Source organism: Chelon labrosus, assembly GCF_963514085.1.
Source record: "Chelon labrosus genome assembly, chromosome: 12".
NCBI lineage: Eukaryota > Metazoa > Chordata > Actinopteri > Mugiliformes > Mugilidae > Chelon > Chelon labrosus.
In genome coordinates this window covers 14,155,309-14,283,533 of record NC_140345.1, presented here as the reverse complement: position 1 = coordinate 14,283,533, position 128,225 = coordinate 14,155,309, and the positions used below count along the sequence as shown (strand labels likewise).

General features: G+C 41.1%; 7 protein-coding genes across 8 annotated transcripts; 5 read left to right on the top strand and 2 right to left on the bottom strand.

Moving 5' to 3' along the window:
- Nucleotides 1–18,763: 18,763 nt before the first annotated feature.
- On the top strand, nucleotides 18,764–24,548 carry LOC311497361 (maternal B9.15 protein). The gene is made up of 5 exons (XM_084557642.1): nucleotides 18,764–18,920; nucleotides 21,621–21,798; nucleotides 21,902–22,039; nucleotides 22,256–22,604; nucleotides 23,134–24,548. The coding sequence occupies exons 2-5, from the start codon at nucleotides 21,626–21,628 to the stop codon at nucleotides 23,344–23,346; spliced, it is 873 nt and encodes a 290-aa protein (XP_084413768.1). The 5' UTR covers nucleotides 18,764–18,920; nucleotides 21,621–21,625; the 3' UTR covers nucleotides 23,347–24,548.
- A 483-nt stretch (nucleotides 24,549–25,031) lies between these two features.
- On the top strand, nucleotides 25,032–44,699 carry kcnn4 (potassium intermediate/small conductance calcium-activated channel, subfamily N, member 4). Of its 2 annotated transcripts, XM_084557632.1 has the most exons (9): nucleotides 25,032–26,467; nucleotides 31,582–31,677; nucleotides 33,059–33,495; nucleotides 36,357–36,492; nucleotides 40,139–40,249; nucleotides 42,341–42,462; nucleotides 43,510–43,579; nucleotides 44,259–44,425; nucleotides 44,562–44,699. In XM_084557632.1, exons 1-9 carry the CDS (start codon nucleotides 26,063–26,065, stop codon nucleotides 44,563–44,565), a joined length of 1,548 nt encoding a protein of 515 aa, XP_084413758.1. In that variant the 5' UTR covers nucleotides 25,032–26,062; the 3' UTR covers nucleotides 44,566–44,699. The 2 variants fall into 2 exon arrangements, with proteins under 2 accessions (XP_084413758.1, XP_084413759.1); XM_084557633.1 differs by lacking the exons at nucleotides 43,510–43,579; nucleotides 44,562–44,699 and having other exon boundaries at nucleotides 44,259–44,377.
- A 1,354-nt stretch (nucleotides 44,700–46,053) lies between these two features.
- LOC311497356 (uncharacterized protein) lies at nucleotides 46,054–47,658 on the bottom strand (the record flags this gene model as incomplete). Its single annotated transcript, XM_084557637.1, has 1 exon — nucleotides 46,054–47,658. Exon 1 carries the CDS (start codon nucleotides 47,521–47,523, stop codon nucleotides 46,054–46,056), a length of 1,470 nt encoding a protein of 489 aa, XP_084413763.1. The 5' UTR covers nucleotides 47,524–47,658.
- Nucleotides 47,659–48,037: 379 nt separating this feature from the next.
- smg9 (SMG9 nonsense mediated mRNA decay factor) lies at nucleotides 48,038–61,314 on the top strand. The gene is made up of 13 exons (XM_084557634.1): nucleotides 48,038–50,257; nucleotides 50,344–50,418; nucleotides 50,525–50,759; nucleotides 51,864–51,961; nucleotides 52,047–52,159; nucleotides 55,404–55,515; nucleotides 55,678–55,773; nucleotides 55,963–56,048; nucleotides 59,467–59,573; nucleotides 59,664–59,771; nucleotides 60,137–60,262; nucleotides 60,345–60,489; nucleotides 60,769–61,314. The coding sequence occupies exons 1-13, from the start codon at nucleotides 50,111–50,113 to the stop codon at nucleotides 60,845–60,847; spliced, it is 1,527 nt and encodes a 508-aa protein (XP_084413760.1). The 5' UTR covers nucleotides 48,038–50,110; the 3' UTR covers nucleotides 60,848–61,314.
- A 2,137-nt stretch (nucleotides 61,315–63,451) lies between these two features.
- On the top strand, nucleotides 63,452–87,197 carry LOC311496522 (uncharacterized protein; the record flags this gene model as incomplete). Its single annotated transcript, XM_084556409.1, has 10 exons — nucleotides 63,452–63,509; nucleotides 63,779–63,898; nucleotides 63,972–64,118; nucleotides 64,404–64,514; nucleotides 64,627–64,767; nucleotides 83,321–83,542; nucleotides 83,611–83,661; nucleotides 84,125–84,235; nucleotides 84,351–84,433; nucleotides 86,838–87,197. Exons 1-10 carry the CDS (start codon nucleotides 63,464–63,466, stop codon nucleotides 87,195–87,197), a joined length of 1,392 nt encoding a protein of 463 aa, XP_084412535.1. The 5' UTR covers nucleotides 63,452–63,463.
- Nucleotides 76,881–80,875, bottom strand: LOC311497350 (uncharacterized protein). Its single transcript, XM_084557630.1, has 4 exons — nucleotides 80,360–80,875; nucleotides 78,732–79,780; nucleotides 78,280–78,596; nucleotides 76,881–77,901 (listed from the first exon to the last, which is right to left on the bottom strand). Exons 1-4 carry the CDS (start codon nucleotides 80,585–80,587, stop codon nucleotides 77,531–77,533), a joined length of 1,965 nt encoding a protein of 654 aa, XP_084413756.1. The 5' UTR covers nucleotides 80,588–80,875; the 3' UTR covers nucleotides 76,881–77,530.
- A 15,178-nt stretch (nucleotides 87,198–102,375) lies between the features above and the next one.
- LOC311496521 (urokinase plasminogen activator surface receptor-like) lies at nucleotides 102,376–111,022 on the top strand (the record flags this gene model as incomplete). Its single annotated transcript, XM_084556408.1, has 5 exons — nucleotides 102,376–102,421; nucleotides 109,925–110,044; nucleotides 110,119–110,265; nucleotides 110,376–110,486; nucleotides 110,601–111,022. 5 exons carry the CDS (start codon nucleotides 102,376–102,378, stop codon nucleotides 110,798–110,800), a joined length of 624 nt encoding a protein of 207 aa, XP_084412534.1. The 3' UTR covers nucleotides 110,801–111,022.
- Nucleotides 111,023–128,225: the final 17,203 nt, after the last annotated feature.

Sequence of the window (128,225 nt, the reverse complement as noted above, 5' to 3'; positions counted from 1 at the left end):
CTGCTGAACCGTGAGTGCGTTTCCTCCCCAGGTGAAAGCTCTTCTCTGTCCTACACTAATCTGCTTTGGTTGACGCCAACCTCGTGTACCAAGATGGCAAAATGAATGTTGCCATGGGAACCTTTTTGCCTGGCAACTCCAACAGCCTGGCAACTAGCCAAACTGTTGCTACGGCACAGCTGTCAAAAATACGTATGCTGGGACTGGTGTGTGACTGGCCTTTTCCTAACACCTCCCTTTTAAAATTTCCAATCAAATCCAAGATTGTAAGGAGAGCGTGCCTGATTTGACTCTAAGTACATTTTCGGAGGTTTTAAAGTGGTGGCAGCGTGGGGGTGGGGGTGTCTAATGAAAATAAAAAAATAAATAAAAAAAGGCTTGGCCCACAGAATTTAGTTTGCTTCTTTGAAGATAATACAATTTCAGAAAATGATTTTAGCGTTTCCACTCCTGGTTTTGCTGCATCACAGTGACTTGATATTACAGTATTGAAGCTGACATGATTTCTGAACAGAAGGACAAATTATATACTTTACATTCAAGGCATAAAGCTCCTCAGAGTTATTACAATCTGCCATGCTTGTGGGCACTTGTGCTTCTGTGTCTATGGAATTGCCAAAATTTGAAACACGTGCACAGTGATTGAATTCTGCAAGGACACAACCAACACGAGCTAAACCATCTTTACTTTCCAGTCAAATCAATGCAAAACAATAAATGAATGTGACGCCCACAGAGCCTTAGTATTTGAGTTCAATTTCAAGTCAAGTTTTTATACACATATAGAGGTCTGAGAAGAGAAAAGGGAAGCCATTCATCTGTGTGGATGTTTGAAATCTCATAGTTTGCAGCGATGTTCTACTCATGAATGAAGCTCCGAGAAGCAGAATCAAAGAATAAATGTGTATACACAGAGTTCTGACCCCTGCACTGCAACTTTTAATAATGAACTTGAATCCCATAGAGTTAAGGTTGTCCTTATGACTGCGAATATGACGGAAAATACAAGACTTTTTTTTATTGCGATATTTAAGTTTAACATGGACACTCCAGCTAAATACAAGGGGCAAAAAAGGAAAAATGCAACGCAGGTAATGTGAAGCAAATTCAGTGCCTGCGTTTGTGCATCCGCACACTGACATATAGTGTGAAACAAATGCTTAAACATCTTTTTCACATTAGTTTAATCCCATTATTTGTCTTAGTAATTTAAGTAAAAATGTGTAGAAATATTACATTGAGATGATACCTTGACATGGACGTCGCCAGGTGTTCCTCAGACGTGAACCGGAGGGCGACTGGAAAACACACAGACACACACAGGAACAGGTTAGAGTGTGTAAAGCTGGCCTTGTGAATAGAAAGACTGTTTAACCAAGAGGTCACGGGTTCAGCCCCGGCAACAGCTGAAGTGTCAATGGAAACGCTACCGTTTTACTAGCGAGGTTCAGAGGAACAGCATGAGCTCCAAACTGTAATGCACGTGATCACTTCTGAAGTAATCGGAAGTTTTAACCTTTATATCTCATTGCTACTGAAGCACCATTTCATCATCAGCAAAATCTAATTACTTAGGCATATTAATGTATGCATATAGATATAGCTGTATAAATATCACATAAGATGGCACAAGGGATAATTCTAAAACAAAGGACAGAAGGATTAATAGTGCAAAAAGCAATTCACACAAGAGAGGAAATTACATTATGATTAGACTCATATTAAAAGCTGCACTTAAACTGTTCAAATGTTTTGCATCGCTTCTCGAGTGCTGCCATTAATAAATGTTTGGATATTTACAAAATGATCCCCACATGCTCGGCGTTTAGTTTACAGTGACTGGTTGCTGTTTGCTCGGAGGAAATTACTGAGGATATATTCTGCTAGAGACTCACCGTGACAGTATGTTTACCATTTGAAGGACGTTGCTGGTGGCGTAAATTATGTGACACAAATGTGGTTTTATGCTTGTTGTCCTAAGATTGCTCAGATAAAACATTTGCAAATCTTGATGTTTGAAAGCCGCCTAAGTGCGCACATGTGTTCCGCAGTGTGGACAAAGCAATCCACCAGCTTGGAGTGCTAAGCCTCCTGCTCTGGTTTGATAAATATAACTTCAAAAGAAGCAGCCAAACAGCTTTAGCTGGCCGACTGCACAATGAGCATAATAACTCCCCACCTCCTGGGAGCTCCAGCCTAGTTCATTTACCCTTGCAGAGCGCTGCCATGTCTGTATGTGCACATGTGTCTTTGTTTCACTGCTCGCCTCTTGGAGGCTCCCCACCTTCTGCTCTGCACAAAGCGGATGTATAGAGGAACCTTTTGGAGCTAATTTTTACAGAGGAAATGCACCCCCTCCCTTCTCCTCCCTTCTATTTGCCCCTCACATGTAATGCCTGATTGACCACAGAACCCCTTAAAGAGGTCAAAGGGCAGACAAAACAGTCTGGTGTCATGGCAACCTGTGTGCCACCAACCAGAATGGCAGGGGGGAAAGCAGGGGGGTCAAATGGGCTGTCAGTTAAACCTTTAAGAACGCTGCTTTGTGCTCGGGCTAATGCCAGTGCAACATGCAAACACAAATACACACGCATTAAGCACCTGCACTATGAAACGGACCCCTCCTTATTTGCACTCAACAGTCCAGAATAATCAAGCCCAATCCCTCTGTGCAATGCAGTTGAGCGTAGCACCTATCAGATGGTGTCAGATGGCGCGCATGCCGCAGTGATGTGTGTTGCTGCACGCGCTCGCCAGTGTGCGCACGGGAGACACTCCTGTGTAAAAGGTTCTTTGTGACCGCTCAATGCAGTGGCAGTGCATACGTGATGGGGGAGGGATGCTAACGGATAAATGGGAAGCAAATGCAGTCAGATCAATACTAAGCTGAGAGAGTGGGGTTGAGAAGAGAGAGTGGAAGGTGGTGAGTTGAGAGGGAGGGGCCATGGAGAGACTGATTAATCATTCCTGTATTGTTATTGACTTTCTGCTAAAGGGAGTGAGTCAGACTCTGAATTATGTGCCCGTGTGTGTGTGCATGTCCGCGTGTGTGTGTGTTTGTACCGTATTCATTGAGAGCCTAAAGTCATCAATTACAGGGCTAGAGTTTCCAAATGTTTGGCACTGCAGCTGGTTTAGTTCTGCCCCGACCAGCTTTTTCATTCCTAGCGTGTAGTTACAACATTTAGGCCGTTAGTTCATATAGTCAGCACCATAACCGTGAAGGATTTAATTATTCATGTTTTGTAAAAAGAGCTAATACGGCGTTCCATTTTGAACAGGAACAGGGAAGTGAAGGAGGCGAGCAGGAAATCCCCTGTGAGGAGTTAATGAGGAGCTGACGACCGAGCAGACACAACAGAGAGGGAGGGAGGGAGGGAGGGAGGGAGGGAGGGAAGCTGCACGGGATGGAGGAGGGGGAAACACTGGACCTGACATCTGACCCTCTGGTTGTGACCTTGTCCATTGTCTGAAAGGACAGAGACTGGGCACACCTGGGCACAGGTCACGTGCGAGCACATGCACGCACATGCCAATACTTCAACTTTACGGCAAATTCTTTGAATACAGCCACTAGCACTTTCTCAAATCCACACCAAATCCTGTAATTTAATAAATAAATCTGACATAATTAGTTTACAATTAGAACAACATGACACCGACGGCAGGCGATGCCACAGGCAGCGTTTTCCACTAATAACGACCCTTTTAAAAGCAGCAACTTGTCGGAGGATGAGGGCTGAGCTAAGTGAATGAAAAACCTATTCAGTGTTACCTTGAACTTGAACAATGAGTCTGGTGTTTGTGCTGGGGCCACTTCCTGACCTTTCCATCCCTCTGTGGAAGCAGCCAACCGCAGCCTCTCCTTTCATCTTACAGATGTGACCCTGGCGACCCACACTGACCAAAGAACAGCCGGCAACGGCAGGTTTTACTTCCACCGCTGACTCAGTCCTGCACTTGTAGAAGTTTGTGTCCTGTGTGACATTTATATTGTGTATACTGTACACTGATCTAAGGCTACGTTGCGGTGACTGTTGGTCCCCTGAAGCACGAGGTTCATTTTTTCAGAGACTCAATAAGCAGCTCACAAATAAGTCCTTGATCTTCCTCCCTTTCTCTAGCATTAAGCCCTCTCTCCCTCCCTCTTTCTGTTTTGCTCTTTCACCCGCTTGTCTCTATCTTTCTATTCCTCCCCTCTTCCTTCACACCTTACCCTCCCCTCCTCCTCCTCCTCCTCCTCTTCCTCCCCCTCCCCGTCTGGCAACAGAGAGCTGGCACACTCGAGGGAGCCGTTGTGTGACGCTGGCACCGCCGACACCTCCGACACCATTGCGGAGCACGTGTGTCGCTGCAAAGTGTAATGGAGACCCTTGTGAATGCCATCAATATGTTGCCAGAGGCGATGTAGTGACACTCAAAACCACTAAATTTCCAGCACATATTTCACTCCACGTGTGACTGATCATCAAAACTGTGGTTGAAAGCTCGAGCAGGCACCTTTAGATCGTCTCTTAAATGCAAACACTTAAATGAGATGATGAATAATTATCTGCATGAAACTGCGGGTGGCAGTCTGTTACACAAGAAACGAGACGCAGCGGTGCACAGCCAAGCTTTCGCAGGTACGTTGGCCTACCAGCACCTCTAATATTCACTAATTAACACATTGCGTATTCTTTAGAAAAATAATGAGGGTTTTTTTTACATTTAAGAGACAGGGAATCCATCTCTCTTAGCTGACTGGCTGCTGGTTGTAGCATTATATATAATGGAGTCAAACCTCTTTCATTTTAAGAGTAGACATGGTTTAATTTCTCTCAACTTTCACGCTGAGAAAACAGAAATCAGTCTCATAACAACCTCTGCAGAGAGGGTTTCCTGCCATTGTGATTTCTGTCCTGATCAATCCTCAGTGAAAATCCTAATTTTGAATTTCCTGGTCTGCAGTTGAAGTCAAGAGAAAATACGAATTGACAATGCCCGATGACATCAACGAAGCCCATTCCTCAGGAACCTACTCCATAAATCATACATGACCCAAGTACCGAAGAGGACACGAGGCCAGAAGGAGAGAGCCCTGCACCAGCAATATCACACTCACACACTGTTTCACTGAGGCTCTTAAGATGTCTGTGAGACATCTAAAGAGTCGGAGAGGAGAAGGGGAAATGGTGAGGATCAAAAACTTGAGAGGGAACGTGGAAGGAAAAGATGTGCATGAAGAATGAGACGGCGGTGGGAACGTGGCAGGAGACGAGACGGTGCGGTGCAGGCAGAGAGGAGAGGCGGTGAAGTGGGGGAGAGAAGGGGGAAAGCGCGGATTGAGATATAGGGAGAGGTAAGAGGCAATGCTGTGACCTACTAATGTAGAACTGAGGAATTCTCACTGCTGACTCCAAACACATTCCTACAGCCTGCAAATATTAACCCCCACCTCACCACCTCTGCGTGCTACACAAGGCAGCCACCTGGCCCCTCCATGAGGAAACTATTCATTGATATCAACTCTGATTGTGACACTGTAGTGGGAGGATGAAAACCATGAGCAATCCATACCCTGCGTCAGTGACTCTGTGCACAACCACATGACAAAGACTAATACTACTACAATACACATGATCATGATCTAACATGTTGCCAAACTTCACCAGAAGGCTTCCAATCAACTGACCACTCTCTCTCTGGTTTTGTTATGTTTTTAGGATACCAGAGGCTAAAAATGGCAAAGACTAAAGCGCTCTCTCATACTCTGTGGTGAGATGGTCATACCCACATGTATGTAAGAGAGAGACCAACAGCACACGAGTATGGTTAATCGCGTGAGAACAATGCAGTTTATGTTGGATGCATCACAGTCACGTTGATACCCTGTTGCTTCCTGTTAAACGCACGAAAGCGACCAAGAGCTGTGACCATGACATGTGCTGACAAAGACGTTCCAATGCAAATGAACTTGTCGATCCTTTCTAGGGGACGAATACAATCCCGTTTGTAAAGTAAATCAAACGTATCTTTGGCATTTCTGTATCGCAGAAGACTAGCAAATCTCAGTTAGGCTAATACGAACCAGTCGTGAATTTCGTGTATTTTTCTTTGACGCTGTACGGATACGGTCATTTTCTGAAAAATAACAGCAAAATAAAGATGGCGCTCGCTTTTTTTTTTTTTTAGATGACTCTTCAGAGACAAACAGCAAAAATAATGCTCATTATAAGTGGCAGAAAAAGTGATGATGCCACCTCAAGAAATACTAAAGTCCGGCATTCCAGATTTTCACTTTTACATGGAAGTAATCCAGAAATTATTAAAAGCTGAAGTAATTCTCACGCACAATGACCCTCTTCTCAGTGTATTATAAAAGTTATACCATTGGATTATTATCATTTATGTGCATATTTATTTAGTGGTCGTAATAGTCCAATGTTAATTAATCAAGGAGGAGTTGATTAGTATTCTACATACCTAAATGCTTCATCAGAGACAAAAGCATTGCCAGTAATAAACCTACAGCTCACACATATGTACAACATTTTAGTATCAAGACATGCATCTCTTGCTGCTGCAGCAAAAATACAGTTTGAACCGGTGCAGATCTTTGCATCCTGCGCAACAGAGAGAAACATTCTCAGCACTGCGCTAATAAAGTAGGAAAGCCCTATGGGTATCCAGATGGAGCTCTCTCAGCTCCAGCCCCATTTCAGCCCCATGTCCTAGAGAAGGCAGACAAACACTGATGCAACTGGAACACTGCGTCCAGGGGGAATAGCTCTCACTCAGACCGTGAGAGAGCGTTAGTACTTCTACAGCAGTCACATGGTGCAGCGCTTTCTCGCCGCGCCGGACCCGGCTGCCTGTTGTGTGTGGCCGTTTTCCCATCTCTTTCACACCCGGGCTGCATAATTGATAGCCCAGGCCGACTTACGTTTTTATAAAGTTAAGCACATGAAAGGCTTCCTCTCCACTCTTAGGTTTAGACATGCTGGGGTCAGTAAGTGGCAACCTCAAGTTGAGGAGGTTTTAAATAACTGATAGATTCTTTGTTAGTACAGTAAGCCATGGCAATCCGTTATTCCTGCCAGATGTTTCAGTATTATATTATAGTTGTAGTCCTATGGAGACTTAATGAATATCCCCACTGCTCAAATGCTGTAAATGTTGTGGTATGACTGAGTGTCTCAATGCCACAGCAGAAACCAAAGCTTTATTCGTGGCAGATGCCTTATTCTCTATTTCGATTAACAATAACAAAACCTGGAAATTTGATTCACCACAAATTTAAACACAGAAGTATTCGCGCCAAAATGACGGCGAATTTCATTTGATGTAAAGGTTAAAGTTTAAGGAATTTAGTAGTAGCATAAAAAGATACGTGGGATGACACTTTAAACACAGAAATTGAACAAACGTGTCAACTGTCAGGTGTTTTGAGGTCACAGGAGACGGACAGCTTGCACGTAAGCAGCTGCAGTGGCTACACTTTGAGTTGTGCAAGCTGAAGAACCAGAATCGACCAAGAACCGAGCGCCCACTGCTGCATAACGTCAAACCTCTCACTAATTCAGGTATTGAGGTCACTGCGCTTATCCAAATGATGTCAGTGGTTTTATTTACATATGTTAGTGTGATAAAGCTGAAATTCTTAGTAGATCTGCAGTAAATTCACAGGCCCAAGCCTCTCAAGGTCTGAAGACAAAAGCCTGTGCTTCATCAAACTGTTACTGCTATTCACCATAATTTGATATTTTAAACAATTAATTAGAAAAATGATTGGCAGACTAATAAACTATAGTCTACAGCATTGGTAAATTGGTAACTGTTCAGTTTGTTTCTTGTTGGAGCTCAATATCAGAATCATTTAAAAATAGGTTACCTGCAATTTACATGTCATCTTATAAAGAGAAATTAACATTTTTTTTTTGTAGCATGTGATAAATTAACCACCACAATGTAGCAATAATATAAAGATTTTGCCTTTCATAAACCACAGACCAATGCCTGAAACATGGTGATATAAATTACCACATTCAAGCAGTCAAATTATTATAATCAAGTATCTAACTCTGAGTTTCCACGCAACCGTGAGCACATTCCCTCTCTTGATTTTCTTGAGGTTATTTAACATGTTTTCTTGTGTACCTACCACTGTATATCTCCCCACTGCCAATGCCGAGGAGTTACCAAAATGAATAAAGGGTTAATGATGTGAACCTTGAATCCTCCGGTCAAGGTCAGTTCACTGCTTAAGAACATCGTTCAGATTCAAAATGATCACACTTGCGGTCGCAAACGAGGCCGATTCAGTTCAACTCATCAGTGTTTGACAAACTGTATTTATTACTAATAGTTCCCTTTAATCGTCTTAAATAATTCAATGAAAGAACGAATATCTGTCTCGGTTTCTCTCCTCTATCCAGTCCAGGCTAAACTCTATAAAAACCTGCTATCAATCGTCAAGGCTGGCCATCTGGGGCTTTGGTTCCAGTACAAAGAAGTTTAACCTGCAGTCATACATAATACTATTAGCACTGCTGACTACCGTCATGCCCACAGTCACCCTTTGATCCACCAGCGATCAGGAAAAACACTAATACCGTTCCCTGTCAAATGGCGATCCCAGACAGAGAAACTACGAGGGTATATTTGTGAGTTTACATGTAGGGGTGTTACAACTGAGATCATGTATCAGGTCTTCTCAGACATGGACATGCTTGTTAAGGAGAATGAGGATATATCACAGATCCTCGACGTGCAGGGGTGCAACTTGTCGATATTAAACAATGGAGGAAAGGCCGGGGCAGTGGCCATGGGTGTGCAAAGGCGAAAAGCATAAAAGGTACTGAGAGGAGTAAGTTTGATGTTAGTGGATGCTGACAGACAGATTGGTCATTAGTAGCATAACAGGGATGCATACTGAGACCACAAACAAACAGTAAGGGGAAGTAGAGGGTGGGACGTGTTGATTCCAAAGTAGGGAGGCCAAATCATTCAAATACTTTGTGTCATCGTTTGAACAGCTTCCTATCAGCTCGATCTGTGCGCCACAACAGCATTCACTCAATAACATAATCCTCAGTAATAACACAGCGCATGTTAAAATTTACAGCGACAGACCCGCTAATCGGACAAAAGTGAGTGCCCCAATTCCGTACTTCCTTCCCCTTCATCCTCCCTGCTGGGCCTCAAAACCAGAGTTTAGCTAAAACTGAGCTTGATTTCATGCAAGAGCTCTTTAAGCAAACATACATAGTCTGTCAAGCAAATACAGGAGATAAAAGGCATGGCTGGATTATGGGAGAAGCGAGGAGACCGGGAAAATGTTCCAGTGGGAGTGGGAGGAAGGAAAATGACTTTAGGTACACAAACCAAACCAGAGACGAGAACAGTAATCTCAGCGAGATAGGCAGCGAAAACAATAAAAAAGGTAGAAATAATCTCCGTACATGCACTTTTCTATTAAAATTACAGTTAAATAGAGGAATAACCAAACATAATACTGACGTGTAGGCCTTTTTTTCACCTTTTCTTCAGTTTCTTTCCTGATTCCAACTTGATTCTTCCTCGCGTTCCCCTCATCCCCACTCTCGAGTTAGTGCTCTCCCTCTTGACTTGCAGCCTTGCATCTCCATGTCACTCCAGCCTGACCACATTTTATCCACGGTCGCCTCTTCTCCTCCTCCTCAGACTTCGTTTCTCTGTTCTTCAGCCCACCACGTTCGCGACTTTGAAGGGAAACATGCCTTGCGGACAAAGGAAATTAACACCGTGAGGAAAAGTGCAGGAGGGGAAGGCAGCCGACAAAGTCACAGGCAGTTAAAGTGAGAGGCAGGCTGATCCGCTGCTGCTGCTGCTGCTGCTGCCTCTGCTGCTTCTGCTGCTCAGTTTGTGGCTGGGACAGCATGTGCTGGAGCCGTGCAGAACCGGTTCCACTGTACGCTATGACCAGAGGACAAACACTCAAAAGTCTCTGTGGTGCAGAGAGAGAGCTGAGAAAACGCAAACGAATGCAAGAGAAGGAGGGAGAAGGCATCAGTCATCGGGTGTGTGTATCTATGTGTGTGTGCATGCAGGATAGGAATGAAGAAGGAGAGCCGAGAGGGAGGGACAGAGATTGAAAGAAAGGAAGGTGGGAGGGAATACGTGGAGGGAGGAGGGAGGAGACACTTTTTCTCAGTTTTCCTGTTCTCATTTTTTTTTTATTTCTCTTTTTTTTGTGTGAGAAGATTCCTATATTGTCCCCGTGTACACAGCCGCCTTGTCGATAGGTTATTATTCCGCCTTTCCTCGACTGTTCTCTTTGTCATGTGTCCCTTTGTTACAGCCAGCTGTGTCTTTAAGCCCGTGCACTTGAACTCAGAGAGTGCATTTCTTTCTCGGTGCACTTCCCCTCTGCTGGCCCCCCAGCACACAGGAAAGAGACACAGCTTGCAGGAGAGAGAGAGAGAGAAAGAGAGAGAGAGAGAGAGAAAAGAGAAAGAGCAGGACAGAGGGGCAAAAAGGGGCAGAAAGAGAAATGGGGGGAGGGGAAAGGTTTGTAAATGGTGCTTCAATACTATATTAGACTTGGAAATCTGCATAAGAGGCAACGTATAGACATCCGAAAAATAATTTATTCAAAGCACAAGCTTTCTTATTATCGCCGGCGGCGTCGTTGATATCAAAAGAATGATAAATAGGCGCGAAGAAGAGGCAAGAGAATGCTTCTGAAATATCGATTTACAGTGTAAAGCACGCCCGTGCATTTGTAACATCAGGAAAGCATACAGTCGAGAAAGTGCCAAGGTTAAGGTCAGACCATTAAGCAGAGCCTCGCATATCTGCACAAAATCTCCATGGCAACTGCTGACACACAGGTGAAATGTTTCATAACCAGACAACTCATTTGTGTTGCGGGTCACAAAGTGGACTATTTAACCACCTTATGCTTTTAGCTGTTTGCCAATTTTCTTTCAAATAAAAGACAGAGAGTGGGCAGTCCACTCACCTTGACTGATTTAATTGTTAAGACAGCCGAGGACGTGGAGCGGGTGGGGTGGGTTGAGGCGACTCAGTCAGGAGCTGTGGCTGGATTCGATTGTAGGCCAGCTGGGGGCACGCGGTAAACCGAGCCACACGACGCGTCTCACTGCACAGACTATGTTTAATTGTTCTGCATTGTACAAGTGGGTCCCTGAGCATTTAATTACACTGTACCAAAGTTTGCGCAGTGGACTAGAGATTGAAAATGCATCTAATACTAAAGTCTTATGCAATTTTATAACTTAAGGAAAAAAGTCAAACTTGGTAGAAGAATCTTCAGCATTAAAAGGAAATGGGTCCATAAGTCCTTCTAATTTTGGCTTTAACTACATCAGCAGTGATCAGGGAGGAAATCTGAGAGATTCAAGGGAGTGAAGTTTTGAAATGTTTCAAAAAGAAAACAGGAAATGCAATTTGCATTTGCTTTCTGAGTAGAAGGCAGAGGTTTGGTGCAACCAGAAAAAAAAAACGCTTGAAGTTTGTTGAACAGTTATTGACTTATTCCCTAAATAAACAGTGCTTTAACCTTTTCTGTATGGCATTGTTTACTCTCAGTGCACTTAAAAGATGTAATGTACGCTGTGTTTAGACTGCAGCCATGTGAACCAAGGAGAGGGACTGAAATATAGGTAATTAAAAAGTCACTAGCAAAATTAAATACGGGTGAGAAATGACTTTCTTGCTGATTTAACCCTATGCAGAGCTTAGATCAACATGATATAAGGGCTGATGTAAGGCTTTGTTATCTACAAAGAAAACATGAGAGGAGGGAAAATGTCAACATGACATGCACAGCACTTGAACCCAATGGTGAAGGCCTGTCAGGAGAACTGAAGGAGACTCCCACACCGCTAATTAATGCAACTATTCTTATTTATGAGAATGGTTAGTTTGCTTTAGGTGAAAATGACATGTACTTGGAAATCACAAATCATTTGACTGTGTCGGTGTGATTTCAGTATAGAATTTGTCCCTTTTACCACCGGTTTTCAACATTTTCCAATAGTCTTCTGAAGATCCCATTATGGTACGTCTGAACTGTGAAAAATTCAACCAAGTGTTGAGGTTTCACTCTCAGACTTAGACTTACATAAACTTTATTGATCCAAACGGGAAATTGCTTGGTCACAGTAGCTTAGTTGAACATTAAAAACACTCTTAAGAACCACAAGTAAAATAAAGATTAAATAAAAGTAAAATCTAGTAAAATAAAATAAAAATAGTGAACAAATGTAAATATAATAGAAACGGAAGAATATATATTAGATACGTAGGAATGACAGTAATGTCCATTAACATGAATAACATGGAGTTATCTGTTACAGTAATGTGAGTTGTTGTACAATTGGATTGAGAATGGCATGAAAGAAGTCCTGTAGCGTTCACTGTGTGAGCGAAGCTGGATCAGTCTGTTGGAGAATGAGCTTCGCTGCCCCTCTATAGTCTGGTGTAGTGGTTAAGATGGACTGTCCATGATGGAGAGCAGTTTGTCCAGTGTCCTCCTGTCGCTCACTGAGACAAACGTCTCCAACTTACATGACCAGCGTTTCAGATCTATTTGTCAATCCTACTTATGTACTTTTTGCTGGTACTGCTCCCCAACAAACCACAGCAAAGTACAGACTGGTAGAACATCTCCAGCAACTTGCTGCATACATTGAAAGACCTGAGCTTCCTCAGGAAGTAGAGTCTACTCAGGCCCTTCTTGTACACAGCATCGCTGTTGTCCCTCCAGTCCAGTAGCTCTGTTTATATTTCCTAAAAGGTAAAAAATAACTTTTGTTTCACTAGAGTATTATCACATGGATTTGCCCAATTGTCACATATCTGCAGGGCTTCAAATGCAAATATTCATATCAATACTAGTATCTAACCTTTTTTTTTGTAATTATTAATGAATCAAATGATTACTTTTTGGGAAAGGTGTCAATTATGACACGGCACTAAGGCTGGTCTGTAGGAAGGATTAGAGTGAATTTCAACTTTCTGTTAACAGTGATTTTTACATCATGACTCTCATCAGCAATGACTGCTCAGTCAGCTCAGTGCCCCACAAGGGCCCTGACTACAAGAAGTCACCAAGCTGCACCATCAAAAAAATGTGGAACAACCAGAAATGTGTGGTAATCCAGCCCATGTTTATGTTGTCCATGGCCTAGCTTTGGCCCTGCTGCAGAAAAGACAGTGAAATCAAGTTTTAACATGTAGCCATTGTCTGTGGCTCTCTCGGTCTTCTGTGTTTATTTTTATTTCTAAGTGCTTCTCGTGGTGAACCACAATCACACAAGAGGGAAATCAGCATTTGACCTACACACGGCGTCACCGCCAAGGTGACAGGCCGTTGACTTGTTGAAGGACCCTTTGCAGCAAACTCTTGGGGCTGAAATATAAATCCAGAAGTGACAAAAATTGCAGTTCCTTGAATGGCCAAATGGCTGCCTCACCGAGTCAGTCCCCCGAGTTTTACAGCAGAAGTAAAGATGTTTAAAGTCAAACTGTTTTGGTTTCCATCTTCATGATAAATGTTTATTTTACTCACCGGTTTATATTTATGCTTAAAGTTATGCATGGTTAAAGGCGTGGCTGCTTTGAGTGACAGGTTGGTGGCGTGACAGGTTGCTAAATCTATAGCATCACCTGCCCACCTCAGCCCCACTCTGTTTTAACACTTTTTGAATTAGTCTGTGGTAAAGCAGAAACAGACAAAGACCAGATGAGATAGATAGCTGGGGCCACGGCACCGAGCTGCTTTAAAACCAACCCTCAGGAAACCCTTGGGTGACGTTAGTGAGGGTTCGTCCGTCTTCATATACAGTCACTTTGCGTAGACAGAGAGCTTTGCTGTATGCGACACCAATGCCACACCATGAGTTGGTCTTAAAGCATCAAATGTTTCCTATATGAAATGCTAGAGACCAAAGAGAGGGCTTAAAGGGAATATGGATAACATGCATCAGTTCATGTCTGTAACCCTTCAATGTCAGGTACAATTTTGGGGAGTAGAATTGCTTTCTCCTTCTTCCTTGTCTTATAAAGAGCCCTCAGATTTTCTGTAGAGTCTTCACTCACACAAAAGGAGAGCCACTGCTACGCCGCATGCAGCAGATTGTTAATGGAGTTCAAAAACAAACATGTACATCATGTAACAAAGACAAGGAGCGGGTTTCTCTCATAATTTCTAAGCTTAGCCTCAAACACTTCAAGGATCATTAGAAAAAAACATTCAGTCTTTTAATACCTAAGCAGAAACCTAATATTAGAAGAAACATATAGAAGGAGTACATTTTTTTAATTAAAAACCTTCTATTTTCTGGCTGTGAATTACCTGCAAGGCGCCAACCTGAGAAAGGCCAACTTTTTTAATCTAAAACGAGGGTACTGATGTGATGCATTGTAAATACAAAGAGGTATCGATCCACTGAGGTGGAGGAGGGAGTGGGGGGGTTGGGGGGTTGATAAAGGTCACGGGAGGTGTGTGCTGCATTCGCCATACTTTTTCTTAAAGAGGCAAATGTACGTTCCAGACTTAACCACATTATTGGGGACCGGAGAGGAGGGGAGAGGGACTGGATGCCAAGAGAAACACTTCTCTCTCTTAATGCAGACAAACTATTCCCCCAGCCCAAGGACAATCATTACCTGAGGAGAAAGAGGCACCATGTGTTAGGGGAAGAGATGCTTATACTGGCGCTGATCTTGAAAGGGCCTGGACAATCGATCGCATTAAGCTCCCTGTGAAAGAGAGAAATCAATATGTTTTTAAAGGCGAAGCAGGCTGCATGTGGTGTATGCGTGTGGGCTTCATTGATACGGCCAGACGCGTTTAGAGAGAAGCTGTTCCTGAAAAAGAACTATCACATTTCGAGGTCAAGTGGTTTCATTTCCAATACTTATCTACAAAATCACGGCACTTGTGACAAATATGTCCGTGGAATGTGTGCATATGAGTGTGTACAGAGTGTCCCAGTTTGGGTTCCCATTATCAGGGCAGAATATTGGCCAGTATTTGAAGAGCACAGATGACACACTGACAGGGAAAATCAATAGCCTTCTTATGGAGAAAGTCAGGCAGAAGCAGATGACGTCTGTGAGGCAACTTCGGTGTTAGGAAAAAAGGAAAAAAAGACAAAGGATAAATGAAAATGCTATGACTGGTCTCTTTGTTTTAGCTTTGTTGTTGGATATACCGCAACTTTTTCTTTAACTCATGGTATAGACATGCCTTAAATTTAAAAAGACAATTTAACACAATCAGTCTCACAGCTAACAAGCGGAATTGCCTACAGAGGTTCCTCTCAGAAAAATGGAGTGGGAAGGAGGTCAACAAGGGCAAAAAGCAAGAGAGAAAGGCAGAAGGGAAAACAAAGACAGAGATGGCAATTTAATTTTCCATCAGTTGTCAAAACAATGCTAATCAATACAAAAGACACCCACTCCTCAACAGTTTCTACCTCTCTCGTCCCTCTCTTTCTCTCTATCTGTAACTATTTCTCTCAGCCAACCTCACAGCAATAATTTACTCTTGACTTGGCATCTGGGGCAGGGAGTGTGATCCAGCAGAGGCAGGGATGAAGAAAAATCCACACAGACCTTATATACCGCCGTTAACCACTGACACAAATATCTAAATAGACAAAGAAAGCAAGTGATCAGTGGGTAAAAAAAAAAAAAAAAAGATTAAAAAAAAGAAAGAGGACAAGCATATGTGCATAGAAGAGAGTGAGAACACGGGTTAAACAGAGCGGTGCGTTCATGCGTGACTATGAAATAACACTTAAGAACCACATTAGCTTGCACCAGTGACGACCAAAAGTCCTAAAATAACAAATTATTTTAAACAAACCTGAAAAGTGCATTTGACTAAAAGAGGGTTAAGTGGTGGGGTTAGCTTAGGTTGGTCTGTTACGGCACAGGCGGCTGATGATGAATGACAAATGCAGGGATGAAGGTGGAAGAGGACATGTGATTAATGATGGTGGAGCATGAAAACGAAAAAAAAAAAAAAACAGTGTCTTAGAAACATTTCAGTGGCTCCATAGCTGGATGTAATCTGAGACAAGAAACCAGCCTGCCCTCCAGTGGTCTCAAAGATAAACAAACCATCTGAAAGGAAACGCAACACACTCGATATAATGTAAAAAGCGGCGAGGGAAAGTAACAGAGTACTTACAGTATTTACAGTTTTAAAGTACTGTATTGTACTGTTTCCTAAAATATTACAATTGTATGACACAACACTTTAATTTCTTCATTTAAGAGGAAAATATATTCTCACTATAAATTACAATTTCATATACAATTGTAGAATTTAATAATAATATCTAATGTGATGGTATACTGTTGTCAAACTATCCAATAATTAATATTATAAAACACTCACCAATCACGGTTTCCCACCATAATTTATCAAGAACCATAATGAATGCAGGATTTTAAATTGTAAAATGTAAAATGTAATTGTAAAAAAATTTAAATTGTAATCCTGTATATAAATTGCAGTTTTGTGAATCGATTTAAGTAAACATTAGTTAATTAAGTACTTACACAACAGCAGGAACTGGACAAGAAACACAGAAGTTTAAGATCCGTATCCATAATGAAGGATTTAAGCTAGCTCTTAAAGAAACGCGCACAGTTTCTGCTGAAATGAATCAATAAAAATATCACAGAAAGGGGAAGTGAGGAGAACAAACACTCCAGCGTAGAGCACTATCTTGTTGATATGATATGAGTCTGTAGTGTGTGATTTAGAGCTGCAGCCTCTCGGCCTGTGTTGCTGTGAACTGCTGGTATTTATGGATGCTTTATTGATCTTACACATACTGACTCACAGCTTGTTATGGCTGGCGCTCTGTGGTCAAAAGAGCACCGGGTTTATGTGACGGAGATACACTTTACAGTTCTTTGAAAATAACCCCAAATCAATCTAAACAGAAAAAAAAAATTGCAGTCGATTCTTTATGACACAAGAGAAGATAGAAAAACACATTTAGGACATTAGGGAGACTCTTAAACCAGCTGTGTAATGCAGCTACAGTGTTTATTTACACGTATTTTAACACAAACTCTAATGCAATAGCCAACCTACAGGACAGAAAAGAAAACCAGTGGCGAGTATAATTACTCATACATTGTGTTTCATTATGGTTTAGAGAAAGATATAACACTTTTAACTCGACTACATTTATCTGACAACTAGTTTATGGCTACTTTTCAGAAAAAGGTTTTATAAACATACGTTGAATCATGGGGGAAATATAGTATAAACAATAATTAACTCCAATTCAACTGGCTACACTGAAACCCATCAATAATTGTAGTTTCATAACATAAAGAACACGTTTTATTTATGGATATAATTCCTGTGATTTTGATTTAAAGTCAGCAATAGATTACTTTTCCAATGTGGTACACTAAAGAAACATCCACATCCATATTTCTCTAAAAGACAAGTACTTTTACTTTGCCTCACATTACAAAAACTGCTCTATAATGTATTGTACATTGCTATCGATTAAAACAGTGCTTTGATATTAATGTCTCATAATACAGATTTTTACATGAAGTCTTTCTATATTTATAATTTTGGGTTCACATTCAGCATAATAATGGTTGGTTGTTTTTATTTATTACCCATTCTACCTCGGCTATAACTTGTAAATATATAATCCCTGTAACTACTGTTCACTGTTTACATTTGCAATTTAGTCACTTTACTTATACAGTCTGTTCACGTTCTCCATGGACATTTTGGATAGTCATAACATTTATGGCATGGTAACTTGTATATACTTTGTATTTTATATCTTGTTCTATTTCTATTTTTATTTATTTTTTTTGCTCTTTAAAATGTCTCTACTTGCACGTTAAGCTGCTCACTTGCGCCTTAAATTGCCCCCCGGGGACAAATAAAGTTTTCTGAATCTGAATCTAAGATCAATAAAAATCGCAAACACAGGACAAGAAACCTTTTCGCCTGTGATAAAATGTAACAAAGTACTGCACTCAAGTACAGTTTTGAGGCATTTGTGCTTGACATACCAAACATTCAGAGAGCCATAGTGTTTTTACTCAAATACATTAGTTTGATACCTGCATACATTTGAAAATTAAGATCATAAATCCTCAGCTGTCACAGATCAAACTACCCAACCTTATACAAAAATAAAAATAAAAATAACTTAACATGTTAATGCATTGGTAGCCAATAATACTTTTGGTACATTTTGCTCACCATACTTGATTTACTCAATAATCTTATGTATACAGAACAATTAATTTGAGTAATTTATGTTGTTATATTGCTGCATTTTTTTTTTCTGAATGTATAGCTACCCATAACAAACACAGGCCATTTTCAGGATCATCATCATTTACAACTTCAAGTACTTTTTGTTGGCGTGTAAATGTTTGTGAAATTCTGGCATATTAGGAAAAAGAAAAATGGTGACAAAAAACAATATGGCCACCAAAATGCCAAAATTATCTAGGACACGTTGTCAGCCCTTCAATGTGAATAACTCATGAGAACGTGATAAGAAGGTAACTCAAGAGTTACTTCAAATGTCATCATAAGAGAGCAGGGCTGTGTTAGGCTGAAATCCCCGCACTCAGCTGTTTACCTTGACTGCCCATATTTGGGCAGGGCGGGGAGTCGCTGCGCTCAGAGAGCCAGTCAGCGCTTGCTCACGAAAGCTCGGTAAAGGAAGTGAGTCACGCTGACGGTAATGTTACGTCTCTCTGTTGCAGCAGAGCCGAAAAGAACTGAGAATAAGGAAGCAACATGTGCCTACCATAATAACTCCAACAAAGCACCAGCACAGGCACGACACGGCAAGAGCAGAGGGTCCGAGGACGCGTACCGACGGCTTTGTTTTCACACACAGGACACTTTTTTTAAAGTGAGTACCACTTTTTAATTACTTTTATTAACTCTCTTGTCTTATTGGTTGTTTTATTGTTGACGCGTTTGTTATATTGTTATATTGTTATAATGTTATTGCCGTTTTAAGTCGCCCACTGTGTTTGACGTCTGGGTTAATGTTTATGTTAAATTGTTGTTTATCACTTCAGTGTTTCACCGACAATAACGTTCAAATCACTTTTACTGTTTCAAATTGTACAGAGTTACGTCCCTTTACCTCGTAAAGCGAAGCCGAAATCCGTGGGCTGGTTTCTGCTAACTTTGTGTATTTCCACTTGGGGGTTTCCGCGCTGTCAGAAAACCCGAATGCGTTATTTCCAGCATGTAGCGAGAGGTTTCCTTCACCTGTCGAGGCAGAAAGAAACCGTGAGGAGGGTCGTGTTGAGTTTTTCGTTTTCAGGCTGTAATGGATAAATCTAACACTCACACACAAGCATGTGCGCACACCCCTGGGATCACGTAGTGCGTGGCCTCGCGGATTCAGCCTTTTGTTTCACGCGCATCCAAAAACAAGTTTGGTCGAGCCCCAGGGTTCATATCGACGAAACCAAACGACAGAAGCAGGGGGGAGGGGGAGCAGAGACCTTCACTTGAAGTTGACTTCCAACCACATTTACAATAACTCAAGCTCAGTTTGATTAAATACAAACGAAATAATCCAGCCTCAGTTCTCCACTAACACACCTACATGTGAACACAGTGTCACAGTTAATAATATGTTGGAGTCGAAATTGAATGTGAAGTATAAGCACTTGGGGAGGTTTGCAAGTAGGTCAAGTTGCTTTGTTCCTATGTAGAATCACAACAGTCAGCCACCAGCAGAGTCAGAGCGATAATGTCAACAGGTCACACTGTAAACATGGTACGCAGGTTGACTGCTGACTGCTCATCGTTGCTAGGGCCTACTACTGAACCTCTGATTAGATCAAAGAAGCGACACTTGCAGGTAAACAATCAGAGAAACTAAGCAGCGGCTGTGATTGGAGTTATCCTTTTGGGTCCTTTAGTATCCTAGATGTAGCTTGGTTGTGTGATACCACCCAGCCGAAAACATGACTCATCTTGTCTGTCTTCAGCAGAGTGCACAATACTGAAACAGCATTTGATACGTGGGATGTTGCATGTTGTTTGTGAACACGTTAACACAAGGACAAAAACTGTGTTTGGGCAGCCAAAATAAATTTTAAATACAAGGCCATACTGTGGGAAGGCTTTTTCGGACAGCTTTTATTGCCAGTGAATAAAAGAAAAATCCAAATTAAAGTAATTTCTTATGAAATTTTTAAGCATAAATTACAAACATTGCTTGTGTCCTTTGGTGTTTTGATTGTTAGAATATAGATAGATAGATAGATAGATAGATAGACAACTTTATTGATCACTTTGGGAGGTTCCTGCAGGGAAGTTGACACTTTATATATTAACTGTTAAGGCGGCTTTTCGCTAATGTCAAACGACTCCTGCTGTGATTCATTCAGCAGTTAATCTCAAAAATAATGTTGACATGAATCAGTCATAAAGATCAGCATTAGTTGCTTCCCATTACAGCTCGTCATATCATTGGTGCTTTAGTCCCAAAAGGCTTCGAGTCCGTCCGAATGCCTCGTCTGTTTTTTTTTGAGTGGTGCTTAGCCTGTCGCCTCTTAAAAAGTACATTCTTCAGAGTCATAGCACAAATATGACAAAATGTACCTGAAAAACCTGTGTTTCTGTGTATGTGTACCTGTCAAGACAGCACACGGGTCGGAGTGTTGCAAGCTCCCCAACAATGTGGTGAAGATGTCTAGGCGATGAGCGGAATGCAAAACAGAGTGAACGGAGGAAGCAACAATAACAGCCTGAAAAATACAAGTGGTCTGATGATGTTTTTACCTCGCAGACCAATTGCTGACTGAACTGTTTGAACATTTAAACACATGGCTGGTAATACATCAGTGCCTCCATAGCCAATGTAATGGCAAAACGATTGTCAAGTATTTAGAAGTCACTGCTACTCTCAGTGGTTGTGTCACAATCTGATTGCTGTTCTTAAGTGAAAGCTGTGGCTGCTTCTGAAAGAGCAAATAATAATTTCCTCTCACAACACATTACACAGACTGCAGTGATAGTGGTGTGCTTTAAGCCACAATAACAAATGACTGTCTGCGCCTCAAAGTTCAAGGCACAAGTGTTCTTGTCAAGAGCAACAGCAGGATGTTGGCGTGCTCAGTTGCAGAGCTTTGAATTGCCTTGGCCTGTTCTGAACACACTCTTCCCTCTGGTCAAGTTGACATTGGCACTCAACCTAAACAGACACGCTATCAGAAGGCAAACAGCACAGTGAGCTCATTGGATTTGCATGTCAGAGAATATTTGCACGTCAACATGGCAGCACTAGTTTGCATCTCGTTTGCCTGCGCATAAACTGTAGCCTTTTGTCAACACGGAGCCGTGTCAACATCTGCAAAATAGCTGGCACTCTTTCACGCACTCCCAACACCGGGCCCTCCTGAAGGTTATAAAAACAGAAGGCTCAGGGGAAACTGCACAGGGAAGAGATTTTATCGCTTTAACTTAAGTTCTCGCTCCCCCTCATCTCTTTGAAGGAAGTCGCAGGTTGTTACCAGAAAAAAAAAAAAACAGACGCACCGAAATTGCTAGTAAAACTCAATGTGTTTTAACTCTTCTTCTTCTACAGACACTATGAAAAGAGAGGTGAAGACCGGAGTCGACTTCCTCAAACGTCTGATGGTGGCACGGGGCAAGCTCAGTGAAGCCAAAGCAGAAGTGTTTGCTGAGAAGCTCCAGAAACTTTTATGTGACAAATATGATGACCACTGGTACCCTGACTGTCCTAGCAAAGGCCAGGCATATAGGTAATCACTTAAGAAGATCTTTCATAGAATGACATCCTTATTACTGACTGAGATCACTGTATTGCAGAATAAGACATTAAAGACATTTAAATCTTCTTCACAGATGCATTCGGATAAATAATGGAGTACTCTGCGATGAGGTGCTCCTCAAGGCATGTGAGGAGAGTGAGCTCACACCCAGCGAGCTGAGTCTTCCGCTTGAAATCACTCTGTGGATCGACCCACTGGAGGTCTGTGCAAGGTGAGTCACTGGCTGGCCTGCTGGGGCAAAGGATGACACATACAGACACGGCTCAACAACAAAGAGGCATTTTCTCAGTCTGCCTAGCATTTATGAGTGAGTCGTCATCATGCTCTGAAGGTGTGAATGAAAATGTCTGGGGAGTCAAAAGTAAGAATGTGGTCAGCTGTTCAATAAAACCTGTGTGGTTTACAAGAATCTGCCCCCTCGTCACAGATCTGGAGAGAACAGCAGGCCCTTCACAATAGCCTGTTTCAGCGCGGAAGAGGAAGAGGAGGAAGAGGGGGAGAGCGTGAAGGGAGACCAGGATGACTCCTTGGGGGACTCATTAAACCTGGACACGTCAGATTACCACTCTGCTACCTCCTCGGATTGCGGTTCAGCTGCGTCGAGCGACACGGAGGAGGAGGCCAAAGATGGCGAGACGGAGGGAGAGCAAGAAAAAGAAGAGGAGGTTGTCAAGAAGGAAGCTGCAGAAGGCGACACCTACACAATAGCGATGGTGCCCAGGATTCGGAAGCGGCACGGAGAAGTACCAAATAAAGTCAAATACGTCAGAAATATGGTAATTACGCATTTCTTTTACTAGGAAGAACATCCGTTGGTGCTTCACTGAAACTGTTTAGATACTCGTCAGAGTCTAAAAACACACAAATAAGTTGTTGCTTACTCTATTACTGTGAACATGGGCGCTGTAGTTTGAGTCAGTGCCACTTTCAGCTGCTCACATACCCACTAGGTAAATAAATGTGTTTTAATCTCCGGCTTAAGAAAAACCCCAAAGATCGGGGACTTTCGAAATGTTACCCTAAACAAGTATTCCTCTCAGAGTAGCTTTTACTGGAACTCCTCGCCTGTTTCAGGGAATTACTGAACCTTTTTTTGAAAAGTTAAATTATTTATAAAACTTTCTGGGAAGTCCTACGTCTGTTTTGTGTTAGACTCATAAGATATTTTTATTAATCAGCTGCAGCTTAGACATTCCCATGTGATAATGTTTCAGCATTGCATGTCCCATATTGACACCCATGTTGTGACGTCTCCAGTATCCCTGCTAATCTCTTGCGTTCCCTCCAATCTTTGTCTCCCTTCAGCTCCCTGCCAGCCTCCAGTACTTCTACCACCCCACACCAGTTTGGCCTCAGTACAAGAAGGCTGCTCCGGTTTTCCTCACGACAGTGTGCGCACCTCCTGCACCGCCACCTCCGCACCAGCAGGTTTTTGGCTACTACATCATGCCGCAGCCATCTCCGCAGTTCATATTGCCCCAGGCCACCCTGCACCCGTGGGGAGCTGTGAAGAGTTAGGCCGTCTGTTAAATGTGTGTTGGGCAGCATTATAACCTCCTTCAACTGAGCCATCTGATGTCAGATCTCCGCTAAACTTGGGCCTAAAAATAACTTCTTTTTTTTTTTAACTGTTAGTTATTCCTTGCACAATCTGTAGAATTTCCCCTTTCTTTGCCGTTTCTGGCGATTTTCCCTTGATGGCTTGTACTCTATACAGACCACCGAACTTCAGAGAGAATCAGCTGTCATGTCTGCACTGTTTATTTTCTTAAGTACTGTAATCATTAAGAATGACTTCAGTCACTGGGTGCTTGGACTAACTCAGGAACTCTCTGCAATATGTCTAATGCCAAATAATTGCCTTTTCTATGTATTTTTTTTCTGTGTGAATCTTTTCCAGTTTCTTTCACCAAATAGGGTTCACTGTGGAAATGTCACAGATAATCATTGTAAAATGTGATTCAGGGTTTTAATCTATTGTAGCTAGTTGACAATATATGTATATTAAGAAGAATATTTTTTACTGAACTTCTTGTAAATATCACAGATACCACAGACTGTTGCACACCTTCTGATCTTACTGTTGTAATTTATTTAGCCACCAGTGGATGGCACCCAAGTCACACATCTATATGAGATTGTACGTTTTTTATCAACTGTGGCTGCTGTCTGTAAACGGAACACAGTTTTGGTTTTTAAAGTCTTCTCTTCTTTTTGCTGGCGATGAAATATATAAGCGGTGTTTCTTTTACAGGGAATTCTGATCGCTTAAAGCTTTTTAAAGTGTTTGCTGAAAATAGCCTTCATTGCTTCGAACAGCCATGTCATTCCACAATACAAACGCATGCTTCACTCAATCTTGTAATTATTCAGATGGATATTTATTTGCTATTGGTGTCACTTTGAAGCTTTTGTGATCGTTGTTTTGCTTTCACCCTTTGCATTAGCCATTTGCCTGCTTATTGCAGTGGATTAAACCAACTCATACCTGAAAAAGCATTTTTTATTATTTTTTTCTGGTTTATCATTGTGTCTGCTCTTTTAAGGGGGAACTACCGTTTTTTACAACCTGGACCTTATTTCTGGCATAAAATACGATCATTTACTCACCCATATAAATTTTATGTGTCATTTGTAGTGGTTCGGGAGATATTTAGATCTGCGTATATCCATATAGTGGGAGTGACTGGGGCACCGAAACGCAGCCTCTAAATAACGCATAATCTGCCGCGAAACTCCTTCATTTCACCATACTGCTATGGTTCGTCCACAACCTCAGAATCGGAAAAATATGTAGCCATGTTGCAAAAAAACTAGCAGTGGCAAATTACAGGTAAACAAGCCGACTGGCGCTCAGAGATGACATCATCCAGGTCAGAAGATCATCCGGGGTCTGGTCAATCTACAGACGATAACGGGTAACTCCGGACTCAACGGGAATAGCACTACCTTCGATAACAAAATATTGACGAAATGAACGAATTTCGCAGCAGATAATGCGCTTTTTAGAGGCTACGTTTTGCTGCCCCGGTCACTCCCACTATATGGATATCTAAACATCTCCCGAACGACCACAAATGACACAAATGTTATGGGTGAGTAAACGATCATGTTTTATGCCAGAAATAAGGTCCAGGTTGTAAAAAACAGTAGTTCCCCTTTAAGTGTTGTCTGTCTTGGAAAATATTTTGACCTGAAACACCTGTCAGGCGGAAGCGCACTTAAACTCATCCTGTCACACAAGTGTGAGGAGGGTCAGCAGGATGCTGCAGCGGAAGCAGCTACTCCTGAGTACTGGGTGCGTCATTTAGTCCAAGGTCTTGACGCTGTTCCTCCTCCAAACATACCAGTAGAAAGGATGAGGGAAGAGTGGTGTGACTCACTTTTTGTTTGTTTTTAAGGACCTACCCTCAGAATTAATTTGCATGGGGTGAAAGTTCGGCAGGGATTGTCATGAACACAGGATAAGATGGCTGTCGCAGATGGGACGTGCACCAATGAGCAGTAAAGTGGCCACGTTACGGGACAGCCATGAGTCATTGGCAATCTTGGCGGACCTTGACGAGTGTTTTGAATGCAGCAACAAGTCAAGAGGGTGAAGGTTTTCATCCACGCGATGTCACTCTGCAGCTGTAGTGGAACCCGTGCGCACCACTGTTACAGTGCGCACAAAAAAAAATAAAGTAAAACCGTCTGGTGCCTAGACAGTTTATTAGGATCTACGTATTTTTGTTCATTAAAAGAAGGCTGGTAATCGCGTGGCTTGTCCCCTGATCAACTAAAACACACCGTTTTTTTCTGATAACACGTGGTCTTCAAAGTTTTTTTCGCCTATAGCACCCAGTGTGATCAGTTGTTATCCAGATGAAAGGAAGACGAACACTAGCTAACATTTGCTTCAGTGAGCCCGCAACCAGCTCCCTCTGCTTTAATGCAAAGAGGCGTTGTAATTCCTTGAGAGCGCATCGCGCACATGACGGCACACGCGCGCGCCCACATGCACTCTGCGTACACAGAATTCATTTGTGGCTGACTGACGCACACTCCTAAAATAATAAGCCATGCAAATAAGCGCGCATAGCCCGATGCAGAGTGCATATGGAGTAAGTGCGCATAACCACGCCGCGCCGGCTCGATGGAGTGTGAGAGTGTAGGCAAACTGTTCTGGTGAATTCGCTACTTCGATGAGCAACAAACGAGAGAAGAGTCCGGCACACAACTCTCCCAGCGGACTATGCCTTCCCCAGCTCGGGAGAAAAGCAAAGGGGAGACCGGACGGGCAAATCACGGACCTTCGGAGAGCGACGACGGGGAGAGAGCGGCAGTCGGACGTCTCATGTGCGCTCTGGAGATGGAGATGACAAACCGCAGCCTGCATGGCAATTCCAAAGCGGATGGTGGAAATTGCGATGGCTTGATCAATCGAAACTGCGCGGATTCGGCAGAAGTGTCCGTTCCACTGTCGCTTCCCGGGAAGCGGACAACTCACATGGAGGGAGACGACCTCTACAGACTGCGAGACAGAAAGTTTTTGTTAGAGGATAAAAAGCGCCTTTGCGCGCTGGCTCTGGGCACTGCTCTGCTGGGGATCCTACTCATGATAATCCACGCTGAAATATGTCCCTATGTTTATAAACCGGTAGGTTTAAAAAAAATTAACCACACTAACGTCTTGACCAGTGATGTTTGCTGCATAATCAAATCAAATAGGATGGAACTTTTTAAACTGTGACACTTAACCCAAAGCTATCCTTGCACGAAGTGCCCCGTTTCTGTTTTCATCATACAGCATTCTGTGTGTGTATGTCAGTCACTCATGTGACTTCATGTGACATATAGCTCTTTTCCGCGTGCTAGTTTAATTATTTCCATCTTCAATGTTAGAACAGTGCAAACAGCAGCACACCTTTAACACTTATTACATTTCCTTTTCTGCTGTCAGCTCTGTCACTCTACCACTCTCTCAGCTCTGTCACTGTCAGCGAGTCAAGACATTTTATTCCTCATTATCCAAACTAAAGCTTGATAACACGTGCTCTGCTGCATCTCATCTCTTCTCTAGCTCATGCTCAAAATAGTTTTTACTTCAATGTTTTTGTATTAACTTGTGGTTTCTTTCTTTTTTTTTTTTTTTAATTGACCATTTCAGTGTTTGGCTGCGATCTGTGTTGAAAAAACCCCCACAGCCACTGGCCATATTTGTTGTCATGACAACTTTCTTGATTAGCAGACAACACAAACCCCACGCTGCAGAATCTGCACCTGGGCTTTGAACCTCCCTGACCTTCTGATTAGTTAGTCCATTTCCAGACACACTATTTGGTAGCACAGCAGCCTCATGACATTAACATGCAGATCTCAGTGGATAACAATGCCAGGCCACACAATCAACAAATTATTAACTCCCCCTGGCTTCCTACAGCACACGCCAGTTCCACATATGGAAAAAAGTTCTCATGCGTGCCGCAAAACATCAGACCACCTCCATGCTGTGAAGCCAGTGATTGATTACAGTGTCAGAGAGCCCCGCATTTCTAACACACATCAGCTACACTCCAAACCGGCGGAAATGTTGCCTACAATATGCGTGATGCATTCGGAGAGATTGAGAAATATCGCAGAGAAATTAACAGTACTGGCGCGAATATGAGTTCTCTATTCCAGTTTACAAATATGAACCAAGAACAGGTGTTGTCAGACCATTCCTAACAACAGGCATCAGCTTTGGTGCCATGGAAATGCTGATGCACTGGAAAAGCGTTCCCCGCTGCAGTAAAAGTATATTATTTTGGAGAGGCTGCACTGCTGATTTAACCGTAGCTTGTATAATTAAGGCCTGTATTCATTCACAGGATCTCCGAGTCATGAGTGTGAGTTGTGACCTGTGGACTCGTATGGCTTTTGGTCACCTAAGGGCTATTTCAACAAAATGCAGCATCTTTGCGGCGTCTGGAGGTGAACTCCAGCATTGCAATTATAATTTTTTAAGGACTTTTTAAGTGCGTTGCAGCATATTTTGGTGCTGCCCTATCAAAACTATCAACAGTCTACACCGGTTATTGCTAAGCATACCTTTTCATGTTTATGCACGAAAACAGGGCTATTTAGGGAACGTTTTTCCACATTTCACTTCTTCCCCTACAGCGAGATTGTTAACAGCACTTCAGGCTATCTTTCCACATCATTTAGTGTATAATTATAGTGTTTGTATGGCCAGTCTGAAAGTCTCTATGTCTTGAATTTAATGTGCTAAGGCCAGGAGTATGCACTTTGACCTGGAAGTGACCTCAGGTCATCTTTTCGGCAACACTTCCGCAACGTTTCTTTACATTTAAAAGCAATATACTATACGGCTGGAAGGCTGAGCACGGTGTCCGCTTTTGATGAGCTCTAAAGACTCAGTCGTGTGTGATTCCAAGACTGCAGGTTTGCAGTCCGAAAAGAAAAGCTGACAAATTCAGCCTTAGCAAATTTTACATTTACTCAGAAATATCTGGCCAATGAGGCAGCTAAAACTACAACAATCCTGTCATATGTTGTATGACATACTGTTTAATCACTTGGTTTTCCAACCAAAGACACAAATGCACAACCTAGGAACAACAAAGTCACAATCTTTCTAATATATTATTCAGACAGTCTCTTTTGCTGGAAAACTGCAGGATGCCTCATCCTGACACATTCATTTCTCTGAGAAATGTCAGGGATTGATTGGTTAGACAGAACACAAGTACGGACATTGTTGTCCCAACAAAGACACATCCTTTGATCAGACAGTCAATATTTTTTTTAACATCCCTCCATAAAATGTACGATACAGCATCTCTCACTAGCCTTTGCTTTGCATAGTCGTAAAAGCAAATTGTGCCCAAATTATTCCGCTGTCTAGGTGGTTTCATCTTCTATTTTAAATAATTTTTAATCATCTTAGAACATCAAGCTCAAATAATGTAGTGGAAATTCTTGGAAACATAGCTTTAACCACATGATCACCCACGTATCCATGCAGCAGTGTAGTCATATTCTAAATAAAAATAACAGTAAAAGTAAAAATAATTATTAAAAATAATTATTACAAACTTCCTCAATTGCTGTTTCCCACATTCTTTTTAAAGTAGGTCATGAGTTGGCTTTCTTTTTTTTCTTTTTTTTTTTTTTTTTTACAAGATGGTGCAATACAGTTGCAGCACACCCACACATTGAAATCTAGCTTACCTATAATACAGTGTGTGACCCACATGCAAATGGGGAAAGATGAGACAATAAGTATGCCATGTTTGCTGTACCTGACCCGTCATTACAAAGGAGCCAGTTAGGTCAAATAAACAAGACAAAACCCACAACTAAAACTGTTGCCTTTGCAGATACTGGGCCTGTGACCACCAAATGTAGAACACACGCATATGTTATCTGGGAGATTTTGCAGAAACACATCTTTAAGAAGAGAGCAGGAAGTGTCAGAGTTAGGTGCTGTGCTGGCTCCTCGTAATGAAAACCAACACAAAGCGATTGCGGGCTGTTTGAGGGTCTCTGTCTCTGTAATATTCAGTACATTCCGCGAAATGTACAGTAGGCGTAACACCCAGCAGTGATTGCATAGTTCCAACACAGATTTATGTGGTCATTTTGAAAAGTTTTGTTTGTTACTTACTAAACTTAAATCTTGTTCCACCATCTGTGACTGCATTGCTACAGTGACCTTATAGGACACTATTTTGTAAGCCTGTTTTTAATATTTTTTTTTTTAACAGAGAATCTACATGACTGGCTAACAAAGCAAATTAGAAAACTTAATATGTCTATATATTATTGCTTTTGAAAAGTGTTTATTTATCACAGAATATACAAATCAGACTGCTTTCTTTTTCACTGAATTTGATATTTTAATTTTTAATTTATTTGCTAAGCCTTGGGCGGCCTGTTCTGGTGACAGTCACTTGCTGTCTGTCCAAGACTATGAGAAACAATCCGCGTTACGGTTAACCCAAATTAGGTTCACTAGGTTTGAAATGACTATTTCCAACAGGAAAATGTTACAAAAACTATTTTAGAAACTCAGCAAGAGACATGTTGTTGAACTCTGTGTTATGGTGTGTGGTGAAATGTTGAGCTTTTGTGGGGTCTTCTAATTAGTCCTGGATGAAACACAGACATGATGTGGATGCTACGGGAGAAACTGTGGAAAACAATGTACCTTGCCAACGGACGTCACACCATACCACCTACACGCTCAAGTTTCCTCGAGTTTGAAAGTTTGTAATTATCTTTTTAACTGTAAACCACATTAAACTGCACTCCCCGTTAAAAACTTCCACTGACGTTGCATCACTTGCACCGAGGTGCATGAATCATGGATAAAGGTGCTCTTTAACCTGTGTATGGCGGAGGCCTGTGATTAGTTCTTGATTCGGTTTATGAAACCATCTCAGCTCCTCTGATGGAGCGAACCATCATGCTGCGTCTCCAGCTGTCCATTTCCTGGAATGGAAAGTATTTAATTACAAGCACACTCAATGTAAGTGAGTGGCTTTTTACGCACTTTTTCTGGAGTTCATTATATAATAGGTAATCCCTCTTTCATTAGGCTGAATTACTGCAAATTTCTAATGAAGCTTCTTTTGGAAAGGCAAGAATTAGTCGCTTACAATTATACTTTTATAATCCATTAAAGCTATTCTAAGTCCTCTCACATGCAAAAGGAACCCCTGACAAACGTTTATCATAAATAAAAGATGGATAATAGACTTTTGGTAAGTCCCGTGGAATGGGTTGATGGGTTATCATTGCAGAAAACACTCTCAAAGACAGAAAGTGGAGAAGCATATTTTCATAGACATTTTGCATAAAATGCATGCATGCATGCATTTTATGAGCCTTAATATATACTGTATGATTGTGATTATTGATTAATCCATCAACTCCTTTTTCAGTTAACCAATGACTGTTGAATCTGGGAAATGTCAGAAAATGAAGGATGAAAATGAAAGTAACCATCAAACTTTGTAGCACTACATCTTCTTTTTACACTAATCAAAATTTGTACCAGTTTAGTCGGAAAAAATGAAGACATATTAATGTTAGTTTCGGGCGCTCGAGTGGGAAGCTAGTGGGGGATCTAGTTCTTGTTGCAGTCCAGCAGGTGGTCTGTCCCCACTTCGTTGGAGAAAACAGTCATTGTAGATGACCAAAAGCCAGCGTTGACCAAACAGTGAAGTCTCTGTTTGTTAAGAACTTTTATTCCCAAAAAAATTATTAAATAACAACACAATAAGCCTGGGTCCTTTCTGTGTGGAGTTTGCATGTTCTCCCTGTGTCTGCGTGGGTTCTCTCCGGGTACTCCGGCTTCCTCCCACCCTCCATAGACATGCTCATTAGGTTAATTGGTGATTCCAAATTGGCCGTAGGTGTGCGTGAGTGTGAATGGTTGTCTGTCTCTCTGTGTTAGCCCTGCGATAGACTGGCGACCTGTCCAGGGTGTACCCCGCCTCTCGCCTGATGACAGTTGGGATAGGCTCCAGCCACCCTGCAACCCTTAACAGGAATAAGCAGTTACAGAAGATGAATGAATGAATGAATGATTTGTGTATGTTGTATCCTCTTTTCAACCTTGTCAGTGACTAAGTAAGAAGCTATTCAGATTAGGAGCAATTTATAAAATCTTGATAACAAAGTACATTAATGGAAAGAAACTTTTTAGCTATAACAGAAAACCTTCGTTTCATGCTTTATCTCGATGTTCGTTTTTCTTCCCAGGGCTCAAAAATCGCCTTAATCATCAACTGTTCCATCAGCCTGTCCACTGGGTGCCTCCTGATCCTCATTATCGCTTTCCATTATAAGGACATCAGGGTGAGTTTACCTTTTCCCCTTTAATTCACAGTCTTACAGAGATGCGGAGAGTGTCCAAATCAGAGCATGTGTATTGGGCATTGTTGAACTTCACGTGCTATTGTGCATCACATTTTCTGCCAATGTAGTATGTTCCAAATTAACTTAGAGTTGTACTTTGTTACAGACACTCGAGGCTGTTTGTTTTAGAAGGAGCTCTCGGTCCACTGATGGTAGCCTCAACACTGATTATGTGTGTTGCATTTGCTGTATGTGTAAAAAAAAAAAAAAAAAAAAACCTGGACCAAAGCCTCAGCCCACAAAGACATGCACGATATTGTAGCTGTGATGTTTTTCCAGCGCGCATGGCCCGCTGCCGTTGTGTGTGAACTGGATATACATGAAGGGATTTGGTTAAAGTTAAACAGTGTGCACAGTTCTCACAGCATGCGTGTTCAGTAACGTGCAGTGCGAACAATAGGTTTAGAAAACACTGGTCAACTGAACAGCTTTTCAGGACTCCCTGTTTCTGTTACTGTGCTGCTCGGGGCACTCGGTTTGTATTCTCACCTAGGGTGGTTTTAGTTTTGTTGTGAGTCATGTGTGTCTGATACAAGAGGCGTTCAGTCCAAGTGTGTTAAGGAGATAAGGAAGGGCAGGTTTAGGGTGGAGACTAAAACTGGGACAGTGTGCTGCGATGCCTGATGTTGATTTAATACTTTAGTGCCAGGGGTGACAAAATGCATTGAAATGTCTCAACCACTAACAAAAAGGTGTCCATAAATGTAGTAAGAAAGAAGAAAAATGTCTCTCAATTGGCTTTCTTCAAACTGAGGATTGATAAGGCCGTATATATCGATGGGTTGAACACATTCTTACTTCCTCGTGTGTCAACATGCACGTTTATCTCTCAGATTTCTGCTCGTCTGCAGAGATTAAAAACGGTTTCCTTTTCTTGGCCCCTTTTCGATATGGTGTACTGCAGAGCGCATATTTCCATTTAAATGGTTTCTGCTTGTTTACCGCACAAAAGCCCGGGTCCCTGCAAATCAGCACACCGCTCTTTTTAAGTATACACGGCTTATACGTGTGGCCCTGTAAAAACACTGGATACAATAGTGAAACGGGTTTTCCAAAACAGAATTAATGGTTATTTCATTTAAAACACACCAACAGGTGTCACAAAGCATTAGCACTTAGCTAATGTTGTTAACCCATAGAGAATGACAAGGGAATTGGAGCCAGTGTAAAAATATAAATTGTTTTATGTGAGGTTAAAGTTTCAGTAAAGAAATTATGGAGGATGGATCCAATCTCTAAACATTAAGATACTGTTTTAGTTACTAACATACTGTTTTTACCATTTTCTCATTTCCTCCTCTTTCACTCCTTCATCTTTTAGCTCTTCATCATTGACCACAACCAGGTGGACTGGCGCATTGCCATGACCAGGCGCAGGGTTCTTGTGATCACCCTGGAGCTCTTGGTCTGTGTCATCCATCCTGTTGGATCCTACTGGGAGGTGGGCCTCCAGGTCAACACCTCTTACTCAGCCCCACTCTGTGTTTCCAACCACCACGGCGAGGACCTGCTGAACATGGAGCTGCTGTTGTCAGTGCTCATGTTCCTCCGCTTGTACTTGGTGCACCGGGCCATCCTGCTGCACAGCAAAGTGCTGCTGAGCGCCTCCTACAGGAGCATAGGCTCACTCAACAATATCAACTTCACCTTTCGCTTTGTTCTCAAGGTACTGATGAACAAACACCCGGCCCGCACGCTGCTAGTCTTCATCCTTTTCTTCTGGCTCACCGCGTCCTGGATGCTTACTCTCTGTGAGAGGTAGGGTGAAAAACTGCATGCGTGTAATCAATACAAATGGAGTGGCCATATAAAGCATGATCTCAGTGAAGAATAAAGATTTTACTTAGTAAAAAAAATATCAAATATGAACAAACAAGTCAACACAAAACCCACATACTTTAGAAATTTGGACTACTGACTATATTATCCATCGATAACCTTCAGTCAAACCAAATTCTATTGCATTTAAGGACAAGTGTTTAGGATTAAGTGGTATTTAAAGATGATGTTGACAGACTGCAACTAAGTGAACACCCCTGCTTCACTTCTCTTGCCAAGTATCTAGGAGAACCTAAGGTGGTTGGCGCCTTAACACAAAAATGCAAAACGCCCTCCTGATAGCCAGTGTTTGCTTTGACCCATGCAGACTGTGGAAACATGGCGCCGCAGGACAACAGGCGCCTGCTGCTACATTTGAATGCCTTATGGTGTTATCAAATGGTCTATTGTTTTCCAAGTCCAAGGGAGGAGTGCATATGATCATCTTTTCAGTTGCATTTCCCGCATTGCCCTACCTGCTCGTTAGCCTGATAACTTGTTGGCCTTGGTAGCTTCAAGATGCCGACAGCTAACGGACAACGAACTTGAACGGCGAGCATTTTGTGTCCACGACCTCCGTGCTGTGATCACATGCTCACATTTTTGTGTCCAAAAATTTCTTCTGAATACCACAACAGTCGGACATTAATATGGAATTTTGTTGAGGATACGGTAAACACGACCGTATTCGAAAGGTTGAGGTGACCAGAAACTAGCAAAAACATAATTATGAAACTGAATGTTTTTCAGATAATCCCACTAAATCTTACACACGGCTCCTTTAAAAATCTTTTCATATATTTTCTGAACTGACAAGAAAACAGACTGGCTACAAACTTATGTGTAGCTACCTCTATATGTCAAGTAGCATTTACTGTGCAGCTTGCAGACGATTAGCTTATCTTAGCATTAAAACTGGAACCAGCTGGTTTTGTCAGCCTTTGGGCACGTTTTTTTTTTTTATCTTTAAACAGACCTAGGCTAGCTGCTTCTCCCAGCCTCACTGCTAAACTAAGCTAAACATCTATCGACTCACACCTGACTCTTTGCAGGTGATCATATTTTGCCCAAAATATTGAACAGAAACATACACCACTTGGGTATATTTTTGTAAGGACAGTATACTGGAGCGAATGTGTGTGTAAAAGCTGAAATTTGCTTGTACGGTAATGTTTCTTTGACATACCAGAGTGCCATATTTGCTTGGCGCTGGCCTTGCTCAACATGTAGGAAAATGGAACTGTGAAAGAAGCCCCGTATGTTTGCTTTCCACGGTGTTCACCTTCAGTCTTCACACATTCACATTTTCTCCGTCTTTTATCAAAATGACCTTTAACTACATTCCTTTATCCTGGAGTGAGTGCATATGTGAACAGTCAAATAAAACATTTACTTAAAGTCAAACTAAATTAGGTGAGTTTATATTTTTCTTTCAGTTGAGGACAAAAATGTTCAGGGGTATTTCATAGTACTAATACACACACTCATACACACAGACTATAATCATACCTCACACTTCTCTCATAAATACACGCCGTTCCAGTGAGAGCCAAATAAACTTCAGCCTGATCTGTTGGAACAGTGTGAAGTCATTTGTTCATTTGAACCTTAATGGGAGGTTTTCCTTCAGTTTACCATCTCAGTCGTGTATATTTTGATCTGTCGTAAGCAATGAAATAGCTAATGACTGAATGGCTGATAAGACCAACACTGAAATGTTTCTCCCCTAATTTTTCTGTACTAATTACGTCTATATCCGGAGACAGATGGATGCTCACACACTGGATTATCTATTTTGTGATGTTACTGCCAAGTGTACATTGGACTTGAGCTTTATAATATTTATAAGCTTACACTGGGGCAGACTTCCTTAATACCTAAGAACTGTAAAACATCAGCAGTGACTCCACCGTTTGATTAGCAGACCTCACCTTTATCAAACTAACTAAACTCACTGTGCTAAAACCATAAAGTGATGGATTCCACAAATACTAAATCAATTAGATTAGGCACCAGGTTAGCGCTTTATTGTATCAAGATAAGATGTGATAAGTAAATGTAAGTGATAAATGTAAGAGGTTCCTCGGTAAAACGATTGTGCTAAACTATAGATAAGCACATCAGAAAAATGTGCCAGAGATTTTGTCATGCTTCTTATACAACGGTATAAAACCTGAACATTATTGCTTATCTTGACTCATTGTGGCCAGTGTTGCAAGTTAATGAGCAGCAAAGTTTCATGGCAGTATTGGGTATGTTTCTACATTTCTGCATCCATGAAATTTAATATTTCCACCTGTTTTTCAATTAACTCATATTTAAAAAAACTTTATTAAGATATTTACAAAACTGATAATGCAGTGTAAAAATGCATGTACCATGATAACCCATTTTGTGTCACATTTATGAACAAGGTCTCCACATAGTCAGTGGATTGATAATGAATTAATAGCAGCCATCCCCAGCAGGATGCAGCCTGACACAGGCACACACCCAAGGTGTTGACCTGGCCTCCAAATTCCCTAGATCCCAAACCGATCAAATATCTTTGGGATGCATTGGAACAAGTCTAATCCACAGAGGCCCCGCCCCCCAACCCATAGGACCCAAAGGCCCCCACTAACAACATCCTGTAGCCAGACACCACAGGACACCCTCAGAAGGCCCATGTCCATTCTCTGATGACTCACAACTGTTTTGGAGACACAAGGGAGATGTACACAATATTAGGATGTTATGGCTGACTGGTGTATTTCATTAAGACACAGTCTCAGACCTGCCCTCTCTCTTTCTCCCTGCAGGCAGGCCCAAGCATCAACAGGCCACATGGATACAGCTCTGTGGCTCATAGCCATCACTTTCCTCACAGTGGGCTACGGCGATGTGGCACCCAACACCAGCTGTGGCAAGGTGGTGTGTCTCTTCACTGGAGTCATGGTAACTTGGTTAATTTGCTTGTTCAGAAAACGTATAAGTAATCTGTAAGAGAATGAAGAGTCGTTATGAAAAAAACGGGGTTTTAAAATAAATGCCGTCCAGTTGTGTGAATGCTGCAATCTGTAAATCCCACAATACTCGTTGAAGCGTTCCGGTAGTTGTTTTGGCTTCTTCCCATGAAATCATTTAACTGTCACGGCAGTTGTGGCTTTTGAACAAAAGACATTTAATGATTGAATAAGCACAACGGTGTCTGTGTCTGTAACCAAACCTAACCAAAACACCTCACACCCTAGAGTGCACAACCAGCGTGATAACACAGAAAAACAAGATGCTGTTCTTTTCAACTAGTCATACTTTATGCTGTTTTTTTTTTCTATTGTGTCTTTTGTTGTCTTGTTGTTGTTGTCTTGTTGTCTTGTTGTTTTGTTGTCTTGTGACTTGTTCCAAATTCTGTTGAAAACTGCAGCATATCCTCCTTTCATTCCCTTCTGCTTCACTGAAACAACGCCCATTTTCCTATTAAACTTTTCCCGTTTCGTAAGGAGACAGTTGGGTTCAGGTCAGGGCAGCAGCAAGGCACCTCACAGCAAGAAGGTTCTGGGTCCGAAGTTTGCATGTTGGGTGTTTTTTCTCTGGGTGCTCTGGCTGCTTCCCACATTCACAAGACATGCCGGTTACGTTAATTGGTGATTTTAAATTTGTTGTAGGTATGAATGGTTGTTTGTCTTTCTATGTTAGCCCTGCGATAGACTGGCAATCTGTCCAGGGTGTATCCGCCTCTTGCCCAATGTCAGCTGGGATAGGTACAGATTGTACCTAATTGTGCCACAACGTGCCAGAGCGCCAAAATAGGCCTCTACTGAACAATCTGAAATCTCTCTGCTTCACTTTCAGTCTTGGTACAGATAATGGCAGGGCGGTGGGATGGTTGGTTGCGACAAGGCCACCCAGGGAAATTTCACCCCCAGGAAATTAGAACGATTAAAGTTGTATTTCACTTTCAAGGACACAGGTTCGACGGAAATTTCCACTGGGCCAGAGACGTGTTCACTTAAATGATTTATTCAAAGCAAAATACACAAAAAGACATATAACAGTTAAAATATCAACCACCAGGACTTATACAAAACTAGCATTAACTCAAAGGGAAACTCAAAGGGAATACAGACGGGACTGAGGCTTACCACGGCAGCAGGAAACGGTGTCCACCACCAAATCATCTGTGACACTGCAAACCACACAAATAAGTGCGAACAAACCCACCATCAGAGGGGTGAACTGCTGCCTGCCAGAGCCCACAGCACCTGTCAAGAGGGAGAAAGAAAAATTAACACATTGCCAAAAAACGACACAATATAAAAACCTGGTGGTGAGAATAAAATCTGAGTAAACCTTCATATGCACAAAAACAATATTCACAAAACAAAGAAACCGAATAAACAAATCATCTTTTAAATTCTTAACACAAAATAAAGTAAAAATAACTAAATAACTAAGGAGTGGTTATAAAGAAAATAGATATTTATAAAGTAAACTTTATAGTAGTGTAATTTTCATATGATCACTAGCGTCAACTTTATGGGCTTTAGCACGTTATCGCCTTTACTGCTACGTGCTAATTTAGTTGCTTGGCATTGGAATTGTGTTTTGTTTGGGTGGAAATGGCTGTTACGTGCATTTGCCTGAGGTTGTTCGCTTGAAGTGGGTGTGTGACATGCACACGTTGGCGCATGCCATGTCATGACCTTACAAAGTGGATGTTTATCAATACCAAGCACACAAACTTCAGACTTGCGTATCTGGTAGTTTGAAATTTGACTCTGAAGTACTGACTCTGTAGGAGGAGGGAAACAGCAGCTTACTTGATGGCGCCTGTGAAATGTATTCTGAGATTGCTGACTGTCCTAAGTTACCTCAGTAAAGTGGAGGGCCAAGAGCGCATCCGGGTACAGTGCGTATTTACTTTGAACTGGGACCGAACCCGGGCTGCGAATGATGATGTTTCATAGGTCCACAAGAACACACGTACAGACAAGTTAGCATATTGAGAAACACCCAGTGTTTGTCGCCTGAGGTGCAATTGACCCCTCAAGAGGGGGCTCTCTGGTTTTTCAGGTTACATCTTGGTACCATCATGGTCCTGCCAGGCTCTCACATGAAGAGATAGAGAGGGAAACGTACAGTGTACTCTAATCGTGTTTCTAATGTCATAGCATGAAAGAAATAGTGTCCCAAAGAAAAAGTAGGGAAAGGACTGAAGGCAATTAAAAAATGTTTGTGTGTATAAAGAAGAGAATAAGTGCAAATGTAACCTTTTGAAATTGGTCCATTTTCTTTAACAGCAATTTAATATTACACCTTGGTCAGGCAAAATATGAAAAACGGTGGTGAGGTTGAAGGGATGAGGACATGGCACTTGAGATCAAGAGCAGAGTTGAACAGTAAGCTCAAGACAATGAGGAGTGGCCGTGTGTTTTAAACTTTCAATACACTTTGCTGCTGCCTTGACCTCCAGTGCAAGCAGATAAGAGTCACCGCCGCGGCTCTGGATGCGGGCACCAGTCCGATTTAGACACCTCTGTGACAGAGTGGAAAACAGTCTTCCCGATCTTTCCCTCCCTTTTTCTCCATCTCCCTTGTTTTTATAAGTTCCCCCCTTAAAAGGGAGAACTTTCCACCATATCCATTTTTAGGTGGTTTATTGCCTTTGGCACCACTACAACAGGAGGGTGTGCCAACCTGTGCCCATGGTTTGGAAAAAAAACAAATTTCCTACTCCCATCAGGGCAGCTCTGGGAGCGTGTGGCTGTGGCGATGCTCACACCTGTAGTATGGCTGAAAGCCTTCATGGTCAGCACTTCGGCTTCACTCCAGCCATAACTCAGTTTGCAGCTGTGCTCAGGGGTTGACAACACTGTTTGCTTCCCATCACTGTGTGTGGATGGATCCAAGGAAAAAGTTTGTACCTCCCAGGTTCCGCAGTCGATGTAATGATAGATATTTTGTGGCTGTTGGAGTGAAGAATAAATATATCTTTCAGCGCTTTGGCTGAGGCTTTCTTATGCTCATGCTTGGTCTTTGTGTCTCCTTATTTCTCTCTATTTTTCTCTTTCTCTATCTCCCCCTCTTTCATGCAAGCTGAAAAGAGGAAAGCAGGTAAAAAAATAATCACCTTTTATCATCGTATGTGGCGGTGGACATCAGTGCAGTGTGTTTGTCTGTGTCTCCTGTTATTTATTCTTGGTGAATATGTGGACGGGCCTATTTGAATATTCACCATCATTCTGTAGTTCCCTGTCCAGCAACAGCACAAGGTTATTCTCAGAGGAAACCCGAGCTATTTCTGTGCCTTCGAGGCCTGTTTAAGCATTGGACATTTATTTTAAATATAACTCTGATTTATAAACCATTTGAGGCATGAAGAGTTTTCTGACTAAGGTTTTCCTTTGGGGATAATGAAGGGGCTAAATACACAAAACCCACTGCTGAGAATCAGGCCTACCATGCTAACAGGCTGCAAAAACAATCAGTGTGTTTCGGTATTCTGGATAAGTCTTGAACGATCCTTGAGAATCTGCTGAGAAGACAAGCTGGTGGTACATGCACCAGAATCCAGGCTAACGGCTGTGTGTGTTGGTTTCAGGGTGTAGCCTGCACCGCCATGCTGGTGGCAATTGTTACAGAGAAGCTGGCACTCAACAAAGGAGAGAAACACGTGCACTTCTTCATGCTGGACATCCAGATTTCTAAAAGGGTAAGAACATGCATTTTCCCCCAGCAAACAGGTATGAAACTTAAATCACAAGACAGCGTAATAACAAAAAAAAAAACATACCCGCTCTTCAAGGTATGGACTTTTCTTTGCATCCATTTGCCTTTATCAGAAAAGTTTATTTTGGACGTATGGCCTTCTGTTACCTCTCATGTTACTGCCCAGACAATACCCATTCACCGCAAATCAAATATCTTTTATGTTACTGTTTACTCTGTTTCAGAATGTGGGAATGTTGGAGATGTCTATGTACATTTCCTACCATCCAGCCAGCGATTGGTTTCTGATTTCATTGCTGTATGAAAATCAGCTCCCAGAGATTTGTTTTTAGTTAGATAATCCATCAAAATGAGCGCCATGTCTGTGTTTGTTGTTGTCAAAGTCACTGGAGCATTGCGTGGTACTTCAGCTGTAAGTGCAGAATGATTTGAAAAGTCTGTGCTGCGTTGCCAGAAAGTAATAAAATACACAAAACTAACACACTTAAGTATGCTTTAGAAAATCTGCGGTAGTTATGTGAAGCATGCGACTTGTATTTATCATTAAATCGGGAACCGCCGTATAGCAGAATTCAGCTAGGTTCTGCAGAGGATTTATTTGAAATAGTTTTCACTATTAATTAAGAATTGAGCTGTAACTACTTTGCTTCAGCAACACATTAACAGCTCAGCATAGGTCAGATAATTGAACCTTAATGTGGAAAATCATCTTAGGTGTTTCAAAGTAAAACCTAATAAAGCACAACACCCCAGGCTACCGACATCGGAAAAGACAGAGCTCTGAGTTACAAAGTGCAATTAACGTATAATATGCGGGTGTCGTAGTGGGATTATTAAATTTGAATGTTCTCTAATAGGAGCGATAGAATCTGAAAATTGTGCCTCTTATTTCTGCAGCGTGTGCATAACAACCGATAATCTAAATAATTAAATAAACCGTCCTGAATTGACGGTAAATGTCGACCCGTCACCGGATGTTACTGCAGCGTGGCAGGACAAAACGAGAAACACAATAAAGCGTACAAAGACAGGATGGATGTGTCACTTTTTTTTTTTTTTTCTCCACGTTGCATGTGTGTTATGGTTTTTGATTCTTTAAAAAAATAATAATAAAAAAATAATTTTGTTTCTTAAAAAAGACATTCCAGAGAACAGGATAGGGATGTGAGAAAGAGAGGAGGGAGGTGAGGCCTGCCAACCTCTTTATAGCTTTTTCAAGGCGTCAAACAGAGGAAATAATCTTATCTCTGTCAGGAAAGAAACTTGTGTCAGTTCAGGACGGTGCAGCGGTGGGCAGGAAACTGTTTGAGCTTACGCATGTGTTTGTGTGTGTAAGTGGCTTGCAGAGGAGTTACCCTACTTACTTATGTGTTTGCTTTATTGGGAACATAAATAAAGGGAAACAATGTCAGTACCAGTGTCCTAGGAATACATAGGAATATGATATGTGTGACGACTGATCGAGTCCCTACACTGCTAGTTTCAGTTTGTTTTGCATGCTCGGTCTGACTGCAGCTGTTACACTGCTTTGGAGGATACAACCATTTCCTTTCTCCTGGTGGCTGCATCCTGTCACTAGGTGCATCTTTACGCTCGTAGTGGTTGTTTTGGTTTGTGTGTGCGTGCGTGCATCCTTCTGAGCTTTCTGGTGCAGCGCAGACTTACACGGATGGGAACAAGGGAAGACATCTGGATGCACACACTGACAACCTCTATTAATAACCCTCACAACAGGCCCAGACTGACATCATCACGGGGCACTTACAGTGGATCGGGCAGGAAGACAAACAGACGCAAATAGAATCAAAGAGAAAAGTGCAGAAAGTGAAGAAATCTTGGTCGACTTGAGCTGGGCCTCTTGTACGAATTCTTGTGTATTAGGCTCTCTGTGAAAATAACACCTAATTGTTCCTTATTATCTGAAATCAGCATCAAAGGGAACGGCTATCTGGATTTAATCAGCTGGCTTGGATGACTCATGCTTTTATTTCCTGTACTAAAATGTCTAAAAGATTAACTTTATCTTGATGCTCCTGAAATCACCACGTTTAATCAGCGATGTCTCTTTTACCAGATCCGCCACGCCGCTGCTAACGTCCTAAGAGAATGCTGGCTGCTGCACCGCACCAACCTGACGAAGGGCAACCGCGGTGAGCACCGAAGACACCAGAGGTGCCTTCTGGAAGCCATCAGAGTGTGAGTTACTGTATCACAAAATTTTTGCCTTCAGGCGGGAAGTCTGTGTGGTTCAGTCCGGGCGAGGGATGTAATTGAGTGGCGGTTTATGTGCCTTACGTGTGTTTTTTATGGGTCATTAACTTAGTGTCAACATGCTGCACCACAGAGTCACCTATTTTAATGACTAATTTAGATTACCAATTAGATTTGTTTGCTTCTTTTATGTGGCCAAGCCCTGCGTGAACAAGGTCCCACCCTTTTATTTTGCGCAGAATCCAAAAGCGAAGTTCTTGCCGGCAAATAACACATTAAACGACACATTTTCTGTAAGTTATACGTCGATTGAAGCTCTGTTCGGCCCTAATTCGCAAAATATTCTACATCCTTTATGAGACATTTGAGAAAGAGGACGTTATGACGAGGCGCCGCCTTTTTGCAAGTGGATTGCACAAGACAGGAAGTCCACAAGGATCGTATGGTCTATGATCCCGACAGGAGCATTACATGTGTGAGGGTATGCTAGCCTCTGTGGATGGGTTGTGCTTCCTGCTTTAAACAGGGCAGAACCAATATAAATAAACACTGTGGAAAGTATGAGAGGGAGGAACCTCCACACCTGGGAGTAAGAACAGTATATTGTAATGAGACCATCAAGTCTTCAGAGAGTGGGTGCTTGATTGCAATATTGGGTTCATCCATGTAGGATACTAAATTTAGATCTTTTCCACGTTTATTTGTCAAAAAAAAAAAAAAAAAAAAGCTTCTAGCGAGGTTTTATAGCTGCTTAACAAACTCAGCGTGACTCCTCCACGTTGAGTAGTGGAATACTTGATTGTCAGGACTGCTCGTGCTTCATCCGCAGACGGGCACCCCAGAACTCAGACTGGAGCATTTAAACCTCACACACAGTAACATCGTATTGGCGTTTTATTGTCCGTTGAATAATTTTAAACTGGTAAATGACCGCACTTGTGTCAGTTTTCCTGTCTGTGCCTCGCCGTGAGCATTTGGGAAATTCTGCGGCCGTGTTTGACTGTGACTGAGCAAACCTGTTTTTCTGCACAGATTTCGGCATTTGCGCCTCAAACAAAGGAAACTGAGGGATTACGTGAGTGAGATGGTGGACCTCCCCAAGGTAAATCACAGCTATGTGCTCAAATCCAAGTTTATTTTTTGTCCTTTTTCATCACTACCTGTTCAGACGCACGGACTGCCGCCTTATAAAGAAATCTCTGAAATGGGGATCATGAGATTTGAATTCTGAGAACTCATCGCCCAAGAAATGTTTTCCACATGGGACAAAGCTGAGATAAAAGTCATTACCAAATGAGAAGCACACTTGTAATAAGTTGTTTATATATAAACGTAGTTTCTGTCAGATTGGAAGTGTAGCCCCGTGTCCATGAGTAAACCATGCCACGGTCACTTTACAATCAGTCACAGTCTAACAGGCGTGCTGTAAACAAAACATGCCGTTCATTCTCGCCGCCTGAATGCAGCTGAGTCACGGCCTTATAGCAAGCGAAGCAGGCTAAAAACAAAATAAGAGCTGCTGCTACTAGCTTACTGTCTGACATCAGGGGCTGCAAAATCTAGTGACAAGCTGGAAACACTGGAGCGGTTTTAGCTCTGCCTCGGCGAGTTGGCCTGAAAGTATCCCACATCCACAGCCTAACAGCGTATAAATCAGTCAGTAAGATGCAGACAAACAAGCAACATAATCAGAATGTGCTGAGAATTCAGTAACGTATGCATTCGTGTATCCAAATTGATCTCAGCTTGTGTTTTCTTTCCTCGACTTCGGATTCCAACAGATGCAGATGATCATGTGCGACCTCAGCGCCAACTGGAATAACTCTTACAGGGAGCTGGAGCAGCGTATCCTCTCCATGGAACAGAAGCTGGATGAGCTGAGTCGCTGCTTCCAACAGACCTCCGAGCTGCTGTCTCAGGTCCTACGTCACCGCAACCCAGAGATCAGGTAAACAGCAGCTCCAGCTGCCTGTGACGCTGCGCAGATCTACCGACAGCACACTGCAGGATGTGGTATCGTGGCTCAATCGCAGCGCCCCTGCTTTGGGGAATAACACCTTATTTGTTGTCTTTTCTTTTTGCAGGTGACATGGCTACGCGCTCTTGTCGAAGACTCGCTGTAGTGTTTTTCATCTGCGGTATCCATGGGTCCTGTCCAACCAGAGCTGCTTCAGACTCTCAACATGCTGAACCACTTGGAGGACTGGCATACACACTTAAGATCTCATCGTCTGGCCCAGTGCTAAGTGCAATGCACAATGACTCACTGCTGAAGATAAAATAAGGCTTCCACTGCGGGAGAAAATGAAGAGTGCATTTTGAGAAACCCCGTTTTCAGCTGATGTATTTGCGACTGCGCCGAACTGAGTTAATCTCCAATGAGGACTGTGGAGAATCTTGCAGTCCACAATGTCAAATGCGCTCTAAACGGCTATTTTTAAGACTTCTTTTTAATTATTATTGATCAATTCCATTACTGACTTATTCCTGTGGAATAAGATATACTGTATACATATTTTTACGTGTTAATTTGAACTCTTTTGTAATGTTTTAAAGTGTCAGCCAGTTTTAGAAAAAAAAAAACAACCTCTCACAAATCCTTTTTTGCACCTGCGCAGGTAGTTCAATACTTAGTACATCGATTATTGCTTGCAAACCAGCTCAATATAACACAGTGTATAACAATTCCTACTTATTCTGCTTTTCTCTAAGGCTCCAGTTAAATAAGAAATGAGATTACACATTTTGATGGCAAACGCAGAGAAGAAACTCAGTTCACGTATTTTTGGAAAGAGACGTTTATTTTAAACTATATATCCATGGGATTTCAATGAAACTCATAGATGAATGTCTACAGCGACGTTTGTAATCATGTGACGCAGGAAAAGCATCTGACAGTTTACACCTGTTGACAACAATGAAATGAGCCCACGCTGCCCTGTAGGCTGACCCGACGACTCCACCTAGTGGACATCAGTTCAAGTAGACAAAGTGTTAAATTAAAATCATCACGATTACACAACGGTAAAAAAAAAAAAAAAAAATCATAAACAATGTCATATGCTATTGTCAACCTAAATATCAAAACCTCTTCACTGTCTGAAAGGAGCGTAACAGTTCAATCGGATGTCTTGATAACAGATTTAAAAACTTCCTCGCAAACCTCACGGATAAGAACGCACTTTGAGACGGGGGGGAATATATGCAAAACTGGATTCAATATTTCTCCGGAAGATAAACTGTGGGTTTTATGTGTTTACATGTTTTAACTTAAGCCAATAGTGAAAAGCCCCTTGTGGGTTAATTTATATACTGGTATGTTAGCAAAATAACTTATAAGGAACGTATTTTACACGTTTACAAAGTATCATTTGCACATGGTGAAAACATGTTAACAACCACCCAAGACATGTTAAGAATTCAAAGCCATTAAAAATATGTGTTTGCTTTGAATTTGCCTCTTGGTAAGACCGTAATTAAACAGTGACAACCAGATTGCACGTGTGAAATATACCTTCTGATTTTATTCCATTTTTTAAACAGCACCCAAAAACCAATGTCATTTCGTAGCCTTCCTCAGTTGTTCACCTTTTTTGTTCTGTTTTTAAGTTGGTGCCATATGTAAGCCGAAGGCCTTAAAAAGAGCTGTCCACAGTCACATATAAAGGGCATTCTGCACTTTGTCTTAACCGTACTTTTCCATGTATGTCCCGAACGGGATTTTCCCCGTGATTTGCCGTTCAGGTGCTGAGCTAAGAGTTTAGCTCCCGTGAAAGTGTCCCCACAGTTGACACAGATGTAGCTTAGGGCCTCCGCATGCTGAACACAATGTCGCAAGAGGTGCAGCCGGTGCTTAAAAGCTCTGCCGCACTGGCACCGGTGTGAGCGCCGACCTCGGTGGAGGTAGCGGTGGCTGATGATGAGGGAGGGCTGCCGCAAGATGGCTCCGCACTGCCTGCAGGGGTAAGGGGCCTTGGAGCGCCAGCCTGTGTTCATGCGTTTCATCAGAGCCGCATCCTGGCTGTCGTTCTCGAACATGGCCAGGATAGTGGGCGTTGTTGGAGAGTCGGGGTCGGAGGCCACAGTGTCTTGTGTCGTGTCAGTGGCAACGGGAGAGACAAATAAAGGTGCAGAACTATGGCTTGAAGTCTGGTTGGCCGGCTGAACCATAGCACCACTTTTCACAGGCGCAGCAGCTGACACCGTGTGTGTTTTGGCAGAAGGTGTGCTCGGGTGGGAGGAGGGCGAGAGAGAGGGCGGGCTAGATTTCACAACGGCGGACGCTGCATCCAGGCCATCATGGAGCTTTCCATTAATGGCCTGGTTTACTGCGTTTGGACTGGAGATGTTCGACAGTACTTCTGTGCTATGGATAACTGGTACAACCTTTTTATCAGTCGACAGTAATGATTTAGGAATAATGCGCACTTTGGTGCTAACCACAGACACGTGAACTCTGGTAACATGGTCTAACAAAGTTTTCTCAGAAGTGAAAAAGGATTTGCATATGTTACATGCTTTTGGCATGAACTCAGAACAAAAGAGGGCCAAAGGTATCTTTTTTCCCTTGGGACACTGGTGGCAATTGTACAAGTTCTGCTGAGAGAAAACTTGGCCACAGACGTTACAGGAATACAAATGCATGAAGTGTTCGTTAAGAGACGCCTCATTTAGAAAGACCTTCTTGCACAAAAAACACTGATATTTTACCTTGACGCCGCTGCAGTGAAGCAAATGAACCTTAATTGACCTAAATGGCCCTCTGCCACACATTGAACATATTGAACTATTATTAGGAATGGCTGCGGGGCTGGTTTTAGAGGGCGGACTGCTGGAAGAGTCACTGGAATTACCAGACGAACTTGAGCCATCCGATTCTGGATCATCTGGGCTCAAGTCTGCAGATTTAGAGCAAGCCTTGTCCTCGTCATCGGATTCGGAGCTCGACGAATAATCGGACTTCTCGCTGTCATTTTTCATGTCAAAATCGTTATCATCTTCACCCACGATGTATTCCACACAGCTTTCAGACGCCTCAGGCTTCATCTCAACTCTCTGTTCGGGATTCGGCTCTGACAGCGACTGACGTGGGGAACAGTTTGCGGTTTGTTGCGCAGTCACTTCTTTAGGAGCGTCGCCTCAGTCCTGCCTCTCGTATACGACAGCAGAGATCAACCTTCTTGAAATGATGCAGAGTCCATGCAATGCGCCGCTGCATGCTTGTTCAGCTCCCACACATTACTGAAAGACTGACGGCCCTTTCTGCAGAGCGGTGGCGAGGGTGCATCATCCAGGTGAGTGGAGAGTGACGTCACGCGACCGAAAGTAACCGTGCAGAGGCGGCAGGTGGCTTTGATATTGTGGCTTTTATAGTGCGACATCAAACTTTTTAAGTTGCCGTTGTTTTTGCCACATTCCCAACGTTTTGCACACGGATGTACATCACACACCTGCCTTATTGTGAATAGACATTCTTCATCGCTGCTTGAGTCCTCAATCATAAGTAGCTGGTCATATCAATCTCTGGGTTGCCTGCAAGTTAAGGCAGAATTGAGTCATTTAAAATATTTGGGAATAAATCCATATTGCAGGTTGCACATATCACGGCAGACTTCCACTCTGTCATAAGATCATAAGACCTTTTCATATTTGTGGTTAAGAGATAAAATTAATAGTCAACAGACACAAAACACAACAACAAAAAACTTTAAATCATATAATACTCATGACTGATTATTTATCTGAATTAATGAACGCAAATCCCAGACATTCCCTCAACAACCACGTTCATGATACTCAGAAGATAAATCGCTTTGACTTTGAGATGACATGACTTCACCTGGAACGATTACAAGGTTCACATTTGTGGCTTTTTGAGTCAAACATCTTGCAAGCTCATGCTGGACTGAGCAAGTCAAGTACTTTCTCTTCATATTCTGCTAAAATCAGATCAGATTTGGTTAAATGTGTCCAATAGATTGGTCTATGTCTATATGCAAGCAACGTGACATTCCCATCAGCCTTTTTTTTTTTTTTGGTCAATGCTAATTAGCAATGTTAGCATGCTAACATGCTAAACTGTGACAGCGAAAATGGTGCCCCCACTGAACAATACCGTAGCATGTTAGCATTGTAACTGTGAGCACGTTAGCATTGAGCTAGCTCACAGCACGCCTGTGACAATGTAACTACAGCTTCACCAAGATGCTATCTCTGTCTTTCTCTCTTCAATCTTTGTCACTGTGTATGTCTTTAATAAATTTATGTTTTCTGTAAAGTGAGCTACTTGAAGACGTTACCGTTATGGTTTGGACAACTGTGCCCAATTCATACTTTTTGACGGATTGTAAAGTAAACCATAGACATGGTAACTGGCGTAAATCAATCTTCCAATAATTAAATACAAAAATACATAATATTAACATCACAACTGTAAAACTCGTGTCCTCTCTTGCCAGGACAAAACATTAGAACCATTCCCCATTTTTAGCTAACTGTTGACGCTTGTTTTAGTGAGTGGGACTATGTCACATACGCTACCTTAGTTACCTTACGTTACATTATGCTACCTGCACAGGTAACCAGTACTTACCCCAGTCTAGAAGATCAAGTACGAGCTCACGATTTGCCCAAATCATGTACTGTAAAAAATAAAAAATAAAAAAAAATACAAACATCTCACGTTAATTTTAACAAGTAATGTTTTGGCTTTCCAGATAAATAAACTACTTCCATTCCAGATGTACATCTGAAGCGTGTCCAGATGTGCAGATTGTGATACTACAAGTATGAGTGGCCACATTACAAAAAGATAAACCTTTTAATTTTCATATTTGAAGACACAGTCCAGATCTTCATGGCGGCCAAGTCCGAACACCGAGCACATCTATATCCGGTGTAAACCGGAAGGGAGACGCCTACATGTCCCAGAATGCATCGCCGAGTTTTCTCTCAACTTCTTTCACCAAAGGCAATTCAATATTTCTCTAAACACTGGGAAACACGCGTGTTATGTACTTGCTATATGTTGTTATTAAAAACAAAAGAGTAAGTTAATTCAGTTAGAAAAGGTACGACACATTTATCAATGTTAAAGTTAAAGGAAGGAGAAGACTTAATCTCTTCGACTGAACAAGGCAATAAAAACTATTTGAATGGTGGAAACGAAAAAATAACCATCAGAACACGGTTAAAGTGGAAGATATAACAATAATCTATATTTATACATTCCTTTTCGCGGTTTTCTTACTTCAAATAGTCCCTCCAGACGTGGTGGGAACTAATCAGTAGTTTGTTTCTTGACGGCTCGATTTATGCGACGAACGAGATGCGTTTGTTAGGCATTAAAGAGCGTTTCAGGCGAGTGGAGTTTCTTTAAATGCGTTGATAACAACATACCGCTTCATTGTGCTCTAACAGCCAGCGCTGAGTTATGAAACAAGCACACCACCGGGAAGATTTAGCTACTGTTGTTTACGTCCATAGACAGGTGGTTGAACTACGACGGCATCTCTCCTAGCTAACTAATATCATTAAACGTAAACGCCACTAAAATTCCCCACAGCCGGCGTCTGCTTGAACTGGGTTCCCATCGTTTGCTAGCTTTCCATTGAGAATAGTTGTTCGCTGCGAGATGTCGGAGTCCGGTCACAGCCAGCCTGGCATGTACGGCCAGGGACGCAGGAGAAGGCGACGCCGGGGAGACAGAGATACTGGACCTCCGGGACAAAATCTGTCTGGTCCCAGTCGAGATCGGGAATACCAGCCGAGAGAGCGAAGGGTAAAGCAAACATAAACTCTAACAATTGTTGCTGCTTTGACGTCTTTATAACACGACACAAACTCAAGTGACTATGTTCTGATCAGGATGGGAGCGAGGATCCACCAGGTCCTCTCATTCAGAAGACCCCCATCATTCTTGCAAAACCCCCCGGGGAAAGGGTACGTTAACCAGACTCTGAGATTAAGCTTTTTTCCTTTAAACACACTGCATGTTTAACGTAATGTGATCTGTTGATCCCAAACTGTTGTTGGATCATCTCCCAAGGCTAAGCCATCACAAACTGCACCCGTCAGTGGAGCTCCAGTCCTAGAGAAGCCAATAATGCTAATGAAAGCCAGAGATGATGGAGGGAAGCCAGGGACTCCGCCAGAGGCAGCAGCCCAGTCCTCTGGCCCAGGTCCCTCCAAGATGGAGAGGGAAGGGCAGCGACCTACTCAGCCTGTGTACCAGATCCAAAACAGAGGGATGGGTGCTTCTGCATCAAGCAGTGCTGTGGACCGTGAGTATTTTTTTTTCTGCTCTGTTGTTAAAGTAAAATATAGTTTACTATGTATATACACTGCCTGGCCAAATAAAAAAGTCGCCACCTGGATTTAACTAAGCAAATGGGTAGGAGCCTCCTATTGGATAATTACTGCATGGGTGATTATCTTTCAGCTGGAAACAAGTTATTTAACCCCAACTGATGCGATGAGTATCTTCTCATGTCTTAAACAACCATGTCTAAAGACACATCTTGTGGTCGTAGAAAAAGAGTCTGTTTGAGAAGGGTCAAATCATTGGCATGCACCAAGCAGAGAAAACATCTAAGGAGATTGAAGAAACTACTAAAATTGGGTTAAGAACTGTCCAAGAACTGCATTGTTAAAAACTGGAAGGATAGAGGGGAACCATCGTCTTTGAGGAAGAAATGTGGCTGGAAAAAAAATCCTCATGGATCGTGATCGGTGATCACTTAAACGTTTGGTGAAATCACATCAAAGAAAAACAACAGTAGAACTCAGGACTATGTTTAATAGTGAAAGTAAGAACATTTAAACATGTACAATGTGAAGGAAACTCAAGAGATTGGGATTGAACAGATGTGTAGCCTTAAGAAAACCACTAATCAGTGAGGCTAACTGGAAAAAAAGGCCTCAGTTTGTTAGGGAGCATAAAGATTGGACTCTGGAGCAATGGAAGAAGGTCATGTGGTCTGATGAGTCCAGATTTACCCTGTTCCAGAGTGATGGGGGCATCAGGGTAAGATGAAAGGCGGAGGCAGTGATGCACCCATCATGCCTAGTGTCTACTGTACAAGCCTGTGGGGGCAGTGCTATGATCTGGGGTTGCTGCAGTTGCTCAGGTCTAGGTTCAGCAACATTATGTGCCCAAAGAATGAGGTCATCTTTGGGATGTGATGGAGAAGGCTTTGCACAGACTCACACATCATCAATACAAGATCTTGGTGAAAAATTAATGCAACACTGGATGGAAACAAATCTTGTGACGACTTCTGGTGGCGACCTTTTTATTTTGGCCAGGCAGTGTATATAATATAAGGCTAAACTGTGCTTGTAGAGATAAGAAAAATATATCTTGAATCCCTCCACATGACTTCCAGCTTTGGTCGGTCAGTCTAAACTCCTTCCTCCGGAGAAGATGAAGCACAGCATTAAACTGGTGGATGATCAGATGAATTGGTGTGACAGTGCCATGGAGGTGAGTTAGCAAAATGAGGTAATGTTTTCATCATACTGTACATGATCTGCTCATATAAAGGTGTTTTTGTTGTGATGCGTTGCAGTATTTGAGGGACCAGACCGACATGTTGGTGGTGGGAGTCATTGGCCTGCAGGGAACTGGGAAATCAACGATAATGTCACTGTTATCCGCCAACACTCCTGAGGAAGATCAAAGGTAAAGTGATAACACCAAGGATTTGATTTATAACCCGCTCTACACTACACAGTATGATGCATTCCTTTATTTGAAGAGACACATAAACAGTAGGCAATATGAGGTAATTATGAAGTAATTAGGGACTACTTAGGGCCTGTTCAGTCCTTGCATTAAGATCCCATCTGGGGAAACTGATCGCAAGTGGCCATTGTAAAAGAAAGGTGTGAACACCCCCAGGACGCACTGAGGGGCCATCCACACGGAGACCCTTTTTTGGTTTAAATGCAGATGTTTTGCATCGTTTTGGCCGATCGTCCAAACGAACCCTGTAAACGCATTGCCTTAAAACAAACTTTTCTGAAACCTTGTCCCAGGGTGAAAAAATTCGCAAACGCAGCCCTTGAGTGTTCGTTTGGATGGCAGAAACGCATACTTGCGTTTCAACGATGTCATCGCCACACCCCTCGAGCTTAGCCTTCCACCTCTACTGCCGATTTGTGAACAGCGCTCAAGCTTTATGCGTATGCTCCGCCTCTTCCTCCCTTTCTTTGGTGAATTTCTGAAGCTGAAACAGCGCCACCTATAGGCTTGGAATATGAAGTAGCGTATTGAGATGGATCCGTTTGTATGCAAATATTCTTGAAACGATGCCAGGGAAAATGGGGGGGGGGGGGTCGTTTTGGTACGTGTGGACTTGGCCTGAGATTGCATTTTCAGGGTTCCCACGCGTCCTGGAAAACCTGGAAAATGATTGACCAATTTTCCAGTCATGGAAAACATATGGAAAATGAGAAAAAAGGTCAAATGTCCTGGAAATTATTAAGTTATCCTGGAAAATTATTTATCCTCCCCCTGCCTTCTGAGCGAATGCAAACGGGTTAAAAGTTATGCGCATGCATGTCTTCTGGGCAACATACGGCACAGAGCTTCTCTGCTTCTAGCCAGCGCAGTGCCCCACGTGACACTACCAGCAAATCAAATTTGATTTTGTCGCTAGCTTTAGCAGAGAATTTCTGGCTTTAGCGACTTTTCAGACCCCGCGCCTAGAGACAAAACTCGGGACTACAGTAAGTTGAAAAGTGCCAGAGTCGCTAGTATCATTCCAAACAAAGAGCGGGACAGGGGAATGTATTACTGTATGACATGATAACTTGTCTCTGTAGCAGCTGAAAATGTCCTGGAAAAGTCCTGGAAAATAATTTCAGGAAACCCTGATTTTAGAGAACCAATATCTGACCAAAAATTTGAGGTACAGGGTGGGGCCAGATAATAGCCTATACCTCTTTAATTCAACATGTAATCTAGGTTCTTAGAATCTACTGGTATCTGAAGTCTCTTCAAAGTCAAAAAGAATCGCTGAAGACGGTCCAAGTTTGACGCAAGCAGAGTTTATTCCCAAAAAGAAATAAACCCGAGTCAGTTCAGAATGCCATGCGAAGTCTGACTGATTTTATGGCGTGGTGCAAGTGTTGGACACAGCCCTTTTCAAAAAACATTTCTTTGTTCTCCCTTGGATATACACGTCTATCCCCTCGTCTTCCAGGCGGCTTTTTTTAAAAAAACAAAAAAAACAAACAAAAACAAAACAAAAATGCACATGCAGTATCCTACATCCATGCATATTCTGACTGGAGGCCTTTCTGTCCCTAATCTGCTGCGTTAGCATTACTCATACTTACATATATGGTCTGATAAGAGTCAGTCCTGTCCTCCATATTGCTGCCTACTTGCTACCTGTCTTCTTGGGTGTACAGCTTCTTGCAGTTCATCTATCGGTCAGGGTCACACGGTTGTTATCTTTTCTCCCTCTATCTAACTACAGTTTGGTTACATGATTACAGACATAGTGTTTAATGTTATAAATTCGGTGTTAATCCAATAGTTTGGTTATATGATTAAACCTCATAGATATGGTGTTAATTCAGTCGACGCTTCAAATCATTCTTTTTCTCAACAGTCGCATGTGTCCTCATTTGTCTGCACTCCTTTGGTAGTGTGAACGCAATGCGTCCTGAGTCACATTAAAGACCGCCTATACTCAACAGGGGGGCTCCTGCGCCGGCGGAGTTTTGCCTTTAGCAAGATTCAAGGACATTCACAGCAGTTTCTTTCTCAGAGCCTTGGCTCTTGAAATGATAATGCCACACACTCAAGCAGCCGAACAAAGCACCAGACCCTCACTGTCAGAAGTTTGAATAAGACCTGTCATGCCAAAGGAAATGGTGGCACTTAACCTGGAACCTAGGTTTTAATTTTATGTATTTGAAGGTATGAGGAGTATATGGTGTACTCATACTTTACATGGGATTCATATGTTTCCTTAACTTATTTAAATCTTGAAAGTAACTCACAAATGTCAAATGTGTATGTCATTTGTTTGAGTATGTCAACTTAAAACAAACAATAAAAATCATCCGATGTAATTACTTTTTCAAAGTCTGTAGGACTCAAACACCTTCCCCGTTCTTATAGTTAAGTGAAGAAGTTACGTGTTTGGTTGATTACAAATGTTTGCTTCAGACAAAATTGAGATTGACTCCATACATACATTCTTTCTGTTAATTTGATATATTTTATCATTCATATATATTATTATCTATCACCTGGAGTAGTTCTCACATATACCATTTTAAAATACATTTCTATGTACACTCTTGCAAAAAAAATAGGTACACTAGTGAAAACAAATGCTTTCTAAAGTAGTAGGCCTGCACTATAATGTTATAATGTTCAGTTTATGTTGAAATGGCATCAGAAAAGTTTATATGACCATTATGGAGGGTGTAGTTCATGATGTTGTTAAACTGGATTGAATTCAATACAGAAGTGTTTCTGTCATTTAGTCATAACGGAAACAACACAATACAGTTTAATAGCACTACAAACCACAGCCTCCAAAATGAAAACACAGTTGAATCAACAGCTCTCCCAGTTATTTTTAACAAGTGCTGAATACCACAGCTTTCATGAAGCTGAGGTATAGTGCGGCACTGTTCCTTTAAGATGTATTAATGTATTAATCTTTACTTGTGCACTTATGCTACCCTTCAAAATTTATAAAGCCAAACATAAAAAGTGATATACACCTCCTGAACACACGGGGGCGATATGACTCTTCCTTACAGTGGATCTTAATATTTTGTTTTTGAACAAAACAACATTTAACACCTGTTCAGTGTATCGCACTCTACAGAATACACTTGTACTAGAAACCATATAACGAAGTACTACAGATATGCTGTTTGTATATTTGTTTGAACAGGAGTTATGTATTCAGAGCCCAGAGTCAAGAAATCAAGGAAAGAGGTGGAAATCAGAGCACGGGCATTGATTTCTTTATCACGCAGGAGAGAGTCATCTTCTTGGATACACAGGTAAGAATGAAGTGTGAGTCACGGTTTCTCTTTCATCTGCTGTGTTATTTTCATTTTGCTGTCACAATGTGAGTAATTCATGGACAGTCTGAAGAAAGTGGAACTGACAGAAGCTGCATAGAAGCAACAGATTGTGTTTAAGTGCCTTTCTTGTTTCTTTAGCCAATGCTCAGCCCATCAGTTCTGGACCACCTTATCAACAACGATCGGAAGTTGCCTCCGGAGTACAACCTTCCTCACACATACATTGAGATGCAGGTATGTGACTGGCCTGTAGAGGGAAGTGCGTGATTTGAGTCCTCCTGTAATAGCCACTGGAACGACTGTGCTGTATACCTTCTTTCCTGCAATTCACTGTAATGACAGTTTAGTGATGATTCACTGTAAACACAGTAATGTACACTGACATGTAAGCACATTTGTATTCTCTGTATAATCTGTCAACAGTCTCTTCAGATCGCGGCCTTCCTCTTCACAGTGTGCCATGTTGTAATTGTCGTCCAAGACTGGTTCACTGACTTGAATCTTTACAGGTAGGTACTTGTTTATCTGCTACTTATTTTCCAGACTAACAGGAAAAAAGGAAAGGGTAGCGCTCAAGAAGGCTCTGACTATATCTTGAAAGTCCCCCGTACCCGAAAGGAATGTTGAGCATTTCATAATGTATCTTGGAAGGATATTTGCTTTCACTTTTTCATTATCTTAGTTATGCTGCCTCTTTCAGTTGGTCTTGCAAACAACAAATGCGGGCAAAGCCAGACTTGTCAAGAATGACTGGCAGTGTGCCTGTCAAGCATGTGCTGACACTGTGTTTCCAGGTAGATTTTGTGAGACACTGAGAGATGATCCAACTAATGGGGACAGGCACTTTCAGGAGCAATAGGAAAAACACAACACAAGCACGACATTGTTTGAGGCGTGCAAAGTAATCGTTCACAGTGAATAGTAATGAATAGCGGTGAAAAAAAGATTCGGGATCCAGCTCATTTAACCAGCCACCAAAGAAGACTCAAGAATTATGAATCTAGACGTCTACTGAGTCCTACCACATTTGACTGATATGTAATCAATAAACGGCACTATTCAAACATCTTACATCTCACTCGGCAGAGAAACAAAATGTAAGCAAACTAAGGCACTCAGCCACTCTCTCACATTACGCACAATACACAGAGAAACGAAACTGACTCCGCAGGTACTCACAAGTCGCAACTCTCTGCAGGGAGTCAACAGCCACTCACTCGTTGGCAGAGAAACGAAACTTAACGGACTCAGGGATCATTCTCATCTCAGAGAAAACACAAATGCCCTTAATGTGTTGCCGCCTGTAGCCAGTCTAAAGACGGACAAAAACTGAGCATATTTTAAAATTTAGACTGTCTGTTTTCTTCTAGACTGTGAGTAACGTTATGATACTGAATCTCACTGGAGCCTATGTTGTTGCCTACTCTGCTTCCACTCCACATACATTTTAGACCATACGTGTCGAACATACGGCCCGGGGGCCAGAACCGGCCCACCAGAGGGTCTAATCTGGCCAGCAGGATGAATTTGCAAAGTGCAAAAATTACACTGAAGACATTAACTGCAATTTTTCCATAAAAGTAACTGCTATTCCTAGGGTTCACACATATCTGTGGACATAACAACTGAGACCTAGAACTAAACAGAAATTGCATTTCTTTTTCTTAAGAAATGTAGGGTTGAGGGAAACATTTGGAGGGAAACATTTGGAGTTGTCATTATTTATAGGTAAATTTGACTAAATTTGATTTATAGGAGTTTGACACCCCTGTTTTGGACCATAAGAAAATAAAATATTCATTCATAGCAGTGACCCTGTCCTCATTCGTGTTTTTTGCACAGCCTAATTTTGAGCTTTAGGTTTAGGCTTATGTAAGCTACTGTACTTGATATGATTTTCAGTGGCCACGTTTACATGATCACAATGAACTGATACATGGCAATAACAGGTAACTGTAATAATCCGTTCTTAGGTGTTTACTATGCTTCATTATGTCTCAAGTGAAAGTACTGGAAACACTTTCTTTCGCAATCGGGCCGTTTTGGGTCAAATGACTCAAGTGACTTGCACAACCCGGCTCATATCAGTGAATGACTCAGAATGATCTTAATCCCTCGAAAGATCCGGGTTTTACACTACTAGTAATGAATGATGTGAGTAACTCCTTTTTTGGGTATGTGAGTCGGCAAAGGCTGTCATCAAAAGGGATAGTTCACCATCTTTCACAAAGCTGAAAGCAAAAGCTGTCATCAGTTAGATAGGAGATGAATTGCACTGACAGCCTCACTGCTGTGTAGGAATAGGCGTGTTTAAGACGTTACAACAACTAGATTAGACTAAAATCTACTTCATTGTGCTGGTTACAGATAGGGTCAATGAATTACACATATAAAGATCTAACCAGAAGTGAAAAGAAAGTAATAACAGGAAGTACAGGTATGTACAGAGGTGACTGTACTAGACTTTTAGTGGTTTTATGTTCTACACCAGGGATCTCCCACATTTTTCAAGCCAAGAACTTTATTCGTATCAATAACGATGGACCACATCGAGGAATTTGCATTGTTGAATGTGAAGCGGTCTATGTCCCACAGAGGCACAAACCGCACTCACTACAACCACTCTGTTTGACTTCTGCAAATTTCTTCTTTTGTCATACACATACAAGAGTGTATGTGTATGTTTGCGCAACAAATTTCTAACTTGGATTTTGAGTCACTCCCCTGTTAAATGCAACTACCTGTTACCACACCTTAAAGGGGAACTCCGGCGCAAAATGAACCTGGGGTTAATAACACATGTGTACCGAGTTCGACCGTTCTCTGGTATTTGTTTTCATGTATTTGTTTTGTTAGTCAAATGTGACCAGTTTTCTTGCAAACCGCTATTTAGCGTATAACGCTAGCCTTCGGGGCACACCGACACAGTAAAAGAAATCGCTATTTCTATACCACTAACAAGGCTCACAATATCACCACACTTACACGGTAGCATAACTAGGGTCTCTACATGTAAACCGAACCATTGAGAACTTTGCAAGTTTACAGGCAGTTTATTAAAAAAGGAATACAGTACCGTTGGCGTCCGGCTCGCTTATCCAGGCGGGCGCCATCTTGGGGAAACTGAACTCTCTGTTGCCGGAAGAAAGCACTGAGAGCACTGAACGAAGAGAGTTGAGTTTCCCCAAGATGGCGCCCGCCTGGATAAGCGAGCCGGACGCCAACGGTACTGTGTTCCTTTTTTAATAAACTGCCTGTATACTTGCAAAGTTCTCAATGCTTCGGTTTACATGTAGAGACCCTAGTTATGCTACCGTGTAAGTGTGGTGATATTGTGAGCCTTGTTAGTGGTATAGAAATAGCGATTTCTTTTTATGTGTCGGTGTGCCCCGAAGGCTAGCGTTATACGCTAAATAGCGGTTTGCAAGAAAACTGGTCACATTTGACTAACAAAACAAATACATGAAAACAAATACCAGAGAACGGTCGAACTCGGTACACATGTGTTATTAACCCCAGGTTCATTTTGCGCCGGAGTTCCCCTTTAAGTGTTTGGTCTAGTTCCCCCTTCTGAGAAGTGGTTTAGAGACTCGACCTCTAAACCATTAGACAGTCTTCTTTGACATTACTTTTGCAGACTGGAGTCTTGCTTTCTTCATTTAAAAAATGACACATTTGTAGTATAGTATAGCATTTGTATCTCCAAGGTGGTTGTACTGTATCTTCTGAAAATCTGGTCACTTTTAGTGCGTCCCTGTTTTGGATACAAGTCCATAGATTTATTTATTTTGCTACACTGATTACTGATGCAGAAACAGTCCATAATTTCTCCTGGTATCTTGACAGTTACCCTGCACATGCAACTATTGCTCCATCAATGCAGATGGTGACGTTATCATTCGTCATGTTTGTCATTTTTATTGCTAGATTTCTTCAGACTGCTGAGATGCTGAAGCCTTCCACTCCATCTGCAAGTCATGACAGCACTGGCTCGTCAGGCAACGACGATGGAGCGGAGTACTATCCTCATATAGGTGCCTGTCTTATGCAGAAACCCACAGTCGTACACACAGTCCAGTGTCAATTATATCAATATCTCTTTTTGTAATTTCTCTCTCATCCAGTGTTCCTGCAGAACAAGGCCAGGCGCGAGGATTTCTGTCCGAGAAATCTGAAGAACATGCACATGGTGGTGGACAAATTAATGGCCCATTCGCATCTGAAGTACAAAGGTGCCAAGTGAAACTGTTTTTGTGTATTAGACTAACTCTTTTTACATTTTTGACAAGCAGCATTTACTGATATGAACCATGCCTTGATAAAAGATCAATAATGAATGATTAGCATAATTCTGGTTATTCTTGGTAACGCTGTTGTTCAAGTCTGACCAACAGCAGACATTTGTTTGAAGTGGTTGCAGCCACAAGCATGTTTGGCAAGTTACTAAATTCAAGGGTTAATTTCCGAATTCACTTGCTCATACTTATTTTTATTTTTTTTTGAGAATGTCTAATGGTTGTATTATGAGCAATTCATGCCATGCCAAAGTGCTTCAAAACTCGGGCCACACCTTCACTCACATGGGGTTTGTTTTCAGGTACATTGTCTATGCTAGACTGCAATATCTTCCCAGGCCTGGGGCACGACTACCTGGCAACTGAGGTCAACATGTTCTTGCTTCCTTTGCAAGAGAACGATGGGGAGGATCATCTGAATAAAGCAGGTTGTAACAGGTTTTTTTTTTTTCTTCAACACTCCTCTGGTACATAGTGTGAGATGTAAATTAACCTTCATATGATGTTTAGGGTCAGGAACATACCCACTCTTCTCTCTGCTCCCTGGCTACAGAGGACACCCGTCCTTCTCCACCATGGTTTCTAAGCTCCGCAGCCAAATTCTGGCCATGCCCCGCTGTCAGCTGTCACACACCATTCTCACAGAGAAAAACTGGTAAATGTCACGTACTTCTTTGTGCATTTTCTTTTTAGCTTCATGCTAAGTTCATCTATGTACCACAGGGAGTGGCAGAGAACATCTAAGTTTATTAAGTTATTGATCCCTGCATCTCAGTTGAAGATGTCATATGAAGAATATCATCTTAAGTAAGGTTTGTGTATCAGCAATACAGCTGATGGTTGCATAGACTGCTTCAGTGTTATTTTTGTTCAATAAGCACTAATTAAAAAACACACGCATCAACAAACACACTCTTTGCTTTTGTTTTTGCAGGTTTCACTATGCAGCCCGTATCTGGGACGGCGTTAAAAAGTCCTCGGCTCTGTCCGAATACAGTCGCCTACTCTGCTAACACCTGGGTTGAACTACTGTGATACATGTCATTCTTTTACTGCAGCAATTGAAGACACGCAAAGAGAAAAGTGTGTCTGAAAGTGGAGTCATTTGTACCCCTAAAAGAAGAGAATCTGAACTTAAAGGACAGTCTCTGTTGATTTCAAGCAGCCACATTAAGGACACATTGGAATCAAGTGGATCAGTTGGTGCTCCATGTTAGAAAGTTGCCTAAGGCTGGCCTAATTAATGCTTACAGACAGAGCTGCACCCTGTGTATCAACGGTTGGAGTGAAAAGAAAGAAAACATCCATCTGCACATGTCTGATGAAGATGTATTACACTTTTGTTTTGAACATTTTAATTGCAGTTGCAGTTTTGCTGTTCTGATGATAAAAATGTTTTGAGATCTGAGCTAAAATGGACCCTTCTGTAAGTTATTTTTTTATTTTCTTTAAAATATCAATAAAAAGAATAACTACTCAGAAATAAAACTCATGTGGAAGCTTTTTTTTATGTGTGATGTCTATAATCTTTTCACAGATCAATAAATGGTATATGATGTCAGTCAACAGGAACCTATTGTGATTCGTAACGTTCCCTTGTCTCATGAACTGGGTTAAGCTTGACACATTCTGAGTAAATGAAAGTGATGGTTGCAGACAACCATCAGTTTCATTTATCACAAACAACTTTGAGGTTGCAGAATCTAACCAGCATGCTAGAGCTGAAATAGTGTAGGTATTCATTTCAGTGGAATAAATTTATTTTAAACTTAAAGGGGAACTACTGTTTTTTACAACCTGGACCTAATTTCTGGCATAAAATACGATCGTTTACTCACCCATATAACTTGTAGTCCTTCGGGAGATAATTAGATCAGCAAATACCATATAGTGGGAGTGACTGGGGCACCGAAACGCCGCGAAACTCATTCATTTCACCAATATTTTGTTATCGCACACTAGTGCTATTCCCTGTTGAGTCCGGAGTTGCCTGTTATCATCATCCGGGGTCTGTAGATTGACCTACAGACCCTACTGCTATGGTTCGTCCACAACCTCAGAATCGGAAAAATATTCAGCCATGTTGCAAACAACTAGCAGTAGCAAATTACAGGTAAACAAGCCGACCGTCACGGGTGCGTGCAGCGCTCAGAGATGACATCATCCAGGGTCTGTAGGTCAGTCTACAGACCCCGGATGATGATAACAGGTAACTCCTGACTCAATGGGGAATAACACTAGCGTACGATAACAAAATATTGGTGACATGAACAAGTTTCGCGGCAGATAATGCGTTATTTAGAGGCTGCGTTTCGGTGCCTCAGTCACTCCCACTATATGGATATACGCGGATCTAATTATCTCCCGAACGACTACAAATTACACTAAAGTTATATGGGTGAGTGAACAATCATTATTTATGCCAGAAATAAGGTCCAGGTTGTAAAAAACTGTAGTTCCTCCTCTCGGCCCGCATCAATGGGGCGAATCATGGTAGATTTGTTTGTTTGTTATGTGTTTCAGCCCGCATCAACGGAGCGAATCATGGTAGATTTGATTGTTGTTTGCTCTTGGTTATTAGTTGCTATATTAGTTGTTGATAGACATCGAATGGTGAGGAAAACAGGGTTGTGCAGTGGCAGTGTAGAGGGGGGTGACTCCAGGATGCTGGAATTCACTGTTAAGCCTTCTCGAGGTGTCGTGGGCCTAACTTAACGAAACATCGGTGAAAGGAGGTGCCCACTTGAAAACCCCAATGACATGCTGCATACTGCTGTTGTTTAGGCCAGGTTCCTGTTGTCTTCATGTTGCTTGGTGGCTATGGTTAGCTGCTGAGCGGGCCATACAAGCCAGCAGCGTTTAGTTAGTTTATGTTCTACAATGTTTGAAGTATCCTCTGCTGCTCAATGGGCTTACAAGCCAGCAGCTTTTACTTAGTTTATGTAGATTATAGGTTAATTGTCATATCACATGACCGTAGGATTGGTAGGGTTTCTTAGTTGAACAGGCCCTCTAAATGTGTTTTGCCTGGGATTTTGGCACAAGGGATTGTAACATCTTATCCTGTGTATTACTGAATAAGTGCTTTCTTTTGAAAAAGAAACTGATTGACAATGGAAAGTAAATCAATTCAGCTTTTATACCTAGATTTTGACAAACAGCCTCAACAAGAGTGCAACCAAGAGTTGTAGGACTTAACATGTCATTACTTGATTTTCTAATTTAGCAGTGGAGATTTTTAAGAAACGTGAAATAAATTATGTAGATTCAAATAATACTGTCAGATTTTACTTTGCTGATTTGGAAAAACATCAAATTAAACTTTTGAACAAGTGACTGACTACATGTTAAATGTTCACATAAATTAATTCACATAAGGAATATAGTAGAAGTGAACTGTGTATTTCTGATTTTTTTCATTAAAAAAAATCTCCAAAAGAAAACAACAAGAACTTAAAATCTTAATTCAGTTTTCAGAAAATGTTCAAGGATTTCTCAGAGTCAGGTTTTGTCTCTATCAGTAAAGAATGGAGGTGTGGTTTGAAGGGTGAAGCCAGCCCCTTCTCATGAGAACTATTTATACCCTTAAGAGGTCAAATTAAAACTCACTTGTACCCCACCATCACAAAATGTATCTCCTCACACTGATCCTTGGGATTGTGCTTCTCCCTGAAGGTAAGTTTTGTTCTGTTTTTTAAAACTGTTTTGATGGTTAAGAAAATAATTACGTTAATTTTCCTTTACTATTTACTGCTGTTCTTCTTGAATCTCTGCATCTCGTGCACAGATGATTCAGCCTCTTTTTATTTGCATCTATCCGTATATATATCACACTTTTTAAGCATTGCTTATATATTATATTTTTAAAACAGGTGTGTTCATACTTTGAAGACAGAGAAGTAAAGTTAACTCTTTTTTTATGTCACCATTTTGTGTTTCATCAGCCAGTACCCTGAACTGTTATGAGTGCATACCAGGACCGACTGGAACCTGCACAGACACAACAAAACAATGTCCATCACAGGAGAATCAGTGTGCTGTACTAAGAGTGGTGACTTATGCAGGTATGGTGTTCTGTACCTCTTCTCATTTCTCTTTGACACTGGCCCAGTTAAAATGACTAATGTTTCCTTCCAGGTAGTTCAAAACTTTTGGATGCCACTGGAAAATCATGTGCTTCGTCTGAGGAGTGTGGCGAGCACTCAATTGACTTTGGAGTCTCCAGAACCGTAGTTACCAGCAAGTGTTGCACTTCCAACCTCTGCAACACCCAACCTGCCCCAGGTAAATTACATCATGACCTTTGTATTTACTGCACCACTGAGAAATACTTTTGTAACACTAGGATTGTGTTGAATGAGCAAATACCGTTAAAATGTGAAAACTACTGTGACCACATGAAAGCAAAGTCTGATTTGACTAAATCCGTGGAGCAGATACTGTTAGAGAAATAAGACTGGATAAACTAATCAATGATGCGAATATTTTAATTATGTCTATATCACGCTTCATTCAAATGATGAAATTATAATATAAATTATTTAAAATAATGTATATCTTATTTCACAGAGCCCAGTAAAACCAATCCAAATGGCAGAAAGTGCTTCAGTTGTAACGGGCAAACGTGCACCGCAACTCTAAACTGCAAGGGAAATGAGGACCACTGCATCTCAGCAACAGGTAGCATGACTTCTGTATTAAATTTCTCCTTATATGTAGACTAAGAAGCATTCAGTGTTTCTAGTGTTAAAATTTTGAAGCCAGTTGACTGACATCATTTTCTTTCTCTCAGTGAATTCAGGCGGGCAAAAGATGACTGTGAAGGGATGCGCCACCAAGGCAATCTGCTCAAACACGCAAACTGCACAGATCACAGGAGCCATTGGAGCAGAAATGAGCTGCTGTCAGGGTGACTACTGCAACAGCGCCAGCAGTACAAGTGCTGGCCTCCTGCTGCTGGTGACACCACTGATCTCTTTGATTCTGAACTGATGGAGAAAGAAGAATCACTGTCCAGATTTGCTTCACATCATTGCGTAGGCTCGTAGCAAGTACTACCTCACACATGACCTTAAGTGATATGTGAGAAGTAGAAAGTTTAGTAACCAACAGGAAAAAATAAAAAGACTTTCAGCTGCTAACTTTCTTTTTTTTAATTTGTTTACATGTTGCTTCTAAATCTAATCGACTGCTTTGCATATGATTGTGAATAAAAGAATAAAATAAAGTAAAAAAAAAAATGAATTCATTGACGATTTTGTTCTAAGTTAGTGGCAAACAAAATCTTTAATCATTAAACAAAATCAAAAGATGTGTTTTATATATTTATTTATATGAGTTTATAAAATCTAAAAATACACAGCGTTTTGACATTTTATCATATAACTATAGTGGATCATTTTTGCCCTTTTACTCATGACAAGGCTCCAATGATGCTACATTTAACAGCTGAAATGTCCGTTATTATCTGGTGAACCAGAATGAAGCTCAGCATCAGACAACGTGACATGTTCTGTTTCAGGTTGCATCACAAGAGCCTGTCAAAGAGGTCATCAAGGTCCAGGTCTGATTCAGACTCTGTATTTGCTGATTCCAGACACATGTGGTATAAGTACAGTAGGGCCCCTATATGTGATTCAGTGATTAACTTGCTGAATTGAATACAAATATGGATGCATCAGTATTTATTACAAAGAGCAATGAGACATTTATATTCACCAGTGCGTGCACCTACATCCAGACATAGAGATCAGCAGCAGTGTGAGCAGCATTTTTTGACCTGCTTGACCTTTTCTTTGGGCTACCATATTTGATCAAATAATGAGACTGTGCTTATGTCACTGAAACCAGAATTTGTCTCATCAACACTTTTTCTTCTTTTTGAGGGCTGTCTGAAAACTTCCTCTTACAAAACTGCAAATTTCACAAGTTCCTATAACTCAGTGGTTCCCAAACTTTCTCTGCTGGCCCCCCCTTTGGTGCATAAGACAATCAATTGTCGCTCCCATCCCATCCCGAGTCCACAAAAATACTCCCGTCATGTCCCGATCACGTGACTGCCCCTCCAAAAAAAGAAGTTAGAGAAAGACTCCCAAATCCCGTCCCGCTCCCTTTGTTGTTGTCTAAAGTTGGGCGCACTCACAGCATTGCAGTGTCATTTTTTAATTTACTCTCCGGCTCCGTCCCGGTCCCGCCCGCTCCTGCCCGCTCCTGTTGATTATTTGCCCCTAGGGGGCGCGCCCCCCACTTTGGGAACCACTGCTATAACTGAACCAGAACCCAGTGTCTAAATGTAGAAATGTCCAACCGTGATCACGATTACAGAAATAACAGCTGTGTCTCCTGTGGTATAGATCTGCCTGAGAACCACTTGATTTTTAGGTTATACCCATTTTGATATTTAAAATATTATTTGAATAATATAATTTAATTCTGCAACTATTCAAGGCTCTAAATGAATAAATGTGTTTATTGCTGGGTTTTATTTCAGACAGTGCTTTAATAATTGTCAGTGTCTCTCTGTATTTGTCCCTTTTAAATAAACAAATAAAAAATGATTTCAACTGACTGAATTATTATTTAAAAACAAACCCAGTGTGAGACACAAATAACCTGGATTCAAAGCAATAGGACAAAAAAAGTCAAATGATTTTGGTGCATTTGTTAAAATTAATTTTATTCTCTCACCTGTTCAGTCAAATCACATGTTCACTCCCTGTACTGATTCTGCATTCAGCCTGTGGTTTAACAAAGGCCTTAAGTCAGTGTGTGATTTATATATAGAAAATACATTTGCGTCTCTCTCGCAAAATCACACATCGAATATATTCTTGAACTGAAATCAGACCGTAGAGGACTGATAGCCCAGATCTATGATCTCATCCAGAGCATTAACCCACACTCCACTGAAAACTTAAGAAAGGCCTGGGAATCTGATCTCAGAGTAGTTTTCAGAGATGATCAGTGGGACTCCATCTAAAATCTGATACACACATCATCTACATCTGCAAAGTATGGTTTAATCCAACTGAAAGTGGTACATAGAGCTCACTTTACTAAGGCCAGGTTGGCAAAGATCTATCCAAATGCTAATCCACTATGTCCCCGATGTGGAGGCAGACCTAATGCATATGTTCTGGCTGTGTCCAAACCTCTCCACCTTTTGGTTAAGTATTTTTGAAGCTTTTAGTAAGATATTTGCAGGAGCCCCTTGACGGTGAATAGGGTGGAACTCACATAAGATCGCAGCAGAGAACCCCCCACCCCAATTTATTTTATTTTATGTATTTATTTATTTATTATTATTATTATTATTATTATTTTGTTTTGTTTTTATTTGTTTTTATTCTGCTTTTCTCTTTCCCCTCTATTTTTGTTTTCTTAAATCCCAAGTGTGTTATATGTCCCCCCAGGGCTGTGTACTGTCCCCCGCCTTATTCTCCCTGTACGCCAATAGCTGTACCTCACTCCACCCGTCTGTAAAACTCCTGAAATTTGCGGATGACACCACCCTGGTGGGTCTCATCTCTAAGGGGGACGAGTCCGCATATAGGAGGGAGATTTCACGGTTACAGTGCTGGTGCAGCCGTTACAACCTTGAGCTTAACGCATCAAAGACAGTGGAGATGGTGGTGGACTTCAGGAGGAATCCTACCCCGCCCCTTCCCATCATGCTGGGGGAAACACCGGTGGCCTTGGTTGACTCATGCCGGTTTTTAGGTCTGATCATCTCCAGGGACCTGAAATGGCAGCTAAACATCACAACCCTCCTCAATAAAGCCCATAAACGGATGTATTTCCTCCGGCAGCTAAAGAAATTTAGAGTCAAGCTGCATCATGACTCAGTTCTACACCACCATCATTGAGTCCATCCTTACACACTCCATAATCACCTGGTTCCCTGCCGCAGCGGCCAAGGACCGGGCCAAGCTGCAGCGAGTGATCAAGTCGGCTGAGAGGGTGATTGGCACTCCCTTGCCCTCTCTCAAGTCCCTTCATGACAACAGGGCACTGAAGAGGGCAAGAAAGATCCTAGCTGATCCCACACACCCAGGGAACTGCTTGTTTTCCATCCTCCCCTCTGGGAGAAGGCTGCGGGTGCCCAGGACCATGAAGACCCGCCACCGCCTCAGCTTCTTCCCCACAGCCGTCAGTTTGATCAATGCGGCTGGTCCTTTACCACCACCCCTACCCCCACTGAGTGTCATCTGACTGTCATTGGCCATTGAACTATGACTGATGCCCATTTCATTGCACTTTATGACTGTTGCACATTCCATTGCACTTATTACTAAATTATTACTAATATCATCACTACCTCTACAATATCATTATCTATGCACTGTTGTGTGTCTGTTGTGTCATCACTGTCTTTGTCTAGCTGCACTCTGCTATTTGTAAAACACACACTGTAATTGCTGAAACAAATTCCTATATGTTTTTACATAAATGGCAATAAAGTACCTTGAACCTTGAACCTGTAAACCTATGGGTGGGTGGATGGGTGGGGATGGGAAATGGTGAACTCACTGTTTGAATTTACCTGCTGAACAATGCACTTATACATTCTGGGGCTGAATTTGTAAATTAAAGTGATGTGCTTATGTTCTGTATTTTTCCTCTCTGGGATAAAAAATGAAAAAAATCAATAAAACATGTTTACAAAAAAAAAGAAAAAAAGAAAAAAAAAGAAAACCTGATGCAATATGTAAATATGTCTTGTACCATAACGTATTTACTTTTTATATAGTTTCTGTTGTCTGACTTATTCTATTTTTTGTATCTTTTTTGTATCTTGCACTGTTGTTCCCTGCCGCTGTAACACCCTAATTTCCCCACGGTGATGACTAAAGTCCTATCTTATCTTATCTCAAACAACCGTCTACCTCCATCTACTGGACAGTTTGTGTAACAAACAATTAGAACTTGTAACATAAACAATGCAAACAAGAGGTGAAATGAGAAATTATTATGTTTATTATTATATTTAACAAGAGTGCAAACTCATCACAGCGTCAACTATGACATTTTGAATGATTTAATATATGAAGTAAAGGCACTGGAAGCATGCAATTCTGTCCAAGATGTCTCTAAGATATCTTTGTATTGACAGACCTGGTAATACTGTAATAAATATGAGAAATCAATGTTAGTTTCAATCCTAGTTCTTCAGTTGGATCTTTTTTCATCACAAAGATGTTTCTTTGACAAAAGCCCACTCTATGTCATAACTAACAGGGAATCTGTCTGGTTGATTGTCTGCTAAAGGGTATTGTGTACCATCTAGTCACTAACTTCTCCTGTGTTCTACATGGTGCTCAGAAAGTAGTGCACAGTACATTTATGAAGGTATCAACCTGACTATTGCTGCTAAAGTGGTGCACTGAGAGAGGAGCTAGATTTATGCTTCTCCATCGGATCTACACAGAAGCTCAGTAGCAATTGATGTTAGTGGCCAACGCTCAACCCTCTACTTGTGAAAGTAGAGGGTCTAGTTGGGGCAGTGTGATAGATGTGATAAACAGAGCAGTGATACAGACAGTCCGATCTTCATGACTGTGTAGATTTGAAGATCTGGTGGATCTGCTCTGTCTTTACAAAGTGAAAGTGAAGAATTAGGTAAATATAGGAAAAAAAGAAAAAAGAAAAGAATATCCATTACATATTTTCTGTGTTCATGGTTTATAGGGTCTTGATGTGTGACCAGTACGTTATTGAACAGAGCACTCCACTTTTTGATGGTCGTTCTCAGTGAGGTAAAGTGTTTCTGGTCTGTGCCTCTTTAAAATGAATCAATGTCTGTTTTGGATCCACAATTTTTTGCGCTTGTCCGACCACTGAGACATGGATTAGGAAATCCATTTCAGACCAATCACATCTGGTGTGGTCTGTCTCCTCAATATTTAATTACATTTCTGAGTAGGAACAGAGCTACGACCCAATAGTATAAACCTAGCTTTAACCCAAACAGTAGAGTTGAAAGGAAAGGAAAATATATCAATCATAGCTAGCCACATTAAATGATTTTATGGTCTATTTTATCTGAAATTTGATCACACAAGACTGATTCACAGTAGTAAGAGAGGGTTGACAAAAAGTAGTAAACAACATTTCATCAAATGCATTATGTTGCAGATGATGCAGAATGACAGTCCTGACATGGGACTGTTATAGAAAGGTTTAGTTGACAAATAAAGATAATTATTATTTGCACTTTACTCGTAGGGGGATGTTCCTTTTCTGTCTCTGTCCATTAGAGAATAGTGCGTAGCATGTCAGAGATCTTCCATGGTCGTTGGCTGATGATGTGAACGTCAGTGTGGAGACAGTCTTCTACTGAGCCTCTGATACCTTGTTAGTGGAAACAGCAGAGGGACTTACATCCACTTATTATCAGTGGCTCTGAGGTGGAAAGAGTGGACACTTTCAGATACTTGGGAGTGACCATCTCACAGGACCTGTCGTGGACTCATCACCTGAACGTCTCTACCTCCTCAGACGCCTCAGAGACTTTAAGCTTCCTCTTAAGGTGCTCAGGAACTTTTACACCTGCACCATAGAGAGCATCTTGTGTGGGAGCATCACCACCTGGATGGGAAATTGCACCAGGTAGGACTTCATGGCCCTCAAAAGGGTGGTTCATTCAGTAGAGTGGACTATCAGAACCCCCCTCCCCAACCTGCAGGACAGTTGCACAAAACGTTGCAGGTTAAAGACTGAGAGGCTGAAGAAGAGTTTCTAGCCTCATGCCATCCGTCTGCTCAACTCTGAGCCTGAACCGGACTTAAATACCATTGCACCACTGCACTTTAGTCACAAGCTGAATTGAATTGATGCAGTTGGGCTTAAGAGAGGGTAACAATGAAGACCAAAATGCTTCCTGAACTGGACTCAGGTCTTTATGGTGTGTTTAGTCACCGGGTTTTGGGAGGGAAGAAGCAAGAGGGTCCAGCACAGACAGGGTGTTACATGAGTGTAACTCCATCACTGCCCAGTCAGGACAGTCTGGTTAGCTGCAGCAGAAAGACCAGAACACTAAGCACACAAAGGATACTGACAGGGGTGACCATTGTGTTAGTGTATGTTTAACCTGATTTAACAGCATAATGAAATTTTATTTGAAAGGTCTTTGTGTTTCCTGATCACTATGATACCAAGGTACTGTTGTTTTCCATGTCAAAGGGGAATTTGGTAAGGTCCAATGCCTTTGTTGTTTATGGGGAAAAGCACACTTTTGTTAAAACTGACCTTATAACCAGAGAATTTGCCAAACTGACTGAGAAGCAACAGAGCAGGAGGCAACGGCTGGACTGAGATGAAAAGCAGTGGGTCATCTGCATAGAGGGAGACCTTGTGTTCTACATTGTTCCTTTGTATACCAGCAATGTCCCTACAAATATAGGGTGCTACAGTAAGAGGCTCTATTACCAGATCACAAAGTATAGGGCTCGGGGGGCGGCCTTGACAAGTACCAAGGTATAAGTTAAACAGTCTTGACTGTTGGGTCCTGGTACATATTGATGAAGTGGGATGTAAGTAAAGCAATTTGATCCAAAAGGAGAAGTTCGTTCCAAAACCAAATTTGCCCAGCACAGCAAACAGATAAACAAACAGGGCCATTCCACCTGGTCGAATGCTTTTTCACCATCAATAGAGACGACACACTCTGGGACGTCATCAGGGGAAGAGTAGATAATATTAAGAAGTTGTTATACAGGTAATACAGGCCTCAGTGAATGATGGAGATAAAGAGCCTTTTTTGGAGCATTCTGAGAGGACCGAGCATAGTAAAGGGGAAAGTAGCACAGAAAACTTATTGGAAAATTCAACTGGAAAGCCATCAGGGTCTGGAGATAGCTGCAGTTATTTCATCCTGCGCTGTGCTACAGTTAGTGCTGTAGTTTTGGAGGTCAAAAGGTCAAAATGCAACAACATTTCAAAAAATACAACGACATATCACAACACACAACGATATTACAGAAAACACAACGAGACAACAGATTATGGAAAGGGTAGGGACAACACTTCTTGTTTCTGATTGGACAGAACCCAACAGTGTAACGTCATTTCCTGTTTCTACCCCGCTCTGTCCGTGCACGAGTTTTAAACCGTGTTGGAAAGAATGGAGGATGAGATGGCATTAATAGACACTGACATGTCCCTCGGAACTTTAAAATAATGCCAGTGTCTTTCCGCAAGACATGCAGAAATTTGGCATACTCCTTTCCACAATGTGGACAGCATGTTGTCTGCTTTCAAAGCATATTGCAGTGTCTACATTTCCACGTTCACGTTCACAAAGCGCCATTTCTTGACTGGCAGCGAAACAACCAATCACATCGGCTTATGTTTTAGCACAAGTTCTGTCCAATCAGAAACAAGAAGTGTTGTCCCTATCCTTTCCATGATCTGATATGTCGTTGTATTCTCTGTAATGTCGTTAGGTTTTTTGAAATGCGGGGTTTTTTGAAATGTCGTTGTGTAATTAGGAAATGCCAAAAAGTCCAAAATAGGAGAAATGAAAAGAGAACTATTAAGAAAAAACTAACCTAGAAGTAAGATTCATTGAACTCAACCAGACACAGAACAGGAAAACACTCGCAAAAAAAACTAAAAAACAAACTGACAGCTCACAAAGGGAAGACTTGGATGAGACACAGTTGAAACATGTCCACCTGTATCCACTGGGTGTCAGTAATCAACAGATCATCCAGATGTTCAAAATGGATCTGACAAACCAAACACAAAATCAAAACCCTAAAGTTGTTAAGGGCGTGATCAGATTTTAGAAAAGTAGATGTTTTAAAACAGCTGACACAACTCTATAAAAAATAGCCTGGATCCTTCTAAATTTCAAAATAAAGTTTCATACTTTTGAAAATGAAATTGACTTCTTGAAATTTTAAAATTAGATTTCAAGTTTTCAAAACACTTATTATTATACTTATTATTATTATTATTATTATTATTATTATTATTTTCAATGAATTTGTTTATTCAGTTTTCTTCTTCATATGATCACTTTCCCAAAAGCAGCAGAGGGAAATACTTCCTGTCCTGGGTGTTTCTACCTCTATGCATGCATTTTTTATATGTTAGGTAATGCAGATATCCTATAGTGTGTTGACATATACTCACATACAGTATATTAAATGTGAGATAATTTTTTTAATCACAAAAATGCTCTGGATAAAAAACAAGCACTTTAAAACAAACAGTATAATGTTGTTTCTTAACAAGTCAGCAACATGTTTAAATGTTCTGCTCAAATGTGGGTGGAGGGTATGATTTATAATCCATAATTTTCCTTCAGTATTTACTGCTGTTCTTGTGTATTCTCTGCATCTTGTGCACAGATCATTCAGCCTCTTTTTTTTATTATTTGCATGTAGTTGTATATATAACTCACTTTTTAAACACTGCTCATATTTTTGATCATACTTACATTTCATTTTAGAGTTAATGTGTTAAAACGGGTCTGTTCATGATTTGAAGCCAAGAGCAGTAAATTTAACTCTTCTTTATGTCACCATCTTTGTTTCATCAGACAGTACACTGAACTGTTATGAGTGTATACCAGGAGAGACTGGAACCTGCACTGACACAATAAAACAACGCCTTTAAGAAGGGGAGTTTTCAGCCCGCACACTCCAGAGGAGAGAACATCTAAGTTTATTAAGCTATGGATCCCTTCCTCTCAGCTATCTTAACTTTATACTGTGCAATCACAGCATTTACCTCAACAGGAAGTTGAGCATAAGAGGAAGTGGAACGCTTAGACTTTTTTTCTGCACCCCGTTGAAGGGTGTCAACCACAAATTGGTGATGCTGTATGTAGATGGATTTCAACAATACAGCAGAGGGTTGCATTGACTTCATCAGTGTTGGGGGGGATCACGTGACTATGGCTGGCTGAGGACGTATTTTTGCTGAGCTCCCGCTCCCACGCAATATTAACCATATTTTCTGCAGTTTAATGCGCCCCTCTCAGTTTGTTATACCAACTAGGCTACTGGCGAGACAAAAGTGATCTTTACTGGTGATTAACAATGTCGAAACAGACGAAAATTCTGTCGCGGAAACTGACAACTGCTTCAGCGGCTAACGCTAGCTTAGCTACTGACTCTCCATCGCAAAGTGACAAGCCTCCACCAACTATGGACACCACGGCTTTGATCCATGAGGTGACTCAACGTTTTAGCGACGCCATGGATGAAAAGTTCTCTAAAATTTCCGAGACTTTGGAAAAGATCTCTTCAACTTTGGAAAGCCAGACCAAACGCATCACCGCGGCGGAGCAGCGGATATCGGATGCGGAGGACATAGTGGCAGGTCTGGAGGTGAGACTCGCCGAAGCAGAGGAGAAAATTAAGGCAATGTCTGATAGCATGGATGATATGGAGAACCGGAGCAGACGGGACAATATCCGTATACTAAATCTGGAAGAGGGTACGGAGGGGAAACGTCCCATACAGTTCTTTGAATCTTGGCTACCGACCGTACTCGGCTTAGAGGCGAGCCCCGGTACTAAAAGCCGCATCAAAATCGACCGGGTACACCGCAGCCTGGGTCCGCGGGGAGCGCGCCCTCGACCTGTGATTATTAAACTCCACAACTCCAGGGATAAACCGAGGATAATGGCAGCGATGAGGGCGAAGCCTAACTTGGAATACGAAGGCAAGCGGGTCGTTGTTCATCAGGACCTGTCTGCTGCAGTTCGAGAGAGGCGTCGCGCCTTCAACAACGTATGTCGGGCCCTGATTGACAAAGGTATTCGTTTCAACATGCGCTTCCCGGCTACACTCACCGTGAACCATAACGGTAAGGAGCACAAGTTTGAAACGAGGGGAGATGCAGAAAACTTTCTCAACACGCTGGAATAGAGTCAGAAGATGACTCCAAACTGTGACTTTTGTATCTATTGATCAGTAATATAGCCACGAATCACTAAGGACTGAATAAGTTTCTTTATATCTACACTGAAGCCTTTCAGCAAGTTTAAACTGTTTGCATAAGACTTTAAATGGACTTAGCGCTGAGTTGGCTTACTTTTGTGTTGTCTTTTTTGAGACATGAGGGACTAGTTGTTATTGATATTATTTTAGCTACAGAAACTAGCGGATTGGAATTGTAATATGTTTGTTAACTTTATGTTGTGGGGGTGGGAGTGGGATATGGAAATTGTTTTGTTTTCCAGAAGCGATTATTTCTCTCAGCAGCACGTGCTCCTGCAACACTACCCATTGGGTAGCCTTTTGTTTTTGTTTTACTTGGTTTTCTCAGAGTTTTTATGCTCTGTTGTTTCTAGTTTTGTGTTGTATTTAGGGCGTGAAAAGGTCCTTGTTGTTCCCCCATCTGTTGGAGATGGGCATGTTTATCCCAGCACAGTTTTTTTGCCACGTAATTGTGAATTGCACAATGTTTTTGTTCTTTCCTCTGTTGGGTTATCTCTGCTTGAAATGGATCATTCTCACTTGTTACCCAGTGAGTAGTCTACATAATGAGTAACACAAAAATTATTACATTGAATGTCAAAGGTATCAATCACGTGGTGAAGAGGCGAAAAATACTCTCCATGCTCAAGAAGGATAAGGTGCAAGTGGCATTGTTACAAGAAACCCACCTCACTGATCTGGAACACTTAAAATTAAAGCGTGATTGGGTCGGCCAAATTTATTATTCCTCATTTAACTCAAAAAGTAGGGGGGTAGCAATACTTATCCATAAACATCTTACATTTACACTTGATAAAGTCATACAAGATACTGAGGGAAGGTATGTTGTTGTTACTGGGTGTCTGTATGGGGAACGTGTTCTCATAGGAAGTGCCTATGCCCCCAATACATTTGACAGCTCATTTTACTCTAGATTATTGGCTGATATCTCTTCAATTTGCCCTCCATATGTAATACTTGGAGGGGGTTTTAATTGTTCTTTGGCCCCAGAAATAGATCACAGCCCACTTAGAAATCTACCTCCCACCAAAACAGGGTTTCCGCGGAGTCTTAAAAAGTCTTAAAAAGTCTTAAATCTGATAATGCCAATTTAAGGCCTTAAAAAGTCTTAAATATGAGCATATTTTGCATCGTAGGTCTTAAATTACATTTCATCAAGTCTTGAATCCTGACGTGCATTTACCGCTTCATTCGCATTTCGTCCAGTGCGTTGGTGGCATTCACAGTTAGTTCCGTGTGTTCTGTGTAGTTCTTTATTAAATATAACTATTAGCAGTGCGCCGAAATTAAACTACAAATGAGACCTGGAAGTGGAATCCGGTGTTCAGCCCGGTTTGTGATGTGTTGCTGCACCGAGGATGGTCCGGTCGTACGGCGCAGGCGAAGCGGGGAGATTTTATCGTCGCGTAACGTTTGTTAGCGTTATGTATTTTTGCCTCCTTTTGGACTGGAGACTTCTTCTGTCACATGAACCTCGTTGTCAACTTGGGAAATAGAGAGAAGCTTATAGCCACGTTTGCTAGTAGTATGCTTGAACATGAAGTAACAGGCAGGAGACGAAGTGGAGGGATTTACGCACAATACATTTATTAAACAGAACCATATAAATCATATTACACGGCATATTACAAACTATAATAACAGATAATAAAACGTTCGTGGCGTGTACCCTTCACCTGCGTTCACATTACGGAGATTGAGAAAGTAAAAAACAAAGGAGACGGATTCAAGAGTGACACCTGCTGAACTAAGCGATGAAAACAAATGAGGCGCCATCGTGTGGCGTAAACTGGTACTGCTCCATGTAAAACTCGGCTGTTAGAGCTTGAACGAAATGATTTCGTTGTTTGGCTCAGTGTTGTATAAAGTACTTAACAATCACACTCAAGTAAAAGTATCGGTAGCTCTCCAAAAAATGACTTTGGTAAAAGTCAAAGTCACTGACTGAAATATTACTTGAGTTAAAGTCTTAAAGTATCTGAAATTTCTTGCACTTAAGTATTACAAGTACTGTAAAAATAAATGTACTCAAGTAATGTAATTAAAAGTACAAGTAAAAGTAAATAACAAGCAAAGGCAGTCTGAAGTTCCTTTTTTTTTATTATGATTTACTTGGTCAAGTACACTATGAGGCTACCAGTTAGGACCAGTTGATCCGTGTAAACCATTTCTCACATGTCAGCCCAGAACATTGCACAACAGTGCGAATCACACCATTAATAGAAAGGTGGCAAGTGCAGATTTTTTTTTTCCTTCTACAAACATGACCAATGGCATCACATCAATACAAGTCAAATAGGGAGAAAACTGAAGCTTATCTGGCTTGTGAAGGAGTCCAGTTTGAAAGCCCTTTTTGTAAACCTTTTAAAAATAAAAAAAAAGTCAGCATTGAAAGTGAGGCGAATCACCAAGCAAGGAAAAGCTGCCATTACTGCACTTTAAAACTAGAGGTACACAAAACCAATTGGCATTATTTTAACAAAACACAAATTGGCAGAAGAGAGGAGATCAGTTTGAAACCCCCTGTAAACTCTTAAAAAAGTGCTGGAAATGAGGTCACAGAAAACACTATTGCTACCCTTCTTCCCCTTTTGAGCCAAAATCTTAACATTTTACATAGAACCAACTTTGCAAAGTCAAGCCCCTCATCCCAACCCCCACACACCTTTGCCCTTGGCCTTTACTTTTCTCCCTCTTCAACTTAAACCTTATTTGAGGGCGTCCTTGCTCATAACCCCATGATCACTTGAAACTGTAAAACTTTTTGTTCATCTTCAAAAGCAGCTGGCTTTCAAAATGCCTAGAATTTAGCCGTACTCTTCGTGGGCTGAAAACAAGGCCTGCTATGCTGAAGAGCCTTTCGCATGCTGCCGACGCTGGGACGGGCGTGTTGAGTTTGACAGACAACTTGCAGACAGAAGGAAAGGACTTAAGCAGGTCCATGTGGTCAGCGGAGCAGGAGAGGTAGGCATCAAATTGCTTGACGCCATCTTGGGTCTTTGATGATGCTTGCAGAGAAGAGAAGAAGTCATCCTCGTCTGATGAACTCGACCTGATCACATCACCTGGCTGCATCGAGGGATCCTCGATATGCTGCTTGATGTAATCGATTCCTGAAATGTAAAAACAAAGAAGGGTTATACCCAGGGATATAAGTCAACTTCTCATCACTAGCTAAATTTGGCTCGTTGATTTGCACTAGTCAGACATCCACTCACTACCAGTGAAAGTGGCTACTAAGCTTCATTTTCTACCAGCCAAACTGAATTTACCAGAATTTGGCCGGTCGGCGGGTGTTAATTTAGAACCCTAGTTATAGCACTTATTAATGCAACTCTACCATGTCATCTCTGCCTGAACAAGTGAAACATTAAAGCATTTGATTCTCTCCCCATGTTCCTTTTCATGCACCAACCAATATGCAAACCCAATATGTTGATACTAACTGTCAAGGCATAGACAAACTTAAGTACAGTATATGTATGCCTTACCCATTTTAATGGTAGCATCATCCTTCGTCCATGTCGTCCGGAATTTTGGAAGAAGAATTGCAGCTGCAACCAGCTCGGCATCCATGAACATGTGCCCGAAGCGGTTCTGAATTCCAGACTGTAAAGCATCAACAAGAGGCTTGCAGTACTTCAGCTGCAACTTCACCTTCTCGAGTTTGACCTGCAGCAGTTGAATTGTAGGAAGCAGCCACCCCATTTGTGCCTTGGTTTCTGCTTGCAATATGTTGGTTGCCTGGGCGACAGGGCTCATTACAGCAGCATATTCTGTCAGAAATGCGAGTTCGGCTGGGTTGAACCTGCGCACACACAAACACACACAAAAAATTATGCATGATAGGAAGTGAACAGCGTCTGTGATGCATTAAACCTCTATTATATGGAGCAGTCATTCCACTTTTATCTCATCATTTTTAAATCTTCGGCCTACTTACATTGGGACCTTCAGGTCAGTGGCAATGGCTCTCAACGCTGCTTCTCCCTTCTCTTTAGAAATCCTGAGCAGGCGTTCAACGGCCATGAACAAGGAATTCCATCTCGTTTTATTTGGTCTTAGAAGCTGAAGGGAACAGACATCTTCAATCAGCTCAGCTGCAAGTGTGGATCTTCCACATTTGTTCCATAGGCCATAACACTTTCCAAATGTTGCATGGTGCAGCTTCTTGTATGCGTCGCTGGAGGTTGCAGTAGAGGAATCTTCACTGGCGATAAGATTCAGGAGATGGCATGCACAGCGTTGGTGTCTCGGTAGCTGAAATTCGAACCCATCATCTTCATTCAGAAGAGCTGCTGTGTCAATGTACTCCACATCTTCCTCCTCATCTGCTCCATCCCCTTCCTCTTCAGACTGTGCAGACTCTTCAGCAACTTCTTCATTGTTGTTTTCGTCTTCCCCAAACACACGAAAGGCCTTCAGAAAATTTGAACCGTTGTCAGTGGTTGTTCGCACTATCTTGCCTCTAATATCAAATTCTGCATGAATGTCATTCAAAGCATTGGCCAATCGGTCGAACGTGTGGGATCCTCTCAGCTGCCGGCACGCCAAGGCTGCTGAACATCGCTCGAGATTCTCCGGGTCAATCCAGTGTGCCGTAACCCCAATGAACCCTCGCCTTCTGACTGACCAACAGTCAGTAGTAGTAGCGATGTATTCGACCCCCTTCATTGTCTCAATCAGAGCTGCTTTCATTTTGTTGAAGACATCTTCAATCTTGGAGGTGAGAGTCACCCGGGACATCATTTTGGCATTAGGGACGAGGTCACTGACAAATTCTCTGAAGGGTTCCTGCTCAACTATTGAGAAAGGTCGAAGCCCATGTACAACATAATTCACAATGGCCTTGTCAACGGTCTTCTGAGGGGTCATGGACACGGTCTGGGTTAATGTGGTCTGCTTGCTGCTGGGGGTGGGTGGTCCACTGGCCCTTTTTCGTTTTGCTGTGGTCAACTCAACATATTTTTGAAGATGGTGCGGATGCTTTCTCTAAAACAGACAAGAAAATGAAATTAAATGTCAGCCTGGAAACAAATTGCCTCACCCAGTTACAAAGAGGGGGGGGGGGCTAATGGCTTTAAAGTTTAAAATAAATAAAATCATAGTATTATTTTGTTTAAAATTACTGCGGCTGTACAATTAAGATAATTGACACGGTATAAGTTGTTTGACGCATCTGGGATTTACAACGAAAGTTTAAACTAGAACTTGCCGGTTCAATTAAACACACACACAGACACACACACACACACACACGCTGGCGGGACAGGTCGCACTGGACGACAAAGACAAATGGATAAATAATACGCTAATACGCAAAATGTAAAAGTAGTACACGTTAAATGTTTTGTTTTTAACATGCATGCCTATCGCTATCGTTTCACTTGGCCTATAGCACGCTTCTTCCTTCCCTAGACCCAAAAGGCTAGCCTGCTACAGCCATGTGGAAACGAAACGCTGCCGCACACGAAGTTAATTCCTTCAGGTTATGCTCAGAATTCCACATAAGTCCATGTAATGTCCATCATATACATACTGGACTGCATAAACTTCATGAAACCCACTTACCTCAATATGTTTCTTCAGGTTGGACGGAGAGTTCCTGTATGATAGGATCTCCACATTTCTTGGAAGGCATAGCAGGCACTTCATCCGGTACGATGAATCCCTGACATCGGAAAATGAAAACAAACGGCTCAAATAAGGCCACGGGTGCTCGTCGGGTTGTGGTTCCCCTTCATTTGTAGTCGACGTTGTCGCTGTCGCTGTGTCTGGCGTCTCCTCTTCTTCTTCCATTGTTGACTGCGAGACTCGCAGGTGTTGTCAATGTAGGCTAAGCAAAGGTAATTGCCAACAAGCCCGGGCATGCACTAACTTCGCTGCGTCAGACAGTGAGGGTGGGGCGGAGCCAAAACACTGTTTCCTTTTATTTCTTTGTTTTGTTTCATTTTTTTTTTTTTTTTTTTTTTTTTTGTAACGAGTAACGAAATGGGACTTTGAAAATATATCGGAGTAAAAGTATGCAATTAAGCTCGGAAATATAGTGAAGTAAAAGTGAAAGTTGTAAAAAAAAAATCAACTCCAGAAAAGTACAAAGTATCCCAAAATATACTTAAGTACAGTAGTGAAGTATTTTTACTTCGTTACTATACAACACTGGTTTGGCTTAACTATGTGCTGAACAGTCCTTATAAGGAAATCACCACTGGCTCTATTAATTTTTCCTCAGAGGTTTCCTGCCAATATGGCGGTGTCAACCCAAAAAAAGTCACGTGACACCCGGAGTTCTATAGTGGTCTACAGCGATGTGTTTCAAAGCTGTTTAATTCCATTGAAATATTACAAAACCATTACAAAACTATTCATGGCACATTAGATGTAGGAGGTTGAGACATGTCTCAGTGCATGTTAAATCATGTCAAGAGGATAGTTGATTATTAAGTATTATTTTAAAAGTTATTCTGTGTCTCTGATTTTCCTAATTTTTCGTACTTCGAGTAGGTCTTAAATTTAACCTATAATGGTCTTAAAAAGGTCTTAAAAAGTCTTAAATTTCACTTGCTCAAACCTGCAGAAACCCTGCAAAAAGGCTCAAGCCACAAAGGGGCTCTGTTCAGATCTAGACCTATTTGATGCATGGAGGGTGGTCAATCCACGGGAAAAGGACTTTACATTTTTTTCTCGCCCTCATCACTCTTTTTCTAGAATCGATTATATTTTTGTGTCAAGGTTAACTCTAGACAGGATTACAGCCTGTTCTATTAACCCATGCGCCCTTTCAGACCATTCATTGGTCTCTATTGAACTCGTACCGCCTTACTATGACCCCCTATCTAGACACTGGCGTTTAAATCCTTCTCTTCTTAGTGATCCTACATTTTTAACATATTTAGAATCACAATGGGAACTTTTTATTTCTACAAATGACACGCCTGAGATCTCCGTGTCTACTTTATGGGAAACAGGGAAGGCTTTTCTGAGGGGAGCCATAATCTCGTATACAGCTGCAAGGAGAAAAAGTACACTAGAAAATCAACTAGAACTAGAGCAACAAATTGTAATTCTGGATAGGGACTTTAAGGCCACCTCCTCAATATCTGTGTTTAAAAAATTAGAAGCAGCCCGCTCTGCCTTAGATCAACTGTTGACACAAAAAGCAGAATCAGCAATATTTTTTGCCAAGCATAGGTTATTTGAATCTGGTAATAAACCTGGTAGGCTTCTTGCTCGACTGGCCAAGGGCCGGACAGGGCCCCATGTAATACCATCGCTCAGGGATAACACAGGCATAGTACATTTTGAAACTAAAACTATATGCAAAATATTGAAGGACTTTTATCAAGAGCTATACTCTTCAGAATGTCAGAACACTTTAGAGCAGAGAAAAAGTTTTTTTGATGGAATACACCTTCCCACCCTGTCTGAAGAATGTAGAAATGATTTGTGTAGACCGGTTTCAGCACAAGAAGTTATAGAGACCATTAAATCACTACAGAGTGGGAAGGCTCCTGGCCCTGATGGGTTCGGGCCTGAATTTTATAAAACAATGACGAAGCTGGTGGTTGGACCTCTAACTAACATGTTTACTGAATCTTTTGAAAGGGGCACACTTCCGCCAACTTTAAATCTGGCCCACATCTCTGTGATTTTAAAAAAAAATAAGCCTTCTGATTGCTGTGCATCTTATAGACCAATAAGTTTGCTTGGTGTTGATTGCAAGATATTGTCAAAACTCCTGGCTAGACGTTTGGAGGAGGTGTTGCCCGTCTTAGTTAAGCCAGACCAGACTTCATCAGTGTTCTATTTTTATTTTTATTTAATAAGCACTAATTAAAAGTCACACACATCAACTACACACTTCATTCTGTGAGATGCTAGTGGGGACCTCTGCATCGTGTCATCCCCACCCAGATTTCTCTTCCTATCTTCTTTGTTCTTGTTTTTGCAGGTTTCATTATGCAGCCTGTATCTGGGATGGAGAAAGCTGTGTCTGAAAGTAACGACATTAAGGACGTGTTGAAATCAAGTGGAACAGTTGGTGCTCCATGTCAGAAAGTTGCCTAACATTTTATAAACTGATCAAGCAACTGATTTTTCAGTCAGGTTTTGTCTCTGTCAGTAAAGAATGGAGGTGTGGTTTGAAGGGTGAAGCCAGCCCCTTCTCATGAGAACTATTTATACCCTTAAGAGGTCAAATTAAAACTCACTTGTACTCCACCATCACAAAATGTATCTCCTCACACTGATCCTTGGGATTGTGCTTCTCCCTGAAGGTAAGTTTTGATCTGTTTTTTTCAATACTTAAGTAAATAAGTACTATAATTTTCCTTTAGTATTTACTGCTGTTCTTCTTGAATCTCTGCATCTTGTACACAGATGATTCAGCCTCTTTTTATTTGCATGTATTCGTATATATAAATCACTTTTTTAAGCACTGCTTATATATTTTTAAAACAGGTGTTTTCATGCTTTGAAGACAAGGGCAGTAGATTTAATTCTTCTTTATGTCACCATTTTCTGCTTCATCAGCCAGTACCCTGAGATGTTACGAGTGCATACCAGGACCAACTGGAACCTGCAATGAAACAACAAAACAATGTCCTTCACAGGAGAATCACTGTGCCGCACTAAGAATGGTGACTTATGCAGGTATGGTGTTCTGTACCTCTTCTTATTTCTTCTTGACACTGGCCCAGTTTACAATGACTACTGTTTCCTTCCAGGTGGTTCAAAACTTTTGGATGTCAATGTAAAATCATGTGCTTCGTCTGAGCAGTGTGGCAACTACTCCGTCAACTTTGGACTCTCCAGAACCGTAGTTAACAGCAAGTGTTGCACCTCAAACCTCTGCAACACCCAACCTGCCCCAGGTAAATTACATCATGACCTTTGTATTTACTGCACCACTGAGAGATACTTTTGTTGACGCTGGTATTTTGTTGAATGAGAAAAAAAACATTAAAATGTGAAAAATACTGTGACCCCATGAATGCAAAGTCTTATTTGACTAAATCTTTAAGAAACTGAAAATGACTTTTCCACCCATCACCATCTTTAATTGGAGATAGCAAGGATACATGTAAGCCTATCTGTGAATCTTTACAACTGTTAATATCAGTTCAAAGCCTAAAGACCCATCAGCTCCTCTTGAGTACATACTGTAAGAACAATGAAAAACATCCTGTGTGTCAAAATCATCAGAGAAGAGATTAAAATATTATGATCGGATAAACTAATCAATGATGTAAATATTTGAATGATGTATATATCATGGTCCAAACAAATGATGAAATTATTATATAAAAAAATAATATAGTATATTTTATTTCACAGAGCCCAGTAAAACCAATCCAAATGGCAAAAAGTGCTTCAGTTGTGACGGACAAACGTGCAACGCAACTCTAAGCTGCCTGGGGAATGAAGACCACTGCATCCCAGCAACAGGTAGCATGACTTCTGTATTAAATTTCTTCTTCTGTATGTACACTAGCATTTAGTGATTCTAGTGTTAAAATTTTGAAGCCAGCTGACATCATTTTCTTTCTCTCGGTGAATCCAGAAGGGCAAGACGACACTATAAAGGGCTGTGCCGCCAAGGCAGTCTGCTCAGACAAACAAAATGCACTGCTCACACGAGTCAATGTAACAAAATTTAGCTGCTGTCAGGGCGACTACTGCAACAGCGCAAGCAGTACAAGTGCTGGCCTCCTGCTGCTGCTGACGCCGCTGATCTCTTTGATTCTGAACTGATGGAGAAAGAAGAATCACTGTCCGGATTTGCTTCACATCATTGCGTAGGCTCGTAGCACTTACTGCCTCACACATGACCTTAAGTGATATGTGAGAAGTAGAAAGTTTAGTAACCAACAGGAAAAAATAAAATGATTTTCTGCTTTAACTTTCTTTTTTAAATGTGTTTATATGTTGCTTCTAAATACATTATCGACTGTTTTGCATATAATTGTGAATAAAAGAATGAAACAAAGTAAAAAAATTCATTCATTGACAATTCTTGTTCCAGTGGCAAACAAAATCTTTAGTCATTAGAATAATCAAAATATGTGTTTTATATATTTATTTATATGAGACATATTTATATGATGACATTTTATCATATAGTGGATGTTTGGACAACGTGACATGTACTGTTTCAGGTTGCATCACAAGAGCCTGTCAAAGAGGTCATCAAGGTCCAGGTCTGATTCAGACTCTGTATTTGCTGATTCCAGACACATGTGCTATAAGTACAGTAGGGCCCCTATATGTGATTCAGTGATTAACTTGCTGAATTGAATACAAATATGGATACATCAGTATTCATCACAAAGAGCAATGTGACATTTATATTTACTAGTGCGTGCACCTACATCCAGACATAGAGATCAGCAGCAGTGTGAGCAGCAGTTTTTGACCTGCCTGAGCTTTTCTTTGGGCTATCATTTTTGAGGGATGTCTGAAAACTTCCTCACACAAAACCGCAAATTTCACAAGTTCCTATAACTGAACCAGAACCCAGTGTTTAAATGTAGAAATGTCCAACCGTGATCACGATTACAGAAATAACAGCTGTGCCTCCTGTGGTATAGATCTGCCTGAGAACTACTTGATTTTTCGGTTATACCCATTTTGATATTTAAAATATAATTTGAGTAATATAATTAAATTATGTCACTATTCAAGGCTCTAAATCATTAAATGTGTTCATTGACAGGTTTTATTTCAGACATTGCTTCAATAATTGTCAGTGTCTCTCTGTATTTGTCCTTTTTAAATAAACAAATAAAAAATAAATGTCATCTGATGTTAATGTCACATATGATTTCAACTGACTGAACAATTAATTAAAAACAAACCCAGTGTGAGACACAAATAATCTGGATTCAAAGCAATAGGAGAAAAAAGCCAAATGATTTTGGTGCATTTGTTAAAATGAATTTGGAAACAGTTTACAAATATCTAGCTGAATTTACATGAGCCAACCTGACCTTGAATAACTCATTGCTTGAAGGTGGTATGGATAGGCTTTGATTTGATTATTACAGAGGCTGATTCAGATTTATTTCTCAGTGCCCAGTAGATTTAGTGTGGACAGAAATTAGATTTATAAAGAGAGAGGAGAGAAGAGAGAATCTGGAAACTTCCTAGCTCTGCTGCTGCTGAGCTTCTTTTCAGGACCCACAGGAGCACAGTATATACAACCTGCCATTATCTCACGTCTTTCTAGTGCAATACTCGGTACAACTCCTATTGGAGTTTGTTTTATTCATGATATTCATTAATGTCAATATGTATATTTAACCTTCTTACCACCTCAACCCTCAATTTACACAATTTGGTTATTTCAACTTCTGGTTAGCCACTGAAAACCTGATGCAATATGTAAAGATGTATTGTACCATAACGTATTTACTTTTTATATAGTTTCTGTTGTCAGACTTATTCTATTTTTTGTATCTCTTGCACTGTTGTTCCCTGCCGCTGTAACACCCTAGTTTCCCCACGACGATGAATAAAGTCCTATCTTATCTTATCTTATCTCAAACAACCGTCTACCTCCATCTAGTGGACAGTTTGTGTAACAAGCAGCTCTAACACTCAGCAGCAGACTGCAACTTCCAAACAAATGGAACTAAAAATTAGAACTTGTAACATAAACGATGCAAACTAGAGGTGAAATGAGAAATCATTATGTTTATTATTATGTTTAACAAGAGTGCAAACTCATCACAGTGTCAACTATGACATTTTGAATTATTTAATATATGAAGTAAAGGTACTGGAGGGATGCAATTCCTTCCAAGATGTCTCTAAGATATTTTTGAAGAGATCACGTGCTTGCAGACACTGGTAAATATGAGAAATCAATGTTAGTTTCAATCTTAGTTCTTCAGTCGGATCTTTTTTTTTTTTCATCACAAAGACGTTTCTTTGACAAAAGCCCACTCTATGTCATAGCTAACAGGGAAACTGTCTGGTTGATTGTCTGCTAAAGGGTATTGTGTACCAGCTAGTCGCTAACTTCTCCTGTGTTCTACATGGTGCTCAGAAAGTAGTGCACAGTACATTTATTGAAAGACAATGGGACAGTACCACGACCACCACCCCCCACGATGACACCTCTCCCACCAGCACTGGTATCCGTGAAACCTCACAGGCCCTCACACTAGTGCCCCCCTCCTCCCCGACAACAACAATGGCCAAGGCTCCCTCACAGCCGGTGGTCTCAGAGCCTCCCTCCTCCATCTCACCTCTCACCATCCAAGAGAAGGACGTGAAGAGGCTGTTTACGAGGCAGAACCCCGGCATGGCTGCTGGACCAGACGCTGTGTCTCCATCCACCTTGAGGCACTGTGCTGATCAACTGTCTTCAGTGTTCACGGATATCTTCAACATCTCACTGAAGTAATGTCACGTGCCAGCTTACTTCAAGGCCTCCACCGTCATCCCAGTCCCCAAAAAGCCAAGGACTACTGGACTCCATGACTACAGCCCTGTTGCCCTGACATCAGTTGTGATGAAGTCTTTTGAGAGCCTTGTGCTTTCTCACCTTAAGGATTTAACAGACCCATTCCTGGACCCCCTGCAGTTCGCCTACAGATGAAACAGATCTGTGGATGACGCCGTCAACCTGTCCCTCCACCTCATCCTCCAGCACCTGGACTCCTCCAGATCACATGCCAGGGTCCTGTTTGTGGAGTTCAGCTCGGCCTTCAACACGGTCATTCCGTCTCTACTACAGGACAAACTCTCCCAGCTGACCGTGCCTGACTCCATCTGCAGGTGGATCACAGACTTGGGAAAACACATCTCAGACTCCCGTACCATCAGCACGGGTTCCCCTCAAGGCTGTGTCCTTTCTCCTCTGCTCTTCTCCCTGTCCACAAACAGCTGCACCTCCAGTCACGAGTCTGTCAAGCTCCTGAAGTTTGCGGATGACACCACCCTCATCGGGCTCATCTCAGGTGGAGATGAGAGTGCTTACAGATTGGAGATTGACCGCTTGGTGACTTGGTGCAGCCGCCACAACTTGGAGCTGAACGCCTCCAAGACAGTGGAGATGATTGTGGACTACAGGAAGAACACAGCCCCACTGCTCCCCATCATCCTGTCTGACTCTACAGTCAACACTGTGGAGTCCCTCCATTTCCTGGGCACCATCATCTCCCAGGACCTCAAATGGGAGCTGAACATCAGCGCCCTAATTAAAAAAGCACAGCAGAGGATGTACTTCCTGCGGCAGCTGAAGAAATTCAACCTGCCAAAGACAATGATGGTTCACTTCTACACTGCCATCATTGAGTCCATCCTCACCAACTCCATCACCACCTGGTATGCTGCAGCCTCTGCTAAGGACAAGAGCAGACTGCAGCGTGTCATTCGCTCTGCAGAGAATGGCTGGTGATTGGCTGCAGTCTGAAGACTCTCGACGAGCTGTATGCTTCAAGGACTCTGAAGCGTGCAGCTAAGATTGTGGCTGATCCCTCTCACCCTGGACACGGATTATTTAACAGACTCCCCTCTGGCAGACGGCTGCGATCCATCGAGTGTATTGCATTTTTTTCCATCCGCAGTGCGTCTGCTGAACAATGCCAAGCCCCCCCCCCCCATGAACACATCAAACCCACTACCATCCCACAGTAAATGTTCTGGTGGAATATATATACTGTGTATATATTTTTGTATTTTTGTATTTTATATATAGTTTCTATATTTTATTTTATTTTATTTTATGCGTACCAACACCAAAGCAAATTCCTTGTATGTACAAACATGCTTGACAATAAAGTCTTTTCTGATTCTGATTCTGATTCTTAACAAGTCAGCAACAAGTTTAAATGTTCTACTGAAATGTGGGTGGAGGGTATGATTTATAATCCATAATTTTCCTCCAGTATTTACTGCTGTTCTTCTCTGCATTTTGTACACAGATCATTCACCCTCTTTTTTTATTTGCATCCAGTCGTATATATAATTTACTTTTTCAACATTACTCATATTTTCGATCATACTTACATTTAATTTTAGAGTAAATGTGTTAAAACAGGTCTGTTCATGCTTTGAATGCCAGAGCAGTAAATTTAACTCTTCTTTATGTCACCATTTTTTGTTTCATCAGCCAGTACCCTGAACTGTTATGAGTGCATACCAGGAGAGACTGGAACCTGCACTGACACAATAAAACAATGCCCTTAACAGGGGAAGTTTTCAGCCCCCACACTCCAGAGGAGAGAACATCTAAGTTTATTAACCCTTGTGTACCGTTAGAAAACACTACCCTTTCATACCGTTAGTGGCTGAAAACAGCCACTAACTTTTAACTGCTGTAAAAATATATCAGATAAATATTTTTTTCAACTTTTTTTGCATAAATCTGTTAATCTACCTCAGTCCTCATCAAAACTACAAAATTTTTAAAAAATCATCACGATTTTAACCCATTTAACCCACGATTTTAAATGCCAATTTAAAAAATAAAGTCACTGATTTTGGGTGGGGAAAAACACAAAATTACATATTTTCAATATAAAAAATGATCGGAAACAGGAGATTTTTTACCTGTTATCACAGTCTTGGATATGTCAAAGGTTAGTAACATAACTGACTTTGAAGCATATTTAATTTTTGTGCAGCATCTGATTTTCAATAAAACTTCCTTTCATACCGTTAGTGGCTGAAAGCTTTTTATATAACAGGCCTATGTAATGGGTAAATGGCGCAATTTGGTGGTCAACAGTAAAATTGCTAAATTTGAGCCCCTCTGAACAGGGGGAATCACCAAGATTGTAAAATGCATTGTTATTTAGTGTCATGTCTGTGCATTCAAATAATGTGGTTATAATGGGAGTCTATGGGGCAAAAACGGTATGAAAGGAAGTTTTAATGAAAATCTGCTGCTGCACAAAAACTAAATATGCTTCCAAGTCAATGATGTTACTAATCTTTGACATATCCAAGACTGTGATAACAGGTAAAAAATCTCCTGTTTCCGATCATTTTTTATGTTGAAAGTAGGTCATTTTGTGTGTAATTTTCCCCATATCAGTGACTTTATTTTCTAAATTGGCATTAAAAGGGTTAAAATTTTGATTTATTTTTTAATATTTAGTAGTTTTGATCAGGGCTGAAGCTGATTAACAGATTTGAGCAAAACAAGTTGAAAAAATAATAATCTGATATATTTTTACAGCAGTCAAAGTTAGTGGCTGTTTTCAGCCACTAACAGTATGAAAGGGTAGTAAATTTTTGCCCACAGTGTATTATTGGCCTATTGAAAATTTTGAAATCATATTTTCAAAATTGATGTAAAATTAAGGTTCCTCAGGAAAAATCAGCCCATTTGCTGCAACAGAGTGAAAGTTATGGTCAAATTAAGAGCAAAAAATTACTCCAAGTGGCTGTTTTCATCCCCAACGGTACACAAGGGTATGATTCCTTCATGTCAGTTATCTTAACTTTATACTGTGTAATAACAGCATTTATCTCAACAGGAAATTGAGCATAAAAGGAAGTGGCATGCTTGGATCTGCAGCCTATTAAAGGGTGTCAACCACAAATTGGTGAGGCTGTAAGACTGAAACAGAAAATTAAGAAATAAAGTATTCTCTGCATGTCTTCAGGGATTTGCAGCAAAAATGATCTTAAGTAGGGTTTGTGTATCAACAATATAGCAGAGGGTTGCATAGACTTCATCAGTGTTGTAGCTTTATTTGTGTTCAATAAACACTAATTAAAAAACGCACACATCAACTACACACCTCTGTGAGATGCTAATGGGGATGTCTGCATCGTGTCATCCCCACTCACATTTAACTTCTTCTCTTCGTTGTTCTTGTTTTTGCAGGTTTCACTATGCAGCCTGTATCTGGGATGGAGAAAAGTGTGTCTGAAAGTGGAGACTGTCATTTGCACCCCTAAAGGAAGGACAACAGAATCTGAACCTAAAGGACAGTTTCTATTGATTTCAATCAGCCACATTAAGAACATGTTGAAATCAAGTGGAACAGTTGGTGCTCCATGTCAGAAAGTTGCCTAACATTTTATACACTGATCAAGCAACTGATTTTTCAGAGTCAGGTTTTGTCTCTGTCAGTAAAGAATGGAGGTGTGGTTGGAAGGGTGAAGCCAGCCCCTTCTCATGAGAACTAAAACTCACTTGTTCTCCACCATCACAAAATGTATCTCCTCACACTGATCCTTGGGATTGTGCTTCTCCCTGAAGGTAAGTTTTGTTCCGTTTTTTAAAAAAAAATGCTTAAGAAAATAAGTACTATAATTTTCCTTTAGCCCTGCGATAGACCGGCGATCTGTCCAGGGTGTACCCCACCCCTTGCCTGATGACAGCTGGGATAGGCTCCAGCAGACCCTGCGACCCTTCACGGGAACAAGCGGTTACAGAAAATGAAGGAATTAATTTTCCTTTAGTATTTACTGCTGTTCTTCTTGAATCTCTGCATCTTGTGCACAGGTGTTTTTCATGCTTTGAAGACAAGGGCGATAGATTTAACTCTTCTTTATGTCACCATTTGTGTTTCATCAGCCAGTACCCTGAACTGTTATGAGTGCACACAAGGATCAGTGTGCCACACTAAGAATCGTGTCTTATAAAGGTATGGTGTTCTGTACCTCTTCTCATTTCTTCTTGACACTGGCCCAGTTTACAATGACTACTGTTTCCTTCCAGGTAGTTCAAAACTTTTAGATGCCACTGCGAAATCATGTGCTTTGCCTGAGCAGTGTGGCAACTACTCAGTCAACTATGGAGTCTCCAGAACCGTAGTTACCAGCAAGTGTTGCATCTCCGACCTCTGCAACACCCAACCTGCCTCAGGTAAATTACATCATGACCTTTGTATTTACTGCACCACTGAGAGATACTTTTGTTGACACTGGCATTTTGTTAAATGAGCAAAAACCATTAAAATGTGAAAACTACTGTGACCCCATGAATGCAAAGTGGAGCACATACTGTTAGAGACATAAGACTCAAATTCCAAGACTGAAAATGACTTTTCCACCCATCACCATCTTTAATTGGAGTTAGCCCATCACCACGTACATGTAATCCTGTCTGTGAATCTTCACAACTGTTAATATCAGTTCAAAGCCTAAAGACCCATCAGCTCCTCTTGAGTACATACTGTAAGAACAATGAAAAACATCCTGTGTGTCAAAATCATCAGAGATGAGATTAAAATATTATCATCGGATAAACTAATCAATGATATCAATATTTGAGTTGCGTATATATCACACATAGCTCAAATGGTGAAATTATCATGTGAATTTTTAAAAAAAATAAAGTGTATTTTATTTCACAGAGCCCAGTAAAACCAATCCAAATGGCAGAAAGTGCTTCAGTTGTGAAGGACAAACGTGCACCGCAACTGTAAACTGCCAGGGAAATGAGGACTACTGCATTTCGACAACAGGTAACATGATTTCTGTATTAAATTAAAGTGTTTACTAATTCTAGTGTTAAAATTTTGAAGCCAGCTGACTGACACAGTTTTCTTTCTCTCAGTGACTTCAGATGGGCAAAACGTGACATGGAAGGGCTGCGCCACCAAGGAAATCTGCTCACACACTCAAACTACACTGATCACAGGAGCCACTGTAACAGAAATTAGCTGCTGTCAGGACGACTACTGCAACAGCGCCAGCAGTACAAGTGCTGGCCTCCTGCTGCTGGTGACACCGCTGATCTCTTTGATTCTGAACTGATGGAGAAAGAAGTAACCAACCAATAGTAACCAACAGAAAAAAATAAAAAGATTTTCTGCTGCTGAATTGCTTTTTTTTTTAAAAAAACAACAAAAACTAAAATAAAATTGTTTATATGTTGCTTCTAAATATAATATCGACTGATTTGCATATGGCTGTGAATAAAAGAATAAAACAAAGTAAAATAATATATATGTATTGACAATTTTTCTTCTGAGTTCCAGTGGCAAACAAAATCTTTAATCATTAGAACAATCAAAAGTTGTGTTTTATATATTTATTTCAATGAGTGTTTAAAATGTAAAAATACTGAGTTTTGACATTTTATCATATAACTATAGTGGATCATTATTGCTCTTTTACTCATGACAAGGCTCCAATGATGCTACATTTAACAGATGAAATGTCCGTTATTATCTGGTGAACCAGAATGAAGCTCAGCATCAGACAACGTGACATGTACTGTTTCAGGCTGCATCACAAGAGCCTGTCAAAGAGGTCATCAAGGTCCAGGTCTGATTCAGACTCTGTATTTGCTGATTCCAGACACATGTGGTATAAGTACAGTAGGGCCCCTATATGTGATTCAGTGATTAACTTGCTGAATTGAATACAAATATAGATGCATCAGTATTTATTACAAAGAGCAACGAGACATTTATATTTTAACATTTACTTTTTGACCTTCTTGAGGTTTTCTTTGGGCCATCATGTTTGATCAATCAGACTGGTCTTACGTCATTTAAACAAATTAGTCTCATGTTTTAGTAGCAACACCTTTTCCTCTTTTTGAGGGATGTCTGAAAACTTCCTCACACAGAACCGGAGATTTCATAAGTTCCTATAACTGAGCCAGAACCCAGTGTTTAAATGTAGAAATGTCCAACCGTGATCACGATTACAGAAATAACAGCTGTGTCTCCTGTGGTATAGATCTGCCTGAGAACTACTTGATTTTTAGGTTATACCCATTTTGATATTTAAAATATTATTTGAATCATTTCATTTAATTCTGAAACTGTTCAAGGCTCTAAATGAATAAATGTGTTTATTGCTGGGTTTTATTTTAGACAGTGCTTCAATGATTGTCAGTGTCTCTCTGTATTTGTCCTTTTTAAATAAACAATTACAAACTAAATGTCATCTGATGTTAATATCACATATACTGAGCTGTGATTGCAACTGACTAAATTATTAATTAAAAACAAACCCAGTGTGAGACACAAATAATCTGGATTCAAAGCAACAGGACAAAAAAAAGTCAAATGATTTTGGTGCATTTGTTAAAATTAATTTGGAAACAGTTTACAATATCTTGCTGAATTTACATGAGCCAACCTGACTTTGAATCACTCATTGCATGAAGGTGGTATGGATAGACTTTGATTTGATTATTACAGAGGCTGATTCAGATTTATTTCTCAGTGCCCAGTAGATTTAGTGTGGACAGAAATTAGATTTATAAAGAGAGAGGAGAGAAGAGAGAGTTTGGAAACAACCGTTTACCTCCATCTAGTGGACAGTTTGTGTAACAAGCAGCTCTAACACTCAGCAGCAGACTGCAACTTCCAAACAAATGTAACTAAAAATTACAACTTGTAACAAACAAAACAAGAGGTGAAATGAGAAATGTTGTTTTATTATATTTAACAAGAGTGCAAACTCATCACAGCGTCAACTATGATATTTTGAATTATTTAATATATGAAGTATCGGCGGCACAGTGGCGAGGTGGTTAGCACTGATGCCTCACAGCAAGAAGGTCACCGGTTCGAATGGCCTTTCTGTGTGGAGTTTGCATGTTCTCCCTGTGTCTGCGTGGGTAGACATGCTCATTAGGTTAATTGGTGATTCTAAATTGTCCGTAGGTGTGTGTGTGTGTGTGTGTGTGTGTGTGAATGGTTGTCTGTCTCTCTGTGTTAGCCCTGCTAACACAGAGAGCCCTGCCTCTTGCCCGATGACAGCTGGGATGACAGCAGGGTACCCCAGGGTACCCCTGCCTCTTGCCCGATGACAGCTGGGATAGGTTCCAGCAGACCCCCGTGACCCTTAACAGGACTAAACGGGCATAGAAGATGAAGATGAATGAATTTATGAAGTAAAGGAAACTTAAATGAAGTGAGGGTTGAATCAGGAAAACAATCCCATGCTCATCTCTCTCTCTCTCTATTCCTACTCAGAACACATCAGCCAGCTGATTATAGTTTTCCCTGATTGAAATGAAGTTTAAATGTGAACAAGCATGTGATACATATACTAGTATGTATGAGTATCACTGAATATCAAATAATAAAAAGCACTGGAAGCATGCGATTCTTTTCAAGATGTCTCGAAGATATCTTTGAAGAGTTCACGTGTTGGCAGACACTGGTAATCCTGCAATAGGTCCTGGTAGTAAAGGGGAAAGCAGCACAGAAAACTTCTTAGAAAATTCAACTGGAAAGCCATCAGGGCCTGGACACTTGTTGGACTCCATAGAGGAGATAGCTGCGGTTATTTCAGCCTGTGATACAGGTTCTTCTAGTCTCTCCCTAAGGCCTGAGGAAAGTGTTGGGACATCGAGGCCGCAGAGAAAATCAAGAATTGCCTTATTCTGTGAATCAGTCTGAAGTTCTGAGATATAAAGGTAAGATTCTCGTTCAATTGACCTTTGGCTAAGCCCCGCCCCCCTTAGTTACTGTTGCTACGTCCGACATTCTCTTCTGGGCTGTGGTTTTCTGGTTATCTATAAGGCTCTGGTATCAATATCAAGGAGCAACACTGTTCATGCAAAGCTGGGTACGTCTCTATTCACTTGTATAATCGTTATTACGAAGCAAACGGACTAACGTTACGCACGTATAACGTTGTATTTCTTCAGCGTGTGCTAGCGTATCAACAACTATGCAACTTAAGCTGTAACGGTGATGTTTTGGTTAACTCCACAGGGTTTTGCGCGCACATCATTGGGCTTATCCATACCCTGGATGCTGGATATATACCGACAGTATAGCCTGCCGAGACCGAAAATATGAGACGCCTGCGTTAAAGTCAATGGAGCGCTGTGAAAAAGTGTCGGACCCCTGTGGGAGCTCTCTTGGCTGTGATTGGTCAATCTACATTCTAGGGCGGGGCTTAGCCAAAGGTCAATTGGAATAGTGTCGACTAATGACGTTTCTGTGAAGATTGGACTCTCAAACTGTCAAGCAGGTACAGAAACGTCTCCTATACTTTTTTATGTCTGGAGAAACTTTTGAACCTATCTAAAAAGAATACAAAATGAACCGTATCAATCTGATTGTGATATGTTTTTATAGTTGTCTATTTTTTAACCTGTCTGCAAGACAAGTTTCCCTAGGGGACATTAAAAGCAGCTGAACTGAACTGAAGTACACAGGAAATTATGAAGTCCATCACTCACTTCAAAAACTGTAAAACTTTTTAAACCAATCTCCACGCATAATTTTTGCTCAATTGACACCAAATGTGGAAGAGCATCTCCAGGCAAGAACATCTTCAGACTGTCCTCAAAAAACTACTACACAGATTTTTGATTGATCAAAATTGAGCCTACAGTGCATCAAAATGTTTGACTGTAAATGGTAATGTAGCCAGCCACCGGTGTTAGCATACCTGTCTTACTTTTTATTTAACCAGAAAAAACGCACTGAGATAAAATCTCCCCCCATAGCAAAACTAGTCTGGCCCAGTGGTGGGCCACACAACCCACTTGCACTTGGCCCATATGCATGAATGAACTGCTGCCCTTATGTGGCCCACATCTGGTATCCAACATGTGTGCCACATAAGGCCCGCAACTCGGCAGAACTGCAACCAGAGCTGGCCCTAATATGGGCCAGACTATTTTCAAAAGTGTTCCTGATGTTAGCCTTAATTCAACCTTAACTCAGCCACTTAATTTATGCGCCATATTTATACAGATATATATATATATATATTTTAAAAAAACAAGTACAGTATTATAAGCAAATGTTTATTTTTTATAGTCATGTCAACACACCTGCACATTTAACATATTTATGATTCTACACATGTCCATAAACTGGATAAATTGGATTCTCCCCACTCTCAGCACGAGTTTAAGATATGGTGCTGTCCATTTTGGTCCAGTCTATTTCCTGGTCTGTGGCCCCAAATGTTAGGCTGTTACACCTTACAGCAGCTGAAACATACACACAAAGCACAAATGACTGGAAATTAAATTCTGTTAAAACTGATCCTAATGACAATATTCTGGTATCAGATCTCAAGTATTTCCCCTACATCTACTGCTTTGTAGAAGACAAAAAAAAACTCTACAAGTTCACAGTTGCCTTTTTAAACGCTATTTTTGGATTGATGCACGATACATCTGCAATTGCCAGGCCAGCAGGAAAAAACATGCCAATGGTCAGCTAGCAGAAGCTATGGCAGTAGCCCTAATTAGGGCTGTTGAACACGAAAAAACGTGGAAAAAGAAAACGACCCCTTCGACCAAACGTCCGCTATTTTAGGTTCGTCTATATCATTTATTCCAAACGAAAAAGCAAGTTTATCAGCAAAACAGTGCAGTTTATCCTTCCCCAACCCGCATTTTAGGCTAACGCTAACCGTTAGCCACATAGCTAAACATTGTACTGACATAACGTAACTGTAAAAGCAATTTAACGTTAACTAACTTATATGTTGAAATTCCTATCTTATTCGTTCGCTAATTTATCACACAGTCTTACCTCAGTCCCGGTGACATTTTCCCTCTCTTCAGTTCAGTCTCAGACCCACCCCAACGTCACAGCCTCGCGAACAGAAGAGGGTGGGGGGTGCGTTTGATAAAGTCTCCTTGGCCAGCCGGTGATAGATGTCGAACTGTCATTATAGCTCGTCCGAGCGGTTCATGCAGGCTCGAATCAAACCCACCACTGATGATAAATATCATCAAAACACGCTTTTTTTTTTTTTTTTTTTTTTTTTTAATCTCAAAAGACGCAGGTGTCAAAGTTGTGTTAACAGGAAAGAGGCAGACTAGAATACCTCAAAACCAAATGGGGCAGTGCGGGCGGGGCATTAAGGCCACCGTGGCCTTAGGGCGGATATTTTTTTCAAGGGCACAAGGCCAAATTGCGAGGGCCCTCGTGGCCCTCGTGAAATTCCTGCCCAGGTGTAGGCTATGATCTGCCCCAGAAGGTAAGCCTGAAGAGCATCCCATCCTGTTAATTAGACATATCTGGAGATACTGGTGTTCAGAAAGAAAGTTATTTCTGATTCCATATATTTGACAAAGTTATCATCTGACAGTAAGGTTGAGTTAAACTGCCACCATCCAATCCTGTCTAGGCCCAGAACAGGGTCAGAGATGACAATACTCTGATAGTTACATGAATGAACCATGGGAATGAGTTGACTATCAATGAAAAAATAATCGTTTCTAGAATACATATGATGGACACGTGCAAAGAAGGAGTATACTCCCTTTCATCTGTGTGCCCCACATTGTATGCACCATAGAAAGGAACTATGGCCCAGTGATGAAATAGGTAACCATGACTAACTCTAAATACAAGTCAATTTGGAGTTGAAAAATGTGATTTATGAATTATGTAATTCTATTTATTATTATTATTATTATTATTATTATTATTATTGTTATATTATTTTCTCTGAAATGTGAATAGACAGTTTTTTTCTCTTTTCATGTATGAAAGCCTGATATGAATTTTTGAAGTTTGTTTGTGAAGTATGAAGTGTGCTTCATAAAAAATAAACAGTACCAAAGGTCAGTACCTCGAAGACAGAAGTGCAGGAGAAGAAAGTTGAATCAAGGCATCTTATGAAGGATATCTCACACCTAGAACACATATGACAGCGGTGTCTCTTTATATAACTAGAAAAAATGTATTACACACTGACTGTGATTATAGAAAACTCACACCAGTTAGTGCTGTAGTTTTGGATGCTATTAAGAAATGCCTTAAAGTCCAAAATAGGAGAAATGGGGGGAAAAAGGAACTATTAAGAATAAACTAGAAATAAGATTCATTGAAAGATAGAAAAAGAAAAAAACTCAACCAGACATGAAACAGGAAAACACTCAAAACAACAAACCAAACAAACTGACAGCTCACAGAGGGAAGACTTGGATGAGACACAGTTGAAACATGTCCACCTGTATCCACTGGGTGTCAGTAACCAACAGATCCAGATGTTCAGAATGGTTCTGACAAACCAGACACAAAATCAAAATCCTAAAGTTGATGAGCTCATGATCAAACTTCAGAAAAGTGGATGCTGTACAACAACTGACACAACTCTACACATATAGTCTGCATTCTTCTAAATTTCAAAGTAAAGTTATTTCAGTGAATGTTTATTCACTTTTCTTTTTCATATGATCTTGTTCCCAAAAGCAGCAGAGGGCAGTACTTCCTGTTCTGGGTGTTTCTACCTCTATGCATGCATTTTATATGTTATGTAGGCTACTGTAGATATCCTATATTATGTTGACATATATTCACATACAGTATATTAAATGTGAGATTATTTTATTAATCTCGAAAATGCTGTAGGTAAATCAAGCACTTTAAAACAAACAGTATTGTGTTGTTTCTTAACAAGTCAGCAGTTTAGTCAATGAACTGACTCCATGTACCTTGGTCCCTAACTGATTAACCTCAGTATAAGTTCTACTGTCGGTGGAGAGTTTTACCACCTTTAACACGTCCTTTTCAGAAATATTCTACTGAAATGGGAGTGGAGGGTATGATTTGCAATCCACAAGGAGGGCTTTCACTAAGTGCTATGACTTTCCTTCAGTATTTACTGCTGTTCTTCTGTATTCTCTGCATCCTGTCCACAGATCATTCAGCCTCTTTTTTTATTATTTGCATCTAGTTGTATTGTGACGGCCCCAGGGCCATTGCAGGTTTGGTGTTGTTGTTTGTGTGTCTTTTTTGTCTTTCAGGGTGCTGGTAGCTGGTTGGTCATTATGGGATCGGAGGCAGCTGGCCACTGTCTCCAGACCCATAAAACCCCGCCCTCCTGTGAACTCGCTCTTGCTCTCTGTCCCGGGCACCATGCTGTGTTGATTTGAGTTCTTCTAATTTCCTGTATGGTTTAGTTTTCATTTTCCTAGGTTGATCTAGGTTGGTAGTTTCCTTTTGTTTAACGACATGGTTAATGTTTCCTTTTGGAATTCATCTTTGTTAAAATAAATATGTTCTTTTGATGTAACTCCCCGTGTGTTTCCCTTATTTGCTATGGTCTCAGAGCCAGGCCATAACAGTATATATAACTCACTTTTTAAACATTGCTTATAAAACAGGTCTGTTCGTGATTTGAAGCTAAGAGCAGTAAATTGAACTCTTCTTTATTTCACCATTTTTTGTTTCATCAGCCAGTACCCTGAACTGTTTTGATTGTATACCAGGAGAGACTGGAACCTGCAGTGACACAATAAAACAATGCCCTTAACAGGGGTATTTCAGGGAGTTTTCAGCCCCCACATTCCAGAGGAGAGAACATCTAAGTTTATCAAGTTATTGATTCCTTCATCTCAGTTTTCTTAACTTTATACTGTGCAATAAATGCATTCATCTTAACAGGAAGTTGAGCATAAAAGGAAGTGGCATGCTTGGATTTTTTTCTGCAGCCTGTTAGAGGGTCCCAACCACAAACTGGTGAGGCTGTAAGAATAAAACAGAAAAGCAAGAAATAAAGTCTTCTCTGCATGTCTTCAGAAAATTGCAGCAAAAATGCAAAAACTGGCCACATGAATGATATGATCTTAAGTAGGGTTTGTGTATCAACAATACAGCAGAGGGTTGCATAGACTTCACCAGTGTTCTAGTTTTATTTTTGTTCAGTAAACACTAATTAAACAACACACACATCAACTACACACCTCTGTGAGATGCTAGTGGGGACGTCTGCATCGTGTCATCCCCACCCAGATTTCTCTTCTTCTCTTCTTTGTTCTTTTTTTTTGCAGGTTTCACTATGCAGCCTGTATCTGGGATGGAGAAAAGTGTGTCTGAAAGTGGAGACTGTCATTTGCACTCCTAGGAAGGACAACAGAATCTGACCTTAAAGGACAGTTTCTGTTAATTTCAAGTAGCCACATTAAGGACATGTTGGAATCAAGTGGAACAGTTTGTGCTCCATGTCAGAAAGTTGTCTAAGGCTGGCCTAAGTAATGTTTACAGACAGAGCTGCACCCTGTGCATCAATGGTTGGAATGAAAAGAAAGAGAAAGCATCCACCTGCACATGTCTGATCAAGATGTATTACACTTTTAGTTTTATACATATTTTTGCTATTGCAGTTTTGCCGTACTAATGAACATGTTTTCTGAGATAAAAATGGACCCTTCTGGAAGTTGTTTTTTATTTTCTTTAAAATATCAATAAAAAAAATAACTACTCAGAAATAAAACTCACGATGTGTGATGTCTTTTCATGTGACAGAACAAGTAACGGTTATACACCGTCAGTCAACAGGAACCTATTGTGGTTTGTAAAGTGTCCTTGTTCCTTGAACTGGCTTGAACTTGACACATTCTGAGGAAATGAAACTGATGATTGCAGACAACCATCTGTGCATTAAACGACTTTAAGGTTGTAGAATCAGCACGCTAGGGCTGAAATAGTGCAGCTATTCATTTCAGTTGAATAAAGCTATGAGTGCTTTCTTTTGAAAAAAAAAAATGGTGAATAATATTCTGATTATTTTGTGACGTTTTATACACCGAGCATCAGAGGCGATCCTGGCTAGATTTACGCCCAGGGCAAACCATCCCATGCCCCCCCCCCCCCGTCCAAAAAAAAGACTTACACCCAAACCCTGCCACCAACACAACAATATATTATATTATTTGTATTATTCTATTGTATATAATACAAAAAGGTAACAAGAACAGAGAAAAAAACAAGATAAATACATGAAATACAGTATATAAACACAATGTAAATTGCACAAATCCTTCATCACAGGACCTAATAACCATGCTTGAAAAATCCCTGAGGAAAGCTAAAAATAAATAAATAAAAGACTACAAAAAAAAAAAAAAGATTTCTGCAGTAAACTATTTCGTATTTCACATACGGGTTTTGTTTTGCATCATCCTAATACCATCTGAACAGTTCCAGTTATAACACACCAGTTTTGTACATAGAGAAACAGCAGATAATGAACATAAAAAATTCCAGAGTCAGGACGTCTGTGTGAATTTGCACTTGTGTTGCAAACACAAACTAGACTAGGTTATCTGTGGGTGAAATTAGTTGCATGACATGATGCCTCTAACAGTTGCTAGTTCAGCAAAACTAAAAAGAAAATACAGTCGTCTTCTGTGGCTAATAGCAACATATTAGCAAGAGGCTAATAAATAGCCTGTAGCCTACTGTCACTCACGTCACTCATAGAAATCTGTATACCTTTATCTTTTGCCCGTTTCTGCTCATCTTTTCTTCTTTTTCTGAACTGGGCACCTGATGCTTCTTTGGTCTTTTACTTTGATCCATGATGAAGATGAAGATGAAGACTCGACATCATTAACTTTTGCATTACCTTTTGTCAACACCGTCCGTTCGCCCGTCAATCAATCGGAATTGAGTCACGTAGCTAGATGACTGCACAGATTTATTTTATTTATTTATTTTTTCATTTTTCACATAACCCAATCAGTTACATGTAGGTATATGAGTCTATGGAGTCTATAGGAACGAAATACAATTTATTTGAAAGCAGTTTGTGTTGTGTGGCCTGAGATCAGAGTCAGGTTTTGTCTCCATCAGTAGGAAGAATGGAGGTGTGGTTTGAAGGGTGAAGCCAGCCCCTTCTCATGAGAACTATTTATACCCTTAAAACTCACTTATACTCGCCATCACAAAATGCATCTCCTCACACTGATCCTTGGGATTGTGCTTCTCCCTGAAGGTAAGTTTTGAAAAGTAAAAGTAGCCTACTATAATTTTGTATTTCCTACTGTTCTTCTTGAATCTCTGCATCTCGTACACAGATGATTCAGCCTCTTTTTATTTGCATCTAGTGTGGCGAGGTTGGAAAAATCGAGAATTTAAATAAAAGGAAGATGTATAAATTGAAAAAACAAAAAGGCCGACAACGCCACCTAGGTTTAAGGAGCCTAATTACTCCTAATGGACGCATGTTATTTGGTAGATCAGGGTGAGCAGAGTTAAAAAACAACCACAATTGGACTAAAAGCGTATTCAAAATTACAATAAAATAAATTTCCCCGCCTAAAGTCTCCCCCGAGGGTCCCAATGTTGCCAGGAAATTCCACGCTCGAACCAGGCTGGACCAACCGGTCTCGACTCCCGGCGATGGCGATCAAGTATGGAATGAATTTACTATCATAATGCAAGAGCATTTTAAATTGATTCGAGGGCAGGATTTATCGATTTCATTCTCAGATTTTGTGATATTATCTCTCAAAACTCTGCTCTCGCTCTCAAATTTGCTCTGCGCTCTCAAATTTGCTCTGCGCGTGCTCAAACTGTGTCCACGCACTCGTTTACGATGCTGCTCGCGCAGATTTCCTGCGCTCAATCTCCAGCTCTCTCTCTTGCTCTCACGGAACATGTGCGCTCACGAAACTCTGCTCTGCTCGCGGATGTTTGGTGTATCAACGCTGTCAACCAATAGAAGGCCGGCTGGTAGTGACCAATCAGATGATCCCTGTTTGTATACGGGTGCGTTGGCTGTTTTTCGAGGAGCGTCGCATACGGGCGGGCACTCTTTCAACAGGTTTCATTCACTCCCTACCCCCGGGGCAGTAATAAATGTGATTTCTTGTATTTGTTGGACCACTGTAAAATATCATTCAACACATACAAGAGCGTCCGAGCTTCTCATTAAAATGGCTATATTGTATAATAACAGCCGCATCGAACACTGTTCTTTGCGGTGTGCTGGTGCAGAAAACAATGTCACCATCCTGAAGCTAGCGGGACGGGCGAAATGGATCGGCGGCAAAGCCAAAGTGCTCAGGCAAGTTATTTTTAAATTCATTTTAATGTCACGCGCTCGTGGTAACTTTCGTGAACGCTTTAAAATCAAGATAAAAATGTTTACGATGAGGCAGTGAGCTGCTGAGGCTCTTGGTCTCTGTTCCAGACCTAGCTAATGAGCTATAGCTCACATATGGAATGAATTATATATGGCCCATTTCAGAATTGCGGGTACATTTCAAGTTTAGACAAAATAAGAAAAAAAATATATTTTTTTTGTGTAACCTTTTTCATTCCCATAGAGAATACTTTAAATTTAACACTTCCAGCATTTGCCAAGCTTAAACATGTAAGATTAAAAATATTTAATCTGAAAATCATCGTACTAACAGTAAAATCAGTCAACTCTGTTGCAGACAAATTAGGGTAAATATTTATAGTACTCAAATGTAATACATTTTAAAACCATGTCTTTCCTATGAGAACTTTTGTCTTTAAATCCACTAATTGAACTTTAAGTTTTCTAAGATAAAGACTATTTTTTCAGGAGTAAAAACAGTGACACATTTAATTGGAAAGTTGCCATTTCGGTTTGCATTTTCTCTAACTATAGCTCCAAAAATGAATGAAATGCTTTGAAATTTCATGTAGTGAGAATGTTAGTTATGACACAGCTTCTGGTTAATTTGTCAACAATAAAACATATTTTATTATAGCTTTTTTGAAACAAAACTTGGTGAAACAGAATTGACGGTGATGTGAACAGAGTTGACATGAATAACAGAGTTGACAAATCATGCATAAAAGGCCAAAAACTGTACCACTGCTCTGCCTCTGAGACATTCTGTCTTGGTCGTAACAAAATTCAAAAAGATAAAGTCTTCACTTACAATCACATATATTTTTGTTCAAAACATCTTCATAAAACCTTCTCAACACAGGGAAGAACATCCTGAAGGCACAGCTTTGTATGAAAGTTAAAAAGTTTGACACTAACTAAACACCAGTTAAGAATTTGACTTCAGTCGTCAAGATAACTTCACTGACAGCTGAGTCATCAGTCAGAAACACACAGTTTAAATGCTGCTGCTGGTTGAAAGCTACATTTAGTTCCTGATATAGAGATGGTCTGAATCCAGTCCAAACCAGCCTAGAGACAGACATCGAGGACAAAATATTATAGTGCTAGAGGGGGAACTATTCCCTCTTACACTCAATTAGCTGCATTTTAATTTAAATCAAAAACGGTAACATTAAAACTTTTTAAATGTAGAAATATTTCATAGAACATTTGAAAATCTATAAATTCATCAATCTCAGCAATAACAACACAACAAAATAACAACTGCCACCCTCCTTACTCCCTCGAAAAATTATTCACTGGCGATTTCAGCCCATATCTCTTTGTCAATTTCAACATGCCGCCCTGTCACTTGGATTGGTTGTGAGATGATTCTGACGACATCATCAAAGGGATACCACAAAGTATCCTCACGGTTTGGCCAGTAGAAGCGATTTTTCCCCGCCTTGTGCATGCATGTGACTTTTGCATGTGTCTCATTGACCTCAGCAATGGTCCCAGGATAAAAGTCATCATCATATTTAATGACACACCACTGTCCAATCACATCTTTGCTCTCCCATTTGATTTCTCCTCTTGTTTGTTGCTCTTCAGTGGTATCAGAGAGGATGGGCTGAACATCAAATTTAAATCTCTGTGAGTTGTGACATGTACACTCAAGAATCTGTTTAGTTGAGCAGGCACAGCTGACATCCCTGTAGATGACCTTTCCTGGTGCTTGAGTGATCATTTGATGGAGGCGCATTGTGGAAGGAACCACTGGGAGTTGTTTGGGCATCTTCTGCACAGCTTTGTTCACAGCTTCCTCCTCAATGTAGAACAGCTGTATAGAGGTCTGGACACTCAACAGACTGTCATACAGTTGCCTGGCATTTGGAATGTCTTTTCCTTCACTGACCAGTCTGTCTGCTGTTCTTTTTAAAACCCCACCCACTCCGTCTGGAGCACCTTTCCCGTGGCCTGCTTCAAAGAAGCTCCATGTGCCCTTCTGAAAGCCCTGCTTAAACAGCTCTGTGCTAAACATATAGAAGTTGCCCTTCTGTCGATACTGGGTGCAAGGTCCATCGCTAAAGAAATGAACCACATTGACTGATGGATAGTGTGTTTTCACATGATCTAACACAGGGGACATGTGTGTCCATATGGCAGGTGGACTTTTCTCTTTTGATGCTGAGATAGTCGTGAAGCACAAATGTTTGTCCACTCCACCCACATGAAGGATTCCTGTGTGCAGAGTTGCCTGCTGCTGAGAAGATGCAAAATGAACAGCTTGAATCTCTGCTGACAATTTGCAAGCATAGTTTTCAGAAAAGTCAATGTGAATCAAACACTCATGAGATGTCATACTTTTCTTGAGCTCACGGTAGTGTTTGTATTGTGTTTTAATGTTGAATTGATGCCTTGTGAAGACTCTTAGCTGTTTCTGGAACATATCAATCATATCTCCTAGAGAACTCTCCATCTCCTTTTTCACAGTCATTCGGACTGGTTGTGATTCTTTCTGACTTTCTTTCTCATTTTCTTTGTTTTTCTTCCTCCTTTCTCCCAGTTCAGTTGTCCACTGAACAAATCTTACTGGAGCCTCAGCATCATAGTCATGGTTGAGGTGGCAGACATTGCTTCTGCATTTTGGACATTCGTCGTACATGCATTCTTTGCTTGCAGGATCACAGCATATTGAATTGGCAATGACTTCCAAGTCAGTCGTCTCAAGAAGTTGGAGTGTATGAAGCTTCTGCACAAGGAAGGATAGGTTTTCATGCACTTTACAGAGACAGGTTTCTCTGTCAGATATGGATGGGTGAACAACCCAAAAAGGACGCATGCAGCAGAAAAGTGTGTATGACAGCTGACTTGATGGATATTCAAGAAGAAATTTTCGATGAAGATTTTTCAAGGTATCATTTAGAAACCTTTTCTGCATTTTCACTTTCCTCCTGGTTATGGTTTGTTTTTTTCCCGCAGTTAAGCGGCTGACATCATCTCTTAAGAAAAATTCCTGTACCATCTTTTGGAGCTTGCTTTCAGATGATCGGTACTTTCTTCTTTGAAAAGACAGTCCACTTTGTTTCGTCTCACCACATCGCTTCCTTGAAAAACCAAGTTCAGTCTGTGTTGTTTTCTGTAGTTTGTAATGTTTAATGATCTTTCCTGACACAATTCGTGATATCATCTGACGCACTCTCTCTTCTTTGTTGTCTTGGTATTTTTGTCTGATATTACTTGTCAATGCATGATGAAAAAGGAGAGTTCTCTGAATCTCTGCAGGGACTCTATGTCTCCCTATCTGTTTCCGTGTTTTTGAGCGAGGGGATTCAGTCACACGCGACAGTCTCTGGAGGCGTTTCTGATATTTTCGGACAGCAGTCGTTTGCTTTTTCAGCAAAATATTTAATCTTTCAATTTCTCTGTATAATTTGGAGTTCTCCCGTTTTATTCTTTTCCGTCCTGACCGCCTTTGTCTGAAATGATAACAATAAATTGCTTACAGATTGAATTTAACATAGCCTGCCAGTATTCTTTGTATGAATGAGTTTTTAAATAAATTAATATTTATTAATATGTATTTCATCATATATTACATACTATCATGTTGACAGGTACTAATAATCAATGAACTACAATTCTCACTTGATCTATAACTTTGCCGACTGGACTGTAATTATACACTCATTGACTTATGCAGTCACCTAACCATTCACAAATCTAACCTGGATGTCTGTGGTTCAGGGTCTGGTTCAGGACTTGGTGGTGGTGTTTCAAAACTTCTCTGCCTTCTTGCTCTGCACCTCTGCTGAGCCTCTCTCCAATACCTCCGCTTATGCCTCTGCTCCCTTTCACTCTGATTAGCCACTGTGCTGGTTAACCCTGCATTTCTCTTTTTCTTCCATCTCTCCCTGTCTTTTTCCAAATTTGCTGCCCTCCTTTCAGGGTCAGCATTTCGCCGTGCCCTGTATTGTCGTTGCCTTTCTGCTGCCGATACCTTCATCTTCACCTACCTAGAAAATAATAACATTTTCTTGACCTGGAAAGTGATATCAGAAATCTTGACTTTACAATAAAAGTACCCAGAACCCACAATAAATGTATAAACTAAAGCAAAATGCTTAGAAGTGATTGGGAACATCTGACTCTGTTAGTCACTGTCAACTCTGTTATCATTCAAATTTTGACACATGTAACAGAGTTGACGATAACAGAGTTGACATTTTCCACCATTTTGTGCTTTAACTCCACGTGCTAGCTTAAAACTAGATACCACATGTCATGAATAAAACCATAATTTTATGAATTTTCATCATGTAATTGTTTAAAAAAAATTATCGACAGACTCACTAGAATATCATAGTAACAGATTTGACATATAATTAATCTACTGTTGGTGTAGTCTCAACATTTTGTACAAATTAATGAGAGAGAAAGTTTAACATACCAGAGTTCCCTCCAAATCTTTTCTGCAAGAGGAAGTGACATCACTGGGTGCAGGTCACTTGTTTTTATTTGAATGCTATAGGGTTTTTTATGTGGTTTTATAACAGAGATAACAGAGTTGACTGGATCACAGGGACAGATAAAAAATATATATTTTTAATGTTGAAATCCCATGTATTACAGAAAATAAATACTCTGTGCAACTGATTGTATATGTATTTATAGAATTAGCACAAAAAAACTGCGAATTATACTGAATTATTTCATGTTAATTCAATATGAACGTGTGAATCACAAGCTGAAGACAGTCAATAATTGGGGGGTGGGAATCATTTAATGAATATTTTACATATAAATTGTGCCTAAAATAGACACCAAACATTATTATTGGTGAACATTCAATATAATTAGCAATATTATTTAAAACAGATCCAGTAAAGACTTTTTTAGGGGAAAATAACCAAAGGTTTTTATAGGAGACGCGAAATGTACCCGCAATTCTGAAATGACCCATATATATATTCTAGATGTGCAACAAATATTTACATGGGACATTGGTGGTTATTATTTTTCTTCCTAATGTTAGCAGGCCATAAAATTGCCTCATCGTAAACATTTTTATCTTGATTTTAAAGCGTTCACGAAAGTTACCACGAGCGCGTGACATTAAAATGAATTTAAAAATAACTTGCCTGAGCACTTTGGCTTTGCCGCCGATCCATTTCGCCCGTCCCGCTAGCTTCAGGATGGTGACATTGTTTTCTGCACCAGCACACCGCAAAGAACAGTGTTCGATGCGGCTGTTATTATACAATATAGCCATTTTAATGAGAAGCTCGGACGCTCTTGTATGTGTTGAATGATATTTTACAGTGGTCCAACAAATACAAGAAATCACATTTATTACTGCCCCGGGGGTAGAGAGTGAATGAAACCTGTTGAAAGAGTGCCCGCCCGTATGCGACGCTCCTCGAAAAACAGCCAACGCACCCGTATACAAACAGGGATCATCTGATTGGTCACTACCAGCCGGCCTTCTATTGGTTGACAGCGTTGATACACCAAACATCCGCGAGCAGAGCAGAGTTTCGTGAGCGCACATGTTCCGTGAGAGCAAGAGAGAGAGCTGGAGATTGAGCGCAGGAAATCTGCGCGAGCAGCATCGTAACCGAGTGCGTGGACACAGTTTGAGCACGCGCAGAGCAAATTTGAGAGCGAGAGCAGAGTTTTGAGAGATAATATCACAAAATCTGAGAATGAAATCGATCAATTCTGCCCTCGAATCAATTTAAAATGCTCTTGCATTATGATAGTAAATTCATTCCATAATCAAGGCCCTCAGTCACTCCCGAGCACGTAGCCTACACCGGAAAGAGATAAAAACACCGGGGTAAACCGTCGGGCAAAAATCTTTCAAGTTCAGGATCGCGATCACACCCCTCTCTACAAGTCCACGACCCTTCCCCTCCGCTCCCGTTTGTCTGCCGTCCACCTCTGTTCTCCCAACCCGCACGGTCCGCCGCTCAATCCGCGCTTCTCCCTTTTCGCGGAGGTGGTGGAGGTGATGGTGTCTCGGCGGTCTGTTCGTTCCTTGAGAGCACCCGTCGCTTCGTTGCCGCTGCCTGAATAATGGTTACAGCTCCTCGCCCACCGGCTGGGGCTCGTTCGCTTAATTAACCTGCTGCTGAGTCCGTGTATAGTTCATGGCCAGCTCGGAAAAAAGAAAAGCCTACATGCACGTTAACAAATATCAACTAAAAAGCAACACCAGAAAACTCAAACCAACGCAACATGCAAGAAAACACAAAATAACAAAACATGCGACCTAAAACTGACCCCGTCACACTAGTAAACATTGCTTATATTTTATATTTTTAATACAGGTGTTTTTCTTGCTTTGAAGACAAGGGCGGTAGATTTAACTCTTCTTTATGTCACCATTTTGTGTTTCATCAGCCAGTACCCTGAACTGTTATCAGTGTATACCAGGAGAGAGTGGAACCTGCACTGACACAACAACACAATGCCCTTTGCTGGTAAATGAGTGTGCCGCACATAGAACCTTGTCTTATGCAGGTATGGTGTTCTGTACCTCTTCTTATTTCTTCTTGACACTGGCCCAGTTTACAATGACTACTGTTTTATTGCAGGTCATTTCAAAGCTTCAGATGTCACTGCAAAATCATGTGTTTTGCCTGAGGAGTGTGGCGAGCACTCACTCAACTTTGGAGACTACAGATTCGTAGTTAACAACAAGTGCTGCACCACCGACCTCTGCAACACCCAACCTGCCCCAGGTAGGAAAAAAACAAAAAATCAATTATACAAATATTTGCTTTGAACGCTCAGTTCAAATGATGAAATTATTATATGATGTTTTTTAAATAATATATATTTTATTTCACAGAGCCCAGCCCAACCGCTCCAAATGGCAAAAAGTGCTTCAGTTGTGACGGACTGATGTGCACCTCAACTCTAAACTGCCTGGGGGATGAGGACTACTGCATCTCAGGAACAGGTAGCATGACTTCTGCATTAAATTTATTTTTCTATATGTAGACTAAGAAGTGTTTTGTGATTCTAGTGTTAAAATTTTGAAGCCAGCTAACTGACACAATTTTCTTTCTCTCAGGGAAGTCAGACAGGAAAAATACTACTTTAAAGGGCTGCACCTCCAGGATATTCTGCTCAAACACACAAACTGCACGGATCACACGAGGCATTGCAACAGGACTCAGCTGCTGTCAGGGCGACTACTGCAACAGCGCCAGCAGTACAAGTGCTGGCCTCCTGCTGCTGGTGACACCGCTGATCTCTTTGATTCTGAACTGATGTAGAAAGAAGAATCACTGTCCAGATTTGCTTCACATCATTGCGTAGGTTCGTAGCACTTACTGCCTCACACATGACCTTAAGTGATATGTGAGAAGTAGAAAGTTTAGTAACCAACAGGAAAAAATAAAAAGATTTTCTGCTTCTAACTTTTTTAAATTAGTTTATATGTTGCTTCTAAATACAATATCGACTGCTTTGCATATGATTGTGAATAAAACAAAGCAATCAATAATTTCATTGATAGTTTTTGTTGTAAGTTGTTGTGAGTTTTCTGACATTTTGTCTTATAACTATAGTGGATATTTACATCAGACAACGTGACATGTACTGTTTCAGGTTGCATCACAAGAGCCTGTCAAAGAGGTCATCAAGGTCCAGGTCTGATTCAGACTCTGTATTTGCTGATTCCAGACACATGTGGTATAAGTACAGTAGGGCCCCTATATGTGATTCAGTGATTAACTTGCTGAATTGAATACAAATATGGATGCATCAGTATTTATTACAAAAAGCAATGAGATATTTATATTTTAACATTTACTTTTTGACCTTCTTGAGGTTTTCTTTGGGCCATCATGTTTGATTAGTCAGACTGGTCTTACGTCATTGAAACCAGAATTAGTCTCATGTTTTAATAGCAACACCTTTTCCTCTTTTTGAGGGATGTCTGAAAAACTTCCTCATACAAAATCAGAAATTTCATAAGTTCTCAGCCAGAACCCAGTGTGTAAATGTAGAAATGTCCAACCGTGATCACGATTAGAGAAATAACAGCTGTGTCTCCTGTGGTATAGATCTGCCTGAGAACTGCTTGATTTTTTGGTTACACCCATTTTGATATTTAGAATATTATTTGAGTCATTTCATTTAATTCTGAAACTATTCAAGGCTCTAAACGAATAAATGTTTTTATTGCTAGGTTTTATTTCAGACAGTGCTTCAATAATTGTCAGTGTCTCTCTGTATTAGTCCTTTTTAAATAAACAATTAAAAAATAAATGTCATCTGATGTTAATGTAACATATACCGAGCTGTGATTTCAACTGACTGAATTATTAATTAAAAACAAACCCAGTGTGAGACACAAATAAACTGGATTCAAAGCAATAGGACAATAAAAAAAAGTCAAATGATTTTGGTGAATTTGTTAAAATTAATTTGGAAACAGTTTACAATATCTTGCTGAATTTACATGAGCCAACCTGACTTTGAATCACTCATTGCTTGAAGGTGGTATGGAAAAGCTTTGATTTGATTATTACAGAGGCTGATTCAGATTTATTTCTTAGTGCCCAGTAGATTTAGTGTGGACAGAAATTAGATTTATAAAGAGAGAGGAGAGAAGAGAGAGTTTGGAAACAACCGTTTACCTCCATCTAGTGGACAGTTTGTGTAACAAGCAGCTCTAACACTCAGCAGCAGACTGCAACTTCTAAACAAAAGTAACTAAAAATTGGAACTTGTAACATAAACAATGCAAACAAGAGGTGAATAGAGAAATTATTATGTTTATTATTATGTTTAACAAGAGTGCAAACTCATCACAGCGTCAACTATGATATTTTGAATTATTTAATATATGAAGTAAAGGAAACTTAAATGAAGTGAGGGTTGAATCAGGAAAACAATCCCATGCTCATCTCTCTCTCTCTCTATTCCTGCTCAGAACACATCAGCCAGCTGATTATGGTTTTCCCTGATTGAAATGAAGTTTAAATGTGAACAAGCATGTGATACATACTAGTATGTATGAGTATCACTGAATATCAAATAATAAGAGGCACTGGAAGCATACGATTCTGTCCAAAATGTCTCTAAAATATCTTTAAAGAGTTTCACATGTTGGCAGACACTGGTAATCCTGCAATAGGTCCTGGTAATAAAGGGTAAAGCAGCACAGAAAACTTCAAAACTGGAAAGCCATCAGGGCCTGGACACTTGTTGGACTCCATAGAGGAGATAGCTGCGGTTATTTTAGCCTGTGATACAGGTTCTTCTAGTCTCTCCCTAAGACCTGAGGAAAGTGTTGGGACGTCAAGGCTGTAAAGAAAATCAAGAATTGCCTTATTCTGTGAATCAGTCTGAAGTTCTGAGGTATAGAAATCCCTGAATGCTCCATTCACTTCCAACGTGTCCGTAGTTGTGCAGTCATTTGGCAGTCGAATCTTAGAAATGTGTTGTTTTGCTTTAGAGCCTTTAAGTTGGTTAGCTAGTAACTTGCCAGATTTGTCTCCATGTATATGAAATTTAGTTTTAGTTTTTAATAGCAACTGTTTGACCAAGTGAGTGGTGACTAAGTCAAATCGTTTTAAGTTCTAGTCATTTTTTGTGGAGGTCTGGACATTTAGTTTGGGTGTATTGTCTATCTAATTCTCTGATTTGGTGAACAAGGTTGTCATGACGCTCTTTATGAGACTCTAGTTTAATTTGAGCAGGCTATGATCTGCCCCTGAAGGTAAGCCTTAAGAGCATCCCATACTGTTAATTAGACATATCTGGAGATATATTGGTGATCAGAAAGAAAGTTATTTCTGATTCCATATATTTGACAAAGTTATCATCTGACAGTAAGGTTGAGTTAAATCTCCACTGTCTAGTCCTCTGAGGAAGGCCCAGAAGGGACATAGACAAAGTAACAGGGCCGTGGTCAGAGATGACAATACTCTGATACTCTATCAATGAAAAAACAGTCGTTCCTAGAATGCATATGATGGACATTGGAAAAGAAGGGAAGTGCCTTTCGTCCTTTATTCAGGACTTCCTTTCTAACTATGGTGCATGTGATGTGTGCAAAAAGCGCCATAAATCTTATGCCCCATAGTTAGAAAGGGAGTCCTGAATAAAGCAGGCTGACCTACTTGCCACACCAGGATTAGTGGAGGATCGATCAAAGACTGGATCTAACCAGCAGTTAAAGTCACCCCCAAGTACAAGAGAATAAGTGTTAAGATCTGGAAATAATGTGAACAGCTTTTTTTAAAAAAAAAAACACATCGTCTGTATTTGGGTCACATACATTGACAATGACGACTAGTAAATTATATAGCTTGCCTCAATATTTTTCATTCAGTCATCTTCTGTAACCGCTTTCCTGTGAAGGGTCACAGGTGGTGTTGGAGACTGTCCAACCATTCATACTCACATGCACACCTACAGCCAGTTTAGAATCACCAATGAAACTAACATGTCTTTGGATAGTGGGAGGAAGCCAGAGGAACCAGTCAGCCCGTGGATTTGAGCCTGGAAGACATCATTGCTAACCACCACGTCACTGTGCCGTCCTGTTAAATTTATATAACCAGAAAAGATTTAATCCAAAGACACGCTTAATGGTGATTCTAAACTCACACCAGTTAGTGCTGTCGTTTTGGATGCTATTAAGTAATGCCTTAAAGTAAAAAAAATAGGAGAAATGAAAAGAGAACTATTAAGAATAAACTAACCTAGAAGTAAGTTTCATTGAAAGATAGAAAATAAAATAAAAACTCAACCAGACACAGAACAGGAAAACACTCACGACATAAAAACAAATGAACTGAGCTCACAGAGGGAAGACTTGGATGAGACAGTTGAAACATGTCCACCTGTATCCACTGGGTGTCAGTAATCAACAGATCATCCAGATGTTCAAAATGGATCTGACAAAATCAAAACCTGAAAGTTGATGAGCTCGTGATCAAATTTCAGAAAAGTGGATGTTGTAAAGTTGCCCCTGAAACGACTCTATAGCCTGCATCCATCTACATTTCAAAATAAAGTTTCATACTTTCGAAAATGAAACTGACTTCTTGAACTTTTAAAATCACATTTTAAGTTTTCTAAACACTTGTGTTTATGAATGAATGTGTTTATTTACTTTGCTTTTTTGTACGATCTTGTTCCCAAAGGCAGCAGAGGGCAGTACTTCCTGTTCTGGGTGTTTCTACCTCTGTGCATTTTATATGTTATGTACTGTAGATATCCTATATTATGTTGACTATTCTGTCCCTTAGTTTGTCTTTTCATTATATTTTGCACTTGGGATTCGTTATGTGTCAGGTTGTAGTTATTTCTCTCTCTATTAATCTGGAAAATGTGCCTTTAAGAGAAATGCATTGAATTTCAGTTTGTTGACGATCACCGCCATCTAGTGGCGTATAGCGGAAGTGGCGCATAGCGGAAGTGGCGCATAGCGGAAGTGGTGTATAGCGGAAGTGAGTTCGTATCGGAGCGAGAGCACAGCCGAGTTTTCGAAAAGTGTCAGTCCTGTATGTTGCGTCTGCTGACTTCCTCACCTGTTGCACTTAAGAAAAGCATAATCTGTAAGTTCAGTGCGAAAATGATTGTTTATGGATGCATATGCCTTTGTTCGTGTTCTTATGGTCGGCTTATTACTTAATAAGAGAAAGCTACATGATATTGTACAGCATTTTGATCGCTATTTCATGTTAGCTGTTGCTAATGTTAAGACCTGAGATCAGTCATTTTATACATGACAGTATTTTCCAATGTAGTGTTTATGTTTTTACACTGAAACTGAATGCTCTTTATTCTGTTTCTGTTGTTACAGTTTTACAAATAAGAAATGGTAATCTACACAAAAGCAGACATGTCCAAGCATGGAGACACCCCTCCGCTCTCCCAACTGGAAGTCAGGTCAAAGTGCAGCTCAGCTTCTACACACCGGTCAAGTAGCTCAACAGCTAGCCTAGCTGCAGCAAAAGCACGAGCCAACGCTGAAGCCGCCTGCGCCAGGGCAAAGTACGCCAAACGCCAAATAGACATGGAGGTCGAAAAGGCACGCATCGAGATGGAGAAGACTCGACTGCAGGCTACTATGAACGCCCTGAAGCAAGAGGGAGAGGCAGAAGCAGCGCTCGCAGCAGCAAGGGTCATGGAGGCTGCATTTTTGGACCAAGCAGAGCTTATGGAGCCGCCAGACTTTCCTGCAACAATAGCGACGGCTGCCAGCCGCACTCAAGAATATGTAAATACCCACTTCCATAATGACACTAACGTGGAAGACAAGACAAAGCCTGAAAAAGAACAAAAGTGGGACATAAACAACGCCAACAACGTCGGGCCAGGCACGCCAACAGTAATGCCACATGTACGTGAGTACTCCTCCAGCTCTCCACCTGTCAGGCGCTCCAAACATCCACCGTTCCATTCGCCCAGCTACATCGGAGCAGAAAATACCCCATCTCCATCATTACGTCGACGAACTGATGTATCAGACCTTGCTGTGCTCCTCTCACGTCGTGACCTCCTGACAGCTGGACTCTCAGTGTTTGATAATAGGCCAGAAACCTACATAGCCTGGAAATCTGTGTTTCGGAACGCCACTGAGGATTTGGACTTGAAATGCTGTGAAGAGCTCGATTTACTTACCAAGTGGCTCAGCGGCGAGTCTCTCCAGCATGCCCTAAGAATTAGAGCTGTTCATGTTAGCAACCCGGAAGCAGGTCTTAAATGTTTATGGCAGAGATTGGACAGGAATTATGGCTCACCAGAAGCCATCGAAGCTTCTCTCTTCAATCGCCTGGAAAGCTTTCCCAAGGTTGGTCCTAAAGACAGTCACCTCCTGCAAGAGCTTGCAGATCTTCTCCAAGAGCTTGAAGCAGCGAAAAATGAAGGGTATCTACCAGGCCTCAGCTTTCTCGACACTTCAAGAGGAATAAACCCAATCGTGGAAAAGCTCCCAATTGGCCTGCAGGAGTCGTGGGTCAGAGAAGGGTCGAAATATAAGAAGGATCACAAAACTCACTACCCACCTTTCTCGTATTTTGTCCAGTTTGTGAATAACCATGCTGAAATGAGAACTGATCCCAGCTTTATTCTGCAAAACTGCAGCATCGCACACATGAAAGTAGAAAGGCCAGTAGCAAGACAAACACGATTCAAAGTTCCCGTTACAGCAAACAAAATACAGGTCGGTGCAACTAACAATGAACCCAAAGCCTCCTCTCTCGACCCCAGTAAACAGTGTCCAGTACACAAGAAGCCACATTCACTCGCCAAATGTAGAGGATTTAGAATGAAGACACTAGATGAGAGGAAAGGCCTGCTCAAGGAGTTGTCAATCTGCTACAAGTGTCTCTCATCAACAGAACACAGGGCCAAAAACTGTAGAGCTGTTATTCACTGTGCGGAGTGCAACAGTGATGCACATATTTCCGCCATGCATGCAGGGCCACCCCCATGGGCAGCTGCAGACCCTGTCACTCTACCAGAGGCGCAAGGCGGGGAGCCGGATATCCCAAACCCCACGTTGACCACATCCAGCTGCACTGAAGTATGTGGACGAGGGCTGCAGGGAAAGTCTTGTTCTAAAATTTGCCTGGTAAATGTATACCCCAGCTCAGCCCCTCATGAGAAAAGAAAAGTGTATGCAATTTTAGATGATCAAAGTAATGTTTCATTGGCCCGTTCCCCCCTTTTTGATATGTTCAATCTACATGGTGAAGCTCTCCCATACACGATGAAAACATGCTCAGGCACAGTTAACAGACTAGGGCGCAGAGCTCATGGCTTTGTCATCGAGGGTGTAAATAGAAAAGTGTCCATACCACTACCAATACTTACTGAATGTGATCAGATCCCAGACAACAGGAGCGAGATACCGACCCCGGAAGCTGCAGCTGCGCATCCTCACCTATGCCATGTAGCCACACAAATACCGCCACTTGATCCATCAGCTGACATTCTTCTCCTCCTGGGCCGAGATGTGATACAGGCTCACAAGGTTCGCCGCCAGGTAAATGGCCCAAATGACGCACCTTACGCCCAAGAGCTTGATCTCGGGTGGGTAATTGTCGGCGATGTCTGCCTCTCAGGAGCCCACAGGCCTACAGTGAACTCCTACAAGACAAACATCCTTGGTAATGGTCGCCCCAGTTTTCTTTCTCCCTGCGAAAACAGAATCTACACAAAGGTAAAGTTCACAGAAGACAACACCTTTTTTGAGAGCACCCAAGCTAAAGATGAACTGAGCAAACACATCTTTAAACAAACGGCCGACGATGACAAACTGGCACTCTCTGCAGAAGATGAGTCATTTCTGAATGTTATGCACAATGGGTTTGCTAAAGACGAGGCAAATAACTGGGTGGCCCCTCTCCCTTTTCGCCATCCCCGACACCGCTTACCTAACAACAGAGAGCAGACACTGAACCGCCTCATGTCACTACGCAAGACGTTAAAGAGAAAACCGGAGATGAGAGAGCATTACGTGGAGTTTATGGAAAAGATATTCAGCAAAGGACACACAGAAAAGGCTCTCCCTCTTAAACCCCACCAAGAATGCTGGTATCTTCCGAGCTTTGGTGTTTACCACCCCCAAAAACCGGGAAAAATCAGAATTGTCTTTGATTCAAGTGCCCAGTTTGGAAATATGTCTCTCAATCAAGTGCTACTTAAAGGCCCAGATCTTAATAACAGCCTTGTAGGCGTCCTCCTCCGTTTCAGAGGGGAGCCATATGCTGTGATGGCTGACGTGGAGCAGATGTTTCACAACTTTATGGTCAGGGAGGAACATCGCGATTATCTGCGCTTTCTATGGTTCCACGATCACGACCTGGATGGAGAAGTGGACGAGTTTCGAATGACAGTTCACGTGTTTGGAAACTGTCCATCGCCATCTGTCGCAATTTATGGACTCAAGAGAACTGCTGTGGAGGGAGAGAGGGAGTTCGGCAGCGATGTGAGGGAATTTATTGAGCACCATTTTTATGTCGATGATGGGCTAAAGTCATTCGCCTCTGAGACTGAAGCAATCGACATCCTTTGCAGAACACAAAAAATGCTGGCTCAGTCTAACATCCGTCTCCACAAGATCTCGTCCAACAGTCCTGTGGTCACCAGCGCTTTCCCAGACGAAGATCTTGCCACAGGTCTGCAGGGCCTCGAGCTTGGACAACATGCTCCGCCCATGCAACGCAGCCTCGGACTAGGCTGGAACTTGTCTACAGACCAGTTGTCATTTCGAGTCGAAAGCAGTGACAAGCCCTTCACTAAACGCGGTGTACTATCTGTCATCAACAGTTTGTATGACCCACTTGGGTTTGCTGTGCCAGTCAGCGTTGAAGGCCGCTCCATTCTGAGAGAGATCTCCAAGGACATCAGTGAATGGGATACCCCACTACCAAAGGAGAAACAGGACAAGTGGCAACAATGGAAAGACTCGCTAAAGCACCTACAACAACTCAAGGTCTCCCGTATGTATACATCCATCTCACTATCCAAAGCACAGAGAAAGGAAATGCACGTTTTTTGTGATGCATCCACAAAAGCGGTTGGGGCCGTTGCCTATCTGAAACTCACAGCTTCTGACGGACACAGTGAGGGGGGCTTTCTCCTTGGTAAGGCCAGGCTGGCTCCAAAACCAGACATCACAATTCCCAGGTTAGAGCTCTGTGCTGCTGTGCTGGCTGTAGAAGTGGCAGACATGGTCCTAGAAGAGCTCGACACTACAATTGATGGAGTAAACTTCTACACAGACTCTAAAGTAGTGCTCGGTTACATTTTCAACGAAAAGAGACGCTTTTATGTGTATGTACATAATCGTGTGGAACGCATCAGGCGGTCCACCCAGAACCACCAATGGCATTACGTGCCCACACATCTAAACCCAGCCGATCATGCCACACGTGGACTGCCTGCCGAGCACCTTTCCCACTCTACATGGCTCAGCGGGCCTCCCTTCCTTGCTAACTCAAGCCAAGGTCAAGTACAGGAGGAGCCCTTTGACCTCATTAACCCTGAAAATGACACCGAACTGCGCCCAGAGATTATATCCTGTGCTACTTCTCTGGCAAATGCTAAGCTCGGAGCTGCAAGGTTTGAGAGATTCTCCAGTTGGAGCAGTCTGTTGAAGGCCATCGCCAGGCTCGCCCACATCGCCACATCTTTTAAAGGTGCACCTGAGAGCGCATGCCGTGGATGGCACAAGTGTGACAAGAACATCACTGAAATTCAACTCCAGCAGGCTAAAGCAGTCATCATTCATGCAGTTCAAAGTGAGGTGTATGCAGACGACATCACGCACATGGAACGGGGTGAGCCTGTCCCCAAGCAAAGCCCACTTAGCATCTAAGCCCATTCATGGACACTAACAGAATTCTCAGAGTTGGAGGTCGGCTAGCCAAAGCTCAACTGACAACGGACGAAACACACCCCATACTCATTCCCAATAAGCACCATGTCTCTCAGCTCATAATCAGACACTTTCATTCACAAGTATGCCACCAGGGCAGACACATTTCTGAAGGCGCAATCAGAGCTGCAGGTTTTTGGATAGTGGGCGGGAAGAGAGCTATCAGTAGCGTTATCTTTAACTGCGTCACATGTCGGAGATTAAGGGGCAAGCAACAAGAACAGATCATGTCAGATCTGCCAGAAGACAGGATGTGCGCAGACCCTCCGTTTACATGTGTAGGCCTAGATGTTTTTGGCCCATGGCCCGTCACAGTCAGAAAAACACGTGGAGGCCAAGCAGAAGCTAAAAGATGGGCAGTCATCTTTGCATGTATGAGTACTCATGCCGTACACATTGAGGTAATAGAGTCAATGGACACTTCATCGTTTATTAATGCACTGCGCCGTTTCTTTGCCATCCGAGGTGCAGTCAAGCTGCTCAGATCAGACTGCGGCACAAATTTTGTGAGCGCTTGCAGAGAACTTCAAATCGATAAAAAGGGCTGTCACAATGGCAAAATCAACACCTATCTTGGAGACAGTGGTTGTGAGTGGCAGTTTAATCCCCCGCATGCTTCGCACATGGCTGGATCATGGGAACGCATGATCGGCGTCAGTCGGCGGATCCTACATGCAATGCTGTTGCAGCACGGAAAGGCCAAGCTCACACATGAGGTGCTAGTAACATTCATGGCAGAAGTCTCTGCAATAGTTAATGCAAGGCCACTCACGGCGGTTTCCACTGACTCAGAGCATCCTGAGATTCTAACTCCTGCCATGCTGCTCACGCAGAAGGTCGGCATGCCTCCAGTCACGCCAGGGCACTTTGACGACCGCGACCTGTTTAGAGCACAATGGAGACGTGTACAGTACCTGGCCAATGTCTTCTGGGGACGATGGAAGAGGGAATTCCTGAGTGGATTACAACCTCGTCGTAAGTGGAGGACGCCCAAACCTAATCTACAAATCGGAGATGTCGTCTTGCTTAAAGATGGACAAGAGAACAGGAATGATTGGCCTCTTGGGGTTGTTGCACAGACTTTTCCTAGCCAGGATGGCAGAGTAAGGAAGGTCCAAGTTAAGATAATCCGCAACGGTGAACAGAGACTGTACTTGAGACCTATCAGTGAAGTCATCCTGCTGGTACCAAAGAACCACACCTGAAAGACTTCTCATATCCTTTGAAAACAGTGGGTTTGGGTTATGACATCTTACTGATGTCAGGCGGGGAGTATTCTGTCCCTTAGTTTGTCTTTTCATTATATTTTGCACTTGGGATTCGTTATGTGTCAGGTTGTAGTTATTTCTCTCTCTATTAATCTGGAAAATGTGCCTTTAAGAGAAATGCATTGAATTTCAGTTTGTTGACGATCACCGCCATCTAGTGGCGTATAGCGGAAGTGGCGCATAGCGGAAGTGGCGCATAGCGGAAGTGAGTTCGTATCGGAGCGAGAGCACAGCCGAGTTTTCGAAAAGTGTCAGTCCTGTATGTTGCGTCTGCTGACTTCCTCACCTGTTGCACTTAAGAAAAGCATAATCTGTAAGTTCAGTGCGAAAATGATTGTTTATGGATGCATATGCCTTTGTTCGTGTTCTTATGGTCGGCTTATTACTTAATAAGAGAAAGCTACATGATATTGTACAGCATTTTGATCGCTATTTCATGTTAGCTGTTGCTAATGTTAAGACCTGAGATCAGTCATTTTATACATGACAGTATTTTCCAATGTAGTGTTTATGTTTTTACACTGAAACTGAATGCTCTTTATTCTGTTTCTGTTGTTACAGTTTTACAAATAAGAAATGGTACGCAATTAAAGCTCAGAAGAGTGCTACAAGTCTCACGAGTGATTACTGAAGCCATTTGTGTTTAGCTCGCTGCATAAGCTAAAGCATTCCATTTAGCTGAGGGCAGAAGATTGACATATATTCATATACAGTATGTAACACTTACAATAGAATATTCATATTAAACAATGCACAATAGATATGAGGAATAAGAATAATTTGTTAGGCTACTATGGATAATGTATGTTGGGCTAAGGTTCGACTCATGGAGCTGTGTGAAGATTAATGAAGCACAAGACACAGCACTGATGTTACCGGTATTGTATTGAATATTCTTATAACAAAAAATACTTGAAATGCATCAAGAAAAACAATGAGCAAAATGATAAAGCCAAAACAGTAACACAAAAAAATCTCACAATTGCAATGCAATAGTTTATATTCACAGTCCTTCTAGTAGTGGGTTCAGTATAAGTTCATTAAATGCACCTCTAAATCTCAAATTCAAACATTTCAATCTAGTAAACCAAATGCAGTATGCAATGGCAGTTCTTTGTTCAGGAGGTTTACAGTGAATGCAGTATATGATGTTAAGTTCCTACCACACCATTGAGAAAAGGCATGAAGCAAGTAGGCTTGAGGCCTGCCAATAGGTGGGGTGGGTGAATGGGTGAATCCTCGAATCCTTTCAGAAGTTGTCCAGTTCTTTCAAAGGGGTAGCTCGCCATCAATCTCGAATCTCTTCATCCATAAAAGCCTAACCAGTGTTCAGCCAAATGTCATTATCCAGAAATCCAAGGCAGCAGTAGAAATGGTTGGGTAATGGAATGGTGGAGGCCTGTTAGCATTAGCATTTGTTAGCTCTGATACTGAACAGTTTCCAACTTGTTTCAGTTGAGATGTGACTCACCAATCCAAGGAGAAGTCCTGTTTCTAAATTCCTGCTGGTTTATGATACAGATTCTGATGCTGAGTGATATGGTGTGATCGAGTGGCTGGCGTGTGTCTGAATGAAGCCGAGTTCACTTCAAACAAAGGAAGGGGTGAATACCAGGTGGAAAAGACTGCACGTTATTAGCAAGACTGCAGGTGATTGGCTCAGATGACAGTGAGGAAGTCAAATGCTTTGAGGGTGTCTGATTGGCTGTTTCCTGTTCCTGTTTCAGGTTGTGATTTCTGTTGGCCAACAATAAAGTATGGCAGAGTGACTTAAGTTACCAGCGCTACAAGTATATTAAATGTGAGATCGTTTTTTAACCACAAAAATGCTGTAGGTAAAAAACAAGCACTTTAAAACAAACAGCATTGTGTTGTTTCTTAACAAGTCAGCAACAAGTTTAAATGTTCTACTGAAATGTGGGTGGAGGGTATGATTTACAATGCATTTACTGCTGTTCTTGTGTCTTCTCTGCATCTTGTGCACAGATCATTCAGCCTCTTTTTTTATTATTTGCATCTAGCCGTATATATAACTCACTTTTTAAACATTGCTTATATTTTTGATCATACTTACATGTAATTTTAGAGTTGATGTGTTAAAACAGGTCTGTTATGCTGTGAATTCAAGAGCAGTAAATTTAACTCATCTTTATGTCACAATTTTTTGTTTCATCAGCCAGTACCCTGAACTGTTATGAGTGTATACCAGGAGAAACTGGAACCTGCACTGACACAATAAAACAATGCCCTTAACAGGGGAAGGTCTCAGCCCCCACACTCCAGAAGAGAATGGGAGCTGAAAAGTTCATTATGTTCATCTCAGTTATCTTAACTTTATGCTGTGCAATAAAAGCATTCATCTTAACAGGAAGTTTAGCATAAGAAGAAGTGGGATGCTTGGATTATTTTCTGCAGCCTGTTTGAGGGTCTCAACCACAAGTTGGTGAGATTGTCTGCTGACTGAAATAGAAAAGCAAGAAATAAAGTCTTCTCTGCATGTCTTCAGAAAATTGCAGCAAAAATGCAAAAACCCGTCTCATGATATGATCTTAAGTAGGGTCTGTGTATCAGCAATACAGAAGAGGGTTGCATAGATTTCTTCAGTCGTCTAGTTTTATTTTTCTTCAATAAACACTAATTAAAAAAAAAAAAGACACACACACACATCAACTACATACTTCTTTCTGTGAGATGCTGGTCTTCTTCTCTAACTGAACTGTTGTGAGTGCATACCAGGAGAGACTGGAACCTGCACTGACACAATAAAACAATGCCCTTAACAGAGGGAGTTTTCAGCCCTCACACTCCAGAGGAGAGAACATCTAAGTTTTATTAAGTTACTGATTCCTTCATCTCAGTTATCTTAACTTTATACTGTGCAATAAAAGCTTTGAGCTCAACAGGAAGTTGAGCATAAAAGGAAGTGGCATGCTTGGATTTTTTTCTGCAGCATGTTAGAGGGTCCCGACCACAAGTTGGTGAGGCTGTATGTAGACTGAAACAGAAAGTCAAGAAATAAAGTCTTCTCTGCATGTCTTCAGAAAATTGCAGCAAAAATGCAAAAAAATACAGTCATAAAAAAAAAGAATCTAATTAATCAGAGGCTTTGTAATTAATTAATCTCGATTAATCACATTTTCAATACATTTTTTATATATTTTTTTTTTCCAGAACTGTATTGACTTTAAATGTTAAAAAAAAGAAAATAATAAAAAAAATTTAAAAAAAAAAAAGTAGTAGTAGTGTAAAACCCGGATCTTTTGAGGGATTCGGATCGGTCTGAGTCACTCACTTGTATGAGCCGGGTTTTGCGAGTCACTTGTGTCACTTGACCCAAAATGGCCCAATTGTGAAAGAAAGTGTTTCCAGTACATTCACTCGAGACATAATAGTAAACACCTAATAAAGGATTATTACAGTTACCTGTTATTGCCATGTATCAGTTGTGATACATAGCCACTGAAAATCATATCAAGTATATTACATAAGCCTAAACCTAAAGCTCAAAATTAAACTGTACAAAAAAATAAATGAATGAATGAGGACAGGGTCACCACTACGAAAGAATATTTTATTTTCTTATGGCCTAAAATGTATGTGGAGTGGATGCAGAGGCTATTAATTCACTCACAACGTTAAGTTTCGTTTCTCTGCCGACCGAGTGAATGGCTGTTGACTCCCTGCTCTGGTTAAGCAGGGACTCATGAGTGGCGGATCCGCTACAGATTCGCTACTCGTGAATCCCTGGTGGCTGAGTGCAGGTGGCGCTGCTAGTGGTCAGGTCGAGTAGTAGTCATCTCACTCGGCAGAGAAGCAAAATGTACTGTATGTTTGAATGGTGCCGTTTATTGATTATATATTATAATGTGGTAGGACTCAACTGAGCCGATTCAAAAGACGTCTAGATTCATGATTCTTGAGTCTTCTTTGGTGGTCGGTTTAATGAGCCAGATCCCGAATCTTTTTTCCACCGAGTAGCTACTACTCAGACCCGGGACTGCTAGCGCTAACAGCTCTGCGGTTTCTGTGCTCACTGCAACATGTTTTGCATTTAGATTAGGGTTGATGGCACCGTAGGGTTGAAGTGCTTCGGTGGTATACAAACTTTCTTTTGCATAATTTGCACAAATTTGCACTTTATCAAGGCTTCCGTGAGGTACTTTTTTTTTTTTAAATAAAATTTGCCTTCCATTAGTCCGAGCAACATGCTTTCATCAGATTACTTCATTTTGGTAGCCGTTAGCCGAGCTCTTACGTGTTTATCAGTGTAATCGTTGTACCAGGAAATCGTGCACTGACAAAAGTTCCGCGTTGTTTGGAATGCAAACTGTGATTAAATGCAGTTTGCAATGACTAAATTTAAGGTGGTTTTTTTTTGTAATTAATTAATCGTAATTAACCCTTTAAAGTCTCACCCCTAATATTTATCTTTGTTCAGTGTGTGTCTGAAAGTGGAGACTGTCATTTGCACCCCTAAAGGAAGGACAACAGAATCGGAACTTAAAGGACAGTTTCTGTTGGTTTCAAGCAGCCATTAAGAAAATAAGTAGCCTACTATAATTCTCCTTTAGTATTTACTGCTGTTCTTCTTGAATCTCTGCATCTTGAGCACAGATGATTCAGCCTCTTTTTATTTGCATCTAGTCGTATATATAACTCACTTTTTACATTGCTTATATTTTACATTTTTGAAACAGGTGTGTTCATGCTTTGAAGACAAGGGCAGTAGATTTAACTCTTCTTTATGTCACCATTTTGTGTTTCATCAGCCAGTACCTTGAGCTGTTATGAGTGCTATCCAGGACCGAATGGAACCTGCACTGAAACAACAACCCAATGCTCTTTGCAGGAGAATCAGTGTGCTGCAGGAAGATACGTGATGTATGAAGGTATGGTGTTCTGTACCTCTTATTATTTTTTCTTGACACTGGCCCAGTTTACAATTGCTAAAACTACTGTTTTATTGCAGGTGGTTCAAAAGTTTGGGATGACACTTGGAAATCATGTTTTTGGCCTGAGCACTGTGGCGAGCACTCAATCAGCTATGGAGACTACAGATACCTAGATACCATCAAGTGTTGCACCTCCGACCTCTGCAACAACCAATCTGCCCCAGGTAGGAAAAAAAACAATCAATTATATAAATATTTGCTTTGAACGCTTAGTTCAAATGATGAAATTATTATATGATGTTTTTTAAATAATATATATTTTATTTCACAGAGCCCATCCCAACCGAAAATGGCAAAAAGTGCTTCAATTGTGACGGACTGACGTGCACCTCAACTCTAAACTGCGTGGGGAATGAGGACTACTGCTTCTCATTTACAGGTAGCACGACTTCTGTATTAAATTTCTTTTCCTATATGTAGACTAAGAAGTGTTTTGTGATTCTAGTGTTAAAATTTTGAAGCCAGCTGACTGACACAATGTTCTCTCACTCGGGGATTTCAGACGGGACAAATTTTACTCTAAAGGGCTGCGCCTCCAGGGTATACTGCTCAAACACACGAACTGCATGGATCACACGAACTGCATGGATCTCACGAGCCAATGAAACAGGAATCAGCTGCTGTCAGGGCGACTACTGCAACAGTGTCAACAGTACAACTGCTCCCACTGTTGCCAGCAGTACAACTGCTAGCACTGTTGCCAGCACTACCACTGCTCCTACCACTGCTAGCACTGTTGCCAGCACTACCACTGCTAGCACTGTTGCCAGCAGTACCACTGTTGCCAGCACTACCACTGCTCCTACCACTGCTAGCACTGTTACAAAAACAACCCGCTCTCGGGGCGTCAGCGCCAGCAGTACAAGTGCTGGCCTCCTGCTGCTGGTGACGCCGCTGATCTCTTTGATTCTGAACTGATGGAGAAAGAAGAATCACTGTCCAGATTTGCTTCACATCATTGCGTAGGTTCGTAGCACTTACTGCCTCACACATGACCTTAAGTGATATGTGAGAAGTAGAAAGTTTAGTAACCTTCTTTTTAAAATTTCTTTATATGTTGCTTCTAAATACAATATCGACTGTTTTGCATATGATTGTGAATAAAACAAAGTAAACAATAATTTCATTGATAGTTTTTGTTGTGAGTTTTCTGACATTTTGTCATATAACTATAGTGGATATTTACATCAGACAACGTGACATGTACTGTTTCAGGTTGCATCACAAGAGCCTGTCAAAGAGGTCATCAGGGTCCAGGTCTGATTCAGACTCTGTATTTGCTGATTCCAGACACATGTGGTATAAGTACAGTACGGCCCCTACATGTGATTCAGTGATTAACTTGCTGAATTGACTACAAATATGGGTACATCAGTATTTATTACAAAGAGCAATGAGACATTTATATTTTAACATTTACTTTTTGACCTTCTTGAGGTTTTCTTTGGGCCATCATGTTTGATTAATCAGACTGGTCTTACGTCATTGAAACCAGAATTAGTCTCATGTTTTAGTAGCAACACCTTTTCCTCTTTTTGAGGGATATCTGAGGTTCATACACAAGATAGACACAAATAATCATAACTCGGATTCAAAGCAATAGGACAAAAAAGTCAAATGATTTTGGTGCACTTGTTAAAATTAATTTGGAAACAGTTTACAAATATCTCGCTGAATTTACATGAGCCAACCTGACCTTGAATCACTCATTGCTTGAAGGTGGTACGGATAGGCTTTGATCTGATTATTACAGAGGCTGATTCAGATTTATTTCTCAGTGTTCAGTAGATTTAGTGTGGACAGAAATTAAATTTATAAAGAGAGAGGAGAGAAGAGAGAGTTTGGAAACAACCGTTTACCTCCATCTAGTGTTAGTTTGTGTAACAAGCAGCTCTAACACTCAGCAGCAGACTGCGACTTCTAAACAAATGTAACTAAAAATTAGAATTTGCAACAAACAATGGAAAACGAGGTGAAATGAGAAATGTTTTTTATTATGTTTAACAAGAGTGTAAACTCATCACAGCGTCAACTATGATATTTTGAATTATTTAATATATGAAGTAAAG

Bases quoted from the DNA above. Each gene is read 5' to 3' on its own strand.
- LOC311497361 (XM_084557642.1), top strand. From the start codon at position 21,626: ATGAAAAGAGAGGTGAAGACCGGAGTCGACTTCCTCAAACGTCTGATG. The intron at 21,799-21,901 runs GTAATCACTTAA...TCTTCTTCACAG, and splicing joins AGCAAAGGCCAGGCATATAG to ATGCATTCGGATAAATAATG. The intron at 22,040-22,255 runs GTGAGTCACTGG...CCCTCGTCACAG, and splicing joins CCACTGGAGGTCTGTGCAAG to ATCTGGAGAGAACAGCAGGC.
- kcnn4 (XM_084557632.1), top strand. From the start codon at position 26,063: ATGCCTTCCCCAGCTCGGGAGAAAAGCAAAGGGGAGACCGGACGGGCA. The intron at 36,493-40,138 runs GTAACTTGGTTA...TGTTGGTTTCAG, and splicing joins GTCTCTTCACTGGAGTCATG to GGTGTAGCCTGCACCGCCAT. The intron at 42,463-43,509 runs GTGAGTTACTGT...TTTTCTGCACAG, and splicing joins CTTCTGGAAGCCATCAGAGT to ATTTCGGCATTTGCGCCTCA.
- smg9 (XM_084557634.1), top strand. From the start codon at position 50,111: ATGTCGGAGTCCGGTCACAGCCAGCCTGGCATGTACGGCCAGGGACGC. The intron at 50,760-51,863 runs GTGAGTATTTTT...CATGACTTCCAG, and splicing joins ATCAAGCAGTGCTGTGGACC to CTTTGGTCGGTCAGTCTAAA. The intron at 51,962-52,046 runs GTGAGTTAGCAA...GATGCGTTGCAG, and splicing joins GGTGTGACAGTGCCATGGAG to TATTTGAGGGACCAGACCGA.
- LOC311497350 (XM_084557630.1), bottom strand. From the start codon at position 80,587: ATGGAAGAAGAAGAGGAGACGCCAGACACAGCGACAGCGACAACGTCG. The intron at 79,781-80,359 runs GTAAGTGGGTTT...TGTCTGTTTTAG, and splicing joins ACCTGAAGAAACATATTGAG to AGAAAGCATCCGCACCATCT. The intron at 77,902-78,279 runs GTAAGGCATACA...TTTACATTTCAG, and splicing joins TGATGCTACCATTAAAATGG to GAATCGATTACATCAAGCAG.